This window comes from Lepisma saccharinum, chromosome 18, assembly GCF_977018435.1.
Source record: "Lepisma saccharinum chromosome 18, izLepSacc3.1, whole genome shotgun sequence".
Taxonomy (NCBI): domain Eukaryota; kingdom Metazoa; phylum Arthropoda; class Insecta; order Zygentoma; family Lepismatidae; genus Lepisma; species Lepisma saccharinum.
Window position 1 is genome coordinate 65,219,061 of NC_139246.1, and position 135,954 is coordinate 65,355,014.

General features: G+C 38.9%; 1 protein-coding gene across 1 annotated transcript; it reads right to left on the bottom strand.

Annotated features, from left to right (window-relative positions):
* Positions 1–12,157: 12,157 nt before the first annotated feature.
* Arr2 (arrestin 2) lies at positions 12,158–65,680 on the bottom strand. Its single transcript, XM_083139857.1, has 8 exons — positions 65,602–65,680; positions 52,465–52,586; positions 51,572–51,703; positions 42,943–43,149; positions 38,313–38,501; positions 30,115–30,303; positions 22,973–23,141; positions 12,158–12,837 (listed from the first exon to the last, which is right to left on the bottom strand). Exons 1-8 carry the CDS (start codon positions 65,666–65,668, stop codon positions 12,689–12,691), a joined length of 1,224 nt encoding a protein of 407 aa, XP_082995983.1. The 5' UTR covers positions 65,669–65,680; the 3' UTR covers positions 12,158–12,688.
* Positions 65,681–135,954: the final 70,274 nt, after the last annotated feature.

A 135,954-nucleotide genomic window follows, 5' to 3' on the forward strand; every position in this document is an offset into this window, starting at 1 on the left:
AAAAATGTAGGAATACGTATAACTAACCACCTTATGTAGCTTGGAGAAAAGTTATAACTGAAACTGTGGAGGGGATTGGGGTAAGGTCTTGGTGTTGTAAGGTCCAGGTCTTCACATATATAAATCCCGGCCTGGGTATGATTTATAAAATCTCTAAATAAACAAATAAAAAAAAACATCTTAGCGTCATGTCATCTTCAAATATCTACATGGTTTACAAAATAACAACTTTGTATTCGTTCTACTAATAAATACTAATAAGAAGCAATCACAATAACCACTACAATACCGAGGTGTACAAATTTTGATATAACAGTTATCTGGGTTTGGGATGCAGAATTATTGAATTAATAACGGTTGGCTACTTCTATTTAGAAATCTTCGTTCCTCGCATAAATTTAGCCTATCAGTTACGTAATCATGCGATTTTTCTTGTGATTAACTTACGTAGAATTAAAAGAAGAAGTAGTTGGTAGGAAAGCTTTGTTTTGAGGGCGTCAGAGAACTAACCAATCACGATGATAATTGTTTAATCTTTAGAAGCATCAGAGGTTCAGCCGAAAAGGTCAACAGAATCTGTAGATGCAGATGAAGTAAAACAAGAAAGTATTATCACGAAATATGCAAAATAATTTTTTGTTTGTTTGTTTTCAAATCCACTTTTATGATCAGATAGGCTAATCGGGACTGAACCTACAGTTTAAAGTGCGAGTCCGATCCACCAGGGGAGGGGGCAGTAGAACTCAGAACCTCTTTGAATTGAATTTTATTTTCTTCCGTTGACCCTTGATTAAAAGAGCATTATAAGGCGACAACATTATGCCATTGGAGGAAAAAAGTATACAGAAAGAACGTGTCATCTTATCATCACAGAAGATGCGTTCGTTTAAGAGGGTGTATTGCCAGAGGGAAGCATTTAAGACTTTCGGAAAACAACGTTATTGTACACGGAGTTAGCTGCCTTGATCCAACAATATAACACTGTGAAATTAAAACTACCACCTCAACTTTGGAAGGGGTATGAACTAATGCAACTCCACTTTTGGAAGAGTAAATTGTTGCTGATTCGACTGATTTGTTCTATGTGAAGTCACTTTTCTGCTAATTTTGGCTAATGGCGAAGATGAGGTTCAATGGTGATTAGATGAAAGTGACGAAGGGTGTAAACAAATACACTGAAAATTCAACCCTCCCACAAATTATTATTTTGACTGTGGTTCCAGGCGCCAGAGACTAGTTCGCCTGCAAGATTAAAGTTTCCAGGGTATAGTGGGTAGGAAATTGCTGGTTGACATTTGAGTGTGTTCGATAGTGGTCTGTGAAAAAGAGATGAATTACTGGGTATGGTGATCAATTTGGATGAATTCCTTGTGTCCAAAATCACATTCTACAAAATGTAATTATTTGTTACCAGTGGCGAAGCGTGACATTTTTAGGTAGTCATCGCAAGATTTGCCAAACGTCATGGTCGATCTTTCAACGGAGGGGGGGAGGTACAATATATCTGTGCGATAAACGCCAAGGTCATTGCCAATTCAATGTAAAAGCTCATACTACAGACCTTACGATTTCAAAACACACATAATTCTATCCCATACGATGAGAATTATTAAATATGATCAAAACTGAAATGAAAACACCTCAATTGTCACGTTTTAATGGTCCGCCGTCAAATGTTGTTTTGATAATGAAAAGCAGATTTCATATCGTTCAATGTGTGCTTTTCCTCTTAACAAGTGGAAATAGCAGACATTCGTATTGGTGTGCCCAGGATTTTCGAAGGGGGGAGGGGTTACATGTACTTCTTAGTAGTCATTCATGAATTCCTCATTTTGCCACCTTTTCCTGTCCGGACGTTCTTTTTTTTTTTGTAAGATTATTGAGCCTAAGCAGGGATTATGACCCTCACCAACCCCTCCTTGAGCAATCGACTGTACACTCGGAAGAATCTTGATGACTCCAGAGAAACCTTACCGTGGCTGTAAGCATGGGGATGCGGGCTGAAAAAAGGACCTGTTATGACCCAGACCTTCAAGAGTGAGAGAAAGTAGAGGTTGTTGGACCTTGTCGTAGGATCTGCCTGTTCGGAAGCCTTCGGCTGTTCTCGGCACCGACAAAGACAACAGGGATTCGCACCACTTCTGCGATGAGCTGAGGCTACTAACACCATTGCCTTCAATGGAAAACTTGGCGGGAAGGTTTCGGCGCGAGGGGTAGTACTGGGGCCTCATATCGATGCGCTAAGATTAGCAAATCTCTTGCGTATTTCCAGCAGTTTCATGCTGTCGCTTGGATTATTTCGCACAATTATGCAAGTATGCTTACTTATTTTTTACTTCTTCTCTAAAATATTCAAAATGCAATATTTTCATTCTTCTGCTTGGTCATCGCCGCATCTCCATATGGCCAGACGCCTCGCCTCTTGACTTGTTACCTTAGTGCATGCAGGTGTGCTCATCCCCCCAAAATTTGCGGAACAATATAATACAGACATATTTAAGCAATATATGTATACATTAGGTACTTTAGGCTTTCATGTTTGCTAACATAAAGCCTGTCATTGTTAGTGTACTGAACCTTATTCTTAATAGTTTGTCTGCTTGACTAACCTTGTATTAATGCGAACAGCACGGCCCCTCCCATCCAAACCGATTGTAAAGGCATAAGAGGTGGTGTTTCATTTCAACCCAAACGCCGCGATCACCCACAGGTAGGTAGAGAAACTGTACATAATAACCACAACTAGAAATCAATAACAAGTCAATCAAACGAAACGACCCCCCCTTTTTTTGGTTTGTGTGAAGATTTATATACAGTAGAGCGTCGATTATCCGAAGTAATTGGGGGACATGAGTGTTCGGAAAACTGGTTTGTTCGGATAATCGAACTGTACATGTTTATTTGCCAAAAAGAAGTACTGTACAGTAAATTTATTCATAAAAACAGGCACTCTTTAAGTATGTATTACAAAGTAACGTACAAAGGCAACTTTAGTAGGAATATATAGTATGTGGTACAGTTTATTAAACAAAAATATGTACATATTACATACGCATTTTGCATGAACAATACACACAGTACCAAAATTAACGTTTAAAAAAATCCTTTATTTTGGTCTGTCTAAGCAAGCAGCAGCTAAGTCACGTACTTTTTTCATTACAGATATCTGAAAGTGAGCGAGTACACAGTTCGGTTAAGCGGTCGTTCGGTTGACCGACGTTCGGATAATCGACGCTCTACTGTAATTGATATAAAATCTTGTCCCCCCAAAATTTCCTATGACGCAGGTGCGTCAATGATCCCCCTCAGTGCATGTGTTCATCTAACCATACGTGCGTTACTTCTCCCGCATGAGTAACGAAGACTTACTTCAGAAAACGAATAGCAACTTAGGAAATGTATTCAATTCTTGACAGATTTTTCAATGTTACTTGATTATTACTTTTGGGCGATTATTTTATCAAAATAGCCTTTCATGAGCCTAGGGGTACTTTATGCAGAATGAACAGAGAATTGTTTTTTTCCATTTGTGTGTGTGTTTACATTCCCAATAAGATATTAATTTTAATCCAAATACTTAGTAGCGGCGATTAGGAGGAGCGAGGGGGGAGTTCCCCCGCCACATTTTGCAACTTGTTGCACCCGCACTAGGACCTCTTAATGCTAAGATTCCGCACTATGACCTCTTAATGCTAATACTCTTATACCAAAAATGTAAACTGTCCTTGCCCCCACGTTTTGACACCCGATCGCCGTTACTGCAAACATTCAGATACATTTGTCAGTTGCAATAACCTTGTAAGCCAAGAAAAGTGATCATTAACCCCCAAGTTTCAGTCAAAACTCATAATTTTATGATGAAAAATCAGGAACATGTATTTATATATGACCTTACATTTATACCTACCTGCCTGCCCACCCGGTCGAAAATTTCTGGCGCCGCCCCTGCCAAGAAAGGCCCCTTGCTTCGGTTCATAACAATGAACCCTCTACTTCAGTTGTCAATAGTTCGTCTGAAATGTGGTCGACAGACGGTTCGACTGATATTAATAAAACAACTAATTAAACTGCTATTACTATATTAGTCGAACCACAAATTCAACAAATATTAGTTTAATTTTCATAATTGGGGTGTAAGGGGTGAGATTCCACGTAGACACCCAAACGTCAACCTCACTTCCACGCTGTACACCCTGGACTGTATTTTGCAGACAAACGAGACTCTGGCGACTAGCACTATGGCCAGTATAATTTTGTATGTGTTGTCCTGTGTTTTGTCTTTGCGTGTGCTGAGTGCCTCTTAACAGCCTTAGGTTTTAACCTAAGTCAGAATATTTTAAAATTTTAGTTATGCAACTTTAGAGTTGTTATTTGGAATGGTAAGGGGGCTGGCCCCCGTATAATGTGACGGGTGCAAAATAGCCTAAGTGCTGACGAACCCCTAAATTTCAAATTCAAATTCAAAATTCAATTTTCATAATTCCATGGTTTTCAGATGGTTTTAATAATTGACTAATCGACTAATGCCCATCACTGTGTCCGTGTGTGCCGGTGTATGCACGTCAGACTAATGGTTGTAAATACAAACGTATATCATGTCCAAATATACAACTTTTTCTGGTTCTTCAGAGTGAACAAAATATGAAACATTTAATATTCAGTGTCCCAGATTCACCAGTAAGCTTGTTTGCTTTCCTAGTTTATATCCTCCAAAGTACAAATCATACAACTTTTACTCACCACTATTTTTATAAAAAGTGGGATCTGTGTTTACTACGTAAACCACGATATGCTCCATGCGTAGCTACTAACCAGAACTATCCTGATAGAAAAACTCATGATTTTAACTATGCCATTATTTTCTATAATATGCATAAACTTCTATATTTATTGCTCTTTAGTGGGGAAAAAACTATCCCAGAAATAATTGTGTCCCAACGTACATAAAGTGAAAATTACAGAACACGCAAGCTCTCTCTCTCTCTCTCTCTCTCTCTCTCTCTCTCACACACACACACACACACACACAGTCACAGAAGTAGCAACCATCTAGAAACTACCCACGGCATTCAGGTTATTTATGCATATCTTTATTTTATGAAATTATTCACAACTCTTTAAATAGATTGATGTAGATTTACATAGGGTATATTATGTTAGTGTAATTTATTTTAGTGAATTCAGAAAATATTTTAACTAGTTTGAAATGGACACAACCTAATCGAATTTCTCTAATTTTCTAAACAACTACATCGAAATTACTGATGATTTTGTCAAATTATTATTTTATCCGCATTTCACTACACAAAATATAACATTTTTATATTTATATGTCCATTGTTTTTCTGAATTGCTTGACTCTATAGGGAGGCACCCAAATAATCGATAGAGATATTAAATAATGAACTGCACAACAACTTGGTTCTTCCGTCAGCCCTCAAAATTTCATCTTTGTATCTGTTGTATTATGTGCATGAATATTTATTTGATTAGACCGGAGAGACCACTGCACTGTAGGATATAGATTGGTTTCATTGTTGACTAGAACAAATAGATGGGCCGATCAATAGGATGGATATCATGCTAATAATGCACAGTTCTTTCAAATCGCTAAACTTGGTATTTGTAGTTTGATTAGTTTTAGAGATAAAACAGGTGGATCAATGGAAATAATTTTTATTGAGTTGAATTAACATTTGCTATATCTTCAATTTTAGAAAATTTAGGAGTATTCCCATTTTCTCATTTGAAGTTATCAGCAGTTCACTGGGATCAATTTATATCTCTCACTGTCATGCATGCAATGGTGTAATGTACATTGTTTTAGCCTTTATTTGATAGGCCTATCTGTGACAAAATTTCATCTCTTTACGTAGGATAGTTTCTGACTTACAGATTGCAGACTCCGGCGGACACTCTGACAGCCACGAGTGCACTTTTTCAGCTTTTAGTGATTAAATTCCTAAAAGTGCAGTTCCCATAGTTAAGTCTTTCAAAAATTGTAATTTGAATTTTTGCGGAAATTTTGGATAGTCAAGTAGTACTCGAGTGATGAGGAGGTCCCGAATTTTTCTAAGAATTAGGATGACACCGAGGTGGCCTTGGAAAAATCGGGACTAGACGGATACTTCGAGACTTGCCAATACGAAACCGAGAACAAGACAGGCCCATTTAAAATTTGAAGAAATTACCTAAAATCATATTTACTTTATTGTACGACCTCTTCAGACCTGCCAAGCGGATGTCAACCTGATTAATTATAAAAATTATATTTTTTGGTTTATAATCAATTGTAAGACTCTGCTGCATGGTTGCATGCAAAGATTATAAAATTTATTTTTCGAGGATTGGTAGCGCCTCAAGGAGGAGTCAAGCAGAAAATTGTATTATTAAAAGTTGCGTTTCTTAATGAAAGTTTGTGCAGTGGCACGCTTTAATGTTGTGTTCTGTACGTATATTTCGAGACATGAGCCGAAACTGAGATTCGAATTCGAGGTCGAGACAAGAACGTGACGGATGTTTCTAAATGAAGACGGAGAAGGAAACACATTTATAACTTTAGACAAAACTGAAATCCTCGACTCGAGTCGCCTACATAAACTTCCTACCGAAAAATACGCTATGTAATATGTGTGGAAAGGATTTTAAGCTGCAAAAATATTGTCGGGAAAGGGGAAAGAAAGTTCTGGAAATATCTTCAAAAAGGTGCAAGAAAAGGTGCTGATAAAATAAATACCTTTACTCAATGCTCTCCTTTTCTGCGCCTTCTGTATATAATGCGCATAGAGAACTGTGCTTCTGCCGAATTGGTTTTTGTTGAAGTTTGTTTTCCCTCGATGGGTTTTGCTACATTGTCTTGGGAACTATTGGGGCTGCAATGATTATATTATACCATTTTATAGTTCTCGTTCTGCTCAACAAAATGAGACTATAGGATTTTATGTAGCTGCTCATGAAGAGTGAAAATAATTTAAGTTGATGACATTTTTTTTAACAAAACATGAAATGAAACGAAGGGGATAAATGTGCCAATCACACGAAAAGATGCAAATTGTGTTGATTTCATGTCCTAAAATGCATATCTCAAACGGTCGGTATGAAAACAGCTGTATTTCTGGAAAGGTACTGCATCTTCAAATCTGTTCCCTCGTAATATGTAACATATCTATAGTTGTCCATGACCAACATGATTTAAACATAAATAAAAATATGACAGAAATGATACTACTCCGCGAACATTATCGAAACATCAGAATTTCTTTAAAAATACTGAACAATACAGTCTTTTACCACTCAACATGGAATATCCTTGACAATTTTAACTTAAAAAAAAAGAAATAACAAAATTAATATAATTATAATTTAAGCTATTTCTGAGCATGATTCTGCCTATCATTTGTCCTATCATTTGTCGAACTACAAATGATTTGGTTATGTAATTGAAGAGATTACGCACTTGTTTGTTTACCTGTAACGTCTGCTGGCGTGCTTCCAATCATCAATCATCATACGTACGACAAAGGCTTCTGCTGCCTTGACTCAAGGTGGACAGATTGAAACCGGATGAGGCAATTCAAATCAAAATACTTGCGTTACGTGGATTTCCGACGGATACGCAAACATAATCACTGTGATTTACGAAATTCAAATTCATCTTTCATTTCCTTTGAAGTACCGATTCTCTGGTTACATAAAATACTTACTGGCTCTTCCAATCACATGATCTTCTGCTACTCATTGATGTTGACGTAATATGTAACGGTAGAGCTGTTTTACTTTTGTCAGTAAATGCTAACCGTTTTTAGGCAATAACCATCAATCTATGTTTAATTTCATTTCTTGGAAGGTATCATTGAGGGGCTAAGAATGCACGGTGGAGATCAACAAGCATATACAACCCCACTAACGACGATTTTGAAATTATTATTATTAGCAGTAGTAGTTGTAGTATTAGCATTATTATTGGAGTCATTAACATCCACATCATTGGCGTAGCGAGGTATGTACTCACAGGGCACGTACTCCTCCCGAAATTTTGACAAGTTACAGAAAAATAATTAGCTTTTCATTGTAGATATAAAGCACCAATTCCAAATGACAACTTTTGTAGATATGTTTTTTTTTTCATTTTGTACAAGAAAAATGTAATTGTAAATGTAACAAATGAATCGAGTGTTCTGTATGTGGAGGATCTTATTTTTCACAATACTTATTGAATTGTTGTTTTTTTAAGTCCACTTTATGCACAGAAAGGCTAATAGGGACTGGACCTACAGTTTGAAGTGGGATCTGAACCACTATGTGCCTCCAACGGATATCGAACTAGGTACCCCTTGATTACAAGGTGACGACGCTACCACTGCGCCATCGGAGAGGCCCTTCACAATAGTTATAACAGAATGCTTTCTAAACGCATAAAATTACAGGTTAAACACAATTTTCATTCATACTAAGTCCTGTTATAATGTAGATGTAGTAGTTTACGTGATTTTTAAGCTCTTCTCGCACATTTCACTACATTTGATACATGTTCTGTAAAGAATACCATAAAAATTCTGTTAGGTAAATGTAGTATTCGATAAAGTTATTTCAAAAGTAGTATTCTTTATAAAAAACAATATTCACAATTTCTATACAAAATGATAGCTACTTTACAATCTGGTATTTCCGTACTATTTTCTCCATACATTTTTCAATGTTCTGTTCCTTATCGAAGATTGGGAGCAACCCGAAAATAAATTCTGACTACGATCTTCAACACTGTTGTGAAAAATGCCCCAAATAAAGATCATGCTATATCATCAAATAGGATTATTTTATTTCTTTATTATGAAACTTGTCTCGATAAGTAGAATTCAAACTCAAAGCAATTAACATGTTTACGTTCTCTCCTATGATGTTATGTAGTCAATCACTACAGGAGTGTATTTCATAAATGGTATGCTGTTTAAAGTTATATATATATATACACACACACACACACACACACACACACACACACACATATATATATATATATATATATATATATATATATATATATATATATATGGGGGGGGTGTCTGGGTGCGTTTGTGTTTGCGTGCAGGGGGTAGTTTCCTCACATGTTGTCTATATTCTTTCAGAATTTGTTTTTACTGTGCATGTTACTTTTATTCCATTTCTTGTCCTGGATTCCTTTTTTGTACATGTATGAACTTCGCTTCATTACTATATGAGTTTGACCAAATAATGGTCTGAACCACAATTCAGATCTCTCATTGTTCTTATGTCCTCTATCACTTCTGTTTTTGCTTCCTTTACGACTTTGAAGTGTTCGCGCATCTACGACAGCCTGCCTTTTCCACTACCGGTTGTGTTCGATGTGACGAACAGCATTCTTAACGATTGCCCGACATTGCAGTTTCCACTGAGAAGACCTCGTTGCAGGTGGACATGGGGTTCCACTCTTGTTGGGCCGCTTTTACAGAGGCTGGAAATCGTGTGCACCTTACGAGAAAAAAAGACGGTGTTTCAGAAGCCCAGATGCACAGTAGTCCATCGGGACTTTCACGGGGATGTCGGAGAAGGGAATAAATAGCACGAATCCCGGTACTAGCTTCAATCCGTCTGTAGAATGCCAGCGATGGTTTGGCTGTGTGACTCGATGCCTTGTCCTGATGCAGCCCCACACTGTTGGTATCCACGCCATACATTGTGGGGATTTCATTATTGTAAAGATCAGTCAAAACATGTTCCAGCATTGATTTTTACATTGTTGGCAACGCGATGTAGCTTCAATATTCCCATGTAACAAAACAAAACCATGACACCGCATGGATAACTTTCGGTGCACTGACGAACGAAATTACTTCGTCCTTTTGCATCGACACGTCTCTACGTAATTGCTCGAATCTTTCCACAATCAGTCAGATATATATATCCATGCCTCGTCTACGGTGACTACAAACTTCCACCGAACTCCAGCCAGGTGGCGCTCGTACATCTTTCTGCAGTTGGTTTTCCATTCCACGACATGGCTGGCTTTCAGTGCATGAACATTCGCCTTATGCTATGTACCTTGAGACGTAACTTTTGGTGAATGGCACGGTGGATGGTTGGTTGAGACTAGTGTTGGGCGATATATCGTCCAGACGATATATTCAATTCAATTCAATTCAATGGTCTTTATTCTTGGGCGAGGTTCAGCAAATGCTGATCTACCACCTAACCCGACAAAGAAAAATGTAGCAAAGTACCTATGTACATTATTATACATGAAGATTATAAGACACTACATAAGTAAAATAACATAAAAGAAACTATAAAGAAAAACTACTACTACACAAAGAAAATCACAAAAAGAAAACAGATGACAAAATATATACAGTGCGTGTGTGCTAATAAATGAAAAGATAATAATATACATGTATTAACTTAGTTTCGGTCCAGTTTTTTCAATAATTCACAGGAAACAGTTTTTAATCATATGTGGTCTTACTTTGCTTCTGATCATCAATCAGTGAATCATATCGCGATATTGAAAAAATATCATCCAGACGATATCAACTGGACGATATATCGGCACGATATTTTGGCGATATATATCGTGTCGGTGATATATCGTCACGATATTTGGTGATATTGTTACGTTTTGGTCGTTCGCCGGCCTAACAGCTTGGCTACGAGAGAAATGTGAGAAGGGGGAATTATTAATGCTCCTTTGTCCACCTATTTATTATGTACAGGCCGAACAGGTAAGGGGTTGAACACGTCCGAGCCGGGTTTAAACTACTAAGCACTGACACTTCAGTTACTACATCACTCATCTCCATCTTCGCAAATTAGCCAAAAATGGCACAAATAGTGACGTAGTACAGTAAAATAACGCAATCAATTTATCCTCTTTCTCTTCTGTCGGAACATACACATTTATGAAAGTCACATTACACAATTTTCTTTTCGCTCAAACATTGGATATTCCCTCACTGCATGGTTCAAAGCCTAATACTGTTTTCTTATAATCTGGTAATTCGCTTTCTACTTTTCTAGTGATTAACAATTTTTGTTTGCAGTTGCAGGGGGCATAAAGTACAAGATGTTTGAAAATATGTTTTAACGCCGAAAGAAAAACTTTTGTATTATTATCGGTCTGTGTCATTTATCATTCCTATTGCTCCCCCCCCCCCGTACGGCGGGGGTTGCGGGGGTGTTGTTTACGCTACTGGCATGATTTATTAGAAATCCTGTTTCATGTTCTGTGGTTTGTTTACAACTGTAATCGTCCTGTTTGATTTATCCTTGTCCTTTCCATCTTACTTCTTGTAATACTAATACAATTAAGCGTTGCTTATTGCTACACAAACACCAAAGCTGCTGACTAAGGCAGTGTTTATTTACGTTAAAAAAAAACCTTTACAGGTGCCGTTTCCACCTTGCATTAAGGATTTACAGGGTACCGAAAACTGAATATATTATCTGGCCACGTGCGCCGAGGGAGATCCATTCATCTTTCGCTAATTACTCCTCCCTCTTAATGGATGAAAGTTGAGGACTTTCAAATATTTCCTGTCATCTTTATCTTGACGAATCGAAGCTAAATGTACAGCTGGTTTATGAGCACACAATAACGTTTTCTGACAGAGGTGACAAAATGTTATTCTTCCTTTTAGAATCGTTTGTATGTGACCATCTTATGTTCAGTGGCACTTAACCTAAAGTTAATAAGCAAACCGAACACGGAAAAACTCAAAATTACAGCGAATTAAAATCATTTGTCAACTTAAACTTTAATTACACATTGTAAAACTGGCCGTTAGTGTGTTCTAATATAATGTAATTATTTCATACTCAGGATTAGTTCTGCAGAATATTGCATAGAAGACCATTGTAAAAAAAGTAAAAAAAAAAAAAAACTGAAAAGAAGTTACCACTTGTTTTATTAATTTATAATTACATCAGTCATTCTCACAAAAATATCAGAGTGAAATACATCTGTCAAGATATATGTAATTGTATGTATACATAAGGGTACTTTATGTTTAACAACATTAAATCAGTCGAGATATCAATGGCATAAATTACATATTTATTTCTATGAATTTATTGATGATACAATATACCGTACGTAACATGCATTCCGGAAAATGATGCATTTTTATAATTTTACATATGTTTTGATATCATTGGTATTCAATACTAAATAATATATATGTTTAAAAACTACAGCATCTACTTGCTTATACATAAAAAATTGAATTATTTTCATCACCTTCTTAAAAGTAAGCATAGTTTTTTTTAAGGCTTTCATATATTTTACAAACTTCTTTCTTTCTTTATTTAACAACTATTTCAACAGTAGCACTACACATGATCAAGAATCTCTATTTTCTGTCAAATTATGTTAATAAAAAGTAATTACATGGATGGTAAATCAGAAAAGCTATGCGATTTTCAGTTATTACACACAACAGGATAATTTCTTAAAACGAATGATCATTATTGCCATGACTTAATTAATAATCATTTCTACCAACATTATGTTGTACTACAAATTTCATTTTAAAAAAGATTAACCCCAAAGTAGACTTTGAAGAATATTGCACATAGCCTTTTCAACATTATATCAACTCCGGTGCTTAATCACTTAATCAACCTTCAAAGATTTCAATTGTAGGTCCAGTCAGGCTTGCTTGTGAACATCGCACAATTATTCTGGCTCATTTAATCGCAGTCGGGCAAAATCTTCAAATACAAAACTGTCTTCATCATCTGTTGCATAACAAGAATTCTCGTAGCGAACTCTGTCGATAGATATCAACTTCTTTAATTTATGGGCCTTCTCAGCTTCAACAGAACCTATGGAAAGAAATATAGCTACATCAACACTAAACTGTTTCAGCAAAGCTCGCGCAAATCTTACGTGTAATTGGCAGACACAGTAGATAGTTTTATTTACTCACCAGTTTTCCAAGTTTAGAACAGAAATGGATGAAAACGTAAAAGTAACACTTTCATCAAAAGTGCAAATATTCGTACATTTGTTTAAAAACATAAGCAGTAAGTGGGATGACGACCCAGCCGGGGGAAGGGCGCCAGCAAGATTTTCCTCGGGGGAGGAGAATAAAATATCATATCTTGTCCTTCAGTCATAGAAACTTTTATTATTATTATCGTTATTATTATTTCTATTATTATTGTTACTTTACAAATCATAAAATTGAAATTTAATTCAAAATACTTTGGCGTTGTACATAATTGAAGCATTCCACCGAATAACGCTGTATGGCATATTTTGGAATATTCTGAGTTACCAGTGGAATCATGCTGTACCGAACATGACGGACATATACTGGAAGACCCGTTTGTCTATTGCCCAAGAGTTGGCACGGGTATGCTGGCAAACTGGTCTCTGAGTGGAACAACGCTGTATGTGCAAGCAAGATGCCGGACCGCAGAGAAGTAACGTTATCTGTTAGCGACGTGCATCGTATCAATAGAAGCAGAAAACGCAAAATAAACGTCTCTGAATGGAAGGACGTTAAAAGGAAGAAGTTAATGGATGCAGGGGAAGCATACACAAGTAGAAAGGCAAGGATGTGATGGCAAAGAGGCAGCCAACGAAGGTAAGTGGAACAACGCTGTTTGGCCAAATGGAACTATAAAACGGTTGCAGTAAACGGTAAGGTACATTAGACCTTTGCGTTTTGGCAGCACAGCTTGTACAGTATTTGGATTGTTGTCATGTATTATACAATACTGGGTAATATGAATGTCTTATATGTAGTATGATATCGGTTTGTAGTATTCAAAGACAAAAATAATGTTGTCACATCAGCATGTAGCCATTCTTTACAGACAAAATACACCATCCTAGATTATACCTTGTAGCCTATATGAAGATGTACACACTGTTCAAGAGAACCTACCTGTCTTGCACTGTGGCCCGCTGCCACTCAAGTAGAAGAAGAAGGCCTGTTGGTTATAATATGCTGCAGTACATGGACGAGGAATACAGAAAGTTTTACATCGACATGTCATGTGCAGATGAGTGAAATTTGTGTTTTGGTGTAACCGATCCATATCTTTTTGATTTTGGTTAAAGCACTTGCATCAGAGTAACTTGCCATGTGACGATAAGTTCAGTGTATGTTTTGGTGTAACACATTCAGTTTTTCAAATACAATTACATTTCGGTACTGTTATCGTACCTGCTGGTACTTCTGCACATACAGCGTTATTCCACTGGATATATTTTTAGTGGCCTGCCATGCGGCTACAGGCTACAAACTAGCTACTCATAAGGTCGGATATTGCTCAAACACTGATACTGTGCTTGCATAATGTTTTACTCTTTTCCTTTGTAGTCCAGTAACATACTACAAGTTTCTTTTCCGTTTTACTCGCATTCACTGAAATGTGCCATACAGCGTTATTCGGTGGAATGCTTCAATTTCAGACTAGAATCTACTGTATGAATAGATATATAAATATTTCAAAATTACGAGCTGTGGATTTGAATTATCAAGGTCATATCACGACTTCGGGATATAATTTCCCGAGTATTTCCTAATCCCGAACAGCGGAGATGTTCCAAAGGGTCTTATTTTAAAGAGGTTAATTCTTGATAATTTCCTCACTATGAAGTATCTGAAATTCCTTGAAATTAATAGTTTTTTATTCCAGAAGTGCAAGAAAAATCACATACATGGGAAATAATATGTACAAATCAAGATATTTCACCGCATATGGCAATTTCGAAAAATTCCCGTCCCGAAAAGTTCCAGATCTGGTCAGGAAATGGATAATTTTTTCAGTTCCGAACGTCAGAATTATTAATATTACCTTCCTAATCCTGTTCCGATAAAAAAAAATCCGTCCCGCACATCTCTAGTTACATGGTATTAGGAATCATTGATTAAGTCAACTTGATTCTAATGTATCTTGTGAAAACGTTCTCTCGTTATTTTCTTGGATATTGCAGTTAATTGCTGTAACTGAAGCCTGTAAATCGTGGAAAATAATATTATTATTTCACTATTCGAATTAATGAATTGTCTCCAGATATCTCAGGGGGGAGCATGTGAGCCTTGAGGGGGGGGGACCTAAATGGGGTTTACCGTATCCTTCGTTTACTCGGCGATGCTAGCGACATCTAACAAGGATGAGAGCGAATTATTTGCTTCCCAGTCACAAATTGTTTCATGTTCTTAAACTACAGGGTGAGGCAAAAAGCCAGCACCACCCTTCTAACTTGAAAACGGCTTGATGAAGGACGATGAAACTTCGGACATGGGTTATGGGGTTAGAGACACACCTGGGGCTAGTACGTATCATTGAGGTCATCTTGAAAGCCGCCATTTTGGAATTACCTCCAAATTTATAAACGGGAAGGGGGTTATGTGACACGACATCTAAGATGTGCATTTTCTCAGAATAAGAATATGCAGTAATTTTTCCTATTACTTTATTTGGTGAGGATATTTTGACAGTTAAAGTTCGCATTTGGTGTAATGTAATGGGTTGTTATTTATTCGTTCCAGGTGATGTTACATGGCGCTAACATTCTAAGAACGGATTAAAATTGTTGAGTGGGGAGGCAGTGCCAGGGTCGTTGCAGAGGTATTAAACGCTCGGCATCCAGAGAGAGACGACATTTCACACACAACAGTGTTTCGTGTGTTGCAGAAATTTGAGACAAGATCTGTGCACGACAGAGAAGTGGACGGCTGAGGACCGCTACCGAGGAGGAAACAGGAATTGTAATCGTGCCATCCCTGGTCAAGAGTCCGATTGGCTTCAGTGTCAGGAGTCGATCAGAGATCCATCGAACAAGTACAAATGCAGCAGGACCCGCTGAGTGGCCACCCAGTTCACTGGACCTTATGTCCCTTGATTTTTACCTTTTGGGCTATCTTAATACCATGGTTTATCAAGACAAAATCAGTGATCTCTGACATCTTCCAGCACCGGATCCAGCAAGCGTGTGACTCTGTGGACCCTGCAGTGTTAATGCGTGTCCATGAGGCCTGGCGGGAACGTATTGCATTTTGTGTGGCACAGAACGGGCAGCGCATAGATGTGTACTTGTTGATGTGTACTTCACAGGATGATGACATGACGTCAACAAATCAGTGATGTTTGTGGACGTACTGCCGGAGTGATTGATAACTTCGTGCCGACCAGGAAAGCAAAATCGACGAAATATCCGGTGTGGTTTGAGTCCTGGTGTACAAAAACAAAAGGAAGCCTGAAATTTGTGGAAGCAATGCTCCAGTGTGCATACACACCAAACCTTCCGTGACATCAGACGTCATCCCAAACATTTACTTAGGACAATGTATAAGGACTACGTAAACAATGTAACAAAACTGTGCCTCACTAATCCCAAGAAATTTTATACGTACATTGTTCAATCGAGAAAGCAAAAACTACCTGTCCCCATGTGCACGTACAAATCGGAAACAGGCTGTGGAGAAAAAATAGTGCACTTATTGAATAATTTCTTTCACAAAAACTTCACCTCGCATGCTGCTACCAACACTCTCTCCACCATCAAAACCTCTTCTCAAGAAGTTAAATCTCTCCTTGCTTCATTACCCATACACCGCTCTTTAGGACCAGATTAAATTCCCACGATTTTCCTCCGTAACACTGCTGACTTCTTGTCTCATCCTCTCTCTCTCTTGCTAAATAGGTGCTTCTCTGAAGGCGTGTTTTTAGATGCCTCCCCGATGGCGCCGTGGTAGAGTCTTCGCCTTGTAATTAATGGGTCCAGGGTTCGGATCCCACTATAACCTCCTAAGTTCCAGAAAAAAATATTGCTTTTTAATGCAATCTGGTCCCTTTTGTTATAAAAAATGCAAAAAAAATCGATGCCCACAAGCGTCAGAATCTACGGTACAGTATGCTGTACTCTGGGACTCTGTTGTGTGAATGCTTCTCATAATTTTTGAGGCACTATTCGGATAATTTTGTTTTTTCTATTTACAAATATATGTATTTATTGATTGAATTTACATGCTATTATGAACAGAATACACTATAATTTACACTAATCTATTTGAGCTATTTTACTAAAAAATTTAATGTGCTGTAATACTATATTTCATTCATTTATTTATAAAATCATATTAACCGCAACGGTGACTGAAAAGTGGTAACTCTCCAGAAAAAGAGGGAGAGGGAGGATGTAGCCGACGAGCGATACTATTTTGTGGGTGGAGATTCCAATTTTATGTAGCCTATATTCCTAAATTTCACATGCAAATTTCTCTTTTGCGAATGAAAGTTTATTAAATTACCAGGTTATTTACTACTGGAGTCTTCACTGTTGAAAAACCGGCAATGAAACAGGAGAGAAATAAATGTCCCTGTCTATTAATTATAAAAGTTGCAACTTCAAAGTAAAATACATATAACTGAACAGTCTGGCATGTTTAATCTCCCGAAAGCCATCGGCAGCAATTTAGAACGATTGTACCCATATGGAATCTTATAACCTGCCACTCATGGAAGCATATACAATACCTACAAGGTAAAATGCTATTCACATGCCTGCCAGTTACATTATCCCCTCTTCTACATGAAATATCAATGCAAAATTGAAACCAGACAATTTTTTAAATTTTAGTTATTGCATTTATGATTCGCAAAAATTACATAACAGTAATTCCACTCCACATTTCTTGACTTTAAGTAGTGTCGATAAGAATGTTCCTTAAGTTCAAATAGTATAGCCATCATGAATTTCGAGCTTTGAAAATGCATTCTTTTTGTAAATGATTTGAACATTTAAATGCCTATACACATAGCAAACTGCTTGTAAGGAACATGCTTTTAATGCCTGCAAGCAAACATTTAACTTCCCTTGCACTTGTATCTGGGAGGGGAGGTTTTAGGTTCGAATCCTGGGCCACGCATGAGTGTGTTATTGTTGTTGTAGCGTTAACTACTTAATCTAATCATAATTCATTCTCAATATCGCGATTAACTCAAGAAATAAAAATGAGACAAAAATTGAATAAAAATATAATTTTTTCTGGATGTCGACCATGTTAAATAAATAGGCTCCATTTTTATCATCAGCCCCGAAAACTTGATAACATCCCCAGAACGATATCTCGAGATAATCAACATCATTCAGCAGCATAAAACTTCAAGACGTATTTTACGTAATACTTTTCTTTGTACCGGACGTCCCCTAATTTTTTAAAAAAATAAAATCGGGAGTAATGCTACAGTATAAATTGGAATATTACAGTACTTCTCACTGGACAGTTCTTTCACCTGCTGTTGAACCAGGGACCATTTAATTACAAGGTGATATCTGTAGGGCGCCTAATGGGAAGTTCAACAAGGTCACTTGACTGCTCTACAACAAGGAAGAATTACGTCTTCCTTTACCCACAAGAATCTGGCGTTTGGTCGCACAGCCAGTGCAATCCTCTGTGGGGTTATGAGTTGTCCTTACGTGTGCTGAATGCCCCTTTTCTATCTTCAGCTTTTAGAAAAGATTTGGAGATTTTAAAAAAGATTTGTGGGTTTTAGTCTTGGTAGGGAGTTCATCTCCGATCGTCTATGTATGTATGTATGTGTATATATATACACACACACACATACCCCCCACACACATATATATATAATATGTATCTATGTAGGAAAATAGATTGTAAAAATTGGTTGGTGGATTTAAGAACTTGCCCCCCCCCCCCACTCCGAAATAAGTTCCGACGTCCCTGGTCGCCAGTGGAAACTTTAATCGAATCCTCAGAAATGCTCCTGCCTCACCATTTATTTAAAAAATAACAAAATTATTTCTCTTTATACTCTCGAAAACAGTCCCATCAAAATGGTTTCCTGTCAAAGAGATCTTGGTGTTATCATCGACGAAAAACTAAACTTCAATGAGCACATTACACATACTACTAAACTAGCCATGCGTATCCTTGGTTTTCTGTACAGGTTCCCTGAAATCCAAAACCAATAAGCCATTAGCATATTTTTGAAATCCTTTATCTCTCCCATTCTTGAATACTGCTCTCCCATCTGGACTATGGCTTCTAAAACTAATTCTTCCAGGCTTGCTTTTCCTCGCCATTGCTCGCCATAGAATACCTTCTCTCAGACACCTCCATAAAACAGATATTATGTCTATTTTGAACATCCTGTCACCACACAGTCGTCACGAACTACCAGACCTGAAATATTTGCATAAAATCATTGATTGCGTGTTGTTTCGCACGGTGTTGTTTTACACGACTTTGATTTCGTGTTTGTTCGAACGGTTTCTTATTTTATCGTAATCAGGGTATTGTTTCGCACGGCAGCACCAGGCGAACACAAAGCATAGATGAATTAAAGACAATCGAATGAAAATCAAAATAAATGAGGAATGAAAATAACCACAAACGAAAACAAAATTAATGAATACTGTTATTCAATTTGGAAAGGAAAATGACTTCGAAAAATAAATAACAAAATTGAATGTTAAAAACATATTTATTTATATTTTCTTTCCAATGTATTGTTTCAAGAAGAACAAATCTTATAGGTAACACTAACATAACTTTTGCACGTAGCACAATCTTCTCAAATAGGTTTTAAGATCACTGCTCCTTACCAGATTTTCCTGGATAGATTTTATCCTGGCGTCAAGTTTAATATACGTCCTTTTACTTTTTTGTGATGATTACCTTCAATCTCAATTCTTCTGAAATAATTGAAAGCCGCCGCAGCATCATCCTTGAGTGCCTTTACAAGCGAAAATATGTGCGGACAACTCCTGGATATTGTTGAGTTCAATTTTTGGTGCCAACCGTCGACAGCATAGTTGATTCCGTATCTTTGACCGTAGCAGTTCCATGTCTCTAACAAAATGTTCGGGTTTTCTAGCCATTGTTGTACAAAGTAATCGTTAAACAGTTCAATTTTCTCTCCCGTTGGAAAATCTTCCATAACGATCAGCCATCCGTCACTAATCCTTTCTCTAGGAATCAACGACAGAGATGAACACATCCTGATATGGCGGCGTATATCTTCGTTATTTTTTTATTCCTCGGAGAGACCTAGGCTCTAAAATTTTCGCCAGATACTTTGGCCGAAGTGGTAGTCGCATCCTGACACCTGGGCATCGGGGAATGTAATTTCTAGCTAGTTTATAGCTGCTTGTTCGAAATCAACCTTGATCACCTTTGGCTGGTACCCACCGCACCAGGACAACCCGTCTTTCTTCTGTCTATGCACAACTGCAAAAAAAGAAAACATTAATGCCAAGTTCATTTCTTTAAAACATAAGATCAATAATAATAATAATAATAATAATAAAATTATACGTACCCATACGGTTGATAGGTTCTCTGCAGGTTGTACTGGTATCCCTCAAACAGTAAGACAGGACTACCCCTCTTGGATTTTATAATCTCCATTGCGACGACGAGAACTTCTCACAATTCCTTCTTACTGCAGAATAACCAAGCAGGACAGCAGCATGTTTCTTTATACCATCGTCACTACCAAACAAACAACAGGTGTTTATTCCATTAATCTTTAATCCGTCTATGCTTTCTGTTCGCCTGGTGCAGCCGTGCGAAACAACACCCTGATTGCGATGAGATAAGAAACCTTGGGAACAAACATGAAAATGACTATCGTGCAAAACAAAACCGAATTCCTTGTCAACCAATTTCATCTACGAGTACTAGGGATGGCCAAACGGATCCGGATCCGAAAGTTCCGGATCCGGATATGAGAGTTTCGTATCTCAATCCCATTAGAAAATTACTACACCTTAAAAGGTATTATGATCTTCGATTACAAAGAAATTTTTCATTAGTTAGTCCTACAATCATTTTTTTCAAGTGTCGTTACTAAAATACTTTGCTATGCATCGGCTAACACACTCGTGCACAAAAATAATCTTACTTGTTTAACATAAAATATCAGAGGTGATTTTGTAAATGCCATTGAAACGAATATGTATTCATTCGAATGTATTGGAAATAGAAACACACATACGTAAATGTGAGACATTCCATTCCAGGATGAAACCTTCAACACATATAACAAGATAGAAAAGTTATACAAAAAATATACAATTGTTCTACAGTTACAGTTTTACAAATTAAAATAAAACATTATAATATATGCAGCCTTATATAATTACAAAGTGTAAGACTAACAAGGGAAGTTATCTAATTGTTCCCCTCCGATTTCCATGAAACTTGGCAGGTGTGGTAGGGGAAGATAACGTGACGGTAAAGTAAGCCGTGGGTGGAGTGTTCGAGTCACGGGAAAAGTTTGATTCTCCATAGTGGGGCCCAATGGAAGAAATACGTGTTCTTTTGTTTCAGCTAAAAACTGTTTTAGGGGGCAAAATCACCTCAAATGTCAAGATGAGGACAAATTGAACTGACCCCTGTGTCTCCCTCCGATTTCCATGATACTTGGCAGGTGTGTGTATAAACGGGCCCAAAGGAAGAAATACGTGTTTTTTTTTGTTTCGGCTAAAAAACTGTTTTAGGGGGCAACCCCCCTCAAATGTCAATATGAGGACAAATTTAAGTGAGCATTTGACCTCTGTGTCCCCCTCCGATTTCCATGAAACTTGGCAGGTGTATAGTGGGGCCCAAAGGAAGACGTGTTTTTTTTTGTTTCACCTAAAAAACGGTTTTACGCGGCAAAACCCACTCAAATGTCAAGATGAGGACAAAAATAAGTGGGCATTTGACCCCTGTGTCCCCCTCCGATTTCCATGAAACGTGGCAGATTTATAGAGGGCCCCAAAGGAAGAAATACGTGTTTTTTTTTGTTTTGGCTAAAAAACTGTTTTAGGGGGCAAAACCCGCCTCAAATGTCAAGATGAGGACAAATTGACGTGGGGATCTTCTGACCCCTGTGTCTCCCTCCGATTTCCATGAAATTTGGCAGGTGTATAGAGAGGCCCTATGCCCCCTGTTTCTTCCTATGCTATATTTACGTGGTTTCGGGGTCAGATTCCCACATCAATTTCTCCTCATCTTGACATTTGAGGGGGGGTTGCCCCCCTAAAACAGTTTTTTAGCTGAAACACAAAAAGACGTGCTTCTTCCTTTGGGCCCCTTCATACACCTGCTAAATTTCATGGAAATCGGAGTGGCACACAGGGGTCAGATCCTCGCGTCAATTTGTCTTCATCTTCACCTTTGAGGGGGGTTTTGCCCCCTAAAATAGTATTTTTTTTAGCTGAAACACAAAAACACGTATTTCTTCCTTTGGGCCCCTCTATACACCTGCCAAGTTTCATGGAAATCGGAGGGGGAGACTTAGACCTCCCTTGTAAGTGTATTAATTAATTACAAATCGCGAACGCTCGCGCACACACTATATATACGGTATATGTATGTATGTATGTATTATATATATATATGTATATTAGCAGGTAACAATATGTTATAAACAAATTCTTACTTTCCAAAGAAGCGCATGTGGGATGGCAAAACGGATCCGGATCCGAAAAATTTTAAGATCCGGATCTGGCCATCCCTAACGAGTACCCGCACGGCCAACCCGCAACGTAAAGCTTTCACATTTCCCGCCACAAGGCTCTCTCTCCTACAGCGGTCTCTTTACATAGGCTCCCCCACTTACCTGCCTGTAAACACTGATATTTTCTTGTCAGAACACAGTTTCTTATAATCACTAAGAATGTACATGTAACAATTTATTTTTTTCGTCTGCCATCTTGTATTGTCTTGTTTTGATGTTGTTATTCTTATTTTATTTTCCTGTTGCTACAATTTCAGTATAAAATGGTCTTTCATTGCTGTATTTGAAACTTTAAGCAAATAAATAAATAAATATAAAATCATAACACAAATGAGGAAAATAGCAAAAAAGGAAACAGTACGTTAAGTTAAATTACAATCAGACAGAGTTACAATTACTCACCAACGGTGTGGTGTATATGCAATATAACAACGGTGCATATGCAGTTGCTGTTATCTGTAAAACTTACCTGGCACTGGATGAAGAAGTTTAAAGGGAACGTCGGTCACCAGTTCTCCCCCCAGGGTGCCGCAGTTGACCTTCACGCGCACAGAGTAGGAGATGACGATGCCCAGAGCGTCGTTGGGGTTCTTGCCCTCTGGCAGGAGGGTGGAGGAAGCCAAGTTCACATCGTCATCCTTCAAGAAACAATCAAGATTAGATTAATCACAGAAGCGTGATTAAACTCAATAAGAAGCAAAAGTTATCTTCGCATTTACACTAAAATTTGAACGTTAAAATTCACACAGTATATTCCATCGCGCAGCATTATCAAGGATTGTAACCAGTGTTGGAAGTGGTGATGCTGTGCGATCCTCTCCTTCAAGAAAAGACAAATATATCGGACTTCTCCCCTTGTCACCATATTCAACCATACAAGCATCACCCCCCCCCCCAAAGGAAAAAATCAATCAAGTTTCCTTTTCGCATTATGAGTCCCTCGTCTGTCGGTGACTGTAACTTAATGAATCGAAATTACACCATTTTCTCAACTACGATTGTATTGCAAGAAGAAACACCATGTCCTCGACTGTTACTCACTTGCTCGAAACGGATTTTTCGTTCATCAGATGAGAGAAACGAGGAAAATAAGCAGGGTGGATAAAAATCATGATTTTCATTTAAAAAATAATTTTGGTTAATTTATTTATTGAGATAGATTTTTTTTAAAAACACGCTTAAAATTGCTTGTATGGATTTTGGCACCATACATAATGATATACAGTATGTTTTTTTAGGGATAGAGTAAACGGCCATGTAAAATGTTTGAACAGTTTAATTAAAGCAAATTAAAAATTATATGTAAATATACAGGGTGTATCATAAGTGATAGTCATAAATGAATCCAGAGATACATCGCGTCAAACCTAGGCGAAAGTTCCTCTTCCACTTTTCCGAGGGATGCTCGGTGTCGGAGCTAGACACCGAAAGTGTGGGAAAATACAGTTCACAGTATGGCAGTTAGAAAGGCGTTCTAAAGAAATCATAAAGGAATCTTATGCGCTCTACCAGAAACGCACCATGCGAGATCTGTGGGACCTATGCGGAAGGGACTCTCCATAGGAAATGGGGTTCCTCGTAGAAAGAATACGTGAAAGGGGTATCTGAGGAAGCAGGTGGACGTCATTACATGATATTCAGATACCATTCACAATTACGGAAACACGATTGACGAAACCGGGATAATTTTAGCATAGTTGCGTTGCCGGAGGGGCAATGGGCATAACAACACTGACAGTAAATGCAAGCCGAACACTTTACCACTTGGGCACTGTGACACAGTACTGTTGTGGTGTAAATGCAGGATGTAGGTACGATACCTACGTACATACGTACGTATTGTTAATCGAAACTAGGGATGATACCGAGCCCGAGACCAGTCTCGGTCTTGTCTCGGCCTCGTCTCGAATTCGAGACCGTCTCTCTGCAGACGAGACGAGAACGAGACCACCACCCTCGAGACGTGTTCGAAACGAGACCGAGACTGAGTAGGCCAACTAGTACACGAGACGAGACCCAAAAGAAGATCACCCTTTTGAACTCGAGTCGAGACGGAGACGAAGGAAAGTCTCGTCTCGTCTCGTTTCGATACCACCCCTAATCGAAAAGTACATGACGTTATTGGAAATTACTGTACTTCATACTGTATGTGCCTTTGAATCACGTAAAATATACGACGTGTTCTACTAGTATTACGTAATACGTAATTTGCGTAGTTCCTATCCTTACCGTCAGGGGCAGCGTGACTTGCGTCAAGGCTAGAAGGCACACTGAGACGTAGTTCAGTAAGTGTATCTGTTCGAGACGGAATACGTACAACAGTGTCTGTCAGTGAAGTGCACTTCGCGGTTCAAATGGAAAGTGTGTACACTAACGAGGAATATGCGGACATGCATTTCTTCTACGGGAAAGCAGACGGCAATGCAGTGGAGGCTGCACGCCTGTACCAGGAAGCTTTTCCTCGCCAACGGCACCTTGATCGTCGCGTGTTCATAAGATTACACCAACGCTTCCGATAACACGGGAATTTTGAATATGGAGAAAGAAGCGGTAAGCCAACACGTATCACAGTGGAAGAACGCGTTGATGAAGCACCAGGGACGTCAACTAGGAGGAACGCTGCACAAGAGCGAGGTGTTTCTCACAGCAGTGTGTGACGCATTTTTCACCACCAGTTGCTCTACCCGTACCATCTCCAACGCGTACAAGGTCTCCAAACAACGAATTGCGAGGCTAGGTTAGCTTTTGTGAGTGGATGCTGCAAAAACTTGCATTACACCCACGCTTTTTATGTGACATTTTGTTCCCAGACGAAGCTGGATTCATTCGTTACGGAATTATGAACTTTCATAATACTCACGTGTGGTGTAACGAAAATCCCCATGAAACGTTTGAGTCACGACATCAGCAACGTTTCACCTTGAATGTGTGGATGTGTATAGTAGGTGATTTCATATTGGGACCTCACATCCTGCCACAAAACTCAATGGTTGTGGGTACCTTCAGTTCCTACGTAATTATCTTCCACGCCTCCTGGAAGATATTTCCCTTCACCAGCGGTTGTTTATGTGGTTCATGCACGATGAGGCACCAGCACATTTTGCTTTGCCTGTGCGGTGGCACCTTACGAGACGCTATGGTCGGCACTGGATAGGTCGTGTATTGTGGCCACCACGGTCACTTGATTTAAATCCATTGGATTTTTGTATTTGGGGTCACATGAAGAGCATGGTGTACAGCTCTCCTGTCGATAATGTTGCCGAGTTAGAGGAACGTGTGATTGATTCATGTGCACAAATACGAAATACACCAGGGATATTGGAAAGAGTGCGGAATTCACTACTCCAACGGTTGCGCTGTTGTGTGGAAATGAACGGAAGTCATTTTGAGCACTTGCTGTAACTTCTTGTACAGTATCACACGTGTTCAGGGTATTTTTTTCTTAATATCTTCCTTGAAACTGTTTCCCATCTGAGGTCACATTCAACCACAATGTTTTCCCATGACATTCGTCAGCCAACGAGCATTTTGTTGCATTTACTGCCGGTGTTGCTATGCCCATTGCCCCTCCGGCAACGCAACCATGCTAAAATTTTCCCGGTTTCGTCTATCGTGTTTCCGTAATTGTGAATGGTATCTGAATATCATGTAATTGACGTCCACCTGCTTCCTCAGATACCCATTTCACGTATTCTTTCTGCGGGGAATCCCATTTCCTATGGGGAGTCCCTTCCGCATAGGTCCCACAGATTTAGCATGGTGCATTTCTGGTAGAGCGCATAAGATTCCTTTATGGTTTCTTTGGAACGCGTTTCTAACTGCCATAGTACTCGTCCTACAGAGGTGTAAACTGTATTTTCCCACATTTTCGGTGGTGTCTAGCTCCAACACTGAGCATCTCTCGGAAAAGTGGAAGAGGAACTTTCGTCTAGGTTTGACGCGATGTATCTCTGGTTAAATTTATGACTATCACTTATGATACACCCTGTATATTTATCTGTTTTCGTACAGTATCTATTGTGGAAATGTTTGTTGAGTGCGTTAATGAAACTATAATAAGTCAAGAAACTTTTCTTCCAGTGAAAATGAAACATACTGGATGTACTCTAAAATTGTAACTTGCTATTAACTTCAGAATTATAATAGTCTTTACAGATTGTAGAGTTTCTTAATAGTAGTTTCAAAAATATCAGCTGCCATCTATACTTACAGTTTAATGATAATGACATTATTTATGGTTTAACATGATTAGAATTTTGTATATTTTTCTACACAAAATGTTTGCTATTTTTGCCTATAAAAATGATTGAATTTTAAGTCACGAGAAATGTTTGTTTACATTTCCTTTCGTATGAGCTTCACAACATCAGTAAATGTATTTTATTTCCTTTATTTTCCTTTCATAGAGTTTAATAAACACCATTAAACGATCATGAGATTAATGTAATTTCACCAATAGTGATACTGGTGTCTACAAAATACTAATGTACATTATTCTATCAATTATTTATTTAAGTGATTTAAATCGCGAATTAAATCAATCCACCTTGAAAATAAGTGAGAAATACGTTCCCCTTCCCCTCATAGGAAATATCGGTAGATGGTTCATTGTCAAAACGAGAAAATACGTTCTGTAACCTAACAGGAAGTAAATAAATTATACGAAAAATGATAGAAAGAAAATAGAATTCAAGTGGAAGTGGTCATATCAAATTTTGTCTCAGCTTACATGTCAATATTTGCAAATCTAGTTACCAAGTTGGCATCTACAATTTAATCTATCCACTTCGTCCTTCTGATACTAGTTGTCTGTCATACACTGAACAGATGACAATAGAAATGAGTTTGAGTTACTGAATTAAGTCCACTTTATGCACATTAAGGTTAATCGGGACTGGACCTACAGTTTAAAGTGGGATCCGAACCACTTGTGCCTCCACCGGGACCCCTTGATTACAAGGCAATGACGCTACCACTGCGCCATGGGGTAGGCACTATAATAGAAATGAAAGATCTCAAAATTCCAAAGTAAGCAACACATAATATAATGTATATTCAGGGCATTATGAGGCAAGTGACAAAAATGGTTGAAAATACAGGGATTTACGTAGTAGTAATACAAGTTCCGGACGACTGTCCTTATCTATGCACCGGATACACATTTAATAGTTTGCAACTGTGAACAGGTCAGTATATTCGCTACTGATTCATCATTAGATTGTTACTGTGGTTGTACGTGTTTTAGCTGTAATGTAACAACGTGAACCTCGGATACTTCCGTTATCAGCACAAAAGTACTACAAGGCATCTGGACACAAACCTGTAGATATCAACCTTGCAACGAGATTTGCAAATATTTGACATGTAGCTGGGCGTAAACACCCACATGTAAGCTGTAAGTCTAATAAAATTTATTGTTGTTGATATTTGACATGTAGGCTGAGATAAAATACGATATTGACACTTCATATTGAATACGTTTTTACCATTTCTGATATCGTTGGTTCACTTCCCCCTTCCCCTGAGATGACTGCTGATCTTCTGGCTGGTAGGCTATGATGTTCGATCTACTGGACGCGTTTCTCGATTCGTTTTACACTTAATCATGAGGTTGGTAGTTTGTCATTCTCACAAAATGTGTGTGTTCCTTGCAACCCTGCCGTGCGGTGTTTTGCCCCAGGAAATGGCGTCAAAGATACGATCAAATGTTGTGTTGGGTTGCCAGCATCCAGGCGGCAAAACGGTCTTTTTGGAACGGCTGTAGCGTCGAATCGACGCACCAACGAGAAAAAATGTTACTGAGAAAAGTTGTTTATTTTCATGTCCTCTATACGAATCTGTGGTCCGTGGGCGCCATTAAAATGACACCCTGTATATCGTGTCTGCGATATATCGTCACGATATTTTAGCGATATATGTCGTGTCAGCGATATATCGTAACGATATTTGGAGACGTGGAGACGATATATCGCTGATATCACGATGCGGAAAAAATATCATATCGTATCGTCTGTGGCCATATTTTCGTGACGATATATCCAGATATCGTCATTCGTGATTGACACAAACTTCACTCTCTTCTAATAATGCAAAATGTCGTACAGGGACAACAGGAGTCAGAAGACTGGGTATGTAGATTGTGGTAACACGAACGTTGCGTTAATGCCTTTGGACGCAAAGTTTTCATGTGGAATATGTATGTGAAAACTATAAAATAGCTGTGTAATTCGATTTACTCAACACTGATCCGGTTAACCCCGTATCACAGGTATAATGCGTTAGAAATTAATGCAAGTTGTGTGTTCCATGTTGCTTAGATGCTTCAAAATCTGCTTTTTTATTAATTGCATAGAATTTACAAGAATATTTTTTCCCCAAAATTAAACAATCGTTTTTGAAAATGTGGCCCGATTTCCCTCGCTCTACCACAATCTATCGGGTACCATTTGTTATCCATTGGGCAAATCCCCATGTGTCTTCTTTTATTATGTTGTTAGAATTTTGTATTTTCAACGATTGATGTGTTTTCTTTTACAGAAATTGACAAACAGTTCAACCGTCATCTCAAGCATATAATTCATATTGTCCTACTATGCTTCCATCTTGACCTTCTTCTACTATAGCATTCCAGTCATCCATTACAATGACGAAAGATCTTTTGTTTTCTCTTTCAGTATCCCTTCAATGTTACTGTAGTTTTCCTCCACTTCTTCCATTAAGACACTCATGTGCACTTGCAAGTCTTATTCCTTCCTTGTAGTCTCACCGCTATTATCCTGTCATTCAAACAACACATTAATATTACTTGTTTTCCATACGTGGCCCAGGTAGTATGCGTTCTTCTTAAGAAAAAATGAAATTCTTATATTCCACCGTCCAAACCTCAGCCTTTTTCCCTCTTCTAAACCGAGTTGACCTGTTATAACACTTCCCTGCGAGACATCTTCCTCCCGTATATCCGAATAAGGGGAATTGCATCTGGAAGCTTGTCTTTTTTAAAGATCATCATGTTAGTTGCATTTTTTCTAGGCAAGGTATTTGGAGTAGCTCACCCTTACATTTCCGCACAATACTCCCTCTTTGTTATCTTGAAATATCCCGGGGGGAAGGGGGAGGGGGAACTCGGAAGTGAGAACAGTATAGATTTGAAGAAACTGGCTTATAGACGTCACCAAATACATCACGTGAAGATCTTTGGGTTTTTAGCGTAAGCTGAAGCTCGATTAGGCATCGCCGCACAGTTTTCTCGCCATCATTTCAACATAATATAGTTATGCTGCTCTTGATTTCTGATTGTTCCGAAATGCACATTTTGTTTATAAAGCACAATACTAATTCTAATGTCGTCATTGCCTTGTAATCAAGGGGTCCCGGGTTCGATACCCAGTGGAGGCACAAGTGGTTCGGATTCCACTTTAAACTGTAGGTCCAGTCCCGATTAGCCTTACTGTGCATAAAGTGAACTTAAAACAGCAACTCAAACCAAACTAATTCTAATGTAGCCTACACATACAGAGAGACTATCAATTCACCAAATTCTAAATCCTTAATCTATAAGTTTCAGAGGTCAAAGAGTGGTACATTTGTTTTACAGAATAGGTAACAATTTACCTTAAGATACCCATCCAAGGCAACGCCTCTCCTGTCGCTGTTACTGGACGCCAGAGGCATCAAGTAAAACACTTTGCTTAGGGAAACACCAGGAGTGATCGGACATCCTTCTCTGGATTGAATACTGGCAACGCTGCGAGAGAATTGAGCATTAACCATGGTCACTTCGCAGTGTTGCATCACCATAACCTGTGTTGGTTGAGAGAAATGCAGAAATATTTAATTATCATCATACATGTAAGTTACATTATGTACCAGTCGTGAAAATATACACTTTCCCCATAAACCTACCGGTATTAAGGCTCTACGGGGGAAGTATTTATTCCATGATGGTACATCCAGTATCAAAACAACTCTCCTCTCCCACGTACCATATGGAAACTTCCCATTATTGTTTTTTTATCTCCTTTCAGATATCAGCTTCCTGTTTTCAAATCGATTCTATTTTTTTTGTTTGTTTTTTTGTTTTCTTGAGCGTTGATTCATTGCTCATTGGTAATAAATTACTAACTAACATCAATGTTGTCACTCTCTTAAACAAGCACACTTGGAAATCCTCTAACACCCATGATGTAGTACACAATTACGCAAAATATAGCCTAGGCAAGAGATTTAGATACTATTTTCATTTTTTCCTGCTGCCCTACGAAAATGAAAAAGGAATATAATGATTCGTGAACACAGCAGTTAATGAAAACTCGGCACATAAATGACGCTCGCTGGCAAGTAAAATTCGTTCATGATTACATCAGATTAAACTACAAAGAAAATTCAGTCCTCACACTACGAATATGAGGGGACATATTCGTTTGACTGTCTATTTGGTATGGTGAAGAATAACAAACTTAACCCTCTGTATCTACGGAGCACAATATCAAACAATAAGAGTGTCCTCTTTTGTAGGATCAGCGGGATATATGATGTATCGGGACTTGATAAGGAACAGAGTCAGTTTCCTAATCCTCCATGTACGAGTAATATATCAGAAAATTTGACCAAAAGATGACACGAAAATTGTCTTTCATATTGTACATATTCGATTATTTAATTTAGAAATTTAATACAACGGACATGAATATGTGTAATATTTACATAAAAAACAAATGTAATAGCTATAGATCTCCAAATAAATGAAAATGAATTCGACATTCACCCTTCCACCACCTCGTACTCTTTCGATGTTTTTATTTCTTTTTAATTTGGTTATCACAGAGCGCTACGACGCCAGCGTTCCGGGTTCAAATCTCGAGCTGGGCATGGTTCTTTGTGAGCGTCCCTTCATCAATTTCATGATATCATCACTCATCCTCATCGTCGCAATTATCCAAAAGTGCCAGAAAATTGACATAAAATAGCCTAATTCAATGAATTCAAACTAAAATGGCTCTTTCGAAGGAAATTTAATTATGTGTAAGTTATAAAGGAAATCAGAATAGCTAATTCCTTTTTTTAAAAGAATTGTAGTAACCCCAAGATAACAAGTCAATAGGGAAACTGGGAATTTTATTTTTTAAGTGTATTTATTGTAAGGACTGAACTACCTTCTGTGTTAAAACATTAAATCCATATTTGTAACATTTCATAGACTTTTATAAGTCTAACAATTATAAGTAGTACCAAGTGATATATTTTGTAATGTCTGTAATTTTATATGGAAAATTTCCAGGTATTTACTAATTCTACAGAAAATCTATGGCTCCTTTACATGTAAGAACCTTCTTTGTGCAGTCACGGACATATCTGGGTTGTAACAATACCACTGACTCTCAATGGCATCGTTGCAATTCAGAAGTAGTGACTGCGATTACGGGGGGCATGGGGGGCAGTTGTAATACACTTTCGTTCCCCGCAACTGCTCTTGTCCACTCAGCTTTGGCACCCAATCTCTTCTACTGCCAAGAAGTGTCCGTAACTGTACTCTTCCAAGAAAGTAGAAAACCATATGAAATATATTTTTTAGGATATATATTTGAGGATTAACTAGTGTTATTATTTTAGGCATACATTACATTTATAATTTTTGGTGTAATTTTTTTTAAAAAAATTACAAATTCATAATATTAGGCGCATCCAGAAAGTCAGTTTCCCACTCGCCCACTATGACCAGCTTTTATTCACGTCCTTTAAAATTATTCACTAAGAAATATTGTCCTTCATTAGGACACAAGGCTTGCAACTGAAGTTGGTACATTAACCTAGCAGAAATATTAATTTAAAAAGGCAGTGGAAGGCTTAAGCCGCAAAATTGTAGGTTTAGAGGAATTATACATAAAAAGCTTGATAGTAAAGAGGTTTATTTAACAACATGCCTGAAGGGCTTGAGACTACATAAATGATAATAATAAGAATATAAACCCCAAACTAAATTCAATAAGTAACCAAGGAACAATTTTACAGAAATTAAATTATACAATTAAATCTTTAAATGAAGATGTGTTTCTAACTAAGACTTCCTAACACTTTAGTTAATGAAAAGGGATTATAGTAATTTCAATTAAATCAAATTTTAAAAGACCTTGCATATGGTTATACTACAGATGGCAGGCCATGCGTATTGAAACCAGTTTTACGCATGCGTGAGAGTCACATGCCCTGGCTAGTGAATGTCCTAGAAGACGCCTCCCGAGAGTCCTCAGTAGCGTCGCGGCAGCGATGAAACATGCCGGCTCTTATTCCATCTCCCGCCGCTTGCGAGGTTCGTTCGGTGATCAAGTTCTTGAACGCACAAAACATACAGCCGATCGAAATTCATAGTCAGCTGTGCCAGGTGTATGGGCCAGACGTCATGAGCAAGCAGACGGTGCGTCGTTGGTGCAGGACATTTACTGAAGGCCGGCAAAATGTGCATGACGACGAGCGCAGTGGGCGGCCATCGGCCGTTATGGACGAGCTTGTGGAGCAGGAGCAGCAGCGCATATTGGAGGATCGTCGTGTCACGATCACGGAACTCAGCAGCCATTTCCCGCAGATTTCTCGGTCGTTGTTGCACGACATTGTTACCAGATGCCTCTTGTTCCGAAAATTGTGTGGCCTGTGGGTGCCGAAACAACTGACGCCCGAACACAAAGGAAAACGCATGGGCACGGCGCTGACATTTCTGCAGCGTTACCTTGATGATGACGATTTTCTCAACCAGATCATCACAGGGGATGAAACGTGGATTGCATACAGCACCCCAGTAAGCAAGCAGCAGTCCATGCACTGGCGTCATAGTGGATCTCCATGCAGGACGAAGTTAAAACAGACTGTGTCGGCGCGAAATGTGATGTGCACGGTGTTCTGGGACAGACAAGGCATTCTGCTCATCGAGGTTCTGCCCAGAGGTGAGACTGTGAACGCTAACCGTTGCTGTGAAACACTGAGGACATTGCGACGAGCCATTCAGAATAAACGACGTTGTAAGCTCAGTGCCGGGGTGATCTTGCTGCACGACAATGCGAAGCCGCATATGGCTAGGCGCACTGCAGCCCTTCTGGACAGGTTCGGTTGGAACGTGTTCGATCATCCATCGTACAGCCCGGATCTCGCTCCCAGTGATTACCATCTGAAAAGTCCCTGTCCGGTCAACATTTTCACAGCGACGAAGAGGTTCAGACGGCTGTCACACAGTGGTTCGGCGCCCAGGCGGCGGACTTCTACGACGCAGGTATACAGAAGTTGGTCCCACGCTTTGAGCGCCCGAATTCCGGCGGGAATTATGTTGACGAGTAACTGGACAAGTGCTGTATCTGTGGCTATAAATCATTGAATAAAATAATGTTTCCTTTTTGTGCACGACCCCAGGGAAACTTGCTTTCTGGATGCGCCTCATAATAATAAAGCACAAGCTAATTTCCCCATTTTATATGTTCAATAAATTTTCATGCTGTTACGGGTCTTTTAAGACACAACATAGCTACCATACTACAGCATGAGTTTTTATCTTATTAGCTTTCGAAATTGTACTGCATAATATAATTTAGTTATGTTAGTCATAATAGATTTACATGTAGGAGTTGAAGGGATCCCAGGTCAGACAGCAACCTTGCTTGGAGGTTCCTGATTCGAACGGATGACAAGAGAATTTACATAATTTGAATGTGGGCTAAACGGGAGAGATAGCGGGAATGAAACCGCTGGAGTAGAAATCAAGAACACGGAGCGGGAAGTCATATGTTTACGGGCCAGGAAGCATGAAGCATGGCTTGTAGTATTTTACTGACATTAGTTCTACCTCTCCTTGGACCATACCGAACTCAAGTTTCTCAAAGGAAAAGAAGAAAGGATCAAAGGAAATTGGCGCGGTGGTCTTGTTGGTGTCGACCTCTTGGTGGAGTGGTTAACACTGCGTGCTGCGACGCCAAAGCCAGCGATCCCGGGTTTGAATCCCGGTTTGTGTTCGTTTGTCATTGATGAGAAGATAGTTGAGATTAATTTATATGAGTATGATGTGTGGGGATCGCTGCCGCTTAGGAGTCTTCCTTTAAATAAAAGAAAAAAAAAGTAGGTAGGGCGTCTGACTGCCACGCGGGATACCCGGGTTCGATTCTCGGTGTGGGTGATCTAAGGTCGGAATTTTTCCGGCCTTGTCCCCGCATAAAGCGGTTCTGGGGCTCACCAGATTCAAATCAATGGGTACCTGGGGGTAACAGCGGTCGGAACGTTGTGCTGATCACATCACCTCCAAAAAGGCCGAGATCGAGAATGTGTGGGGTCCTACCACCCACATCCTCTACATGTGCCTTCATGGCACGGTGCTATATGCAATGGTATCTCTAACTTTACCTTAGTTACTTACTGTAAAAGTAGTGGGAAATGTTTATTACAGCCAACAGAAATCTAATCTTAGTTCGTACAACTGAACTATATTAGGTCTGAATCTACTTACTAAGGAAAACTCTAATACGACATAAAGTTCAATGAGGGTAAAGCATGTTATTATGTTTCTTACATTACACTTAAAAATTTTCATATTTACACGTGATTAGTGAAATGCTGGAAACAATTATTTTTGTGTATGGATTTCCGGAATTACGTTCCTAACTTCGGAATAGTATGGGAGCTTTCTTCTCCTCAGTCGTCAAAAGAATTAGAAACAGTCTTTAAAAACAACCTGTATTCAATTCAACTACTATCCAGAAATGAGAAGCGTACTTGTCAACTGAATGCAGGAAAAAGAAGAAGCTCAAAGTTGTTCCACTGTTTTAGACAGCTTTCTCTTTATTAGATATTACTACATATGATTGAGAAAAAAGGTATCTTTATTTGAAGGGTCTGATAAGTATGTTTTTCTTTTGTGTGTAAATAGTCTACGTGTCCTAAATTCCTCATGCCATACTTTATTTTCACTAATATTTTGAATCAAGCACAATTTTTCCTGTAATACATATATGAATTGTGCTGTAGCAATACCGGAAGTGAATCTGTAGTGTCGTTATGATACATGAAAGATTGTTTTAAAATTGGGAATTGTAGATAATGTTTCGTGGTTTCCGAGGTAAATCTCGCAATATGTGTTTTATGACCAACATATGTCGATGTTATGTAAATGTGACAAGGTTGATGTGAACACTGCAATTTTCGTATTTTGAAGTTATGTGAATTTGTTGTTAAGTTTATTTAGTTTATTTGGCGGCTTCTTTCTTTGGGAATAAGTTTCATAATAGTACGGAGAAGAGATCAATTAGAAAACGTAACTGCTATAATAATATGGGCAATGAAACTATTTTCTTGTGTGTCCGTAAAGTGGTATATCAACGTGTAATAAAATTTGTTAGATACTCCGAGCTACAATACGCTGCAATTTTCAACAGTAATAATGTTATTATAATCTTATTCTTTGTTGGAGAAAACATTCAAACTTGTGAAATGATGCAGCGTGTTTGTACAGTTGTTATTTATAAGGCTTCGATCGCAAGGACTGGCTGATACTCCTCGTGGTGCCTTACCGAAATAAGGACGTAAAACAACTTATGGGGTATTTACAGTGGAGGTCGATCTGGAAGAGAGAGAATGACATAAACGACAACGCAAGCAGCAATAGTCAGCAATCTACGTATAATATGAGCTAGACGTGAAGTTTTGGTTTATTGATTGAGTTATAATTTTCTATGTTTAGAGTATCCTGCAGAGAAATCATAACAGTTTCTTGTAGCACGTAAGAAACACCCAAAAGTTTAATTATTTAAAAAAAGTTAGAAATTGTAAAGAGCTCAACAAGTGGGAAATATGGATTGGTACTTTTATTGTTATTTCAATTAAAACCTTTAAATCATATCGAGTGAACTCATTACGTGTTCATAGGTACCCTGAAGCTGGATTGAAAATATCGTATTTCAGGGTTTCAGATCAGCAGCCAGTAACTTAGACAACATAGGCACAGACTTCAACCCAATGCTCAATGCTCAAGCAAAATAAAGCTTATCAGTGTGTATTCCTTAAAATGTAATGTTAATTAAAATTTAGTGTTGAGAAACAATAGTTATGAACCTACTTGTAGATTGCGTACGCCATTATTATTCTCGCCGTAAAACTTAAAAGGAGTATTCCATGCTTACATTGTCACTGCATTATTCATCAATATCACAATTTTAAGAAGCGTTCAGTAGCTCTAAATGTACTTGTCTATCTTATCGACCATTGCGCCAAGTACGTACCATACTCAGTGGCGCCAACGCTTCAAAAATATTGGGTGTGCTGAACTCGGGGATTTGTTTTATAATTTTATACAATAATGTACGTCATAAATAAGTCTAGGATTTGCCCTAAATTGCCTTTTTTGTTACTTAGCCTTAAAAGGTAAGCTGTTACGTTTTAAAAAAAGGTTTCAGTTAATTTTCGAAATTTATAGTTGCTGTTATTGACAATTTTAGGCATAAGGGAAGATAACTGCTGAGCTCCTAATCAGGGAAAATGAAACATATCGATGTTCATCAATATTACTGGCTATTTCCTATTTTAGGTGCTTTTTGGCTGCCTATGAAGATAATTTTTAGTGCCTATCGATTCTCATCCGTCTATCCTCTCTTACTTTCCTAATAGCGATGTGACCACGGATTATGTGAATAATATACTACATTAAGAATATCATATTAGAGATGTAACAAATTACTATGAAATATTTTAATAACACTCAGTCAGTAATTAAGCTGTTGGAATTCTTTAAGTGTATTTTGATGAAACGTTTTATTTTCTTAAGTGCGAGGACTTTATTTCTAAAGTAATATATAAGTGGGAAATTATTGGATGGGCTCGAGCCACAAGTTGAAGTCACTGATAATATTAATTTTCACATCCACGGAAATGTTTAAAGAAAAAGTCAGGCGAGTGGTCAGTGAAAGAAAAAAATATAAATATCGAATTGATATTAAAATTCAAAGTTAAGATAATAAGATAATAAGCCAGACAAATTGAACGCCCATGTATTAATTTCTTTGTTAGAAAATTATCTAGTCACAGAATACGCACGTAGCTGCAAAATTGTAAAATCATTAGAAATATCAAGTTAAAAAATTGTGTCATTTAACAACTTACTGTGCTTAGAAACGTGTTTTGAATACCTACCATTTTATTCATCATGACCATTTGATGGCAACAATCAATATTTTTCAGGGTAATCGCGAATATGAAAAGTGAAGGTCCCAACCAATTGATTAAATTGATTGATTGATTGAGTTCGAGTTTTGAGTATAATTTACGCAGAGCGAGACTAATCGGGACTGGACCTACAGTTTAATGTGGGATCCATACCACTATGTGCGTCCACCGGGTATCAAATACGGTTACGACGCTACCTCTGTACTATCGGGGAGACTGAGTGAGTCACAGACTCACGGACATTGTCGATATATTTATCGCGGCTGAGTAGCGCGTGCATGCAGCTTTGTGATGTTTTTGATCACCCTCCCCCCTCCCCCCTACGCACCCACACTCTTCCTAAATACTTCTCAAGCTCTGTCACGAATTCAGTTATTTTCATTTGAATCTAGCGTTTCGTTATAACTTAAGCATCGAGTCCATCGAATAACACGAAGCAATAGCATGAAGGCAATACAAATTAATTAAGCGAAGGAAAGAAGATAATTGCATTAAAATAGGACAATATTATAGCCGCCAGGCCCTGATTTACTGGGTTTAGGTCCAAAACTAGCTTTGGTATAGGAACACGGAAGAACCGGGATTTCACAAAAGTTTTCAAATTAATAAAGCATTGAACTAACCTTGATGTTATTGACGGACTTCTTGGAGCTGTTGTTGATGTTGATATTGACAGCTACCTTCTCTCCATGGTAGTAGATCTCCCTGTCCAATGTCACCTCCAAAGTTATTTTGCCCTGGGAGAATGTGAAGCCTTTGCTAACGATCGAACTTGGCAATCGACGGCTGCGACTCATTGGAGCATATTGGGTCTGGAAGACAAGAAAGTCACCTTAATCTCCAATTGTAATTGAAGAAACGACAAATCTTCCGGCAACTGCAAGAACACTTGGAAATTAAAGGGTATAATTTGCAATAGGTTATTAGCAACACATGAAAAATTCTGAATAACACCTTCTGTGAAAAAGAACCAAATTGAAATTCGAATGACATGATGAAATAAACTAGAATAGGAACATTAAGAACACCTACAAACCATCTGGGTGTAATACGTTAGCACAGCACTATTGAAAGCCGACTTTATGTAATAAATGTATAAGTATGTATGTATGTATGTCTCCAGAATTGTTTTGTCGCGTTTCTACATTGAAAGTTCTAAACTGGTTCCAAATTGTCTCGGAGTTCGTGGACAGAACCATTTGTTTCCTCGACATACAGGTCGTGTAAAGGCGACTTTTTATGGACCCTGCATATATAGCCATTATATTATTATGGAAACTAAAGGAATTTCAAACGGGGGGAAATCCCGAAAACGTGCGAAGCCCTGGAGCCCGCCTTTTGTGGAACAGGCAAGTAACGTGATTTAAGCCTGGTTTACGTTGGCGGAGTAGACGGGAGAGTAGCTGGAGCGAGTGGGGTCAAACGAGCTACTCTCCCCGTGTAAACAACTGGGGAGAGCACTGGAGCCAGTACTCGCTTCAGTAGTCAGGACAGTCGAGTGGCTGTCCACGGAGGACAGCGACTCGACCGAGTTGCCTCCTCTCCCATCGATTTCTTCACTCGTTCGTAAACTCGACAGACCACTCGATCAATGTAAAGGCTTTTTGAGGACAGTATAGAGTCTGTGTTGTGTGAGTGTCCAATGCCCATGGAATTTGTGTCGATTACAGGAACAAACAAGATAAACCACGCCCGTGTGATGCTTTAAGTGTAGGAGATGAGACTTGATGTATTTGGCGTAGGAGAAGTAAAATTAAAAATAAGTAATTTACGTTCTACACAACCAAGAACGATCGAAAATAGAAAAATCAAGGAAATTGCTTTTCTTTCCAGACGTGTCCCTGTGCGTTCTTGTATTCATTTCTCGTGAAAAAAAGTGTGTAAACCGTTTCAGAACATTTATTTTAAATCGCCAACGATGTCGATGGTTCATTCTGTCAAAAGAGCACCAAACAGCTGCATCCACTCTCCCACTTTGCTGGAGTCGAGTAGAAAGTGTGTAAACAGCTACTCGCCATAGAAGGGTCGAGTCGAGCAGAGAGGCCAGTAACTCGTCCCAGTAACTCTCCAGCTCACTCTACCAATGTAAACCAACCATTAAACACCACGTTACGTTGTTAGTAGTAGATTGATTGATTTATTTGCTTTATCTTACGTCGCTTTGTGATACTTTAGGCTGCGAATCCATGCAGTAGAGACGACCGAGTATAAAGAAGCACTACATACCACCAACAAACGTGTATATCACTGTTTCTTATAAAAACAACTTGGTTATACATCGCTTGGCATCAAGGAACTGCACAATGGGAGTCTTCTAATTAGAACTAACACAAATTAATAGACAAGCAACTTTTAAACTAAGAACATTGACGGCTGGTCTGTTCAAATTGAACCTCGCCGTCAGTTAAACAGTTGCAATAGAGTAAGTAATACACCACTGGGATTTGCTAAACGCCACAGAAGAAGAAATACTGAACGAACTCTCAGACCAACACGTGACTGCTGTACAGCGTATTAAGACAAAAGCTCGAAGAACGTCTTTCAGCAGCTTCCTTATCCTCACATTCGATGGGACAACTGACCTCAATGTCTGCCACTACATCCATAACCCTATTCTGTGCTTTAAGTGCCAACACTTCGACCACACTAGGCCCTCTTGCAAGACCACTTCCGTCATTTGTGGCAAGCGTAGTCTGGGAGATCATGGCACAAATCCATGTCCATCAGGTATCAAGTGTGTCAATTTGCAAGGTGATCACCCAATTTTGTACCGTGAGTACCTTACTTGACAAAAGATCAGAAAGTTGGTCGTCTCCGAGAAAATATCTGCGGAAGAAGCGAAGCGCCGTATCCGGGAAAGTGTTCGCATAAGACACCACCTGTGCCTTTCTCCATCGCTGCTACCTCTGCCTTTTCCTGTCGCAGAATGAGCGTTCAAGCCAAAGATGCAGGCAACAACTACTGCTAAAGTTTCTCGTCTTTCTTTGACCAAGTCAGTGACTTTTGGTACGTACTTTGTGAACAGCGAATACATTATTCACCATTTAAGACATTTCCAAAGAAAGAACACGTCATGTAAGAAACCAGCTCTTCCATCAGGGTGTCATCGAGCGTTATTTCAGAGCTACCGATTTCTGCGGTTTGATAAAAATAAACATATAATTCCAGCCGTCATTCCTTTCTTGAAAAAAGATTGTCGCATTCAAGGGAAGATGGGAAAATATGGCACTGTTTACCTCCTATCATGGTCATACTTTCATATATTACTAAAGGGAATTCGGTCTCTTGGTCACCGAATGTGTGGAGTGGTCTAATCACAATGTAGCCATTTACAGTTATGGGTCCTAATGGGCTTGTGATACCAACCTTGAGGAGTTTCGACTTATGCTTGCTCGTATCCATATCCGTCATCTTATGCGACCATGAAGATGCAGGACTCGACCAAAGATATTTTGACAGAAGTATCCTGGATGCAAGGAGGTGTATCCATTCCTCCATTGAGTGCAATGCAGCATGACGGCACGTTATACCGATCCCGGAGACAGCAAACACTTTGGTCACGCAGTTCTCTAATGTATACAATTTGGATAATTACGATCCACATTTTCGTCGTGAGGGGGAACGACAAGCACAAGCTAAACATGTTTTCCAAGTAATAATACCGAGCCCTACAACTCGTCATTCAGCGAATGGGAGTTAGATAATGCACTTCGGGATTCTAACAATACAGGACCTGGGCTAGATAGCATCCACTATGATGTGCCCACCGCAGGCAAGATCTTCTTTTTCGCCGTCTTCAACAGGCTTTGGTTGGATGATTTATTCTTCAATTCATGAAAAGCGGCTATTACTATTTTTTCCATCCTGAATCCAGGTAAAGATCGCACCACAGCATGTAGTTTGATGCTTTCGCCTTAACTAACTGTGGGTGCAAGCTGATGGAACGCATGGCCAACAAGCGTCTTCCTGATTCGCAGTTTTGCAATGTGGGTTTTACTGTAACCGTTCAACACTATATCATCTTCTTTAGCTGGAAACAAATATTCAGGATACTTCTTGAACAAGAAAACTTGATTGTAGTCTTCTTAGCCCTTCCTAATGTCTACGATACAACGTAATAAAGCAGCTCCACTTCTTGGGTGTTTGTGAACACTTTGTTTAGAACTTCATCTGTAAGAGATACTTTCACCTACATGTTGGGAACTCCCTTCGAACCTTTACCTACAAGAGAACGGCGCACCGCAGGGAAGCGTCCTGAGTGTGAATCTGTTTGCGATAGCAGTCAAGAGTCAACTTCTTGGAGTGCTGATAGAACGGTACAGTTCCGAGTGTTCCGATACCGTTCTCTTATCAGGCCTAAACTCGTTTATGGCCACCCAGTCTCTCTCGGTTTCGCACACTCGATTTTTGTGCTCTGTCCTCGCAAAAGCAGAAACATCTATGGTTGAATGCCAAAAGCAATTTTTTAGAGCTTCGTTCTTACTATCCCAATTTTAATCCCCTTTATACGGATGGGTCAATTTAAGTCGAATCAGTTAGATGTGGCTTTGTTGTGAACTCCCAGAGTTACAGTAATGCTTTAGAACTTGCCTCTTTCACCTACACGGCAGAACTCTATTGAATCCTAACGGCATTGAAATTTTCTGGCGTTCATACTTTGGATAGAGTCCTCATTTGTACTGATTCGATTAGTGTTTCCCAGAGCCTGATATCACCGTCTTCCACGCATCTGTCATCTGATACTTTAAGTGAGTAAATATATAAATAAACGTATGTGCTTGTGTGTGTGTGTGTGTGTATGTATGTGCGTCTACATTATTGGTAAATTAACTTCTGTCTACATACACGACACATTTCGAAATAATTTAGTATAACTGAGTTACCTTCCAAAATCAGTGAGAATATATGTATCACTCTTTTAGAATCAGAAAGAGTGACCGAGTAACTTCTAAAAATTGATAACTGTGAATTTTTTTTCGCTAGTGATTGATTGATGGATTTGTTTATTTTACTTCGCTTATTGTGCCACTTTTGGCTAATTTGCAAAGATGGGTATGAGTGATGATATGATGAAATTGATGAATGGACACTCACAAACGTCCATGTCTAGTCCTGGATTCGAACCCGGGACCCCTGGTGTCGTAGCGCGATGTGCTAAACACTCAGCCACGGGGGCAGGCTTTTCCGCTAGTGAGAGCTGTATCTTTAATTTAATGACCTTTGAAAAGGAACTTTCCAACCACTGGGACTCACCTTCTTGATAGCCAATGCGATGGAAGATCTCCTGTGTGGCTTCTCCTCAGGAGTCTCCGCCACGAAGGCCTTCACCGTGTAGTCGACGCCCAGAGGCCTTCCTTCGTCCTCCGCCCCCGGCTGCAAGGTCACCGAAGAAGGGGCGTTTGGCGGGAAGTGGAGGGTGAAAGGGAAGCAGTTGGGGCCAAATTTCTTCAGTAGACGTTCCTAGGAGGAGATAAAATAACACCCATAATTAAATAATTAAACACAAATGTAGCGAGAAATCAGATGTATAAGGGTCGTATGATTGAAAATAGTATAGCCAAGATAACTATTTTATAGCAAATGCTACATATTTTACGCTTTCATGGCTCCAACTGGAAGCATTATAAAAATGCAAGATTTCCCCATTATAACCTATTTAATGGCTCTATGAATGAAGCTGCAGTTCCAGCCGTCTCAGCCAGTGTTGTTAACGGTCCAGGAATTTTACGTAAATTCAATTCCGGTCCAGAAGAGAAAATCAGCAAGCGTAAATGGGTTGTGGACTGTAATGAACGTTATTATCTGTAAAGTATCCGATAAATTTAAATACGGCCCAGCAACCTTTTTTCCGGGTCAATTGAAATACGGTCCATGAATATTTTTTCAATGAAACTTTGTAATGATGCGATCATTACTTGATCCTTTTTATTTTGTGTTTATTCATTAATTTATTTGGGTCGGTCGGTTTTTAGTTTCATGTGTTTTGGTAATGTTAGTGTGCAACTTTTGTGTATGTCTTTGTATTCCTGTACACTTGAATTCTTGGCCGTTGGGGTAGGTAGGTGTGTCGCTGGACAACGACCAGCGGAAAGTTTCCAGTAATGGCTTAGGTCGTTAGCGGGGCCTATAAAATCCTTTACTATGTGAACAGACGGAGACTCTAACTTACTTTCTTTCTTTCTTGCTCATTTCACATTATTTCGATAGTACATTTCATGTGGGAAACCGGGTACACACGTACACATACCTTCGGACACCTTTTTTGGTACTGAAGGGTTATTTTTTTTACTTGTGAAGCCAGTGGCTACACACTCTCTTCGGGAAGGGGAGACAGTGCAAACTGAAATGGGGATTTTGCGAATAACGGCCAAGATTTAAGTTATATAAATAAGATGATATGAATAAACCTGCATATATCAGAAGGTAAATGGGCGTTATGTAATGATTCGAAGAAATACCTGTCTATTGCCAATAGTTATATGCACAGAACTTCAGATACTGCATGTGTTGAACCTAGGGACAAGATTTTAAAATGTATGGGTGTGTATGTTAAAGGCGCGAGCTGTGAATTGCCTAAAAACACAATCTATACTTATACAACTTGGACCGAATTTAAATTGTGCTAGAAGAAGATTACGGCCCTCTTGCGGAACCCAATTGAACCCATTAGAATATATGCGTTCCTGAACTTTTAACAACTTTGATTTCAGCAAGCACCTCTCACTACAGCTCTGGTGGCCCTCGCACTTCCTGTACACTCCCGTCCACTCACACCTCATACCTCGCGTCATAACTACAACCTGTCTCGGGACTCTCTGGAGCAAGCAAAACGAAAACAAATCTCTGCGCAAGTAGTAACTCGAGAGCACTCGACCAATGAACACGTGAGAGGGGAAGTGAATGTAGGTACCAGCCGTTTGCAGCAGGACACACTGTTTTACTCCGTCCTCCCCTTCTCTACTGCTCCATTCATATCTGCAGATCCTATTCGTAGCTGACGCTAGCCGATTAATACCCTGGCGATGCAGGAAGAGCAAGGTTTCAATGAATGAAATAATTATGTCCCGTCTCCAGAGCTCGCATCTGGTTAGCACTAAGAGGCCGACCCAGAAGGCAACAGCCGCTGAATGAAAGTGGAAGGAAGAGTGCACGCGCAATTGTTCACGTACTTGTTGAAGGGTCCTGTTCAACGTGCTGCAGTACAGCCTCTTCCAATTCGGGCGTGTGGAGCACCACAGTCCTTCCTGTGGGCGGTGAAGTTACCTTGTTCTCGGAACCGTTGCGTAATGCTGGCAAAAAGAGTATGCGATGGAGTCGCATGTTGTGGATAACGCTCTTGATACAACCGACGAGCTGCTCTTCCGTTCCCTTCCGCTGCGCCATACACAAGGATCATGTCAGTGTATTCTGCAAACGGTACTCAACCATGTTCATCGGAGACACACCGGCACGTGAATGGGGCTTAGGGCAGGATACCGCGGTAGGGTAGACGTCACGTCCCTTCAGGTGATCTACTGACGTCATGTACTGCCTACCCGGTTGCATACCAACACAGGCACATCCGACATATTGTCATGGTTGTAGCACGGAAACGGTACGTTTCTGGACATGGGTTCCTATTCCAAATATTGTCTACTCAGTCCCCTCTACTAGCCCTAGGAATTTGTAAGGGGAATTTCCGAGCACCCGTATAATAAACTCCATGGGAGAAAAGAATATGCCTGATTATGCCAGAGGGACTGTCAGGGACTCCTCGTCACTTCTACAACTGCCGTCGTTGTCCTCATCGTCACTGACCACACTATTTTCGCCCTCTGTGTTACTGTCCTTCAAGTGTATTATAATTGGGTCCAAAATTTCGTCCCGACCTATCTCCCTTACAAAATCGTTTTCCTGTAATTGTTGTACATGTTTAACACAAGCGGCCCATTGTTCTTCTATTACATTGTCAAGTTCTTCGTTAACAAGAGTACGTTATCTTTTTGGCAGTATGAAATTCGCCACGATCGTAAAATTCAAAGACGGTTCTACGAACTTACGTACGTCTTTTTCAAAGTCACCTAAGTTTGTTGTTCTTTTCGGTACGTTAATGTGCTTTCTATTTTTATAGGTGATTGAAACATGCCCCGATCCACATTGCTTTGCCCCCGAACATATGCGAAAAACAGTAGCTTGATTCACACGACACGCTTGAGCTGTTAGAGCCTGGCACTTCTTATAGCCAATTTTACTTCTCTCTTCTTCACTAGAACATTTTTTTTAAAAAATGTACACCTGAAATATCAACTGCCGTGCCTCGATTCGTACAATACTATATTTTTTATCTCTTCTCTCGCTACCACTACCACTTGGTTTACTCAACGACATGCACATACCCACTAAACACACGGAAAAAACGAAAAGTTACGGAATCCTCTTCGTCAACTTCTTTACCATCACTGGGAACGTACGTGCCCTGTTCCCTTCGCTAATCGGAAAGTATCGGAATGCAACAGAAACGAAGGGAGAGCAAAAACGATACAATGCAAATACGTTTATAATAACATTGCTTCTACAGATGGAACGGTATAAGCTACAATCACGCTTGTTTTTTGTACATACTCGCAAATGCATTATCTTTCCATCTTTTGAACTACTGACACTTGAAATAATCTATTTATATCCGAGCGCCAGGTACACGATTTAGTAGCGAGGTGAAACAGGTTCTGAACTAGGCAACGCCGCACGCCTGTGATTCGCTGGTGCTGTTCAGCCGTTCAAGGCCATATGCAGGAGATTTGACGCGCACTCTAGTATCAGAAGAAAGAAGTGGATAGACTAAATTGTAGATACCAACTTGGTAACTAGATTTGCAAATATTTGACATGTAAGCTGAGACAAAATTCGATATGACCACTTCCACTTGAATTCTATTTTCTTTCTACCAATGTTCGTATCGTTTCTGTACTTCCTGTGAGGTTACAGAACGTGTTTTCTCATTTTGTTTTCGGTACATAATGTGGCTGATTGTAGCTATGTCATTTTTCATAGAATATGTGTGTTCCTGGCAACCCTGGAACGCATTGCTTCGCGACGGGATATGACGTCACAAATTCAATCAAATGTTGTGTGTGGTTGCCAGCATTCAGGCGACAAAACGGACTTTTTTGAACGACTGTAGCGCCGAAACGACGCACCAAGAAAAATGTTACTGAGAAAAGTTGTTTGTTTTGATGTCCTCTATACGTTTCCGTGGTCCCTGGACGCCATTAAAATGACACCCTGTATATTTGATTCCTTAATTGACTTAGACTATTTCAGTGTGTTGCTTAAGAAATTTCCAGTGCAAGGAAATTCTACTGACTGTACAGGAATAGCATGAGACAGTAATTTTATACCACATATATTATCCGTTTCTCTCCCTCTATCATATACACGCACTAGAGGGAATGAGGTGGGGTATATTTACAATTTTATATGAGAAATGAGGTGAGGCCACACTTCGTTTTCCGTGTACTAAAAAAATAGCTTTGAACTAACAAATTTTTAATAGTTTCCCATTTAAATTTGTATGTTGACAGAAATAAGGCCAAGTCCACTTTACGATCAGAACAGATAATCGGGACAGGGCATACAGTTTTTAAAGTGGAATTTAAAGAAATCTAGTCTAGGATCCGTTGAATACAAGACAAGGCATCATTGTGTACGTAATCTCATTATTAATTGTTGTTTTGGAACTGATCAAGATAATAATTTCAATATCAATTTTTCCTTATTTTAGCCAACATTTTTGTTTGTTAATTCTTTTAGGAATATGTTAGCTTGCTGCAAAATAACAGTGCTATCAAGTTGACAACGCATGCTGAAATCGAAAAATATTTCCAACAAGGAGTACAACCTCCCAACTCGCCCCATGTATTTTAATTCAGTAATGTTGAAAGTTTATGTAAGTGTAAATCAGGGCCGGCTTATAGATGGGTGCGGAGCTTGGGGGAATAGGCTACGTGGGGTCTAAACCAATTTTTTGAAGATCTGAAGAAATTAGAGAGTTTTCTTCATTAGTCTGAAGTTCAGGTGCATGTCATTACAATTTAAACATCATTTCATTTAATATACAATTAATTTATACCTCGTAATATCCCTACTGTTTTCCAAGAGCAATAAACACGTTAGAGTTTAATAGCAAGAATTATGGACGGCTAATAAGTTTCTAAATATAAAGGAGTGTTTCATTTCATTTCCGACATGCCACGGGTGCGACGTTCATTGATTGAGTGATTGGGTTGGTGGTTTAAGTCCACTTTATGCACAGTTAGGCTTATTGGGACTGAACCTACAGTTTAAAGTGGGATCCGAACCAATGTGCCTCCACCGGGTATCGAACCCAGAACCCCTTGATTACAAGGCGACGACGATACCACTACGCCATCGGGGAGGCCCTCGACGTTCATTGAATTTAATTACATAACTGAGTATGTTCAATGTCTAACAGCAAAGTGCAAATTTTAATCATATTCATTAGCGTTCCTTGTCATTTGTTTATTTTTCATATTTTTACGACTTTGAAGTGAATTTACATTGTTGCATATAAAATTATATTTTCACTTCATGATTTCATTCTACTAAACAAAGAGTGCGCATTAACTATGCTCTGTCCCAGGTATCTGTGGAGCAAGACCGTGCAAGAAGGAGAGAGAGTGAATGGGTGGAGACAAGCAGTAAGGTTGGTAACTGCAGTCGTTCTTCCCCCTCCCTGCAATCCCATTTCCTCGTACGCGTTCATTGGTCATTCATTTGGAGTCACTACTTCCGCAGGGATTTGCTTTCGTTCGCGCGCTCCAGACATATCCGGGACCGAGTATATTTGTGATTTAAATTTTGAATACGATTTTTACGTAGTAATTTGTTTAGAATATGATTTCATTAATCTTGGATATTTTAGTAGACCGAAACAATCCATGAAGTCAGGAGAGGTGAAGCACCAGTAGTATCCTGTAAATGCATAATAAATAATACATAAACAATTACTTTTATGTGGCAAGGGACCTCTGTGTAACTTTATCATACATACAATAAGCAAGATACATCAAGCCATGGATCTGTAATTTTCCATTTCTTGAAAAATGTTTCACGACTTAGGCAACTACAAATCACGAGGCATTTACTACTACTGCCTTCTGTAGATCCACTCGCAAATATTGAGAACCGATCCTTTGATCGCCGTCACCAGCGTTATCAGATTTCGTTTGTTTTGAAGGCTGATTCAAGATACTGCAGAGTCTGGAACTCGAAATGCTCACTTTTTCATTAACATTCTAGCACTTCACAAAGAAATATAGCTCATTGTTCTAAAAAAAAAGCACAGTGTTCTAAAAAAAAAGTTTTCATAATGAGCTATAAGGGCTATTCACCGGATGTTATGTTACATTTCTGTGCTTCCTTGGGTCAGGCGGGAACTTCACTTCCGGTTTTGATATGAATAACATGGAGTAAAGGCAGTGTCTTAAGAATAGGCGACAACCATTGTCTGACTTTTGGTTACAACACGAGGTTGGGAACAAATATTTTTTTTCTCGGGTATCTGTGCACAGTTTTCAGACAGATCCGATACGGAAAAATCAGAGGATTCTGACAGAGCGAAAAGACTAGACACAAACACGAGAGAATGGGCTCTATAGTCGACATTATATTTTACGTGATTCGAAGATTATAATTGTCTAACGCACATGTGTTGACTAAATTGAAAAAATTGGAACTGTTTATAATAATTCAATTCCAAAAATTATAATTTTATGTGAGACAACACAACGTAAACTTGTTAATAATTTCTTTACTAACATGCAAAGTTTTTTCTTGAACGACACTTGCAAAAGGCAAAATATACAATGACTGTGAATTACAGTATTGTAACTATAAAATGTAAAAGAATTAACGGAAAATAGTTGTGCTGGATATTATTAATAATAATAATAAATTTCGAATAAAATGTTTATATATTATTAGTTTAGTTATTAGTTATTGTACAATAACATTTATAACCGTCGTAATTTTTATTACTACTATTCTACTTTTATTAAAGACCTTTACCTCCTACAGAAATTTCTGACGACGCTCTCTCTAAGCCATATTTTAAAATTAGAAGCGCTGTCTGTGTTTGAATACACAATCTCAAAAAATATACATCTTACTGTTGTAAAATTGAAGGATTTCAATTTTCATAATTTATGTAAGATTTATTTCAACCTGCAGAAGTCTTAGCACGAAACTGTTGGTAGAAGATCAACATTGTCTTGGAAAACATTAGTATCTTTTTCCTTATACCTGCATCTAAAGGATCCAGGAATTTCCCAATTATTCCAGATACTTTCGTTTATCTCTATCGCTTTCAAATTTCAAGCGATCCAGTCGGTATGCGATCTTTTGTAACAAAATAAGCTGGAAGATAATCTGTATCGCACTTGTTTACATTGGGAATTTGGTGAATTTGGAAGATGTTATTTCGCCGCCATCGATAATCGAATTGCCTGATCGATTATTTTTTGTTTACTCAGGAATAACCTCCATTAGGATAGCGTCCAAAATTTCATGTAGGAATTTCGCGTACTATTTTCCACCCACGAGATACTGATACAGACGTTTTGTGGTGATCAGTCCGAGTCATGTGACAACTCATTTGCAACTTTCACTTTATTGGGATGACATTTTTTGAGCAAATTCCGTGAATCAGGCCCGTAGCCAGGCAGGAGCCAGGGAGTCTGAGCCCCCCTAGAACTGGCGTCAGCCCCCCCCCCGGCACTGCCATCAGCCCCCTTGACATTAGGTAAAACTATTTTGTATAATTTGTTTGCAGTGAAGAGTGAAAAATTAGACAGCTCACAACTTTAAGGATAAATCCACAGAACATGAACAGCAGCTATTACATTCGCTCATCTTGTTTATGAGCTGAAGTCTAAGTAGCTGCAAGTATTTAGAAGATTATCTAGACTTTGTAAGTTCTTTCATGCGGGAGCTTCTTTATCTGTACCTTTTTTTGCCCCTGTTGCGGGCTCCATTAAGACAGAAATCTGTGACTTTGATGTCATCATGCAAATTCCCTCCGCATCTGAATCAAAGGTTAACAGCTCCCAAGTTTTGGGAACGAAGGGGAGTTTCATTGCTTCGGCCGGGGGTGGAATGTACTGTAGGCACTCTGATTGAATATTGTGCATTTTTTTGTGTGATATAAATATCTGTATCATCTAAAGCAGTATGGAGTGTGTAAGGGATGATTTCAGTACCAGTCAATTAACACTTCAAAAGATATTTTAAAAGATGTAGAAAAATGTAGTATTTGTGTGATATTTATAAATTTTAAGTAACGTAATGACCCCTCTCCCCCACACATAATTAACCTTCATTTAATACTGTTAAATTTTTGGAAAATGGAATTGGTTTACAAAGCACCCCCTGATAACCCGTGAGCCCCCTTGGAGATCAATTCTAGCTACGGTATTGCCGTGGACAAAGAGAAGGGAAGAGGCGTGGGTCGACTTTGACCTTGGCCACTTGTTTGACAGTCCTGGGAGAAGCTTTTATGGGTCCTAATAGGCTTTTTCTTGTCCCTTCATCATTCATCCTCATCATTACATTTAAAAGAAAGGGATAGAAACACAGACAAAATAAGAAAATAATCATTAAAAAGAACAGTATAACTGTCACGTTTGATGATGTCCACATTATTAGTGTCAGCATGTTTTTTTTAGCTTTGAGTTACAAAATCTTAGTTTGTTAAAAGATTTTCCACTTTATAATAGTAAATACAATACATTCAAATTTTCCATCTCGAGTTTCTAAAATGTTTTTTGCTAGAATGAAAAAGAAGTAAATCGCGAAAACTTTTACGATATTTATTCAGCCAATTTACCTGAACCTGCGAAAGCTCGGCTCGCTTTCCCGGAGCTGGAACTATTTGGCCTTGATCCAGGATCATTTCTTTGCTGAACTTCAGCCCCATCACCTCATCTTCCTCTCGGCCGTAGCGGTAGGTGGTCGTCACCTGTTTGGGAAAGACATTTCTTTATTTAACAAAGAGTTCCAAATACAGCATTAGCCATTTTATACTATAATGCACCGACAAGATAAAATACAACGTGAAGTAAAATTTCAAGAACTGAAGTGACTTTCAAATGTTGACCTGATTTTCAAAAATGTACATTTGGTTCGGTAGATTGTTGTATTGCCTGGGTAGTCTCTTGACGAGGGAACTCTGCGATGGTCACAGGCCGCTGTTTCAGATTCTTCAGTTTATCACTTTCGAGACTGCCGTACCCTGTCCCAGTCATATCTGAAGCAAGCCACGTATAGCGGCAGAGAAGGGCGAGGAATCGAGTGGCAGAGCGAAGCAGTACACGCTGCTGCGAAGGCTGGTAACTTCAGTCGCTTCCCCCTCTCCACGCAATCCCTCTCCCTCTCGCGTGTTCATTCGTGTAGTCGTCTCGTGTCGCAGAGACTAGCTTCAGAGATAACCGAGACAGAGTAAGGGAAGCGTTTTCGCTCAGTGCCTTTCGTTTCATGCAAGAAACTCCATAGATTGATTTTATTTACTTTCCTTCGCTCTCTGTGATTTCTTGGATGATCGTAGACATGAGGATAAATGGTAATATGATGAAATTGATGTGGGGAAACTCACCAAGAACGCCCATTCGAACCCGGGACCCCTGGCGTCGTAGCGCGCTGCGCTAACCACTCCGCCACAGAGGCCGACAGTGACCTGCGTGTGGCACTCAAATTTCGAAAGAAAGAGTAGAAGTCACGTACCTGTCCGTATATCTTGCGGCCTCTAAGATAGTCATTGTCGACAACCACCACACCATCGATGGCATCCACGTGGTCCACGTGGTCTATAAAGTCTCTCTTCCCCAGATACACGGTGACTTTGCCTGCAAGAATGGAACTCAATTCAGACTACTTGCATATCTTCGTTTTCGTAAATATCTAAGTTACAGTCTCTAAGTTAGAACAATAGTTTAGTTGTGGCAACTAAAGTGCTAAGGGTGCGATTACCTTTACACGTAACCTGCTTAGCTCAATGTTAAGTTGTTCAAACAAAATTTCTAATTTGTGTAAAAATGTACATAACTCCAACATTTAGAACGTAAACATAGATTCTGTGTACCTATAACCTGGATGTACTTTGTACTTTTAATGTTACAAATAGCAGTTACTTAATCAGAAGTATTTCGAATTTACATTAAAAAAATTGTTCTATAAAATAACATTTATCGTCACTAAAAAAATCCAGTCCGAACAAAGTTAGGAATAAAACTAACGAATTTTCTCCTTTTTCAAGGATTAGTTGTCCCTATTTCAACACCAATTAGATGTTGCCGGGCACCGTGTCGTAGTGGTTAGCACTGCACGCTACGACGTCAGGGTTTCCAGGTTCGAACCTGAGTATGGGTGTTCTTTGCAAGAGTGTTTTGTTCAATTTCATCGTATCTCTCATCCTCATTATTGCGATTAGCCAAAAGTGGCAGAAAAGTGAAGTGAAATAAATCAAATCAATGAACCAATGGAATAATATTGAACACAGCGTAAGTAAATCACTTGATTTCAACAGTGTCTAAAATTCATATTGGTTGTTGGGGCCAATTAAAGATATACAGCTAAGATGGAGCACAACATGTGACATTGAGGCCACTTTCCTATTCGTTAGACGGTCAGATTTTTTAATTAAAGTTTCACTGCATGTTTTCAATTATATACTATATTGCTGAACTACGGGTTATCGCTATCGATAAAAAACCACAATGGGAATTGGTAAAATGTTTTGGAGCCCATCGGCATTGGACGATCTAGCGGTAGGGTGTGAGGGCAGAGGGGCACGTACACCCCAAAACCAATGACCAAGTAGGGCCTATTATGAAAATGTGATGGTGACATTATATCCCAACGAACATATTCGAGGAACACGAAACAGAATACTTCAAAAATATATTTTTCCACACTGCTAATTATTTTTAAAAGAATTGAAGCACAAATGGACTAATCAGTACTAAATCTATTTGAAATCTGCCGCTACTGAATATCCAGTTTGAGTCATCTTGACTACAGACCGATGATGTTATTACTACGAAAATAATAATAATATTAATAATTATAATAAAATACACCAGCAGAAACAGTAGCGTTGATATAGGTTTTAGGTCCCATGCAGAACTGATATAAGTCGAGTTTCATAACTTTGTTCTCTAGTTTCCAGTACGCTGCAACGTGCATAAACCGAAAGAGAAGAATTCAACACCATTGATATGCAAAAAAATCTAATAAATGGAATATTTTACCTAGAATGTGACGAACACAACCCTGCAATTTCCAAGGGAGTAGATGGGACCTCCTTCCAACCTCAGAACGAATATCAGTTTCCGTCGGATAGCAGATATACCATTCTTTCGTTAATCCCGTCAAGTGTATATTTTTAAATCAAAGTTATAAAAATTATATGTTATATATTTTTAATAGTCAAAATCCCTTGATTAATGAACGATCTCTTCGATTACAGTGTCATGTTTCAGATTAATTTTCAATTTTCAAAGGGGGAGTTTTGCATCCTCTTGACGTTATGAAGCAAAAGGTCCTTATTGATTTTGGTACGAAGCCAACCATTTAAGCTTGCGGCCCTATGCCACCGTGGGATCTGCGAGGAGCTTTGTCAAATATTTAAGCGATTGGGGCTCAAGTACACCGCGTCCCAACAAATAGTTTTCCTATCTCAATCAGAAAATCCTTTACTGATACTTCTTCATTAGCAACAGCACAACTTGCAATTGACATAGAGGAATATATGTGCTGAAAAGTTCGTAGCCCAACCCAGAAGGAGTGCAAGTGGAATGATGAAACTTTACAGTTTTAAAGAACATATCTTGATATATACACATGCAAATTTTCATATTAATAACGGAATTGTTACGGTGCTTTTCAGGCCCCTGAAGTGATCATGTGTGCCCAGCCAGCGAATTTCACTAACATCTAGATCAGAGCTGTCATCAAATTTTTCTTCTACCAAGGAACGTCGCCGAAGCAAATTCTTGAGGAAATCAGTGAGTAGTATCACAAATATGCCTTCTACCACAACTCTGATTTCTTGACCAAACGACCTCAAAAACCTGAAAAACTCACTTTCTCTCCACGTTCCGCGCCTCATTTATTGCGCTAACGATGTTTCACAGCGTAGAAAAGCAGTGATGAGTGAATTTCACTCTCTCATCCTCTCATCCTTTGAAGGATGAGTGCACCTTATCGTAATTTTCCAAGTCCGGGACCCAATGTTTATATATCGTGACCTTTGTAAACCTTTCTCTCTCTCGGGGAAACGATGTGCCACACACACACGCGCGTATGCCTCTCATTATTTTCCGTATTGTGACGCAAAACAAACAAATAATAATTGTTGTTAATTTTCCAAGTCCTGGGGACACAATGTTTATATATCGTGACCTTTGTAAACCTCTCTCTCGGGGGAAACGATGTGCCACACACACACACACACGCGCGCGCGCGCGTATGCCTCTCATTATTTTCCGTATTGTGACGCAAACAAACAAATAATAATAATTGTTTTTTTTTTTAGGATCCCCTGGCCCCTATATAACCTCGCCAGGGGTGCGTGGTGCCCAACCAAAAAAGTAAAAGGTTCTCTAACGGCTGCGGTTAGATAACCACATACCTCTGTAAAGTTTCACGTGTTTTTTTTCTCAAAAATCCTATGGGACACTACTGTTTATAAAAAATTCGAGATATTTGCAATTTAACGCAATGGATTTGGAAAATTTTCGATTGATGAAAAAAATTGGTTCCATGACGACCTATGTTTATTTTGGTATGGGAGGACAGAGGACACCGAGACTCGACCGACGTACTAAACCCGACCTTTCTACAACTATTCGTTCAAAAGTTACGAGTGATCAAAGTTTTGGAGTGTGGGCTAACTTCTTAACCCTTGACCCCAGGACCACCAAAACTTGGTACACGTATTCTATACCTCCAAAATCGACAGGGGGGGTAGCTTCGCTACCGGGATGGGGGTGTTTTTCGATATATTTTTTCGATAACTCTTACCATTTTCGAGATATTTGCAAATTTAAGATTTTTTAGCACAGGACTTGGAAACGTTTTTGTTTTTTTTGTTCCATGACGACCTATGTTTATTTTGGTATGGGATGACAGAGGATACCTAGACGATGCTAATGCAAGAAATCCCAGCTCTCTATAATCATTCTTTCGAAAGTTACGAGCGATGAAAAAAATATTTTGGCAATTGGCCCACCCTTAACCCAGGACCTCTTAAAACTTTGTACACGTACTCTGCATCACCAATATCGACAAAAGGGTCAACGGGGAGGATTTTTGCACTATCTCTCTCTCTCACACTGTTTTTCGAGACATTTTTGCAATTTAACGCTGGACTTGGAAAATTTTTCGACAGATTTGGTTCTATGACAACCTATGTTTTTTTTGTTAGAAGATCAAAAAGGACACCGAGACTCGACCGACACACTAAACCCGACCTCTCTACGACTATTTGTTTAAAAGTTACGAGTGATCAAAGTTTTGGGAGGTGGACTAACTTCTTACCCCTTGGCCCCAGGACCACCAAAACTTGGTACACGTATTCTCCACCTCCAAAATCGACAGGGGGGGTAGCTTCGCTACCGGGATTCTTTACTCTTTCGTTCGGAGGGACAAGGTAAACCGAGCACCTAACCAACCATTCAATGATAATAATATTCATGAATTTTTGTTTGAATTGAGAAAGTAAAAAAAAAAAAATGATCATGGAAGAGCCACCTCCTTTAAATATTACATCTACTCTAAAGCATTCATTCGCTGTTCATATTTTCCGTCCTTGAATTCGAATGTGTGTTTTGTCTAACAATTGATTAAATTAAGTACCGAACATTATCGAAAAGCAATTCTGAAAACATACTGAAATATTAACATTATAATAAGTGTCCTTCCATAGCCGTTTCAGTCTTCAAACTGCTTCCAACACTGCTTCTGCATACTTTTCAATAAAATCAATTTACCGTACGCCCTGGGCCTTTGCAGATTAACGAAAATCGTCTAAAGTTTGAAGTTGTGACCCTTCTCTATACCGTTGCAAGCTTTTTTTTGCGGTTATTCAAAGTACCTCATTTTCGCATATTCAAATACACACCAGTGAAGGGAGTTCATGTCTCATTGGTGATTTTAAATTTTGTATTTTTGGGACCATGCACACACTTCCTAACATTGTTGCCTTGTAGTCGATGAGTTGTGCGGGTACAGATGTGAAGTAGTTAATAAGACCCCACACAGACAAGTCCCCCACTATTTCTTTCCGACATAGTTGTTGTTTTGTTACTAGAAAATTGTTATGATTACAGTACACCTGTATCAGTATAGAATAACATGGTGCCATTTTCTGTTTCTGTTGCCAGCAAAAGCAAATCTACAGGTCACAGGTTCGAGAAACAAGACATTTTCTTTAAAAAAATTCTCCTGCGCATAATATGGACCACCTATAGCGATGATATAATATAGATCGTATTAACAAATATACTTCAAAGTTATGTAATAAGATTTTGGTTTAGTATTTAATCACAGCAGCAAAACAAACTCTCCATTCGCTTCACAACAGAAGTTAAGTGCATTTTGCATACATGAAGAAGCAGAAATTTAAGCCCCGAGGTGTGCTGTTGGAAGACTATACAATAAGAAACGGCACCCCATTCTTTACAATAATAAGTAAGCAGTGGAGTAAAGAATCCTTTGTTTTATTTTGATGTGAAGAAAAGTTTTAGTCCATGCATTGATCTGATCCCCCTTGTCCAAAAAAAAAAAAAAGCTCCGGTCTCATCTGGAGATTGCAACACTAATATGTCTGTCTATTCAGAAAAAACAAAAAAGTTTTAACATCCATGGACAATACCGTACAGCAGCTGTTGCGTCTCCCATATGTAAAGTTTCTTTTTTTTTCCTCGTTAGCTGAACGCGAAGATGAAGATTGGAAGATGCTCGAGACTCCCCGTTCATTCGGGTATAACACTCCATTTTTTTTCTGTAAGAGGGGGCATTTCTTTAGATACCAGGAGCACCTGTCTGATGTGACCGCTCTCCGTTTCAACTTCGCCACTGGACCGTTAACAAAGCCAATTTCTACGCAATTCATAACCATTGGTTGATATGTAAATACGTATATTCAGCAATACTAAAAACTCACAGACGTGATGATGATTCAAGCAGATCACGATACAGTCATATGCATGTAAAACTATTTTCGTCACACACACAGGCAAAAAAGGTAAAAGGTAACATTTCTCTCCTTCCCTCGCTTTTAGCCATCTTCAAAAAAATAGCGTCCAGTATCCTTCTAGATAGGAGGTGAAACGTGACTAGCGAAAGTATTGAAATCGAAGTGTGAATTATTTGTTATGGTCTCCCTCCCTTCTTCGCATGCATGTTTCATATCACGCTCGCTGACATTGAAATAAGCGAAAACAATTGCAAGACAGCACAGGTTATAACCCATAACTAGGTCTGTTTTTTTTTTAAAAAAAATAAATAATAATCGTCAGTCCATATGACAATGCTTTTGTGACGTGCACGCAAAATATCTGTTGGTTGCTGTCCGTGATGAAATTTTTATCATTGATAGGCCGGGGACTGAGCTTCTAACTTTCCACAGTTACAAACAATATCGTTTACAATAATACCTTCGCTAGAAAGCATAGTGCAATAAATATCCTTTTTTTTATATATAAATATTTTAAGTTATGCAATAACTTTGGACAGCAGCTAATTATCATGGCGTTATATTCGTGTCCATGTCTGAAACTAGTCTTTATACACACAGCCAACTCACTCATGCAATATAATATCTGATGTAATATAATACAAACAGCTGTGGAAGGTTGTCGACTCTTCGCGAAACAGGACGTACACGTCAGAGTTGTGCAGAAGATAGGGTCGACCCCTTGTCGATTTTGGTGATGTAGAGTACGTGTACGAAATTTGGAGGTCAAGGGTGGGCCAATTGTCATTTTTTTTTCGATAGGATCATCGTAGAGACATGCGTTAGCATTGGCTCCTAACGAAATATACATAGGTTATCATGGTTGAACCCCCCTCTGTTGAAAATTTTCCAAGTCCAGCATTAAATATTGCAAATAACTCGAAAACGATGAGAGATTGCGCGAAAATAAATCGAAAAATCTCCCCAAACACCACCCCTTGTCGATTTTGGGGATGTAGCGTATGTATGCCAAAGTTTGGTGGTCCTGAGTTCAAGGGTAAGGGATGTTTGCACACACCCTCCCAAAACTTTTAATCACTCGTAACTTCCAAACATGTATCCGTAGAGAGGTCTGGGGTTTAGTGTGTTGGTCGAGTCTCGGTATCCTCTGTCCTCCCATACCAAAAATTTAGTATAGGTCATCATAGAACCAAATTTTCATCAATCGAAAAATTTTTCCAAGTCCTGCACAGCCCGTTTACGTTTGTCGCGACTATCTTAAATTAACTGGGCGAGTCCAGATAGCGTTGGCGTTATTCTGCCTTCAGTTTCTTCACAGTAATGTCAATTTATATTAACAACTTACGAGAGAACATCATGCATCTCATTTACAACAGAGCAAAAAAAAAAAAAATATCCTCGTCTAGTACGCTGCACTTTTTGACACTAGATGCAGTGCAGGTGTATCCCGGTGTCAGGCTGGTGAAAGGAAATGACGTTCAACCAAGTAGACGAAGAGTAGTGTTCAAATTCAGAAGATTCAACAAATGCCTGTCCGCTGCTTTAAACGTTCATTTGATTAGTTAAGCACTCACCACGTGGTCATACACCACACCACATATTACACCTCTCCAGGACGTGGTGCAGACACCAAATACACTACGTAACACCAAATCAACGAGGTAGGTTGCACCGTGTAACCAACTAGACGCGTGAGTGCAGTCAAAAAGTGCAGCGAACTAGACGGAGCTATTGAATCAAAGTGATCACGTGGCATTCTCTTTGAATCTGACTTCACCCGCCCCTCTTTTTTAATCCTTAATCACGACAATGATTGACCGACTTTTTAAGTTTACTCTATGCACAGATAGGTTAATCAGGGGACTGGGCGTACAGTTTAAAGTAAAATCGGAATCCAGTAGGTATCGAACCCGGGACCCTTTGATTACAACATGACGACTTATCGACAAGAGGAGATTTTTTTTTGGTGACGTAGAGTACGCGTAGAGAGGTCGGGTTTAGTGCGTCGGTCAAGTCTCGGTGTCCTATGTCCTCCCATACCAAAATAAACATAGGTCGTCATAGAACCAATTTTTTCATCAATCGAAAATTTTCTAAGTCCACAGCGTTAAAAAAAAATCTTAAATTGCAAATAGCTCGAAAATGGTAAGAGTTATCGAAAAAATATATCGAAAAACACCCCCATCCCGGTAGCGAAGCTACCCCCCCTGTCGATTTTGGAGGTGGAGAATACGTGTACCAAGTTTTGGTGGTCCTGGGGCCAAGGGGTAAGAAGTTAGTCCACCTCCCAAAACTTTGATCACTCGTAACTTTTAAACAAATAGTCGTAGAGAGGTCGGGTTTAGTGTGTCGGTCGAGTCTCGGTGTCCTTTTTGATCTTCTAACAAAAAAAACATAGGTTGTCATAGAACCAAATTTGACCCCCATCTGTCGAAAAATTTTCCAAGTCCAGCGTTAAATTGCAAAAATGTCTCGAAAAACAGTGAGAGAGAGAGAGATAGTGCAAAAATCCTCCCCGTTGACCCTTTTGTCGATATTGGTGATGCAGAGTACGTGTACAAAGTTTTAAGAGGTCCTGGGTTAAGGGTGGGCCAATTGCCAAAATATTTTTTTCATCGCTCGTAACTTTCGAAAGAATGATTATAGAGAGCTGGGATTTCTTGCATTAGCATCGTCTAGGTATCCTCTGTCATCCCATACCAAAATAAACATAGGTCGTCATGGAACAAAAAAAACAAAAACGTTTCCAAGTCCTGTGCTAAAAAATCTTAAATTTGCAAATATCTCGAAAATGGTAAGAGTTATCGAAAAAATATATCGAAAAACACCCCCATCCCGGTAGCGAAGCTACCCCCCCTGTCGATTTTGGAGGTATAGAATACGTGTACCAAGTTTTGGTGGTCCTGGGGTCAAGGGTTAAGAAGTTAGCCCACACTCCAAAACTTTGATCACTCGTAACTTTTGAACGAATAGTTGTAGAAAGGTCGGGTTTAGTACGTCGGTCGAGTCTCGGTGTCCTCTGTCCTCCCATACCAAAATAAACATAGGTCGTCATGGAACCAATTTTTTTCATCAATCGAAAATTTTCCAAATCCATTGCGTTAAATTGCAAATATCTCGAATTTTTTATAAACAGAAGTGTCCCATAGGATTTTTGAGAAAAAAAACACGTGAAACTTTACAGAGGTATGTGGTTATCTAACCGCAGCCGTTAGAGAACCTTTTACTTTTTTGGTTGGGCACCACGCACCCCTGGCGAGGTTATATAGGGGCCAGGGGATCCTAAAAAAAAAAACAATTATTATTATTTGTTTGTTTGCGTCACAATACGGAAAATAATGAGAGGCATACGCGCGCGCGCGTGTGTGTGTGTGTGTGTGGCACATCGTTTCCCCCGAGAGAGAGGTTTACAAAGGTCACGATATATAAACATTGTGTCCCCAGGACTTGGAAAATTAACAACAATTATTATTTGTTTGTTTTGCGTCACAATACGGAAAATAATGAGAGGCATACGCGCGCGTGTGTGTGGCACATCGTTTCCCCGAGAGAGAGAAAGGTTTACAAAGGTCACGATATATAAACATTGGGTCCCGGACTTGGAAAATTACGATAAGGTGCACTCATCCTTCAAAGGATGAGAGGATGAGAGAGTGAAATTCACTCATCACTGCTTTTCTACGCTGTGAAACATCGTTAGCGCAATAAATGAGGCGCGGAACGTGGAGAGAAAGTGAGTTTTTCAGGTTTTTGAGGTCGTTTGGTCAAGAAATCAGAGTTGTGGTAGAAGGCATATTTGTGATACTACTTCAGTGGAACACTACGGGACTCTCCTCCATGATATGCAGTGGTGAAGAAGTGGGTGGCACAGTTTAAACGTGGGAATTTTTCAACAGATGATGCTCCACGTGCAGGAAGACCAAAAACAGTGACTGTCCCCAAAATCGTGGATGAAATTCATGACCTTATTCTTGAAAATCACAGAATCTCAGCAAAACGTGTGGCAGAGATTATGGGCATTTCTCGGGAACGCGTTGGTACCATAATTCATAATGACTTGGACATGCGCAAGCTCTCGGCAAAATGGGTTCCCAAAAATCTGTCAGCAGATCAAAAGCGTGAAAGAGTGAGGACATCAAGGGAAGTCATTGCCCATTTTGAACGCAATGCCGACCAATTTCTGTCACGAATATTAACCATGGATGAAACATGGTTGTACCACTACGATCCTGAAACGAAACAACAGTCAATGGAGTGGCGACACTCAGGTTCCCCTTGCCCCAAGAAGTTCAAGATGCAGAAGTCAGCTGGGAAAGTGTTTGCAACATTCTTCTGGGATAAGGATGGAGTTGTACTCGTAGACTACCTGCCCAAGGGTCAGACATTTAATGTAGAGTATTACTCTGCATTACTCACAAAATTGAAAGACAAATTGAAAGTGCAACGCCGCGGAAAAATGAAAAAAAGAATTCTGTTCCTGCAGGACAATGCTCCTGTCCATCGAGCACTGCAAACACAACTGACATTGCATGATCTAGGGTTTCAATGTCTAGATCATCCCCCCTTATTCCCCAGATGTAGCTCCGTCAGACTATTTCCAATTCCCCAAACTCAAACAACACTTGAAAGAACGCCATTTTGGATCTGATAAGGAGGTGATTAGTGCTACGGAAGAGTGGTGTGTGGAACAGCCTTCAGAATTTTTTTCACTGGTCTGCAAAAATTGGAGCACCGTGCAAGGAAGTGTATTGAACTTCGGGGGGAGTATGTAGAATAACTGTAAAATTTCATCATTCCACGTGCATTCCTTCTGGGTTGGGCTACGAACTTTTCAGCACCCCCTCGTACGTTGTTGTAGGTGATTCACCAATGCCTAATTTTTTTTGTCAGGTATTGAATAAGATGGTGCACCACGACACTGGACTTAGACGTAAGAGATGTCCTGGACAGGACATTTCCAGCACGTTGGATTTGAAGGGATGGTCCAATTGCCTGGCTTTCTAGATCCCCTGACATTACACCCCTGTTCTTCTTTCTGTGGGGCTATGCCAAAGACACAGTGTATGGAACTCCTGTTATTGATCTTGATGATTCGAAGGCCAGAATAAGGCTGTCATTGCCACAATTGACAGGGATATGCTAGAGAGGGTATGGACAGAGTTGGAATTTCGATTAGATTTGAACGCTCCATCAGAGGTTTGCATGTTGAAGTGGACTAAGACAAAATAAAATTTCACGTGTTGGTAAATCAAGCGGGGAATGGTATGTTTCTTTATGTCAATTGCAAGTTGTCCTGTATGACATAAAAGTTGTAAAGTACCTTTAGGGACACCCTATACTTTTAATAAATAACATCTTTCTTCAAAATAAACAATGTAATAGCTACGAATATAATAAAATAAGTAGAATATGATTTGCGAGATTCTAATTATTGGAATTTATTTCACTGAAAAAATACACGGGCTGATTCCGCACAAGGGCCTCTCCGATGATGGAGTAGTAGTGTCGTCGCCTTGTAATCAATCGATACCTGATGGAGGCACATAGTGGCTCGGATCTCACTTTAAACTATAGGTCCAGTCCCAATTAGCTTTACTGTGCATAGAGTGGATTTAAAACACGAAATAAATCAATCAATGTTTCCGCACAGCACTATTTCCTTTCACAGTGTGTAGAGGACATCAAAGCGAGCAACTTTTCTCAATAATGGTTTGCTTGTAGCAACCTCATTTTCTATCCTCTATGTGTGCAAGTCTATGGAATAACTTTGTGGTTGTTCACTGGATTTTTTTTTTTTTTTTTTTTTTTTTTGCGTTCGGATAAGATTTTGAAAACACTGCGGAAACAATTTCATGCCAGCAGAGATGCTCTCAGGGTGAACTCAATGATTTTGCTCTTTTCCTCCAGATAATTTCTACACACACACATAATGTTTCGTATTTCATTTTCATTAAGGAAAGAATCCCAAACTGTGTGAAAGGTATTTACACTGCATAGGAAGCTTATCCATACCATAATACAAAAATTGTTGAATTCGACAGAAATATGAAATGTCAGTGGCAACCGTGATTTTTTGTCATATAGTTGCATACATAGTATCTGATACAGAAAACCGTCTTGGGGATTCGTAGCCTCGAAATGAGCAAAATGGCATTAAGAAAACTTTTCAATCTTCATGTTCTCTACACTCCTTGGAAGTTTATCCGTGATGGTCGACGACGTCTTGTACGACGCCTACTACCACATGTGCGCGTGAACACACAAACACACACACACATGTAATATATATATATTATATATATATATACAGGGTGTCAGAAAAGTGGTGCCAAAATGTTGGAAAACTAACCAAGTTTTTTGTTGCAGGTTTCAGTAGCGTGGCTGTAGGGTAGTGCCCAGGAAACCGGAAATGTTCACAAATCAGGAGAAAGCTCAGTGTGTCCTCTGGTATCACGATACCCGGTCACCAATAACAGTGCAGAGGAACTTTCAAACAACATATGGAAAGATGCCACCTGATGTCAAGAGCATTAAGTCGTGGTATGACAAGTTCAAGACCATAGGATCTGTTACTGAATTACCGAGAAGTGGCCGACCATCAACCTCAGCTGATAGGGTGGGAGCAGTGAGACAGTCTTTTGTGCGACGTATCAAGAAATCAGTGCGTAGGGCACCATGTGAATTACAGTTGCCAAAAAGTTCTCTTCATGATATCTTACACAAACGTTTATTGTTTCGTGCATACAAAGTGCAAATTGTATAGGTTTTGTTGCCCAATGACGCCAAGCGTCGGTATGACTTTGCGGTCAAAATGTTATCACATATTGAGGACGATTATGGCTATCTCGAACGTGTTGCTTTTTCTGACGAGGCTACCTTTCATGTCAGTGGTGTAGCGAACCGACATAACGTGAGTATCTGGGGTTCAGAGACCCCTCATGAAGTGCTAGAATGTACCAGAGACAGCCCAAAGATGAATGTTTGGTGCGCGCATTTGCATGACAAAATTATCGGACCATTCTTTTTCACTGAGGACACCATCGCCTCCGGCGTGTATCTGGATATATTACAATTGTTTGCTGTTCCTCAGTTGCTTGAGTGTCACCCAGATGTTATTTTTCAACAAGACGGTGCACCGCCACATTGGGGTCGGGCGGTTCGTGCCTATCTTGGTACGACTATTTCTGGACGATGGATCGGTCGTGATGGGCCGACAGCTTGGCCTGCACCTTGGCCTGCACGCTCTCCTGACATAACCCCATTAGGACAATGGCTACATAACTCCTGTATCAGATCTTGCAACTCCGCAACAACGGATAACCACAGTCATTACATCGATCCCTCCTGTGATGTTGGCTAATGTATGGACAGAAATTTAATATCGACTAGATGTACTACGTGCTACCAAAGGTGCCTACGTAGAGATTTATTGATGTGCTTCCTGCTGCCCATTAAACTTGGTTAGTTTTCCAACATTTTGGCACCACTTTCACATCTCTACCTTCCATATAGCACATATGAATAAAGTTTGTAATCAGGGAAAGACTTTTCGCACACCCTGTATATCAGCTTTGAAGATATGCCGTGTCCATTCCAGAATAAAATCTAGATCCACCTATGCCCATCTGTACGAAAAGCTGAACAAGGAATCTTCCACTTACCATTTGGAGTTGTCTTCTTGTAAACTTTCACTGCTACGACGTAGAAGAGGAGCACGATCGGAAACATCCCTTTAGAGTTTTCAACACCAACAGAATGGTCTCAACCACCACAAAGAAGAGCTTATATACTTCGATCTTCAGAAAGGGGTTTCATAATCCCTCGCCGTATACGCCAATATCCTTAATTAGATTGACATCCAGAGTTGCTAACGTTAGCAAAATTTCAGCACCCAAACGATGCCTTTGGGCGTTATAATACAAGGAAACATTTTTTCCTGTGAGCCTAACAGAAGGGTTCATGAAAAATGAACAAATAACTTATTGCAACTCCCAGTATCGCTAACGTAGGATGGACGGTAATATATTCTTCAAAGTGCATAATGACAAACCAATAGAATTATTTTCTTAACAATCAAATCAAATTGCACGCGTGAGGCTTATAATATATTTGTTTACATCGAAGGCGCGAATAAGGAGAATCCCCCATCTGGATATTTTTCCTCTTTTCTGATTTCAAATGTTTATCTCCGGGAGGTGATTTGGGTGGATACTCCTTACAAGCATTAACAATAACCTGAGGCGCAACATACCGTGAGGCCAGCCTCTCTCTCACCTAGCGAGGCGGGAGACCATCCAACCAGTTACGGGGTGATGTGTGGTCAGCACAACGAACCCCCAGTCGTTATAGGATTCCGCGACTACGTTGCGCTACTCGTTCGTAGCTCCCCAATTTCTCTAGGATGGTGGGTGGCCACCACTCCCGTACAGAGGGCGAAATATCAGGAGAAAATTTGTTACGCTTCCCTCAGGACATCCGAACCTGTTCACGTCCCGTAGCCGGAGCCCAAAGCTTGACGAATTAGACCTCACTGCCAAGGTGCGACCTTAGAAGTTTTGGCGATTTGGTAATTTTACCTACTTTGTTAGTCTTTTATTTTATTTATTTATTTATTTATTTATTTATTGAACTCAACAGGCACATACCTAATTACAGAGCCCATATGAAGGATACATAGTCAATACAATTACTTATATTTCTGTAATATATATATATATATATATATATATATATATATATTAAAAATATGTATGTGTATACACACACACACACACACACACACACACACACCCACACACACACACACACACACACACACACACACACACTTTATCACACAATTTCAATACGAACTTATGTGTTTAAGCTTAGGCCATTGTGTTAATAGTGGCTTTACTGAAGTCCCTTAGGTTCATAGAAAAGATGTCAATGGTGTTATTCTTGATTAGCAAGCTATTGTAACTGGTGCACATTCTCCACAATGGAGATTTCTATTTAATTTCGGATCTAGCCTTCTTTATAAGCAAAAACTTAATTCTTTAGTCTAGTTCTCGACGACGGCATTCGAAAAATAATCTGGCAGAGTAGATGTTCAGCATCTATTTCGTGATTTAACAATTTCCACAAGAATACTATTTCATGTAATGTTCTTCTGTAAACCGACATTCATATATTAGGTGGTCGTAATGTTCAAATGTGGGATAAACTTTCTGAAATTTGTATCTCAAAAATCTAAGAAATCTCGATTGGACTCTTTCAATTGTTACACTGTACTTTGCTGTGTCTGTATTCCATATATGAGATGCATTTTCGAGTTTTGATCTTACATATGAATAATACAAAACTTGTAGTGTCTCTATACTCTTGAAATCCCTCCCAATTTATACGTCACGTACTGCTTACGGTTCTGCAAATAGGAAGCGAACAGTTGAAATATTGAAGTATGCTAATTTACTTAATAGGATATCGTGGTTAACCAAGTCGAACGCTTTGCAAAAGTCGATATATATTGCGTCAACCTGACCTCCTTCGTCCAATATTGAACTAATAAAATTGGTAATATCGGAGAGATTGGTCAATACCGATCTACGTGGTATAGAGCCATGCTGAAACGATGATATTACAAGTTTTACATGGGTAAATATGTAACAGTGCATGATTTTTTCGAATATTCTTGCTGGGGCTGATAGTATACTTATTGGTCGGTAGTTTTGTACGTCATTAGAGTTATTGCTTTTGGGAAGTAGACAAATTGCCATGGCTTTCCATTTTTCAGGAAATTTGTGTTTTACAAGAATTAAATTGAAAATGAGATATAATAGGTATTTCAATATATTACTGCAACCTTTGACTACATAGGGCGGTATCTTGTCCGGTCCGGCTGATTTCTTAGGTTTTAAGTTTTTAATTGCTTTATCTACGTCTTCAATTCCTATCTCTGTAATATTAAGATTATCCAAATATTCATATTTATTTATTTATTTATTCAAAGTTTCAGATACAGCACTTTTAAGGCCATTTTACACTGAAAACTCTAACAAATAACAAGAACAAGTCAAGGTGGTTTAAGGTAAAAACAAGAAAAGTTAAATATAAACATAAGGCATAAACAAGGAAACAAAGATTTACATATTCATTTTTAGGGAAGATCGGAAAATGCTTTCAGGGGCAAAAATGTCTATGTTTATGGGTAAATTATTGTAGAACTGGGGCAGCCTGTGGAATAGAGCGCGCTGTATAAGGGAAAGCCTAGCTGTGGAGGTGTGGAACAATTCAGTGTTTCGGGTCGATCGAGAGGGAACTCTGAAGTTGAATTCTGTAAGAAGAGATTCAGATCTTAATTTCCCGTTGATGATTTTATAGAAAAAATTCATATCGGCCATATCGCGTCGGGTCTGCAGTAACTGAATGTTCAAAGTAGTCAGGATGTCAGGTTTCTGAACAATGGCGGTAAAGAAGCTGAGGACGGAATCTTTCTAGAAAGATTTGTATTGGAAGCCATGGCCCAGACTGGAGAACAGTATTCGAGAATCGGAGAAATGAATGACTTGAAAAACAGGCTAAGAGAAGTTAAAGGTAAAAAAGGTAAAGTGTTCCCCTGTGCATAGCACCACGCCATGAAGGCGTATAGGGGGTGTGGGGGTAACGCCCCACACTTTCTTGATCCGGTCGTGAGTGGGGGTGATGTGATCAGCATCACGCCCCTGACCGCCTTTACCCCCCAGGGTTTCCCCCAGGTACCCATGTTATTCGACGCTGGGTGGGCGCCGGGGCCGCTTCCACCGTTAGAAAAGTTCCCGGATTTGAACCGGCCGGGGATCGAACCCGGGACCTTGAGCATGGTAGTCAGACGCGTTACCGACTGAGCCACCGCGGCCACCATTGGCCATTAATTCAGATCTTAATTTCCCGTTGATGATTTTATAGAAAAAATTCATATCGGCCATATCGCGTCGGGTCTGCAGTAACTGAATGTTCAAAGTAAGTAAGGCTAAGAGAAGTTGGAGTATCAATTTCAGTGAATCTGTACGGGAGGCCTAAGAGGCGCATTGCACTTTTAGTTGTAGCTGCGATGTGTTCCTTAAAGTTCAGCTTTTCATCTATGATAACACCTAGATCTTTTTGGGCCGCAACTGTAGTAATATAATTGTTTTCAAGAACATAATGAGAATGTATTTTTTTCTTTTTTAAAGAGACTGTGAGGGAGGAACATTTCTGTGGGTTAAGTTGTAGATTCCACTGGTTACACCATGTGACAAGTTCGGAAAGAGCATTCTGGAGAATCACAGCATCTTGCGTGGTTGAGATTTCTTTGAAAAGTTTACAGTCGTCAGCAAACATGAGTAAATTGACAGGAAATGAGGAAAGTCTTTGAGGGAGATCGTCCATGTATAGGATGAACAAGAGAGGGCCCAATACGCTCCCTTGTGGTACCCCAGACAGGACAGGAAGAAAATCAGAAGAGGCGCCTGAAAGGGTGACACGCTGTGTCCGTGAGTGTAAATAATCCTGGATTAAGGAGAGAAATTTGCCATGTATGTTAAATCTAGTTCGTAATTTGTGAATAAGAAGAGCATGGTTTATTTTGTCAAAGGCTTTTGAAATATCCAAGTATATCACATCTAGCTGGGAATTTTTGGAAATAGCCCTGGTGGCATGTGAAAGGAGAACTGAAAGATTAGTCAAGCAAGAGCTACCTGGAAGAAACCCGTGTTGGGCAGTACTGATATGCGAAGATGTAAATCTGAATAATCTGTCCTTAATGATTTTTTCACAGATTATAGACAGAGGTGACAGGAGTGATATTGGTCTGTATGATGAGTAGTTGTATTTACGGTGGGACCAGGACCGGAAAGGAAGAGCTCCCCTCAAGCAGATTTGCTACACTTAAAACAGGCTCAACATGCCTACACGAGCTTTTTGCTCAAGTGTAGCACCCTGTCTAATCCAAGATTTTTGTAAAAATGCCCTTCGGAAAGGAAGAGCTCCCTCAGATTGATTTCCCCACACTTACAAAAGTTGCATCAGCCAGATTTTTGTCCATAGGCTTGTTAATTTTTATATTTTTTTGGCTATACCTGAAATTAAGCCAAAAACCCATACCCACACACACATATTTACTTCTGGTTGGAAACAATGCAATATGCAGAGCCCCTCTAGAATTGCTCCCTGATTTCTTATATTATATGTTTGCATGTTTCACCTCCGTGTCAGTGTGTGCAATTCCCGAGACGGTAGTATTGATTTTTTGCTTTGCATGTTTCTCCTCAGCGCCAGTACTTACAGAAATTCCCGAGTATTGCATCAGCCAGTATTGTTAGAGTGACTGAGGAGAATAGATGTGTTGAGACAGTGCTTCTCATACTTACAGGCCTGTTTGGTTTATATTGAACAATATAAAATCTGATATTTGTTGTAATCCACTCATATTTAGAGTCAGTGTGAATGAATATTTATTCTCTTTTTCCACTTGTAAGCTATTGGCTTTACAACCTGTCATAATAAGCATAAAGATTAGATTTAAAACCCAGGAAATTTTATATAAATACCAAAGCCAAAAATATTAACACACATACACACATACACACACACACAAAGCACAGTGCTGAACCCAACTGATTCAGTATAAAGTTTTGAATTGAAACCCAGGAAATTGTATATAATAAACAACAACAAAAATGCCGAATCAAAAATATTGCAATCAGTGCAATAAAAATATATTTAGCTCTAATTGGGCCAGACACCAAAAGATTTGTAACCCGGACAAATACAGAACTCCCACAATAATTTGCCCCAAATGCAATAGAAAATACAGCATGCAATACTTCACATATACACATAAAGATACTTGCTCTGTACAGTCATCAACATTGCCTCCTCAACCATCTACATCTGGTCTGAAAAGAAAGCACGAAGCACCTCTTAATGCCAGAGCAGCAAAGCAGCCACGCTATGCACCACCTATCCATAGCAGTTTTAATGCCCAACTTAGAGATTATCGGTTTGTATCAGAGCCAAGATGTGGTATTGAGAATTTTTTGAACAGTGTAAATCCTGATGTACAGGCAATTCTTAATGCACAAAATGGCTCTTATAAGCTGTCTCTCAAATTGTTTACACAATATAAGAAGCCAAATGGTACAAAATTTACACAGCCCCACATAACAGAAACTGTACCGGTATATTCAAATACAAATTCGGACAAAATAATAAGCAGGTTGATAGAACAATTGAATATTAAACACTCTGAATTTGCGGCAAAAGAGTCTGGATGGAGCCTATGCGGCTCATCACACAAGTTATATGTTCATATTTCTGAATTCAGCCCATTGCAAGGATCTACATATCTGCCATTACCTGCCAATATTAAAAACAAACAAGCCGTGGTTAATATAAAAAATAATGACCAGAAATGCTTTTTGTGGTGTATATTAGCTGTTTTGTATCCAGTTTCAAGGCATCCTGAGAGAATAACTTATTACAAACATCATGAGCACGATTTTGACGATGCAATGGAGGGTTTAGAATATCCAATGTCTGTTCAGAATATTGATAAATTTGAAAAAAAAAAGCCAGGAATATCAATGGCAAACAATTATCTATTAAAGTATTTATTTGTTCCACTGGCAATTGCTTGATAGCACCTCTCAGAATCAGTACATTTGATGATGAATCTGCTGTTCCGATTGATCTGCTCTTAATTGAAGGGGATGGCACATATCATTACACTCTGATACATAATCTTGAAGCTTTAGTGAGAACACACCTAGACAAATATAAAAAAATATTTAAGTTGTGCAGAAGATGCTTAACTGTATTTGATGGTCAAAAAATGGTGAAGGGGGTTCGGGAAGAGAGTGCAGAAATTGCCAAAAACAAGTTAATTGAGCATCTGAAATACTGTGGGAACCATAAACCTGTTCATATGGTGATGCCCAATCCAAGTGAAAATTGCAGATTCAAAAAGTTTGAAGCCTTGTTGGAACACCCAGCATATATTGTCTGTGATTTTGAATCGAACCTCAAACCTCTTGCATCCTGCAATCCAGATAACGAAGAATCTTCAAGTACACCATACCAGCTATATGAACCTTCCAGCTTTTGTTATATAGTTATGCGGGATGGTGTAGCTAGTGAGCCACACTTATACATGGGACCAAATGCCGTCAAAGAATTTGCACATAGAATAGAAAATGAGTGCCGTGACATAGCATATAACATCTTATTAAAATCAAAACCCATGTTGCCTTTAACAGAGAAACAGATTGAGGATTTCAACAATGCAGAAAAATGCCCGGTATGTGATTCTGAATTTTCAGATACAAATATCAAGGCGAAACACCATTCTCATACAGATGGTAAATTCTTAATGGCCCTGTGTAATAGCTGCAATATTCAGATCAAGAGACCAAGATTTGTCCCCATATTTTGCCATGGAGCATCCAATTATGATTTTCATCATTTGATCAGGTACGAGGGGTTTGACAAGCAGAATTTAAATATTTTAGCTGAAAATGATGAAAAATATATATCTATTAGCAAGATAATTAAAGTTAATGGTGTTCCTATTCACATAAGATTTCTTGATTCCCACAGATTTTTATCTGCTGGCCTGCCTACACTGGCAAATCAATTGCCTGATGATCAATTCAAAATCACAAGTGCCGTGTTTCCAAATCAGGACCTGAAATTAATTAGGCGGAAGGGTGTATATCCATATGACTATGTTACAGATTTTTCTAAATTTGATGAGTGTTCTCTGCCACCACAAGAAGAGTTTTACAGCAAAATCAGAGGATCTGGAATCACTGATGAAGATTATCGCCATGCTCAATTGATGTGGAACAATTTAAAATGCCAGACATTTCGTGATTATCACAAGGCATATTTGAAACTTGATGTCACCCTCTTAGCTGATATAATACAGGCATTCAGAAAATCTTCTATGCAAAATTATAAACTGGACCCAATATATTTTTTCAGTGCCCCGGGCCTAGCATGGTCTGCAACGTTTTTAAACACTAACATGCAATTGGATCTGATCCACGATCAAGATAAGTATCTGTTTATGGAGAAATGTATAAGAGGAGGGGTGGTGCAATGTTCCCAGAGATATGCCAGAGGAAATAACAAATATATGCCTGATTATGATCCAGCACGGCCATCAAATTATATAGTGTATGTAGATGCCAACAACCTCTATGGTCATGCCATGATGGATAAATTGCCATATGCAGGGCTTGAATGGGTTGAAGATTTCAATATTGAGGATCTTCAGGACTTTGATGACAGTGACTATGGCCTCATCTTAGAGGTTGATCTGACAATTCCTGATGATTTGCACAACAAATTTTCTGATCTGCCCCCAATTCCCGAGGTTCAGTGCTCACCTGGCTCTAAACAGAAGAAGCTCATGATGACACTGGAGCCAAAACAGGATTATGTCATATATTACAAAAACCTCCAGTTCCTGATGAAACATGGTGTTCAAGTGACCAAACTTGGCAAAGTTTTGAGGTTCAGGCACTCAAGATGGTTGAAACCATACATTGATACAAACACAGAACTTCGAACATCTGCAAAAAGCCAATTTGATAAGGGCTTGTTTAAATTGATGGTGAATTCAGTGTATGGCAAAACTATTGAAAATGTCAGAAAACATACCGATGTTAAAATAATTACTGACCCCAGCCTGAGCAAAAAATTGGTTGCAAAGCCTAATTTCAATTATAGAAGAATTTATGATGAGCACATGGCACTCTTCAACATGAAGAAAACAAAGATTAAGTTTGATAAACCTATTTATGTAGGGGCTGCGATATTGGAATTGTCCAAATTACATATGTTAACATTGTATTATGATGTGCTCAAGCCTATTTATGGTGATCGTGTAAAACTGATGTACATGGATACGGATAGTTTTATTCTTGATATTCAAACAGAAGATATTTATCAAGATATTGCACAGCCTGAATTGTTTCAATACTTTGATACCAGTGAATTGCCTGGCCATCTGAATATTCAACACCACAACAAAAAAGTGCCCGGCAAGTTAAAAGATGAGACACTTGGTGATGTTATTGTGAAATTTGCTGGGTTAAGTGCCAAGATGTATACTTTTATAAAATGTAGTGCTGTTGTCAAAAAAGCCAAGGGCATTGGCAGAGTAACTGTTGACAAAGAGCTTAAATTTGAAGATTATGAAAATTGCATCAAATCCCAGAGTTCAATCAAAACATCGGAATCCAGAATTCAGAGTGTGGATCACTTATTGACTTCAAATGTTGTAAGAAAAGTGGCCCTGGACCCACATGATGACAAGAGATGCATTTTATCATGTTGCATACATACTTTACCATGGGGGCATTGTGATTTGAAAAGTGGCAATCAATGCCCAATTACAGAGCATGATTTGAAATAAATAAACATGCCTATGAACTTATTTGGGTTCAAAAAACAGGCTATTATGGACCTGCCAACACCACAACCCTCTTCTGATATGATATCTAAACTGAGTGGCTTGTTAATTATTCATCTGAACAGCATACTTACAGAAGTTGATGATGAAACAGGCAAAACATTGTACATATTTAACAACAATTTAAATCACTACCAATTACCTGTAGGTGGTCAATTGCAATTTATTACAACCCCCGAGGGTGATGTCAAGATTTCAATAGGGAGAAATATTTATAGAATTAAGCACTCAAACATGATTTCTGGCACTGTATATACTGTTTCTGCTGGTGACTGCTTATATATTGAGGTCCCGGGATCATATGACAAGCTTATACCTTTTTTTATAGAATTAAGAATCAGATACTCAATAATAAATAACCATTAAAACAAAAATGCCTAATGATATATTTGGCCACACAAGGCATGAAGATCACAGTGATGAGATTCTGATGCTTGATGTCAGAGTCAAGAAATTAAGAAGTGATTTACAAGCTTTACAAACCACACTGAATGCCAGTCTTCAATTAGAAATTACAAATTTACAATCACAATGCATGGACCCTCTTCTTAAAATTGATTCTGAACTCAAAGTGCTGCTTCAGAAATATACTGATCTGGCCACATTGGATAATTTTCAAAGTTTAGAAGAAGCTGTAGCAGCTCTTCAAGCCAAATTTAAGACCCAGGCTAACAACTCTGAGCAATTGAAACAACAATTGGAAGAGCAGATAAATAATGTCCAGGCACAGCTCCAAACAATTGTCAAAAGCATAAAATCACAAGAAGATTTTGATCTAGTGATTTCCACTCTAAAAGAACAGATTCAGTCACTCCAAATACCTAATCTGGACCCTCTGAACAATGCCATAGCCGAGGTTAAAGAAAAAATTGAGACACTTGAAAATTTTATGAACAACTTGCCATCTTCTGATGCTTTGAGTGCAATAACTCGGAGTGTAGCAAATATTAAGCTGCAACTTGAAACATATGAAGATTTTGGAAAAATTCAAAGTTCCATAACCTATCTTGAAGGTACAATAGCAGCAGTGCAAAGTGATTTGGCAAATGTACTAGAATCCCGATTGCCTGGGATTGTAGATACCCTTGTCAGTGTCCAGCAACAAATCACAAAGCTTGAAAACCTCAACACTGAATCTGAGCTATCTCATTTTCATCACTTGATTGATGATATCCAAACAAAACTTGAAATTTTACAACAATCCACACCCTCTCAGGCAGATATAGCCCTGCTCCAAAATGCTATGCAAAATGTGGCTGATGCTTCTGAATTAAACAATGTGAAATTGGCACTTGAATTTTTACAAAATACAGTATCAAATCTCCCTACATCACAGGAACTTAAAAATATTAAGAGGGCAGTGAATCGCATATTGAAATCAGAAGATATCAAGAATATCCAAGCAGAGATCAAACATCTCACTCAGACAGTTGCCACTCTACCAACTAATCAACATATTAATGAACTGCATACCCTGTTTGAGGATATCAGAAGACAGGTCCATGATCTTACTGCTCAAAATTCAAAATTGGCAGTTGTTGAAAATTTGCAACAAATTGTAGCTAATATCAAGCAACAGCTAGGGACCATGGAATCCAGTCAAGCAAATGCCCTGTCTGTTTTTGCAACCCAGCTACAAGAGATTGTGCAACAATACAAGAAACTTATTGTGGACATAAAAATAAAGCCAGGCCATGATGATGTTGTTAGGACCATCAATGAGCACCTTGAATCTGTAACAAGCAGATTGCTTACAGCAGAAAAAGAAATAACTGGCATAATCGAGAATCCAAAACATACAGTAATTCTTGAATTGTACAGTATCCCCAACAAAGAATATGATTCTCCATTTACACCAGGTGGCAAAATATATATGCTGTCCCCTGCACAGTTTTATTACCAATTTTTTGTTGGGGGCACATTGAGACCAATCAAGATCAAATATTGGCTTCAACCACAGGCACACCACTACCCCACCTTATCAATAACAAATGCTGACAACAAACCAAAAATCACCAGTGTAGAGTTAGAGGATTTTACAGACCCCAATACATTAAAAACAGCCTATGCTGAAGATGATGGATCTCTGGAATTTAAAATACAAATAGGGGTCAAATTATATTTAGAAAATCCTGTAGTATCAGCTGCTGAACACCCTATAGTTGCAATATTCTTGTTTTCATATTATGTCTAGACAAATTATTGTTGATGAATTACACAGACAGGCCAGACATAATTTTAAGAGACTGCCAGTAGTCACAGAAGGCATAGATGATTTATGGCAGAGCGACTTGATTGAGTTGTCAAGTGGGCAGTTGAAAAACTTAGACAAAATCAACAAGGGCTACAAGTATCTACTCACTGTAATAGACACATTTTCAAAATTTGCCTGGGCTGTGCCACTTAAATCCAAGACTGGAAAATGTGTTACAGAAGCCCTCAGGACAATCATCAATCAGAGTGGAAGATCACCGCGCTATTTGCAAGCAGATAATGGCAAAGAATTTTATAATTCAGTGTTTCAACAATTTATTAAAAGCCAGGCAATAAAACATTATTCGAGTTACAGTGACCTCAAGGCCTCAATTGTAGAGAGATTCAACAGAACCTTAAAAAATCTTATGTATAAACAATTTACACTTCAAGGTAATTATAAATGGATTAATATTCTTCCAGAACTTCTACATAAATATAACAACTCGGTCCATTCCACAATCAACATGAAACCCTCTGAAGTAACTTCATCTGATGAGCAAAAATTGATCAGGACTGTTTATTATCCTAGATACCAGCCAACAACAAGAAAGGCCAAATACAGGGTGGGTGATCAAGTAAGAATAAGCAAATATAAGCACTTATTCAAGAGAGGCTTTACAAGAAACTGGAGCACCGAATTATTTACAGTGGTTCAAGTTAAACCCGGGACCCTTAACACATATATAATAAAGGATCACCGAGGAGAAATTCTCAAAGGCCGGTTCTATGAACAAGAGCTCAGCAAAACTAAACAGCCTGACACATATCTCATAGAAAAAATCATCCGCAGAAAAGGCAACAAGTTATTTGTCAAATGGCTAGGTCATCGGGAAAACAGCTGGATCGATGCAAACAAAGTGATAATATGAGCACCTGGGATGTTATAAAGAGGCTGCCAGAACCTGAACAGCAGAATAAAAGAAATGGCAACTTGCTGCCTGAAAATATTAGATGTCTTATTGTTGGGCCATCTGCTTGTGGTAAAACTACACTAATGGTTGATAATTTTTTATTGGCACCCAACTGGTTAGACTGGAAAAACAGGCACTTGTATGTCTTCTCTAAGAGCTTGGAACAATTAAAATATCAGCAGCTGATGAAGCTATATGATGGATTGGATATTGCCACTTTTGAACCAGATGTTAAGCCACTTCATGAATGTCTCGATAATTCTGTTGTTGTTTTTGATGACATTATACTGGATAATCAAAACAAGGTTAGAAATTTCTTTACACAGGGCCGACACAAAAACATTGATTGCTTCTACCTGGCACAGACTTTTTCAAAAATACCGAAGCAACTGATCCGAGACAACAGCAATTTTATATGTGTGTTTCATCAAGATCATACCAACCTCAAACACATACATGATGAATATGTAGGTGGGGACTTGAGCTACAATGATTTTTCCAAGTTTTGCAGTAGGTGCTGGAATCAGGACAGTTATGGGTTTGTCACAATTGATATGACAAGAACACCTAATACTGGCAAATACAGAAATAAAATCAACGATTTTCTAGACGTAGAGACGTATATAAATAACCATGAAAAGGCCAATTATTGATGATCTTAAGTTAAGAGATTATCTTGTAAAAAGATTTAAGGGATGGAAATCAGAGAACCGGGGAATTTATGAAAAACACAAACAAACAGAACAGCCCATAATTGATGCTATTAATAATTTAGGTAAAAATATCAAAACTGTTACAGAGCAAAATCAAAATTTGATCACAGAGCTTGTACCTGTAGCTGCAAGGAACATATTAGATTATCCATTCACCCCACTTTCCAGTATTCATACACCTAGTCCTGTTGCTCCTAGAAGAATTGAAGCTACTCAGGATCCTATTGAATTGGGTCTTCTTGCTCAAAAATATTTAACCACACCTAAAGACAACAAAGATGAGGTCTTTGGCTTATATGCTGACACAGAGCTTGATGGTAGCATCAAACATAGAATTGGCAATTTCAGAGTAACATTTATGGGAGATGATCTGATTGTTTATTCAGAATCTCGTCTCGGAGAAAAAGGTGCTTTTGTTAAGTACCCCGGCACGCCTGGATTGTGGGAACTGATGACTAGGAAAAGGCCTGGCAGCTATACAGATCAAGATTATGAACATTACAAAGAAATATTAATAAAATCAGATGCTCTGTACCAGAACAATGATCCCACACAAAAAAGAGTCAAGTCTAGCAGTGGGGCAAAATACAACAAATTAATCAAGCCCATATGGTCACAAATCAAGACTGGCAGTGGAATCAAACAATACAACACCCTGCCCAAAGAATTTGTGTGGGTTGATGATGTCAGGAAACTTGTAGATAGGTTATTGGTGATAGCTGGGGAGGAAAATGCTGGGAACCACAATTTTTACAATGAAAAGGTTGGAATTATGGATATGATAAGCACCAAATTATCTAATTTTATAGTGAATGACACTAAGGGGATTGGATATCTTATAAAAATTATTAATACTCTACCACCTAAATTTTGGAATATTTCTGAGGGTCGGGGCTTGGTTAATGACATCATAAACAAGCTGCCATTTGAACTACATATTCCAGGCTATCAGTATTGTGGTCCAGGCACAAAATTGGATCATAGATTAAACAGAGGGGATCCTGGTGTAAATCCCCTAGATGCTGCTTGTAGAGACCATGACATAGCATACAACACACATTCTGATCTTGACAAGAGACATGTTGCAGACAAAAAATTAGAAGAGGCTGCATTTGGTAGATTTGTAAGCAAAAATGCTTCTTTAAGTGAAAAAATAGCAGCATTGGGAACCACCATAGCTATGAGCACCAAACAAAAACTGGGGTGGGGGCTGTGAATATGTATATAATAAACCTACAATGAAGGCCAAGGGTGTTATGTATCAAATACCTTATGCAGGTCTCAAATCTCTTGGGCCTATTGATAGCCTTTTAACCAAAAAGCAGCGCAAGAAAAAAAGTTCTTGTCTTGCAAAGGGCCATGGTATGAAATTATTACTTAGTACCCCCAATTAAAAAAATTACAGCAATCAAGAAAAAAATCACATGTGGGGGGATTCATATTTACCATCCCTGCCATCTTAGCTGCTCTCGGGGCCGTTGGGAGCTTGGCCGGCGGATCAGCTGCAATAGCAAAAACAGTAATAGATGCCAAGAAAAATAGGGCAGAATTAGATGAGCAGAGGCGCCATAACCTTGCCATGGAGAAAAAAGGCAAAGGTGTTAAGAGAGCCATGAATAAGTTTAAAAAAAACAAGAGCCGCTTACAAACCAAGATATTGAAGCTTTAATCAAGCCACTGGGCATCAAACATTTTAGAGGTGTGTACATGTCCGATTCTCTACCAGAACAACCACTCAACAAAGAGTGTGGCATTGTTAATTTGGATAAGTACAAAAATCAGGGCACTCACTGGATCTGTTATCTTAAATATTTAAACAATGAGGCATTTGTGTTTGATTCATTTGGAGGTGTTCCACCTGAAAATTTAGTACAATATCTAAAATCAACTAATCTTTATTACAATAATGCCCGTGTTCAAAACTTCAAAGATGTTAATTGTGGACATTTGTGTTTATCTGTTCTCAGATATATGTCTCAAATAAATAAACCATCAATTGAAAATTTTCAAAAGGCCCTGTGGTATCTGAAACATCATGGGGGTATTCCATCTCACCAGCCAAAATTCAATATTGAAACTCAAATTGCATGATGACATAGTGTATCCCAAAACAATAGCTCTCAGAGCATTTTACGGCATGTACCTGATCCCAAATATTACACGCCACAACAACACAATTGCAGTAGGGGATCAAAAAATTGTCATCACTCCAGGGCAGTATAATCTGTCCACTCTAAATGCTCAATTACCCAGAGGTATAGTGTTAAGTCAAAATTCTGTCACTCACAGAGTAGAGATTGTATCTGCTACAGAAACAGTGGATCTGGGTACTATAGGAGAGCTGCTAGGATTTGAGAACAACACAAAACTTGAAGCAGGCATCAAACACACTGCTATGAATATACCTAAATTCTTAGCCATAGAGACTCTGAATATTCACTGTAATGTGGCCGAGGGTATGATCACCAAATCAAATGGCATAGGCACTCACAAACAAACTGGCATCATTGCAACATTCAAACCTAATTCTGAATTCATGGAGCCAATCATCTACAATCCATCCCCAACATTATATTTTCCTGTGTGCCATAATAGAATAGATAACATTGAATTGATGGTCACTAATGAAAAAGAAGAATTAGTTGATTTTGCTGGAGCCACAACAACTGCAATCATAGAGATTAATATTTAAATAAAAATACATACAAAAAAATGGAAAATATTGAGAGTTATGAGCTACAATCATTCCCCCCAAACAGGAGGACATTTGCAAATTTAAATCAACCCAACACAGAAATTGAGGTTGATCTTGATGTAGGGGACGGCTTTATACACCCCCACAGAGCAGATCTATACATCAAATTTGATGTTGTAAAGCTCGATGGTACAGATTATCCGGCAAATTCTAATATAAGATTGGTGGACAATTTTGTGCCGCATCTGTTCTCTGAAATTGAGATCAGAAAGCATGGCGTTGTTATAAACAGAATAGATTATCCCGGCATTACCTCCACGGCTTTGGCCACACTAAAATTATCCAAAACCGAGGCTTCTTACTACCAAATAGGTGGATTTGAGGCTGGTGATAAAATATTATCTAAAAACCACACTGTGCTGTTCCCCATGCGCCTGTTGCCAGGATTCTTCTCGGATTACAAAGATATTATGTGGAAGGGTGGTTTAAGAATTACATTTAGAAGAGCTGCAAATGATAATAATGCCTTGATGAGGTACAGTACATTAAACTCTACAGGGGAAGCTCTGCCTAATACCCTACCAGATGCAGGCAAGTGTATTATTCAGACTATGGAGCTAAGAATCCCGGTTGTTGAATATGAGGCCAGTTATGCTCTTAAATACAAAGCAGATATCCTAAAAAATCCACAGATTCCTCTGCAATTTTACACATATCAATCTGTACAGAAGCCTGCCGCTGGTACATATTATGAGTTTGATGCTACAAATTCATTCTCCAGTATTCAATATGACATGCCTGATTTTGTGGTGGTACTGTTTCAGACTGGAAGACACAACAATCAGGAAAAAAATTCAAGTAAATTCGATAGCTGCAACATCAAGAACATATATCTTAAAAATGGCAGAAATGAGGTCTTTCCTAGAGAAAATTATAATTTAGACATGTCCAAGGATGATTTCCTCAAATTATATGAGGCATTTTCGGCTTTCAAACGTGTCACTACTGGCAATACTGACATGTATTACACACCAGATGAATTCAAAGCACAGAGACCCATGTTTGTAATCAACACTTCAAAAAGAAAACAAGTTGTGGTGAATGACAGGACAAACATTAAAATTATCTGTGAATTCCATGAGGCGTTACCTGAAGACACCATATGTAGCGTCATTCTTATAGGTGAAAAATCATATGTTTATGATGTAAGAAATGAGAGAGTCACGGAGCAATTCTAGAAGATATTTGTTCCATTATGCTGTTGTACAACAACACACAAACCTCAACTGTATATCAGCTAGCAGTAAATATCTCATATGTGGGCAGTTGTATATATTTCAATCTTATATCAGGACTCGAACCCAGAGCCCCTGATTACAAAGCCGCAATATTAGCACTTCTCCATATAGAATATATCCACATTTTACTGGGTTCTAAGACCCAGAAGCTAATACAGACAAAATTGGATTTTGTTTCTGTCATAATATTTTCTAAGTCTTGGCTATGCTTTTATTATCAGAATAATACAAAACTAGAATTGCTTTCAGCAGGCAAGACAGTTCAATAGCACTGTGTCAGAAAATGTGTATCTCTATCTCAATGATCTTTGTTACATTTTTACATGTCACACAGAAAAATTAATGGCCCCTTCAGTGTACATGTTGCACAGAAAATATGTATCTCTATCTCAATGATCTTTGTTACATTTTTACATGTCGCACAGAAAGATTAATGGCCCCTTTTAGCTGTGTAGATTTTATCTCTTGCGTGCCGGCAAAACATGCAAGCAATTAATTGCTTGCCCGCTTTTCCCCTATTGTATTGAGCGGGCAATTTTGCTTTCATAAGTATTTTTTGCTTAATTTCAAGTGTAGCCAAAACAATTATAACAGCAGTTAGTGGCTGAGCTGGTGATCCCCAATATAAAATAATTTTGCTCTGTTGTAAAACACTTTTTACAAGATTTCAGATCTGGGAGCTATCAACTAGCAGTAATTATTCTCAAAATCTCACGTATGGAATGCCACATATTTTCAATCTATCAGGACTCGAACCCGGAGCCCCTTGTTTACAAGACAACAATATTAACATTTTGCCATCAGGGGAGGCTTCACATATTACCAGGATTCAAACCCGAGTTTTTTTGATTACAAGGCAATGCGCCACACTCTACTGGCTCTCAGAACCCAATAAATATCAATTCAAGATTCCTGGGATTTTGACAGAAAAACATACTATAAACAATAAGATGATAAGAGAAATTGGCATAGTTTTAAGTATAAACAAATCAATCTGAGGGAGCTCTTCCTTTCCGAAGGGCATTTTTACAAAAATCTTGGATTAGACAGGGTGCTACACTTGAGCAAAAAGCTCGTGTAGGCATGTTGAGCCTGTTTTAAGTGTAGCAAATCTGCTTGAGGGGAGCTCTTCCTTTCCGGTCCTGGTCCCACCGTAAATACAACTACTATGATGTAGCACTATTTTTGTCTCCAGATTTGTGAATGGGTACAACGTTGGCTTTCTTGAACATCTGAGGAAACACGCCTTCAGAGAAGCACCTATTTAGCAAGAGAGAGAGAGGATGAGCCAAGAAGTCGGCAGTGTTACGGAGGAAAATTGTGGGAATTTCATCTGGTCCTAAAGAGCGGTGTATGGGTAATGAGGCAAGGAGAGATTTAACTTCATGAGAAGAGGTTTTGATAGTTGATAGAGAGTGTGAACAGACCGACTGCACGTCGGGGAGTGGGTTGGTTGAAGCATGCGAGGTGAAGTTTTCGTGAAAGAAACTGTTGAATAAGTGCACTCTTTTATCTCCACAGGCTGATTCCGATTTGTACTTGATTTCCATGGGGACGCGTGGTTTTTGCTTTCTTGAATTTAACAAAGTAAAGAATTTCTTTGGGTTGGTAAGGCACTGTGCTGTTACGTTGTCTACGTAGTCCTTATATTTTTTCTTAAGTAAATACTTGGAGTGACGTCTAATACTACAGAACGTTTGGTGTGTATGCACATTGGGGCTTTGTTTCCACAGGTTCCAGGCTTTCTTTTTGTTTTTTAGCACCAGGAGAACTTCATTGTCAAACCACAACGGATATTTTGTCGATTTCGGTCTCCTGGCCGGCACGAAGTCATCAATCACGGCGTGCAGTACGTCCACAAACATCTCCACTGATTTGTTGACGTCATCATCCTGCACCAGACACCACGGGTAGAAATGAAGAGCTCGGCGAATGTCCTCCCAGGGTGCATTCCGCCACAGGCGATAAGGCTGCTTTTGCGGTCGAGACTTTCTCTTCTCCACGGGGGGCAGGTACACAAGGACATCTAGCGAGTCGTGGTCCGATGGTAAAATGTTTCTTTCCGGGGTTATTTCTGGATCAGGCAGGGTTGCCAGGACGTAATCTAAGTTGCTGTTACCGCGTGTCTTATGCATGTTGAATTGCTTCAGACCAATACCATTCACGAATGTGTCCATGAACCATTGATCAGCCGGGCAGTTTGGAGTACCAGACGTGGGGGTGTTCCAATCGATGGAAAGGTTAAAATCACCAAAAAGCATTACGTCACCACACGTTAAGGCTGCCAAGACTGAATCCCTGCAGGCTTCCAGAATTTGCACGGGAGAGTTTCTGTTCGGTCGATAGTACGAACCAATTAAAATTTTTCTACCTTTCTCAATGTTAAGTTCAACCCACACGATTTCACAGTCACGGTTCAGATCCTTTCGAATTTTGCTTTTCCACTTCACATTCACGCACACCATCACACCCCCTCCTCTTCCAACTGGCCGATCATTTCGAAAAATATTGAAGTGACTCGCAAAAGGCAATTCATTGTCTGGAACAGTGTCGTTCAGCCAAGTCTCCGTAAACACCAAGCAATCATAGTTTAACAGCTCCGTCAGATGAATAGTACAGTCGGTGAGTTTATTTTTTATGCTTTGAACATTTTGGTAATAAACTGAGAGGGAGGTAGAGTTCCGTTGGAGGGGCCCGGGGTTCAGATGAACGTCACCACACAGGAGCGCGAGGCACAGGAAGTGACGGTAGCTGGCGAGGGTTGTTGACTTACCTCGAGGGTGCGGCTCCCGTTGTACCGGCGGCCGAGACATGGCTGCGGAGAGCTCGGGAACGATTTGAATAGCAGGAACAAAGTAACTTCTATAACCAAGTATCCAGTTCGTGATTACAGGATCCCTGGCCCACATTGACGAGCCAGGGTGTAACTTAACAGTCTCATGATGTTGAATAACACAAATGGCACAAAACACTACAAGAATACAGGCTGAACTTGAGGAGCGAAGAAACGTACTCCGTCTACCATCCGCCATCTTGACATTTTCGAATTGGCAACATAACTGTTGTATGCATCAATAATTTCCTTCCTAACTATTGTTCGAAATTCGCTAAATTTATTGTAGTGGTATGGAAAGTCTCCCGCCTGTTTTTTCCACTTCTTGTGGTGGTAATGTTTCCTACTTATATTTTTAATAATGCTGCCCGTAAACCAACACGGGTACTCTTTTGCGACTTTTCTTTAAGTGGACACATTCATCGAATATTTTATATATAATTTCATAAAACACGTCTGTAGATTGATCAACGTCATTCTTTGTTTTCAATACATCCCAGTTCGTGTTAAACAGCTTGTGATAGATGGATGAAAAACTTACTAAAGTTGTACTGTAGCTTATGATAAGTTTTGTCGCAGCGAGGGATGGTGTGTGTCTTCAGGAACTAGTGGCTGTGTGTTTCGTGTTACTGTTATTCCCTGCCCATTTATCAAAATCAAATTGAGTGTTTTCTCATTGCTATTTTTAATGTCGTTCAAGCTTTTTAGTTGATATACATTAATAAAGTTGTTTAAATCGAAATACGTTGTTGCTGATGAACTAGTTAGATTGTAATTGCTACCAGTTATATCTGTCAGATTAAAGTCCCCACCTATCAGGAGTTTAGCGTCACCAGGTTGACAGTGCTTTTGTATGAACCTAAAGAATAAAGTTTATGTCTGTTTGTTACTACCAGATGCTATGTACACAACGCAAATATATACAGTTCCTAATCCATTTAACCATAGTTTAATCAAAATGCATTCTATATTCGGATGTAAACACGGCGAATCTATTAATGCACTCTTGACGTTTGATTTCACTGCAATGATTACACCACCACCCATTGTTTTACCAGACACTTTTTTGCTTCGGCCCCCCCTATATACAACATATCTTTCATCGAAAAGTTCACTATTCTCGTGGGAATCTGCTAACCAACTTTCAGTTATCATTATTGCACTAAAATTATTACAAAGGACATTCGTGTAAAATTCTCTTGTTTTGCATAACATGCCTCTGCCCAGTTCATTGTATACACGTTTTCTGATATTTGGAAACAAAATGGGTAACAGTGTACTTAGACCAGTGTTGAAGGCAGCCACTTTCCTCCCAGGCAGGGGCGGCGCCAGAATTTTCGACCGGGTGGGCAGAAGCTCCATATTGATAGATTAGGGTGGGCAGTATAAATTTAAGACCATATACGTATATGTGCATGTAAGACGTATATGTATCCCCTCTCTCTTACACTCCCGATTTTCTTCTTGCTTCTTTTCCCTTTCCATTTCAGGTTTTCCTCTTCATTATTTTCTAATCTATTGTCGCAACTTGTTCAATTTCCTTTCGCGTTGTCTCTGATGGACGCAATTATTTCAACGAAGTGCTTATCCATGCGCAGCCATACATTCACAGTCACATTCTTTCATGCATATTAATACACTCCTCACAAAAAGTTTGGAATATTGTAACGTTAGACAATAGGTGATAGACACGGGCATGGAATGCAACAATATATGATACCTGTCTGGTGGACGATCTCGTCTTTAAGCCGACATATGCCACCGTGCCTATCACCTAATATATTAATAGCTATTCCAAATTTTGCCTAATATAACAATATTGCAAACTTTTTGTGAGGAGTGTATTATGAAACAAATGTAAATTAGTTATAAGCTTGTGTTGCATCACAATTTGCTCTTCGTGAACAAAGGCCTCCCCGATGGCGCAGTGGTAGCGTCGTCGTCTTGTAATCAAGGGGTCCCGGGTTCGATACCCGGTGGAGGCACAAGTGGTTCGGATCCCACTTTAAACTGTAGGTCCAGTCCCAATTAGCCTTACTGTGCATAAAGTGGACTTAAAACAACAAATCAATCAATCAATCAATCAATCTTCGTGAACAAAAAAAAAGGCATATACTTGATTTTATGTATTCGGCAACAGTGATATAAAGTGTAATGGTAGACAATCGTGACGTTTCTCGTAATTTAAATGCATGTTCCTGAGCATAGTAGTTTCATGGTATGAGTTTTTGACTGAAGAGTTATCTCACTCCTTGGGGGTAATTTTTCTTAGCTTCCAAGGTTTGTACAATTGACAAATCTATTTGAATGTTTGCAGTAGGGGCGATTGGGTGTCAACATTTGAGGGGCAAGGGCAATATACTTTATTTTGGTAGAAAAGGCTTAGCATAAAGAGGTCATAGTGCGGGGCAAAAAATGCCAAAAAGTGGCAAAATGTGCCAGGGGGTGGGAACTGCATCCCCCACCTCCCGCTCCCCCTAATCGCCGCCACTGAATGTTTGGATTAAAATAAACGTCTTATTATAAATAATTTAAAACACACGTGAAACCAATTCTTTGTTCGTTGTCCATGAGGTATTCCTAGGCTAATGAAAGGCTATTTTGACAAAATGTCACTCATAAGTAAAAAACAAGTAAGATTGAGAAATCTGTTCAGAATTGAAGATATTATTAGCTAAGTTGGTATTCGTTTTCTGAACTAAGTCATGTTACTCATGCGGGATAAGCAATACACGTATGGTTACATGAACATATTTTTTGAGGTAACAAAAATATTTAGGACACAAGGAATTCATCGAAGTTGATCACCGTGCCAGGAATAATACATCTATTTTTTCATAGATGACTTACTTGGGTTGCACGGCATGACCATTTCGAACGCACTAGAATGTCAACCTCTGTGCTGTACAGCATACCCTGCTAACTATATTCTTGCAGGGCAACGAGTTCCTGGCGCCTGGAACCACAATCGAAATAATAATTTATGGGGAGTTGTATTTTGAGTGTCCGTGTGTGTTTGTTTTCGGCCCTTCGTCGTTTTCATATAATCACCATTGAACCTTATCGTCGTCATTATCAAAATTAGCACAGAAATTACTTAAAATAAAACAAATCATCCACAACTTACTCTTCCAAAAATGGAGTTTCGTTAGTACATACCACTTCGAGAGTTGAGGTGGTAGTTTCTACTAATGAAACACATTGCATAGTGTTCATTAGTGGATCAAGCAGGGACGTCGTTAGGGGGGGCACGCGGGGGCACTGGCCCCAGCAAACATCCACGTGGCCCCGGGAAACTGTTCTGTATTTGCTGGAAATTTTATTTTGTTTGATAACGAATATTGCAAAATAATTCTTCAGTAAATTTTGCTTGCAGTTTGAAACACTTCTTCAATTTTCAGTAGCACGAACCCCAAGCAACTCATTTCTTTCTTATTTCCCTGTTTCTTGCTTGTTGAACACAAACAGATGTATTGGGAGGGGATGCAGTTAATGATTTTGTGGCCCGCCCCGGTCAGGGAAGTCTGAGACCTTTTGAAAATGCACTTTTCCTCCCTGCTGCACACCAGATCCAGGATCCCCCCAAACCCGCACTTTCTCTTCATCTGGCTCCATTTTTCGGCACGGGAATGAATTACATAACGGTTCTTCTCACATGCACTCAACCCTCCTGCTAATGACCTGCCCTGAAAGGAGGGAAAGGCCGCTTTATGAAAATTTGGAGAAACATGGAAGTTGTCGGTTCATCTATTGATATGGTGGACCGTTCATATCTGTTAGTTTGAAGTAGGATTTGTTGTCCGAACGGTGGTAAACTTCTGTAAACGCGAGAAGATAGCATCACGAAGGGTTTGTGATCTCGTTTTCCTACATCGCGAGTAAAATGTCGAATGAGAAGCTGCCAGATTGTCCTCCTCTGGAAACAATGGATCAAGATCGACTGATCGACCAAATATCCAACATATTGGCATTCGAAAAGAGAGTCTGACTACCACACAAGATCCTGGGTTCGACTCCCAGGGTGGTTGATCTCATGTATAATGAAGAATAAACCACGTTTGAATTAAGGAAGGAAACTAGGTATGTAGCAATTGTTTTTACAGCAGTCTGCATGCTCTATAAGTGTCATGTTACAAAATTTGTATATTATTCTGACTTTCTGTGATTTTTCTTCATTTAGCCTCCACCTGCAAATGCGGAAGCTGCTACTGCTTAGGTGGCTAGATTGGCTAGACATACAAATATAATTAATCCCTAGTCATACAGTGAATACTACTTATAATATAATCATGAGTTATGGAGAAACAAATAACTTATCAAGCATTTTCTGTTTCTATTTGTTGTGCAGTGGTTAACAAGGTGCATTACGATGCCAGGGCTCCTGGGTTCGAATCCCGTACTGGGCGTGTGTGTTCATTATGATGGTCCTCTCATCATTTTCACATCACTCATTTTCATCTTCATCCCTACGATTAGCCAAAAAGTGTCAGAAAAGCGAAGTAAAATAAACCAAATCAATCATTTATATATTTCTACATTACGCCGCTTTTCTACCTCTTGGGTTAAAGGCTACGATGAGGATGAATGATGAGCCGAAGGAATGGCGATGGGACAGACATGATACAACCATACCTGTCAAATGTCCGAACCTTGGACCTCTGGTTTTGTAGCGTGTTATACTCTTAGGAAGAAAAACTGTAAAAGTGGGGTGAAAAGATGCAAAGTTGTATGATTCATAAAAAGCCAAGTTTAGTTCTTCTAAAACCTTCCAATTATCGAGTTCGTGTTTTAAGTCCACCTTATGCACAGTAAGGCTAATCGGGGATCCGAACCACTATCTGCCTCCACCGGGTATCGAACCCGGGACCCCTTGATTGCAAGGCAATGACGCTAGCACTGCGCCATCGAGGAGGCCTATAAAAACTTACAATTAGTCAAGGCTAGCGAAGAGTTCTTTCATTCGTTTGCGCGTGGTCATCACATCGAGTCCCATAGTTTCGAGAGCAGAATTTGCTTCCATATCGCTTTCAAGTATTATCCTTCCCATATTGTCCTCACGATGTTGGAACAGCACAGAAATTTGGGAACTAATACAAGCAGGCACATACACAGGGAAGGGGCTCGAAGGCTGCAGTCCTTTCCCGAAATCCTACAAATATCTGATTTTAATAATGTGTAGTAGTAATTAAATTTACTTCATTAACAGGATTAAACATCTTATATATGGTAAGTTGCAATATACCAAGAAATTCATCTTCAGCGCATTTACTCCTTCCCCCAACCTTTTCGTCTTTAGATGGCGGCTGCCGATAAAGAATAATCCCATTCCGAAATCATATTCTGGCTACCGGCCTGACCACCAGCGATCTGACCTTGAATTGATTGATTGATTAATTAATTGAACTGGTGTTTTAGGTCCACTTTATGCACAGTAAGGCTAATCGGGACTGGACATACAGTTTAAAGTGAGATCCGGACAACTATGTGCCTCCATCGGGAATCGAACCCGGGCAGGTTGTTGAACTTGCCGAACCAAAGACGAGAGCGTAATGATTTGAGCGTGTGGGAACTTTGTTTTATCCAGTGCCATCATATATTAAGTTTTCCACACACAAATAAGATTAATTTTAAGGAATTAGACGTGTGCATATAATTTATTATCGTCATCATTCCCCAAGTGAACAATCAGATGCCATAGAAGACTCGGGCCCGCCCTTGAACTAAGAGATACCGGATTCGATTCCGGTATGAACTGTATACATGAGATGCCTAGCCTGAACTCATTACGCACACATTTCATGTTTGCACTGTTGCCAATACTTGTAAACCTGGTTCCAGCACTTTATATCTAAAACAACGGAAAAGAGTTTTATCTACTTCTGAATTTTTTTCCAGCAAATTTACAAATCTAAAGACTAATAACATTGTTCTTGGTGTATAAGCCATTAAGCTAATGAGTTCATTCTGCATTTATTTTCCCGAATAATGGCTGTGTATTTCACGAGAGTATATCCGTAGACTGTTGGGGGCTACAAGAAAATGATGTTCCTTTCCAATTTATTGATTGATTGAGTTGGTGTTTTAAGTCCACTTTATACACAGTAAGGCTAATCGGGACTGGTATCGAACCCGGAACACCTTGATTACAAGGCGACGATGCTTCCATGCGCCACCAAGGAGGCCCTTGATCCTTTTCTTTCCAAGATTATATACATATATACACACACACACATGCATATATAATGTATATATACAGCATAGACCTATATGGTGTGTAAATAGTTTGTTAATTCATAATAGTTTGATAGAAAAATCTTACGTTTGGGCCCCCCCAAACTGATCAACCTAGCTACGTCCCTGGGATCAAGGCATCTAATTCCGTGAACAATGACATTGTTTTCTAAAAGTCCCAAATATTTGTCTCAGGCAATACACCCTCTTAAAATGGACGCATCTTCTGTAGAGGTAAAATGACACGTTTGTTGAGAGTTCTTTCTGTACATTTTTTCTCCAATGGCATAACACTATCGCATTATAATGAACAGGTCCTGTTCGACTCCCCCCTACTCTGGTGGAAGCACAATGCACACTGGTTCGGACTACACATTAAACTGTAGGTTTTGTCCCGATTAGCCTATCAGAGCATAATATTGGGCTTTAAAAAACTCACAAAAACGTCTTCTGGATACTTCGTGACATAACTTTTTTCTTTACTTCAGCTGCATCTACAGATTCTGTCGACATTTTCAGCTGATTCATAAGGCAAAATTTATGTGTCGAACAAGGATTTCTAAATATGATAAGTCATTATAACACCATTAAGCCTTGTTTCCATGATATGAAAAATTCAATATGCACCAGAAGAACTTTCTAATAGTCTGTAAGGGAGCAATGTTTGTGTATATACAGTATATCGTCCTGAAGAAGACCTTGCTAGAAGGTTGAAACGTTACGTTTAGTTTATGTTTTATAATAAAATAAATTACTGCCTTGGTCAGCATATTGAATTTTTAATATAATAAGCCACTTATTAGCAATTGAGTAATTCTGTAGCTTTTTCCATACATAACTGGTTTATCAAAATTTATTGAGTTCGGTATTTTACTGATTATTGTGATTCCTTCTTATTACTAGAAATAATATAAAGTTAATATTTCACATGGCATATTGGTATTTGAAGATGCCAGGTATATAAAAATTGCAATTAAATAAAGAAAGGAGCACTTCTGGAATTTCAATGCAGAGCTAATTAAAACTATACTACAATCTCTAGCATACTTAAACCCGAAGGTTTATAGCGGCAGCAACACAAGCCTTTCATCTACCCCTATGCTGGGCAAGATCAATCAAATCTTTCCCATCCTTGCCGATTTCTTTTAGGTTCATCTCAACGTTATCCCTCCATCTTCGTCTTGGCATTCCTACGGGTCTCTTACCATCAGGTTTCCCAAGAAGAATCCTGTAAACTATTCTTTCTCCTGCCATTCGTGTCACATGGCCTTTCCATCTAAGTCTTCTTGATTAAATTATTCTAATAATAATTAAAAAGTCGAAATAATTTATTGTTTGCTGAAGGAAGTAACGCTAAGATGATGTTTTTATTTGTTTATTTGGAGATTACTTTAAGCATACCCAGGCTGGGACATATATATACGTATATGGAGGCCCGGAGCTGCAGTCCTCAAGTTCACCCTAAATTCTGATCTAATCTTGATCATACCCTGCATAATTTTGAACCTCCTAAGTCTACTAGCTGCTTCTAATCATACGCGTAGAAGTATTAGTTATCAGTTTTTTTTTGTTTCAATAGCTCTAGTAATTACTTTCACTTTCTAATGACAAAATTGGCTTTTTATGGGTTGATAATAATGTGGTTGAGTGTAAGAAAAGGCATGATCCTTAATTTCCGCCACAAAAAAATAAGAGACAAATAAATAAGAAAATAATATGTGAACATTTCTAACATAGATAATATTCACAAGTAAAATTAACATGTTATGAACACCAGAATACACTTATTTATTGAGTCATTCACATATCTCCAAGTATATGTACTTATTGAATTTGATTGTGTGGGCAATCGGGTGGGCACAGGAATTTTTGGGAGGGCGCTTGCCCACCCGTGCCCACCCCTGTCGCCGTCCCTGCTCCCAGGGGGGAAGGGGGGGACATGAAGCAGGCGAAATGTCATAGGCATCAAATTATAATACCAATAAAAGAATTCTAATATTTTTAAACTGCCCCTTACTTCTGATATGCAATTAAATTAAATGTAATTTAAAGGATGAAACTTTCTGTTGGTTCCTAGCTCTCCTCAGCAGTTGACAACTTCTCACAAGTTTCAAGCGAAACCATAATTGAACAACGGAATAACCGTGAAACGGATTAATCGCGAAACTAACATTGAAAACCGGAAAAAGCGAGAGAAACGGATTAAGCTAAACGTTTTACTTTCGCGCTTAATCCCTTTCGTGGTTGTTCTGGCGACCCAGAATTTCTTATTGCCACAAAAGGGACTGATGTTGTGAACAGAAAATGTCATGAAACTTTCAAATCCGCTGTTAGCAGCACTGCCACAGAGCTTAGCGAGAAGCCTATGGAAGGAGAAGGGATAACGCCAATCACGTCACGCAGCGCTAATGCTCTTAACATGGAGTAGCCATGACTTGCGGTTTGTTTTCTCAGAGTCACTCTTGGATTGAATTAGAATACTTTCGTCTCTAATATTTTACTTTATACATTTCAAATTTAGTGGACAAAAAAATGTCGAACAAACTAAAGCAACTGGGATAGCCCATCTGTCTGTTCGTGTAAAGTATTTATTATTAATTATAAATGAATATTTCACTATCGACAGGAATGGTGATAGAACAGGTGGATACAATGGTACATTGCACCTATTCAAAATTTATAACGGGGCGTGCAGTACTACACGTGAGGTCAAAATCCAAAAATGCACCTCCTGTAACGCTGTACTGTGACCCCTTGTGGCACTTGTCCTTCAAGTGTATAAGAAATAGCACAATTTTAGTAATGAAAAGTACTTATCGTCGAGATTACCTACACAGGCGCACAATTACTAGAATACGTATACTTAAATTAGAAAGCATTATTCACATTTAAAAAAAAAATATTACGTAGTTTAAATGATTTTTATACAAGAGGTCTCTAGAACTCAATATATTTTCCTAAGGCAATGAACCAAGAGCGCACGTTCGGTAATATATTTGACTATTTACAGATTTTATTACTTAAAATTTCATTAAAGGACGTTAAATACAACAAATCTGGGGGTGATGTGATCAGCACCACGCCCCTGGCCGTCTTTACCCTTCCCCAGACTTTCCCCCAGGTACACACATTATACGACGGTGGATTTCAACATAACAGATCATCTATAGATCAAATTTTTCGCATCAGACAGATTAAGAAGAAGTTGGAATATAAACAAAATGTACAAAAGGTATTCATTCATTTTTAAAAAGCACATGATTCGGTTTAAAGAGATAATTTATGTAATAGTCTACATTATTCGACTTTGGAACACCTTAGAAGCTTGTTAATATGATAAAATTACGTACCTGGCTGGTTTGTGTTCGTGTGAATTTCATCAACATCGTCTTTTTCTTTCTATTTCATTTTGATTTAATGTAACCTGCATTTAGATAGTTACAACATCACAATTTTCCCTATGTTTCAAGGGTGCGGAGCGGAGCACAGTTCTCAGAGGCCCCCTTGCAAGTAAAATATTGGGGACCCTTTTAGTAAAATAAAATATCGCGATGATGCCACGTACAATAGTCAGTTAATCCCCCTCGCTTATACGTACAGTCACGGACACTTCTGGGTAGTAACAATTCCATTAACATCCAATGCAACAACAACTTAGAAGTGTCCATGACTGTACAAGAAATTAACTTTTACCCAAAATACCCTGAGTAGTGTCAATATGTACCTTTGAGATCAACCCTGATTTTTTGACCCCTAAGAAAACCGCACCAAAACATCAAAAACTCACTTTCTCTCCACGTTCCGCGTCTCATTTATTGCGCTGACGATGTTTCACAGCGAAGAAAAGCAGGTACGAGAGAATACACTTCTCGTACTTTCAACGTTGAAACGTTTCGGTAAACGTTCTTATACGTTCTTAAACGTTTCAACGTTTATATAAGAACGATAAAACGTACTGTGATACTCATCTTCACGATTAGTCAAACGTATCATTCATTCGCTGTTCATATTTTCCATCCTTAAATTCTAATAATTATGTATTTTATCAACAGATTAAATTAAATACCAAACATTATCGAGAAGCAATTCCCAATGCATAGCCATTTCAGTCTTCAAACTGCTTCCAATAGCTTCCATACGTTGATTCGCAATTAGTCAAACATGTCAAATGTAACTGTTATTAGTAAACGTACGAGGAAAAATAAGTTTTGTAGAAATTCTCTTCTCAATAAGAAAACTATATTACTACCTTTATTACATTAAATAATAATTAATTAATTAATTCTCTAGCACTCTTGGTTCTGAAAATTCGTGGTTACAGTTCAATTTGTACTTATCCTGAGCAAAATTTATATATATTCTATTACAATCTTTACAGATTTCTTTTAGATTCATCTCCATCTTCGTTTTGGTCCTTTACCATCAGGTTTCCCAACAAGATTCCTGTAAAATCTCCTTTATTCCTTTCTCATTCGTGCCCACCTAAGTATTTGTGATTTAATCATCAATCTAATAATACTTGGAAACTAACATAAATTATATACTTCTAAATTATGTAACCTTCACCATTCACTTGTTTTTTCATCCCCTTTTAAAATATTTTCCTAAGAATCTTATTTTCAAATTCTCTCAATGTCAATGCAAGGGATCAAGTTTTCGCATCCACAGGCACAATTACTGTTATTGGATATTTTAACATTTAGTATCTTAGATATTAAACAAGAAGACAAAAGTTTATGAAGAAAAAAGTAACACGCATTTCCTGAATTAAGCCTACTTAAGAGACCTGTAGGAAGACCAAAACAAAAAATGGAGAAACAACGTTGAGATGGACCTAAAGGAAATCGGTAGGGATAGAAAAGAGTATATAGAACTTGCTCAAGATAGGGACAAATAGAAGGCCTGTGTTGCTGCAGCCATGATACTTCGGGTTTAAGAAGGCTGGGGAGTTAGTTAGTTAGTTAGTTAGTGTGTCTCACTGCTACACGGAAAATCCTACAGGAGTTTTATTTTTCTTGGAAGTCTGAGATTCACCGAACCCCCATATAGTACTAATTATCTTCATCGTTGCGATATAAAAAAAACGTAAGTATTTGTGTTGTGAATAGAGAAGCCAGAAAATCGCATGTCGCGGCATTTGATGTTATCTGTAACAAAAAAAGCATGAGGATCATGTCGGAAATAAACTTGTAAAGAGCGAGGCTTGCAGCATGAAGCTTCGAGGATGGCAGTTTCTAATTAGCTCCGTATTAACCAACTAATTCTTTTGCCTTCTTAAACTTGAAGATTTAGCAACAAAAGCCTTCTATCTCTCAATTTTGTACTAATCACACAGCTGGAAGCTTGCGTGTATCACTCTCACTGTTTATTCAGATTTTGACCTTAACTATTGATCATGCATTTTTATTGCCATGTCAACACAAAATATATATTTTCTCTTGGATTAATTTTAACTATGATAATGAAAATTTAAGAAAGAGTAGAGAGAGAGAGAGAAAGAGAAAGAATACCATAACAAATTTTAAGATATATCCTACGATATTCTACATATTCAACGAATTCATTTGATTACAATGCAACAACGCTTTATTATTACATCATATGTTTCAATATTTTCATAGTCATCCAAACATTTGACAAAACATTTTTTTTAGTTATGAAGATAGGAAGAGAAAAAAGTAGTTGAATAATTTCGAGAAGTATTTCTTAATAGGGGACAGTGTTTTAATTTTTTTATTTCTTTCTTTCGTGTAACCACTATGTTATCGATAGGAACAAGGCAAGACCAACATTACCACTATGTTATTATATTGAAGGGGATTTTCCATTATCAATTGTGTTCACACACAAAACTTAGTACCTGTCTGCATCCATACCTAGATCAAAAGATTCGAACCCCTTGTAACTTATTTAATTATTTACGCTTGTGCTTGTATTTGCTCTCTTCGGGTTTAAAAAGCCTAGAGAGTTAGTTAGTTGGTTGTTTCCCACTGCACTATTTCAATTTTTGAATAATCACATGTTAGTTATGAATGCATTGTTGACATCCTGTCTGATCATATATGTGTTTGGGCTGAGGCTCCGTATCTACCCGCAACATTTCTTTTCTTCTTTTTCTTGTTATCTGCTTTCTATATTTAACATTAGAAACAACACATTCCCATTAACAATATTTCATGTTATGCAAAACATTTAAGTTTATACACCATCAGAGGTGTGATTGCAACAACGTTACCACTACGTCATCCGACAAAAAGCCAGAATCGGTATTGTTATATTTTATTGCTCAGGTCATTTCATTTTTTAATATGTATAGCTATAGTGAACATACTAACTTAAGCCCTCAGACTCGTAAACCAACAAATATACACCTCTGTTAACTGCCTTGTATTTGGGGAGGGGGTAGCTGTTGGTGCAATACACTTTGAAGTTTTTGTTTTCTAAGTGCCACACATCAATTTCATCATAATTATCATTATTCATCCTCATCGTTGCCATTAGCCAAAATTGCCTCTTCTTTTTTACAAATTTTCGTACCGATATCGCCTTAGCAGATTAGCAGAAATCGTCTAAAATTTGAACTCGTGACACCTCCCAATACCGTTGCAAGCTTATTTGTGATTGTTCCCCTCAATTATTTAAAGTACCTCACTTTCATATTCAAATACACACAAGTAAAAAGATTCATATCACATTAGTGATTTTAAATTGTATTCTTGGGGCCATGCACACACTTTCTAACATTGTTGCCTAATATTAAAATAAGCGAAAACACTCTGCTATGCTTAATAAAAAAAAAACATCCATTCATTGCCAGATTGTACAACTGTATAGGTCGAGGTTCATAAGCCTCATCCATCTCATTCTAGGGACTGCATATTTTGTATACAGTTTATAGTGGAATCACAACACAGGTTATAACTTATTATTAGGTTGTTAAGAATATCGTCAGTAAATATGAGAATTCTTGCTGTGAAATTTCTATGCTGTTTAACCTAATAGAATTCGAATCCCTGAGAGAGCCAAGTACTGAGCTTTAGCATTCCATATTATCAAAACCTTTATACGTACGTATTTATAACCTCAATTTACTAATCAGGAAATCCCCCTTAGCCAACCAATTAGCACATTTATATGACCTTCTATAGAGGAAGAGGACATGACATTTCCGAGCCGGTATTATTGATGTGACATTCTTAACAAGTTAATGCACATATATAGCTGTAAGTGTATCAATCTTTATGCAAACACTTAGGAATGTTTGAAATGCAAACAATTCTTGTGACAAAACAAATAATTAGGAAATTCTTTTTTAACCAAACAATCAACACAAATTTATCTTTTTTTTATAGAGAAAAAGGAAAAGCATAACATTCCCGAGACAGTATTATTGATGTAACATTCTTAACAAGTCAATTCCTTAATGTTTACACACATACATAAGCGCATAAATTTCTACACAACCACACACACACACATATACAAGAATATTTGGAATGGAAAAAATTCTCAGAAAATTCCCCTTAGCCAAGCAAATCACCAGTTACATGACTCTCTCTCTCTCTCTCTTTTCTTTATAAAAAAAGAAGGTCATGACATATCCAAGCTAGTATTATTGACGTGACATTCTTAACAGGTCGACGTCACATATACACACACGCACGCACACTCGGGGAATGTTTGGAATGTAAAACTATTGATTTTGTCTGAGTAAAAACAACTAGGTTACATGGGAATTCTTGCCAACATTTCTGTGTTGCAGAAGTTTTTTTTGGAAAAATAATTGCAATTAAGAAATTATTAGCCAAGTTCAGTTTTAACGTGTTCATATTTAAAAAAAAAAATGCAAAATACGCCTTGGAGATTTCAACCAATCCACACTTTACTAGATTGGAGAAACTCTAACTATTGTCATTTGGAACCTTTAATTGCCCCCCCTTGTTATTTTTGGATCAATTACCTTTTCCAAATTAACAACAGGACTGAGGCGGTTCCTAAATGACAATAGTTAAAGACATATTTTAGCGAATTACGCCGGCATAAGCTAAGTACGTGTTGCTAGAAGGCCTTCGTCGTTGCAAGTCACCTAACCCATTCACTAAGAAATAAGAAAAAAAATTATTGACGTACTGAAAAAAAAGTTGACTTGTTCACCGAGTTCAGATGTTTACTCATTGATGACTCCGTCGTTGTCGTCTATCAAAAACCTAAGTACCTTGGAAACAGTGAGAGTTATCGAAAAATCTCCCCTTGTCGATTTTTTTTTGGTGACGTAGAGTACGCGTAGAGAGGTCGGGTTTAGTGTGTCGGTCGAGTCTCGGTGTCCTCTGTCCTCCCATACCAAAATAAACATAGGTCGTCATGGAACCAATTTTTCATCAATCGAAAATTTTCTAAGTCCACAGCGTTAAAAAAATCTTAAATTGCAAATATCTCGAAAATGGTAAGAGTTATCGAAAAAATATATCGAAAAACACCCCCATCCGGTATCGTTAGATACCCCCTGTCGATTTTGGAGGTGTAGAATACGTATACCAAGTTTTGGTGGTCCTGGGGTCAAGGGGTAAGAAGTTAACCCACCCCCCAAAACTTTGATCACTCGTAACTTTTGAACAAATAGTCGTAGAAAGGTCGGGTTTAGTGCGTTGGTCGAGTCTCGGTGTCCTCTGTCCACCCATACCAAAATGAACATAGGTCGTCATGGAACCAAAAATTTTCCGAAATTTTTTTCCAAATCCTGCGTTAAATTGCAAATATCTCGATTTTTTGACAAACAGAGGTGTCCCATAGGACAAAAAAAACTACAAAGACAGAGACATGGACATAGACATAGACATTAACACCTGAAAATAAAAAAATAAATTGAAAGGACTCTTCAATACATAATCACGTTAAGTGGAAAAAAACAACAAAACCAAAAAATTAAAAAATTCTCAACCATGGCACAGCAGCATATCGGTTTTTTGCACTCTGATCGGCAGGTGCATACGAAAATGATACAATGGGCAACCAAAATTCTACCTATTCTAACACCTTCCGTTGTTCGAGAATTACATTTGAATTTGAGAAAAAAAAACACGTAAAACTCTACAGAGATGTGGTTATCTAACCGTAGTCGTTAGAACCTTTTTTTTTTTGGTTGGGCACCACGCACCCTGGCGGGGTTAGGGGCCAGGAATCCTAAAAAAAAACAATTATTATTTGTTTGTTTGCTTGAAAAAAAAAACACGTCACAATACAGAAATAATGAGAGGCGCGCGCGTGTGTGTGGCAGAGATCACATCGTTCCGAGCATTTTTTGAGGTTTACAAAGATCACGATATATAAACATGGCCGGACTTAGAAAATTACGATAAGGTGCATTCGTACTTGAAGTACGAGAAGTGTATTCTCTCGTACCTGCTTTTCTTCGCTGTAAAACATCGTCAGCGCAATAAATGAGACGCGGAACGTGGAGAGAAAGTGAGTTTTTGAGGTTTTGGTGCGGTTTTCTTAGGGGTCAAAAAATCAGGGTTGATCTCAAAGGCACATATTGACACTACTACCCTGCCTTCCCATTTTTTGTTATCGACTTATATATCAGTGTAGTAGCTTATCGAAACTTAATCAGAATGGGCTGAATCTCTGAGAATAACTGGAAGAAGAAATTGGAAATATTTTGAACGCAGTGTCACGTCCAGGATTCTCTTTTGGAGGAGGGAAGATGCTTCACGCAGCCAAATATTTTGTTCTTGGTCCTTTGTATTTTTTGCTTGAAACATTTTTAAAAAAATAGGTTAGATATAATGCACAGATATTCAAAAAAAATCCTGGGCCTCCCCGATGGCGTAGTGGTAATCCCAGCCTGAGCATGGGTGTTATTTGTGAGAGTCCCTTCATCAATTTCATCTTATCATCACTCTTATCTTCGAGATTAGCCAAAAAGTGGCAGAAATACGAAGTAAAATAAACCAAATCAAAATAAAAAAAATTAAAATCAAATCAAATGCAGTCTTAGATAATAAAGTGGCGATGGGGTTCTATTCACTGAAAAATTTTCACTGAATGAAATGCCGAACTGGGAGCTCAAAAAGGTTGCTGCCACGCGGACACGGTGTTTAACTTTAGTGTTAGTGGACCTCAACATTTCGTGCCATTTCTTTTAGATAGATAACTGAACACAATATTTCTTAAATATGTTTTCATGAAACAAGAACCGTTTTATTAATGCATTATCAGTGCTCGAAGTGTGTATGTGAAGGGGGAGGGACACAGGGGGATGCTATCCCCCAGCTAAGAAAAATTTCATAAAGCATACCCCCACAGCTAGGATAATTTGCATAAGAGTCCTCTTTCACCTACTGCATTGTCTTCAAAGTTGATCCCAAATTCGAACAAGGAAATTCACAGCTAGGATCACTTCGAACTCTGCAGATCACAGAATCGTAACACATTGGAAAAGAAGAACTGGTTCGACAGAAGTGTCCATAAAAATGAACTTCAACACCCTCCAAAATATTGGTGACATTTAACTCATACGCTGTATACGTTGCGTGACAGAAGAGGAGAAACTGACGCTTTGGATAAAGGGATAATTGTCCATGGACTCTACCTCCTATAAACAGTTGTTGAGCTCCTCTCAAGTAAAACGTAACAAGTGTGTACAATGTGGGAAAATTTGTCTCAATACTTATTTCCGTATGAAAAGGCTTGGGGGCCTTTGGAAAATATTTGGTGCGAAGTTACATTTTAAATATCACGTGTAAAACTAATATATTAGTGGTAGAAAATCATGAATTACCAAGTTTGATTGTTATTGTACTGTACAGCAATTAAGGCATCGACTGGTTGAGTAACTGAATCTTTATACTGGATTCATAGACAATTGACACACTACACTAGTTTACGATAGCGTTACGTAGCTATAAAGGTACGAGATGAAGGATTTTTCCTATCGGTGGCCATCTGCGAGCAAGTAAGTTAATTCTGCACTTCGGAGGGGACCCATGTGTCAAGTTGTCTGGGCCCCTCTGGGTGGGACAATACACTGCTTATTATCGCAGATGTCATGTGATACGTTACTGGGAACAAGATTTCTGTTTCGTATATAAAATTTTTTCTAGGCACCACTCTCGGTCGAATTACTGGGAGTATATAAAATTTCAGGAGCACAGGGAGAGAACATCGCGGGGCCCCTACACCTCGGGGCCGCCCCGCATTGCGGTGGTTTCGGGGGCGGCTGCTACACCACTGGCAGGCGCGTGCCCAGGATTTTCGTAAGGGGGGGTTATGAATCTAACACATTTTCCAGTTCACAGGTCAAATTTCTTGTAATAAATTAGATAATTAATATACTTGGATTTTACCCCAATGAACGCAATCAATGTATTTGCTATGGATGCTTCATGTTTTTATTGCATCATATAAAAGCACCTGCTTCAATATTTCCAAATTATTAATATTTTATATTTAATTGCTCAAATATAATTTTTAAACAAAAAATATGTACACTCAACATTGTAACAACATTAAAGAGATTAAGACTACTTGATGTCTTAAAGACAGTAATAAATAAGGTACCACAGTTCAACAATTTAAATTCTGAAATTTAGGCATCGAGGTTTCTGTGCGAGTTCTGACAGTATGTCGTCACAAGTAACTTTTATATCCCGGTGAATGTTCAGAGCAGCTAACCCATTTAATCTTTCTTCGCAAATGGTATTTCGAAGATAGGTCTTCAAGTGCCTCAAAGTTGAGAATGATTTCTCATTTGATGTTGTTGTTACCGGGATTGTATATAATATGCGCAAACGTGTGTTTACCCAGGGAAATATTACTTCACTGCATATATCAATTGCTTCAAGAGCATTTACTAGACGTCTTTGCATTGCTGCAAGATGACGATACCACAGTTTCATTTCAGTGTGAGCGTCGTCGCCTTGTAATCAAGGTGTCCCGGGTTCAATACCCGGTGGAGGCTAATAGTGCTTCGGATCTCACTAAACTTTAGGCCCAGTCCCGATTAGCCTTACTGTGCATAAAGTGGATTTAAAACATCAAATCAATCAACATTGTACTTGTTGTGGAGTTGGTTTTGCTAAATATTGTGTACATTTTTGGCATTGTATTATTATATTATTGGTCAAAACATTTCTTTGACAGTCGACAAACAAATACGAACCGCTTCAGTAATTAACATTTTCTACTACAGTGTCATTAATGTGTCACATTCATTTTCATATTAGGTCTATGGAGAGGAATTTTGTATAATGTTAACGTTATGGAACTGCGAAACCAACTGTTGAAGGGGCCACTCCCCCCTTCCCCTCCGAAGCCCAGTACCGCACCACAGGATCTGTCACTGAGCCTGACAAAATCTTGCCAGACAGTGCTCGAAATGCAAATTCGTAGCCGAAAAGGGAGGGGATGTTTGATCGATTTTGGAAATACGAGGGGGTACATCCTTGTATGGATCAACATGGAGACAATACAGTAGGTGGAGGATGCTCAATATGAAAATTATTCTAATTGGGGGTATGATTTGTGAAACTTTCTTAACTGAAGGCAGCATCCCCTACTTCGACCACTGATGCCAGAAAAGATGCTTTCAGAAAATGAATTTATTACTGCACATGTATATTACTTATTGTATTTGTTGCGTTTGTACAAGAGAAATATTCAGAAGATTTGTAAGGAATATTTACAGTTAATAGGATGCCTATCTAGTCTATCCCGTGTCGTAATACAAACTTTATCCCTTTCCTACAAAATAATAAAACTGTCCATGCCAACCGTGATTTTATAATGTGGTTCCATACATATACACTAGCGACATTAGTGCCACTGCTCCGATGCCAGGGTTTCAAATACCTTGGTGGATCTATAAGATAGGTAATATCGTTTTTCGAGGGTTCGTGAACAAAACAAAAAGTAAATGATTTTAAAGTCCATTTTATATTCAGATACGTTAATCGGGACTGGTCTTAAAGTTTAAATCGGGATACGTACCACTGTGCAATGCACCTTCACAGGGGATCAAACCCAGGACCTCTTTGATTACACCACCATCGGTGAGGCCCCTGAAATCATTGAGGAAACTTGTTCATCATGATGTTCTCTCGCCCTGCGAAAGTTTATTGGTGATATAGGGTGACATCCTACACACGTCTTCCAGACATACACACGCGGGCACACCCCTCCCCTGCACACACACGATTGTATGCTTACAGCACATGCTGTGCTCTCCCAGAAAAACAATTCTAAATCCGCCTATGGATATATCTGCTATCAAATAATGAACGTCACTTGCCTCGACAGTTCCTTGACATAATTTTGCAACAAGGTTTGCAATATCTTCTGTTATGCCTTCTTGTTGAATATCAAGAGTCTGAAAGTTCGCACGTTTCACTCTCGCAATTCGGATGGAATTCCTCTGAACTTAAATCGACCTTTTCTGACGTTCTATTTGTGGAAGGTGAAGCTTCAACTTCCATTTTTTGTTTCTTTTTTAAATAATCTAATAATGTATTTCTCCTCTTTTTTCTATCCATCTTTAGTTCCACCTCAAAAATCTATTACACATGCAGAAACGTAACACACAACACGACCACTTCGACTTGCTAACTTGCAGACTGCAACTCGCTACAACCCCAGTGAACACCAGGACTTGGGAGAAAGATACCGGGCGGTCGAATGTCTGAACCATGCATCCAGCTTGGTCCAGCTCAAATTACGTCACCAGTGTTGACAGCAACCAGTAGTGTCAGTGTCAGTAGTGTTGGCAACTGCTAAATTATTTACGCACAAATTCAAGCGAGATCTTTCACACATGTTACAAGAAAATTCAATAAACTGAAGGCTGGAAATTGGTTGCGAAAAAAATATCTAATTTGTAAAGAGCACAAGAGTAAAACGTATAATATTTTGGCATATTAATTGCTTTTATTTTGTTTATGAACTGACTGGGCCAGTTGCGCTATATAACGCATCCCTCCCTTCCTCCCGGCATGTTTGTACAAAACATTGCTTGCCTCCTTCGTAAAACCATGCCTTGCTACTGCCTGCAACAATCATTATTATTATTATAATTATTGATATTTTGAAATAAATATGCATCCAGGTGCGAAATAAGATTTTGACTTACTTTGCCTACTAATTGTAGTGATTCAAATCTCACAGAACTTTACTCTGCTGGTATAAATGGTATAAGAAGGGGAAAGAAAGAAAAGGGAAGTTAGCAGCACTGTCGTAACAGGAAAGAGAGGGTCATTCTCCTAAGAGGGTCATCGTAGGTGAAAGAAAGGGGAGGAGGGATTCCTTCAGTTCGCGTTCCAAGGGTTGCGGCTCTTTTCTTGACCATACTGAGAAGGAAATTCTCCTTCCTTTTCAGTGACTAAGGAATGAATGAATGCTTGTGCATTGCTGTAACTCAACTCCAGTATTATCAAAAGTAATTGAAGAAGCAATACATTTCTCATTGCCAAATGTAAACATTTTACAATATTGGCAATTTATGAAATAAAATGTATTTCTGCTTTAATTTTTTTTAAATGACGAAACCAATGGGGGGGGGTTTTAACCCCCACCAACCCCCCCTGGGCACGCCACTGACCACTGGTCCTACCGGAATTAATTCGCCTGGAAATACCACACTAAAGGCCGAATCATACAGTACTGGATTGGAACCCCCAGCTAAAAAAAATAACAAAAGCATTCGCCCAGCTAATTGACTTTTCAATTGCATCCCGGAATGCATTGGACTCTGGGGGAATGCTTTATATACTATATAACGTCCTTCAAATGAAAATATGAAAATGTATTTATCTTTTTCAAACAGTTCGTAGTATCCTGAGTATCTGAGAACGCTCAACCCATGTAGAATCTGGTATCAATAGGCACAACTGAGTGTGGAACTGCGTGCCTTTTCCCCCAATAAGTTTGAATAAATATCATGGAGGTGTTACAATAGATCCCTCTGTCATATCATGAAAATCTCGACTTCTACACATTTTTCTCTTTGAAGTGACTCTTTCCCGCACTTCTTGAGATAAGAAAAACTAACCTTTCCAAGAAATTTCCGGCTCTTATGGCGCAGAAAACTTGGAGAATGAAGCAAAGTTTAATACACAAAATTACATCAGGTGTATACTTATACACCGATACGTGATCAGCTTCTGAAAAATCTCCACGGTCCTATCAACTACGTCGCAATTAAATACTGTATGTGATATACACAAAGTCGATACAATCTACAATTCCGAGTGATTGCGTGTTAAAAGTGATTACATTCTCGAAATTTTCTGCACTACACAACTATACGTGTGGGAAATATCTTTGAAATATCAGTTTTCATTCCAGAAATAAGAAATATATTACAAAACTAATAACTTAATGGAGAAATATTGTGCACGAACGTAATTTAAAGTTTTACATGTCCGGAAATGTCTAGCATTTCTCATCTTAATTCCACCCCAACCAAACAACAAATTCATCCCGCACACCCACGTGAAATATTATTTCTTGAAATAATACAGCTCAATTGAACTGGGTTTTTACATTTTTGTGAAATACCTTTTTTCACATCTTCCATGACTTTACTGCAAGATAAATTTACTAATTATAAGTTAGAAATATTGTTTTTAGTTTCTCTTCAGTGGCGTAGCGTTATAGTACGCCCGTACGCCCGGCGTTCCCAGATTTAAAATTTCAAAAATGCGAAAATGCTGTGAATATAAAGTAAAACTTGACTAATTTCATATATGTTTGACCTTCATGGCATTATAATAGCTATTTTACGCGATCCGCTTGCAACGTTCCACTCTCAACACTCGTTCTAGCATATTTTTTCAATGCCTTTCCTGGCCGGACGCCGAGCAGGTTCGGCGTAAAAGACACTGTATATTCCTTGCTGCCTTTCTGGAGGGAAAACTTCGATGTCTACAGCACGCGCGTAAATGCTCTCTCATACGCCAGCGTACGGAGCAGCAGAGGTCTACCGTGATTGGTTCATGTGACCCTTCCTGCCTTCTGAAGCAGACGACAGCGGTAAAATTCCTACCTGGTTCTTCGCGCTCATGCAACTCGTGCTATGTGCTGCTACAATACGCAATATTGACTGACGTAACTTTACCAATCTAAACAATACCGCTTCTTAATGGCCACTGCATTGTATAATTATCGCACGAACAGCGATGTGCATTAGAAACTAAAAGATCAACACAGTTTTATGTCAAATAAGTTGGTGAAGTCCTGGTGGTAGAAATTCAGCCTGTGGCTGCTTAACCCGCAAAACTATTATTTTTTTTATTGTTATTATTTTTTCGTTATTACCTAACTGCTTAATATTGTGTCAATGGAAATGTTTAGCATTCATTTGAAAACTCTTAACATCGAATGGTCTCTGGACGAAATTATTTTAAAATGTTGATCAGCATTCTCAAGATGTAATAAACAGTGGTCTGAATTACTAATCGGTACTGTTATGTCCCAAGCGATATTCTAAATAGATGGAAGAATTACTTTAATGACCTTTTAAATGTCCATGTAGGAGATAAATCAGAAGTAAATGAAGTCCACACAGCAGAACCTTTAGTTCCAGAACCTAACTTGACTGAAGTTAAAGATGCTATTAAAAGGCTAAAGAATAACAAAGCACCTGGCATTGATTTAATACCAGCTGAGTTAATTAAATATGGTGGAAATTCATTAATATGTCAAATTCATAAATTAATTTGTTTAATATGGAATAAAGAAGAAATCCCTCAACAGTGGAAAGAATCCACAATTGTTCCCGTGCTTAAAAAAGGTGATAAAATGAACTGCAATAATTACCGTGGAATTTCTCTACTCTCAACAACATATAAAATATTATCTAACATTCTTTTAACAAGACTAACCCCATATGCTAATGAAATGATAGGTGATTATCAATGTGGATTTAAACGTAACAGATCAACTACAGATCAAATTTTTCACATCAGACAGACACTTGAAAAAAAGTGGGAATATAATCAGAATGTCCATCAGCTATTCATTGATTTCAAAAAAGCATATGATTCTGTCAAAAGAGATAAATTATATAATATATTAGTAGAGTTTGGAATACCTAAGAAGCTTGTTAGTATGATAAAAATATGCACCAGTGAAACAGAAAGTAAAATTCGTGTGGGTATTAATATGTCTGACAAATTTACAATTCATGATGGGTTAAAACAAGGAGATGCATTATCTCCATTCCTCTTTAATTTTGCCTTAGAATATGCTGTTAGGAAGGTAAAAGAAACTAAAGAAGGACTAAAATTAAATGGTGTGACTCAGTTGTTAGCATATGCAGATGATGTAGACTTACTGGGGGATGATGTGAATACAATTAAGAATAATGCTGAAATATTTTTCAAAACTGCTAGAGAGATAGGTTTGGAAGTTAACGAAGAGAAAACTAAATATATGCTTATAGGCCGAAACCAAGTGTTAGGTAATAATCAAAATCTAATTATTGATAACAACTCGTTTGAACCAGTTTCCAAATTCAAATACTTAGGAGTAATATTAACAAATGAAAATGATATTAAAGAGGAAATAAAAAGTAGGCTTAATTCAGGAAATGCATGTTACTTCTAGTAGTAATGCACCCCTTTTCAGTCCGATAAATCAATTGATTGGAAAAGATCGATCAAAGATCAATTGATGACGCAGCAGTTTTTTTTATGACGTCATAAAAGGGGCGGGGCTTATTTTGTAAAGATGATTTTGATTGGTTGTGACGTCATAAATGGGCGGGGCTTATTTTGTAAGGAGTGTTTTGATTGGTTGAAGGAATTCGGGTTTTTCCCGCGGGAGTTTCCGGCGTCTGAAAACAGATGGCGTTGATGAGTCAGAAAGTCTGGGGTGGGGAGGAGGAAAAGTACGCGGTGACGGTTGGTTTTCTCGGAATTGGAGTACGTGTTTTCGGGGTCTGAAAACAGATGGCGTTGATGAGTCAGAAAGTCTGGGTTGGGAAGGAGGAAAAGTAGGCGACGCGGTGACGGTGGGTTTTCTCGTAATTGGAGTACGTGTTTCCGGTGTCTGAAAACAGATGGCGTTGATGAGTCAGATGATGAGTCAGAAAGTCTGGGTTGGGAGGAGGAAAAGTAGGCGACGCGGTGACGGTTGGTTTTCTGGTAATTGGAGTACGTGTTTCCGGTGTCTGAAAACAGATGGCGTTGATGAGTCAGAATATGTGTTTTTGTGGGAGTCACGTGACTGTTTGTGACGTCACAAAATGGAAGTCACGTGACCAGATTATATTATTAAATTATTATTAATATAAATATCAGTATTATTATTATTATGAATTGTTTTAATTTCTGTGACGCCATTTTGGTTGTGTTATGTTATTTTGGTGTGTGACGTCATATATAAATCGGAGTACGTGTTTCCGGTGTTTGAAAACAGATGGCGTTGATGAGTCTGAAATTCTCGGATTATTATTATTATTATTATTATTAATATTATGAATTGTTTTAATTTCTGTGACGCCATTCTATTTTTGTTATGTTATTTTGGTGTGTGACGTCATATATAAATCGGAGTACGTGTTTCCGGTGTTTGAAAACAGATGGCGTTGATGAATCTGAAATTCTCGGATTATTATTATTATTATTATGAAATGTTTTAATTTCTGTGACGCCATTTTGTTTTTGTTACGCTATTTTGGCGTGTGACGTCATATATAAATTGGAGTACGTGTTTCCGGTGTTCTAAAACAGATGGCGTTGATGAGTCTGAAATTCTCGGAATTGGGTACGTGTATCCGGTGTTGATGAGTCATTCTGGGAAATTCCCCAGTTTTCGTCCTGTAGTCAAAATGTAAGAATTAAAACGCTTTTCAGGCTCTGAAAAGCATAATAATTCAACATTTTCCTGAAGATTATCTCTGGTTTGCTTTGGGGAGAAAAAGAGTTTGAAATTAGTATTAGCATTGAACGCGAATTTTTCGAAAAACCCAGTTTTCGTCATAGTCGAAATGTAAGAATTAAAACGCGAAGCCGCTTTTGGAGTTCTTATTTCGTCGAATAAAATGTAGCATAATACTGATGGAACCCCTGTACATGGTGTTCTTAAAATGAAAACAAATATTGGTAGTATGTATTGTAAATTGAGTAAAATGTGTAAGTTTTTCTGAATTTTGAAACTTTTATTTCGTCGAATAAAATACAGCATAATACTTATAGAGCGTCCTGTACATGGTGTTCTTAAAATGAGAATAGCCGGCCCTAATTGAACTAGAGTGAAAGGCAATTGTAGATTCGGAATCTGTACGTCAAGACCTTTCCATGTAAGAATTAAAACGCGAAGCCGCTTTTGGAGTTCTTATTTCGTCGAATAAAATGTAGCATAATACTGATGGACCCCCTGTACTTGGTGTTCTTAAAATGAAAACAAATATTGGTAGTATGTATTGTAAATTGAGTAAAATGTGTAAGTTTTTCTGAATTTTGAAACTTTTATTTCGTCGAAGTTGGCGAGATGGTGATATTTTTTCCGGGTTGTTAATGTATGAGAGCAGATGGTGTGTGAGTGTTATATAATTCTTGAAACTGTTGCGTGATATGTGTTTGTTGGGATGGGGTGGGTGGAATGGTAATGTGTCTGGTGATTAAGAAGAGGTTATGACATCATCATACTGCTAAAGAAAAGGAGAATAAAAGTCTGCTAGCATATAATGGAGGAAGAACAGCAAAAAAAGAGAAAAAAGGAGTCGGAGAGTTTAGATGTAAAGAAACTAAAGAGAGCAAAACGAGTAGGTTTCGCGGAAGAAGTGACTGTGTATAGTGTACCAGGACAGGAAGAAGATAGGAGAGGCACGTGGGCGTTGGACGCTTTGCGGGAACGGATGCGAGCAATGTATATCGATGACGTAGATCGGAAGGGAAGTATATAAAGGATTAGTGGATTGCGAAGTTACCAGAATCATCATCGCAGTTGTCCAAGCATTAGTTCTTTCTGTCACCTGGAAGAGAGAACTTCGTTGTCTGCAGACTTACCTTGCATCGACGCAAAAAACTATCGCCTTTGTCCGAGCAGGTATTGAGTGAAGCAACTGAAAGGTGAGTATGGGTGTGGTATCGTGGCTGACGAAACTGTTGAGTGTCTTGATCTGTAGGAAGTCCTCCGATCAACCACCGCAGATGGAGTCAGCAGTTAGTTACCGACGCCCGTTACCGACACCTCCACAATCACCGATATTGTCAGGATCGTCTAACAAAACGGGAGAAGGGAAAGCGAATGTAGAAGTTCCTGAATATCTGACGGAACAGCAAGTTCGGGCAAGGTGGGGGGCGAGAAACTATGAAAAGCATCAATATGAGGAAATTAAAAATGGCGGAATAGACAATATCGGTGGCGGTGCGAGGAAACGGCAACGTAGAGTTAACATTAATCCTTTGTACAAGTATACGGAACGCTTTCCCAGCCCGACAACGTGTCTTGCATATCCGGCAACAGTTTCCGCATTGAAAAAACCAATAGATCACAAAAAAAGAATTTCGGCGAGTATAAATTCTAAATTGTTGATATTCGATATCCCTGTGAGATACAGGGAATCCCTTTTGGTTACATTTTATAATAGAAATATGCCCGATGAGTGTGCGATGCAGTGCAATGATCACGGGTTCCCGATCGACGTGTACTGCATCAACGATCGGAAAAGCGGATTATGCGAGACACGTTTCCGGTTTGAGAGGGCACCTGTTTACGGTCATCTACCTTTTCGTTCTTGGAGTAACAGGGTAGCAGGTAATATAGCTGCAGACGGATATCGTGCAGGACCTTTTATTGTAGCGTCGGGAATCGCACCACTGGAATGTCTGTGTATGGAGACGGAATCGGAATTAAATTCCGAACATGTAGATGTGACGCATCTGCATGCGTCTCCATACTGTCTGGCAAAAAAGTACATTATGATGGCAGACGAGAGGCACCGCATGGACACAAGGAATTTAGAATTGGTATTATATGAGAACCTCGACGAGCTGTTGGACGTGGAAATTCCCGAGTTGTACCGGGTAGGGTGTCACAAAAAGTATATGGTTGTCGGTAGCAATGACGTGGCGGCACTGATGCACGAATTCCGTAAAACATATACGGAATCCATGCTGAAGATGGCGGAAATCATGCAGTGGTTCAGGTGCGATATGAAATTGTATGATAAATTGGGTGAGACACTAGACATAAAAGGTTCTGCATTAGATGTGAAAGAGATGGCGGAATTTTCCGACCATCCCTCATGCCATCCGGAACTCAGACAGAAATATTTGTTTCTTTCAGGTATTGGTAAGCTAGAGGACCAATTCGAGAGTCGGAGTCCTCACAGAGAGTTTCCTCAAATACTTGCTGAAACAGATACATCAGAAGTGGAAGAAGCAGAATAAAAGGTGAGAAAAGAAAAATATTACCTGTATTTAGATGTTTATTGTTACTCTACATCAACCTCCTCGTCAGCGATATCGATGACGGGCGGCGTAAAAGCTGCAACCAAAGCAGCGGCTTCCGCATCGATATCGATGACGGGAGGTGAAACAGGAGAGGCCGGCGGAGATGAAGCCTTGGGAGCAGGGGCCGGCGGAGGTGTAGCGACAGGGGCAGGGGGCGGTGGAGTAGCGGCAGCAGGGACCTGCGGAGCGGCAGGGCCTGGCTGAGGTGCAGCAGCAGGGGGCGGCGGAGGTGCTGCGACAGGGACCGGAGGGATCAGGGTGACACGACCTTCCCTGATCGCTGTGAGAAGGGGCTCCGGCAGAACCCTCACGAAATTCGCCGTGTGAACATCAGAGGCATGCCGGAACCTGCAAAACAATGTAGAAAAAATACTATAGTATATATATATATATATGTCTGAAAATTAAAAATTAGTACAAATGGTTTTCATAGATGGTCATTATCTGAAAAACTATAAAATTAGTACAGAATAGATATAATCGAGAAAAATAATCACCTTCCCAGGATAGCGGTAACCTCCGCATCCAGATCCCGTTCCGCCTGACTTCGCCGGGTCAGGAATCCATCATGCTCCCTGTACAGCCCGGCGAAGACCTCCGTCATACGGGCCGCAACCTCAGCCATTATGCGATGGTTTGCGGCGCGATGCTCCTCGCCAAGCGCTTCCGATGTCTGGTGGAAACGATGGAGTGCCGCCTGTAGATTTTCGCTTTCCACCTGCATCCCCGCACCCGCCATGTAGTTGACATATCCCTCGTATAGATCGAGGCTTTGGTTCTGAAACAAAAATATATAACTGTAACCGCAGTTTGCGTGCAATATAAATCTAACAAAAAAACTGTATATATTTTCAGATGTCGACACTTCCCCTAGGATTCAGTTTGGTGTATGGAGATATCAAGGAGACGACAACAGGTCCAACAGAACGAAGGAACTTATGGAGCAAAACGAATGCAAGACAGGTTGAAAAACACATCTGCAATTATGTGAATTTTTGCGAAGAAAACGGACTGGCGGAAGAGTTATTGATAAAATTAGAAGAGACATGTAAAGATATTGAGGTATCGCTGGACTGTTTGGTAAAAATATTTACTTACATTGTTGACAAGAAACGAGATGCGCCAGTGTTTGGCGATTTTATAGAAAATGTACAGAAAGCGCAATATGTACTTTCCCATCTATCTTTAAGAATATGTTTTGAATTAATGGAGCTGTTTAAAGGTGTGAGAAATGAGAAGGGTGAAAATAAGAAGATGGGAGAAACAGGGGAAGATATGCATGAAAGAATGATGGAAATGTTGAAGAAAAGGAAACTTAACGAGTAACTAACACATACTAATACACTAATATCTAACACTGACTAATATGTTATATCTATAGAAATGTATGTAGGACATATTGCGGACATTTATGTAAAAGCATCTCGTGACAATTGATTGATTAGATGTGTTAAGTCCACTTTATGCACAGTAAGGTTAATCGGGACTGAACCTACAGTTTAAAGTAGGATCCGGACCACTTGTGCCTCCATCAGGTATCGAACCCGGGACCCTTACATCTTGTAATAATTCTGCAGATGTTCACTGTGTTGATAAACGGACATCTGTATGTAACCGTTGTTGTAAAATGAAACCTGTGATGTTTCTGTAGATGATATAAATCATGAAATGTGACAAAAAATGTGTAAAATATCTGATAACCTGTGAGCTGAAATAAAACATCTGTTTGTATATGTAAAAAACGTGTAATGTTTCTATAGAATTTCGGTGTGTTAATAAAAGACTTTGTCCAGAACGATGTTGTTTTTGTATATAAATAGTAATGTATTAGAATGCCAAAGACACAGGATACAAACCCTAAAATTTGATGAAAAATACCACGAAGTTTTGAAAGTAGTGGGGTACCAGTACCCAGAGGCCCCATGCTCTACAAATACCATCCTGACTTTATGCATAGTAAGGTTAATCGGGACAGAACCTACACTTTAAAATAGGATCGGAACCACTTATATCTCCATAGGGTATCGAACCCGGGGTCCTTGATTGCAAGACGACTACACTACCACTGCACCATTGGAGAGGTTTGGTTCTGAATGTCTATTTAGCACTTATTCCATTTTTACAAATCTTCCCCACGGGTAAAATTTAACAGGGGGACACCAGTACCCAGAGGGGGAAACCCCCCCATGCTCTACAAATACCATCCTGACTTTATGCACAGTAAGGCTAATCGGGACTGAACGTACATTTTAAAATAGAATCGGAACCGCTTATATCTCCATAGGGTATCGAACCCGGGGTCCTTGATTACAAGACGACTACACTACCACTGCACCATCGGAGAGGTTTGGTTCTGAATGTCTATTTTGCACTTATTCCATTTTTACAAATCAGTCAGAAGACATAGAGTAAAATGCAAAAAGGTACTTACAATACGGAAGACTTCTTGAGCTCCGTCCATTACGATGTGGAGATGAAGAGGAGATGAACTGAGAGAAAGAATGCTGCAGAAGGAATATATCCACTTCCTTATAGAGACGCACATCTGGAATCATTTTTGCGACGTACTTTAAAAGTCTGGATATGAGATCACGGCGTTTTTGTGTGAGGCACAACAGTTCCTTGATGGGTTCTGCAGGAGTTTTTTGATGATTGTCACAGGACTTCCTTGTTCCGTGTCGACTCAAGTTCTTCAACGAGGAACGAGTGATACCTCTTAAATGAATATAACGTAAAATGTGAAATGTCCGACGGATTGAACTGATGTTTGAAATCCGTTTATGCACCGTGGGTAATTAGTACAGAAATATACAAGGGCGTGGTATAAGTCGTCCTATGTATTGATTGAGTGACGGATTGAACTGATGTTTGAAACCTGTTTTACGCACCGAGGATGAACCGTTTAATGCACCAAACCTGACCGATACAGAAATATACGAGAATATGGTATATTTTTTGAAAACTTAAAATCGCTGTATCTCGGCACCTAATTGAGCTAGGAGGATGGTTGATAGCTTGTTGGACTCGGAGCAAAGTCCTCTTTCCGATGAACCAGGTCTAGGTCTAGGACCGGTGGTTTCCTACTTTTTTTATTTTCAATCGTACACCCCCTTCCGACCACTCTACTGAAAGATCTCGACGTGCAGATTACGAATATGTAATCGGAGTTGCTCTACGTCAATTAGGGGAGGAGTTAGAGCGATTGTAAAATTTCGTTTTTTTCCACGGTTTTCCCGATTTGGTTGTTGGGGAGGAGGGGAAGTATTCGCTTTCAAGATAGAACATGTTTCGGGCGGTAGTTAGTACGTGTTGATGGAGAAACATAAAAAGAAAAAAGACGTGGAGACGAGTGATGTTAAAAAAAGGAAAAAACACGTTTCACGGAAAAGGTGGAAGTGTACAGTGTCCCAGGACAGGAAAAAGACAGGAGAGGCACGTAGGCGTTGGATGCTCTGCGCGAAACAATGCGTGCCAAATATAATTCGAAAATACGTCACAGAGACAGTACTATATAAAAAGAGAAATTGTGTACGTACCGCAGAACTATTGATCGAAGTATACCGACCGGAGATCATAACCGAGACGGACACATCTGTTGCGAGAGTGAAGAAAATTGAAAAGGTAAGAGACAAATATTTAGTTTTAATGTTCTACCTAGAACAATGCAAATCGCGGGTCAAAGACCATCATCACCTTCACACAGTGAGAATCGTAAACATAAATACGTCTTTCTTTTGAATCGTAAACATAAATACGTCTTTCTTTTGAAGCAGACAGGTTGAAAGGTGAGAAAATAAAAACGGTACCTGTGTCATCAACAGTTTAATGCAGAAGAGGATGACGTTTAACAGTGATCGATGGGAGACGTCGTCCTCTTCTTCCTGCTCTGACAAAACAGGAGAAACTTCGTCCTCTTCTTCCTGCTCTGACAAAACAGGAGAAACAGTAGGAGAAATAGAAGGAGTAACAGGAGGCACCAGTTGGCGCAGCCGATTGGCTCTAGCGTCATTTCGGTTACGCATTCTGAAAAACAAAATATAAGAATTAAAATATATTCCGTTCCATGTAGATATCGGCTAGAAAGAAAAGTTATCAGATATGTAGCATATATAATCGGAAAAACAGCATGCTAGAATAAACGATGTTATCAGAAATAAACTGAAAAATAATTACCTGGCTCTATACCGACGGAGATTGGCGTGGAGCCTTTCCCTGTTCCGGGTACATCGAGCCCGGAAAATAGCGGAGGCACGCTGTCGGGCCTCCTCAATTCTATTTTCTTCCTCCAGGTACCGCTCAATGTACCTCGTAGCCTCTGCGAAATGCGCAGCGCCTTCAGTGCCTGCCTGATGTCGATAATATGCATTTCGCAGAGCCTCCCCGTGATGGAGTATGTGTTCCTGAAAATATGTGTGAATTAATATATAAAAGTGATTAATTTGTGCAAAACATAATGAACATATTTTCTGTCTAATTTCAGATGTCGACACTCCCTCTCGGATTCAATTTGGTGTATGGCGATATTAAGGAGACAACAGCAGGTCCGACAGAACGAAGGAACTTATGGAGCAAAACACATGCAAGACAGGTTGAAAGACACATCGGCAATTATGTGAATTTCTGTGAAGAAAATGGACTGGCGGAAGAGTTATTGGCAAAATTAGAAGAGACATGTAAAGATATCGAGGTATCGGTGGACTGTTTGGTCAAAATATTTAATTACGTTGTTGACAAGAAACGAGATGCGCCAGTGTTTGGCGATTTTATAGAAAATGTACAGAAAGCGCAATATGTACCTTCCCATCTATCTTTAAGAATATGTTTTGAATTAATGGAGCTGTTTAAAGGTGTGAGAAATGAGAAGGGTGAAAATAAGAAGACAGGGGAAACAGGGGAAAATATACATGAACGAATGATGGAGATGTTGAAAAAGAGAAAACTGAACGAGTAACAAACACATACTAATACACTAACATCTACCAGCAGTGTAACAAAATATGTAAAAATATCTAATAACCTGTAGTACGTGTTGAAATAAAAAGTTTGTATATGTAGAAAACTTGTACTTTTCTGTAGAAGTTCAATGTGTTAATAAAAGATTTTGTACAGAACAATATTGTTTTTGTATATAAATAGTATTATATTAGAATGCCTAAGACAGGATACAAACCCCAAAAGTTTAATGAAAAAAGTACCACGAATCCTGAAATTAACAATGTTTTGATAAAAGAGGTACCGGATTCGAAACCCTCCAGACAGCGAATTCGATAGAGGTTGAATTTATGAAGCTCTTATTTGGTCAAATAAAATACTGCATAATACTAATGGATCCCACTGTACATGGTGTACGGATGTTGGTAGTATGAACATAATACTTATGGATGCCACGGTACATGGTTTTATACATACAAATTAATGTTATTTTGTAGAACTATACTTACAAAATTCTCTCCGTCCATCGTTGTACTAGAACTGCTGTACCGTTAAAGATGTTGAGGAAGAATAAAAATTTTGCAGTGATGGTCAAAACATATTCAAATATATCACTTCTGTATAGGATAACGGAGCGGATGCAACGTGTTTGTAGCATTCCTGAGATGACCACAACGTCCTCTTTGGAGACCGCATGAAAGAGATAACTTGATTCACACAACTTCCGTGTTACACGGTTCCCAGAATATCCAGCACGAATACAGCCTTCTAAATGAATATAATGCTAAACTGCACTTATTTCATTGTAAAAACATAAGGGAAACGGGAATTGTTTATAAACATACGAGGGTATAATAGAAAAGGTGGTACCTTCTCGGGGCCCGATCGATTGATCAAATGGCGGATTGAACCGATATTGCAAATCCGTTTTATGCACTACGGCTAATCGAAACATAAATATATGAGGGTGTGGTAGAAAATGTGGTATTTTTTTGAAGGCCCGATCGAATGACAGATTGAACCGATGTTTCAAATTTGTGTTATGCACAGAGACTAATCGGAACAGAAATATAGGAGGGCATTGTAAAAATGTGGTATCTTTTGAGGGGCTGACCGAATAACGGTTTAAACCGTTGTTTCAAATCCGTTTTACACACAGAGGCTAAATGTAACAGAAATATACGAGGACATGGTAGAAAATGTGGTACTTTCTAGAGTTATTAAATGTGTAAGTTTTGTCCAAGTAATAAATAGAGCTGTGTTTACATACAAAAGCAATGTTATGATTATTGTGTTGCACTATACTATAAATATTGTAAGGAATAATGCTGATTTAGAAGACGCTTTTAATTTTGGAGTTCTTATTTCGTCGAATAAAATGTAGCATAATACTGATGGATCCCGCTGTACATGGTGTTTTTAAAATGAAAATAGCTATTGGTCACTCCCTTTTTGGTCTCTGCAGAAATTGAAGAACGAACGTTATCATAAATTGCAACCCGAAATGGGGGCTTTTGTATATTGTATCAAGAAAAATATGGTTTCAGAAAAAGAAGTGCCCAATTTAGTGAACTATTTTTTTGAGTGACTGATTGAACTGATGTTTGAAATCTGTTTTATGCAGCGGGGATGAACCGTTTTATGCACCGAAGCTGATCGATACAGAAATATACGTGGTTATGCACCGAGGGTAATCGGTACAGAAATATACGAAGGCATGGCTGAAAATGCGGAATCCTCTTAAGGGCTGATCGATTGACTGAACTGATGTTTGTAATCCGTTTTATGCACCAAGTTTAATCGATATCCTAATTGAAGCCTGTAGGCCCTATCCCATTGCTATTATTATACAACCTGATTTCTACCATGGCCTCGTATATTTCTGTCCCGATCAGCCTAATTGCATAAAGTGAATTCTGTCCCGATTAACCTATCCGTGCATAAAGCGGAATCCACTTCGATACTTTCTGCTTGCGAATAACCCCAGTTTATAAAGTTGTTTCTGTCCTGATTAACCTATCTGTGCATAAAGCAGACTTTAAACATCGGTTCAATCCGCATAGATACATTCTGCTCCCGATTAACCATACATTCTACTTCCGATTAGCCTCAGTGCATAAAGTTAATTCACTCTCTTTATTTACTATACAAAATACACACATTCACACACCGAACATTTCAATATTTTATTCAATGCTTCTAAGGGAATAATATTGTGTAGGGGAACTATGGATAAAATCCGCACCCTGATTTCCGCTGGCACCTTCTCCATTCTTCCGGCTGCAACTGTTCAATTTTCTGATGCCTATGCATCTGTAGCAGAATGTGACAAGGAACATAGTGTGAACCAACTTATGTTTTATGGAGACTCTGAGAGGAAGTTTTTGCTATCTCAGGCATGCAGACCCAACAAGAAAGTTGCATCCGTTCGGTTAATGACGCAACCCTACACGTATCTAATATGTGCATATGTTCCGACCATCACTGCAGAGAGTTTTTATTCTTCTGTAACGTCTTTATCAGTACAGTGCAAAGATGGAGGGAAAGAATTTGCTACGTATAGTGCAACGCAATAATAATAGCATTGCTTTTGTATGTAAACACAGCTCTATTTATTACTTCGACACAATGTACACATTTACTCCATTTACAATACATACTACCAATATTTGTTTTCATTTTAAGAACACCATGTACAGTGGGCTCCATAAGTATTTTGCTGTATTTTATTCGACGGAATAAGAACTTCAAAATTCTGAAAAACTTACACATTTTGCTCAATTTACAATACATATTACCCATATTTGTTTTCATTTTAAGAACACCATGTACAGCGGGCTTCATAAATATTTTGCTGTATTTTCTTCGACGAAATAAGAACTTCAAAATTCACAAACACTTACACATTTTACTTAATTTACAATACATAATACCCATATTTGTTTTCATTTTAAAAACACCGTGTACAGTGCGCTCCATACGTTTTATGGAGCAAATCCAAACTAGGGGAGCAAAGTGACAAAACTGGGGGCAGGGACAGTTTACTTTTCCCTCGCAGGTGCGTTTTAGCATACTGCGGGGCCACAAATGATAAAAAGTGGATAGACGAACCAAATTCTTAACGACAAATGCGAAGGTACATATTGCGCTCTATGTATGTTTTCTACAAAATCACCGACTACTGACGCATTTCTTTTCCTTTCAATAATGAAGCTGAATATCTTGACCAATGTGTCCACCTTCACTTCATGCATATTTAGGGTGATTGGAACCGGGGTCTATTTTTGGCTCGATTGCTGCTTAATTTCAGTTTTATGCACATATAGGGTAATTGGGACAGGACCCCGGGGATATCCAGAATTGGATGTGTTATGGGCAATTCGAGATCATATTTGGAATATTTGGTACACCAAGTGGACGTCATCTAGACAATATACTTCCGTTAGACATTTTTGTACGTACTTCGGTTATAGTGTGGATACAAAAAATACATTTTAGACTACATTTGAATCTTATCTGGACACGATTTAGATATGAATAAAACTTGTTCTTTTTAACATTTTCTGGGTGTTCTATTTTTGGCTCGATTGCTGCTTAATTTCTCTGGGTGTTCTATTTTGGGCTCGATTGCTGCTTAATTTCAGTTTTATGCACATATAGGGTAATTGGGACAGGACCCTGGGGATATCCAGTATTGGATATGTTATGGGCAATTCGAGATCATATTTGGAATATTTTGTACACCAAGTGGACGTTATGTAGACAATATACTTCCGTTAGACATTTTTGTACGTACTTTGGTTATAGTGTGGATACAAAAAATACATTTTAGACTACATTTGAATCTTATCTGGACACGATTTAGATATGAATAAAACTTGTTCTTTTTTAACATTTTCTGGCTGTTATTGGAATGTACAAAAGATGTTTCCTGTTTGGAACATATTATGGAAATTTCCGTAGCATTGTGTGGATATAACAGGGACTCTTTAAACATTTATTATAACCCTATTAGGACACCTTTTATATATCAAATAGCTGTATACTTAACTGAATTGCATAATTCTTACTAAATCGTGTGTGCACAAGAATTTACTCTCCATTTGTAAGAAACATATATGGAACTACAGGAATATCATTTGGATTATATTTAGAAGAATTTTGAACACATCACATTCAAACTTAGCGGTGTTTAATATCCATACACCTCTCAATATCACATAACATTTTCAAAACTCTCCGCCGCCACACATTATTTTAAATCCAACCAATAACACCCTTACCCTTCTCCAATATTTTTGGTATACCCCTGAACTTTAACTCCTTTCCGAAAATGTAGTATGTTCCTTAATACTTACTTCCACTACTATATAATAATATTGCCAGCAATTCCCTCATTTGTGAACACCCCTCACATAATCTTTTCTTGTTGCACCCCCATTTATTCATTTTATCTTCTATCCCAAAATTTATATAATCGTAATGGTAAATATTCATCCAATTCTTTTTATTCCGAGTGTTACATAACCGATTCGAGATTCCTCAAAATAATTCATATTTTTGAATATATTATTTTCCTCTTTTATCGAACTCCATCTTCACCTATTCCTCTTTTTATCCTCCTTATTTTCAACAGACATCACATTTCTTACCTAGAACAAACAAACAAACATTTCCCCACACAAGAAACGTTCCCAGATCCTATTATCTTTTATCCCTTCTATTTGTACCTTCTATTTTCCGACATCATGTTTTCAGTTAAACATATTTCAAACAGGCACAATTCCTAGACGATTACGCCCTACAATATTCATAGTATAGTGCAACGCAATAATAATAACATTACTTTTGTATGTAAACACCGCCCTATTTATTACTTGGACACGACTTACACATTTAACTCTATTTACAATACATACTACCAATATTTGTTTTCATTTTAAGAACACCATGTACAGCGGGCTCCATAAGTATTTTGTTGTATTTTATTCGACGAAATAAGAGCTTCAAAATTCAGAAAAACTTACACATTTTAATCAATTTACAATACATACTACCCATATTTGTTCTCATTTTAAGAACACCATGTACAGCGGGCTCCATAAGTATTTTGCTGTATTTTATTCGACGAAATAAGAGCTTCAAAATTCAGAAAAAACGTACACATTTTAATCAATTTACAATACATACTACCCATATTTGTTCTCATTTTAAGAACACCATGTACAGCGGGCTCCGTAAGTATTAAGCTGTATTTTATTCGACGAAATAAGAGTTTCAAAATTCAGAAAAAACTTACACATTTTACTCAATTTATAATACATACTACCAATATTTGTTTTCATTTTAAGAACACCATGTATAGCGGGTTCCATAAGTATTATACTGCATTTTATCCGGCGAAATAAGAGCTTGAAAATTCAAAACATTTTACACAGCCCTCGTATATTTCTGTATCGATCACCCTCGGTGCATAAACGGATTACAAACATTAGTTCAATCAATCGATCAGCCCCTAAGAGGATTCCACATTTTCTACCATGCCGTCGTATATTTCTGTACCGATTACCCTCGGTGCATAAACGGATTTCAAACAGTTGAAAATAAAGAAAGTAGGAAACCACCGGTCCTAGAACAATGAAACCTAGTTCACCGGAAAGAGGAGTTCACTCCGAGTCTTACAAGCTATCAACCATTCTCCTAGCTCGATTAATAGCGGAGATACAGCGATTTTATATACCATACCCTCGTATATTTCTGTATCGATCAGCTTCGGTGCATAAAACGGTTCATCCTCGCTGCATAAAACAGGTTTCAAACATCAGTTCAATCCGTCACTCAATCACTACATAGGACAACTTATACCAAGCCCCGTATATTTCTGTTTCGATCACCCTTGGTGCATAAAACGGATTACAAACATCAGTTCAATCAATCGATCAGCCCTTAAGAGGATTCCACATTTTTTACCATGCCGTCGTATATATCTGTACCAATTACCCCCGGTGCAGAAACGAATTTCAAACACTAGTTCAATCCGTAGGACATTTCACATTTTACGTTATATTCATTTAAGATGCATCCCTCGTTCCTCGTTGAAGAAGTTGAGTCGACACGGAACAAGGAACTCCTGCGACAATCATCAAGTAACTCCTGCAAACACCTTCAAGGAACAGTTGTGCCTCACACAAAAACGCCATGATCTCATATCCAGACTCTTAACGAATGACGGGTTCAACTGGTATTCGAAATCCGTTTTATGCACCGAGGCTGATCTGTTCAGAAATATACGAGGGCATGTTATAAAGTGTCCGATCTATCGGGTGCCGGATTGAACTGATGTTGAAAATCCGTTTTATGCACTGAGCTCTCCACTAATAAGGGTGCATATTATAATATCGGTTATATAATTTGCGGAAAAAAGTATGTTCTATAAATATATATATAAGTATGTAATATATACTTCTTGATCCTTGGCCTTGGAATGGAGCCAAGGGTTGCAGACTGTTAATGGACAAGATCAAATGGTGTTTGTTACGAACGGCTTTGGTGTGATGTCTTTATCCGTGTGGTGATAGGTTTTCCCTGGTGTTAATGGATGAGAGCAGATGGTGTGTGAGTGTATAGCTACAATTCTTGGAATTAGTGAGTGATATGTGTGGCGTGTTTGTTGGGGATGAGGTGGATGGAATGGTAATGTGCCTGGTGATTAAGAAGAGGTTATGACATCATCATACTGTTAAAGAAAAGGAGAATAAAAGTCTGCTAGCATATAATGGAGAAAGACCTGCAAAAAGAGAAAAAGGACAGAGAGCGTCTAGATGTAAAGAAAATAAATAGAGTAAAAAGAGTTGGTTTCACGGAGGGGGTGACTGTCCATAGTGTACCAGGGCAGGAAGAAGACATGAGAGGCACGTGGGCGTTGGACGCTTTGCTGGAACGGATGCGAGCAATGTGTATATCCGGACAGGTTTTTTCAACTTTTCAAATTTACCTACAACAACGAGCTGACAATAAACATCACCCACGATTACTATGTAATATTATACAATTAATTGTCATCTCAGCTCGTTATGGCAATGGGGGCCGCCATCTTGGCCGCCATCTTGGTTTTTGTTATTTTTACCGTAGACCACAGTCCATATACTCTATGGAAAGGTCTTGACGTACAGATTCCGAATATACAATTGCCTTTCACTCTAGTTCAATTAGGGCCGGCTGGACAGCCCTTTAAAGTTTTCCGGACAGGTTTTTCAACTTTTCAAATTTACCTACAACAACGAGCTGACAATAAACATCACCCACGATTACTATGTAATATTATACAATTAATTGTCATCTCAGCTCGTTATGGCAATGGGGGCCGCCATCTTGGCCGCCATCTTGGTTTTTGTTATTTTTACCGTAGACCACAGTCCATATACTCTATGGAAAGGTCTTGACGTACAGATTCCGAATATACAATTGCCTTTCACTCTAGTTCAATTAGGGCCGGCTGGACAGCCCTTTAAAGTTTTCCGGACAGGTTTTTCAACTTTTCAAATTTACCTACAACAACGAGCTGACAATAAACATCACCCACGATTACTATGTAATATTATACAATTAATTGTCATCTCAGCTCGTTATGGCAATGGGGGCCGCCATCTTGGCCGCCATCTTGGTTTTTGTTATTTTTACCGTAGACCACAGTCCATATACTCTATGGAAAGGTCTTGACGTACAGATTCCGAATATACAATTGCCTTTCACTCTAGTTCAATTAGGGCCGGCTGGACAGCCCTTTAAAGTTTTCCGGACAGGTTTTTCAACTTTTCAAATTTACCTACAACAACGAGCTGACAATAAACATCACCCACGATTACTATGTAATATTATACAATTAATTGTCATCTCAGCTCGTTATGGCAATGGGGGCCGCCATCTTGGCCGCCATCTTGGTTTTTGTTATTTTTACCGTAGACCACAGTCCATATACTCTATGGAAAGGTCTTGACGTACAGATTCCGAATATACAATTGCCTTTCACTCTAGTTCAATTAGGGCCGGCTGGACAGCCCTTTAAAGTTTTCCGGACAGGTTTTTCAACTTTTCAAATTTACCTACAACAACGAGCTGACAATAAACATCACCCACGATTACTATGTAATATTATACAATTAATTGTCATCTCAGCTCGTTATGGCAATGGGGGCCGCCATCTTGGCCGCCATCTTGGTTTTTGTTATTTTTACCGTAGACCACCGTCCATATACTCTATGGAAAGGTCTTGAAGTACAGATTCCGAATATACAATTGCCTTTCACTCTAGTTCAATTAGGGCCGGCTGGACAGCCCTTTAAAGTTTTCCGGACAGGTTTTTCAACTTTTCAAATTTACCTACAACAACGAGCTGACAATAAACATCACCCACGATTACTATGTAATATTATACAATTAATTGTCATCTCAGCTCGTTATGGCAATGGGGGACGCCATCTTGGCCGCCATCTTGGTTTTTGTTATTTTTACCGTAGACCACCGTCCATATACTCTATGGAAAGGTCTTGACGTACAGATTCCGAATCTACAATTGCCTTTCACTCTAGTTCAATTAGGGCCGGCTATTCTCATTTTAAGAACACCATGTACAGGACGCTCTATAAGTATTATGCTGTATTTTATTCGACGAAATAAAAGTTTCAAAATTCAGAAAAACTTACACATTTTACTCAATTTACAATACATACTACCAATATTTGTTTTCATTTTAAGAACACCATGTACAGGGGTTCCATCAGTATTATGCTACATTTTATTCGACGAAATAAGAACTCCAAAAGTGGCTTCGCGTTTTAATTCTTACATTTCGACTATGACGAAAACTGGGTTTTTCGAAAAATTCGCGTTCAATGCTAATACTAATTTCAAACTCTTTTTCTCCCCAAAGCAAACCAGAGATAATCTTCAGGAAAATGTTGAATTATTATGCTTTTCAGAGCCTGAAAAGCGTTTTAATTCTTACATTTTGACTACAGGACGAAAACTGGGGATTTTCCCAGAATGACTCATCAACGCCATCTCTCCTCAAACACCGGATACACGTACCCAATTCCGAGAATTTCAGACTCATCAACGCCATCTGTTTTAGAACACCGGAAACACGTACTCCAATTTATATATGACGTCACACGCCAAAATAGCGTAACAAAAACAAAATGGCGACATAGAAATTAAAACATTTCATAATAATAATAATAATAATAATCCGAGAATTTCAGACTCATCAACGCCATCTGTTTTCAAACACCGGAAACACGTACTCCGATTTATATATGACGTCACACACCAAAATAACATAACAAAAACAGAATGGCGTCACAGAAATTAAAACAATTCATAATATTAATAATAATAATAATAATAATAATCCGAGAATTTCAGACTCATCAACGCCATCTGTTTTCAAACACCGGAAACACGTACTCCGATTTATATATGACGTCACACACCAAAATAACATAACACAACCAAAATGGCGTCACAGAAATTAAAACAATTCATAATAATAATAATACTGATATTTATATTAATAATAATTTAATAATATAATCTGGTCACGTGACTTCCATTTTGTGACGTCACAAACAGTCACGTGACTCCCACAAAAACACATATTCTGACTCATCAACGCCATCTGTTTTCAGACACCGGAAACACGTACTCCAATTACCAGAAAACCAACCGTCACCGCGTCGCCTACTTTTCCTCCTCCCAACCCAGACTTTCTGACTCATCATCTGACTCATCAACGCCATCTGTTTTCAGACACCGGAAACACGTACTCCAATTACGAGAAAACCCACCGTCACCGCGTCGCCTACTTTTCCTCCTTCCCAACCCAGACTTTCTGACTCATCAACGCCATCTGTTTTCAGACCCCGAAAACACGTACTCCAATTCCGAGAAAACCAACCGTCACCGCGTACTTTTCCTCCTCCCCACCCCAGACTTTCTGACTCATCAACGCCATCTGTTTTCAGACGCCGGAAACTCCCGCGGGAAAAACCCGAATTCCTTCAACCAATCAAAACACTCCTTACAAAATAAGCCCCGCCCATTTATGACGTCACAACCAATCAAAATCATCTTTACAAAATAAGCCCCGCCCCTTTTATGACGTCATCAAAAAAAAAATGCTGCGTCATCAATTGATCTTTGATCGATATTTTCCAATCAATTGATTTATCGGACTGAAAAGGGGTGCATTACTACTCTTCTCTATTCATAAACTTTTGTCTTCTCGTTTAATATCTAAGAAACTAAAAGTTAAAATATACAAAACCGTAATTTTGCCTGTAGTATTATATGGATGTGAAACTTGGTCACTTACATTGAAAGAGGAACATAAATTGAGAGTATTTGAAAATAAGATCCTTAGGAAAATCTTTGGACCTAAAAGGGATGAGGAGACAGGTGAGTGGAGAAGGTTACATAATTTAGAACTACATAATTTGTATTCATGTCCAGATATTATTGGAATAATTAAATCAAGAAGACTTAGGTGGGCAGGCCATGTGGCACGAATGGGAGAGGAAAGAGGAGTTTACAGGATTCTTGTTGGGAAACCTGATGGTAAGAGACCTGTAGGAAGGCCAAGACGAAGATGGAGGGACAACGTTGAGATGGACCTAAGGCAAATCGGTAGGGATGGAAAAGAGTATATAGAACTTGCTCAAGATAGGGAAAGATGGAAGGCCTGTGTTGCTGCAGCCATGAACCTTCGGGTTTAAGAAGGCTAGGGAGTTAGTTAGTTAGTTTACTGTTACGTCAATAGAGTGTACAATATTTGGATCATCCACCCACCTCCGTGTCAGAGTTCTTTGCTCAGTGCGCCAAGACGACAGAGGTCCCTGTTTCGAATCCCGGCGTGAGCACGGGTGTTCTTTGTCAGTGTCCCTTCATCAATATTATCACTCATATTTATATTCGCAATTAACCAAAAGTGGTAGAAAAGCGAAGTAAAATAAACTAAATCAATCAGTAGTTGGCAGAGGCGCTTGTGATTCAGGTAGGTTTTTAATGACTTGCGTCATGCAGAAAGGTATAAAAAAGGTATATAACACCAGAGTTCAAAACATTTGTGGCATAATGAGGCATCTAATTTTCTAGTTAAAACATGCATGGATGATGTTTTATTGAACACCCAGCTGACTTCAGGCAAATAAACAATACGTGTGGCGACTAACAATAAGTAAATTATTAAGCAAGAAAGGGCCGACCCTTCCTTCGGACTTGGTGTTCCCACTCGAAATGTCCATGCTACGCCACTGCTGTTAGGTGGTTAAATAGTAAACTTGAATTGATGCCTATACAGTGTTTATTTTTAAAAATAAATTTTCTGCATTTACAAAACTTAAACATTAATTACTACATTCTAGAAATAAACCATCCATCGTTTGTACACAGGAAGTAATGTGTTGTAGATTATTGAAAATAATTTTGTGGTCAGTGATACAATTATATTTATTATTAATTTCTGGCAAATATTTTAAATTATAATTACAATGTTCACGCACTTAGCTTTTTGGTATTTTCTGCACGTTCTTTGACGAATTTGCTCATTCATTACTAATTTTTGTGTTGTTTAAAGCGTCCATTCACATTCAACCGAATACAGGCTCACTCACATGTGGGCAAGACAAACAATGGCATAGAGATAGGGTAGGATGATCAAGTTATAATAACCTAAATTTTCGATGGAAAAAATATCAAACATCTTTAAGCATACGACTATTACACTTGAAATGGAAGTCATACACTACTCGTTTGCAAAAGCGCTTAACACTGAACTGTGGGCATATATATCACCTAGCATTGTCCAAAATTCAAAAATGTTGAGAATTTAGCAAGTCACCTCCAAGTTGGGTACGAATAGACACCAACACACCGCACGAAATTTGGGGCCCCAGCAATATTTTTTCGGCCGTGTCTTATACGATTTTATTTCTTCCATAAGGATGACACACCTAGAATTTACACATCCCCGCCGAACGTGCTCTGTGTCTCTCAAAGGATCTGATAACTTCAATATATATATATATATAGCGCAAACTGACACAGGTGAAAGTACACGATAATAGAAGCAAAAAAGTCTCAGTGAACATGCACTGAAAAAAATATCGGTGTTAAAACAACACAGACAGTGGTCCCAGGAAGTTCACACCCCATTTTGGTCAACGTTTCACCTCAGTGTGTTAAAAAGGTGTTGATCGTTGATCTGTGTTATTTCAACATCAATGGGGTTAAACGTTGACCACAATAGGGTGTGGACTTCCTGGGACCACTGTCTATGTTGTTTTAACACCGATATTTTTTTCAGTGTGGGTCTGCAAACGAGCCATTTTCGATATAATCGCGAATGTGTGATTACAAGCCGCCAATGACGTCATTGTTTGAAAACGGCGTCCTAGTTGGTAAAATGCTAATAATGTGTGCGAATGTGTAGGTACAAGCCGTCATTGATTGCATTTTGTAAACACCGAGTGCTTTACTTCTTCCGCGGTCAGAGGTTAGCTCTTTGTTTACAAAACAGAATATTTTCGAGAGGTGGCGTTGTAATCAAACAGGATGGATACAATCAGTACAGAGAATTGTACTATCTGTCCAGAAAATAAATACTCGGTTGATGGTGGCGTTGCAAGCAAAACTTCGAAGATGAAAAATTTTGATGTCAAATGTGTGACTGAACACATCATTCCCACCTCAAGTTTTTTGAAACTAAGATATTCTCTTTTCTGGGAGTTGCATCCCAAAAATGTATTCCATAAGGATCGAGATGGGTGGCAGAAGGTAAAAAATTGTAGCGGTCTTGAGAAACCACTATATCTGAAAGAAACTGAGCGAGAAGAAATACTCGTCGCCAGTGGGGAAACAATTCAAAAACTTACATGATAAGTAAATAACGACCTACCAGTAGAAGGGTTCGAGTCCTGGGTAAGGCATGGGTATTTGTGTCTGTCTGTCCTGAGAGGGCTGTCGCGCCATGGGTTATTTATTATTTATTTATTTAAAAAGGAAAAATCTAAGTTGCTTTTCGAAATTAGCAGGTGAAATCATGGAATAAAAATGCATGTGCTGTGGTTACAGATTTTAAAAAAAATCAGTCTAAATGCGGATTCGAACATTAGTGCCTCACTGGCAACTAGAAAAAAAACTGTAACCGCGCTCGAACACGCACCCTTCAGAGCGTGAAGCCGTAACACTAACCACTTTTTATTTTATTTTTTATTTTTTAATAAGGAATACCCCTATGCGGAAGTATTCCCCATCATTCACACGACTTTCACTCATGTCAATTGGACAATGTCACGTTCATAAAGCATTTCATTTGTCCACTTAGGCTTCTCCAAAAAATATATATATATATATTATACGACTTCATATGTTATTCGACAATAAATGCAAGTTTAGATATTTAAAGGAAGTGTACGGAAGTAGGGTTCTTGCACAGAGAAGCCTGTTTTGCCTGGGACAGAATTCACACACAGGAATTTAGTTCCTTGATTGCTCTGCAATAGGACGTTACCCCAAAGGGTCGTAGAAGAGTGGTCTCTGCCTCAACGATATGATATATGACTACATGACGTCACACCTTGGTTCAATCACGTGGATCCACAATCGAAACCTCCGTGCAGTGAAAATACGAGTAATTTTGTAAGCAAGGGATGTGGTTGTCGACCGGGGGAAGGGGAGGGGGGAGGTGATGATATTCTTTCAATTTTTAAGAAACGATTGTATTCGGGTAGGGAATGATGAGTGCTGTGATAAAAAGTCGATATCTTATTCGCTCACTGCATGTATACAACGCCTAAAACTTCATAATTTTTCAAGGTATAAAACAACATAAATCATTTATTATTTTTATAGAAACTGAAGAAATATAAATGAATGGCTTATTGCAGAAAGGGACCTGAGTCACTTTTGCACAATTCTGAGAAAAACAATGAAAAATCGTATAATATTAATAGTGTTAAAAGAAAGAAATGTGCCGTTGTTGGCTCAAATATTCAACATAATGAATAGTTAATTTTGCAACCCTCAATGCACCCCCCCCCCCTTGCAGTATGCTGCTAGACACAGTGGAGATGAAAAAATTAACTCCGATACCTCAAAAATGTGACTCAGGTCCCTTTCTGCAATAAGCCATTCAAATGGAAAATTGCAGGAGACATCACTTTATGAAATGACAGTTTCCCACGAAGCTACTAGAAATTACAACATTAACCTTTGCGCCTGTTTATGGATTTAGAGGTAAGATTTAATAGCATACCTTCATCAGTAAACCTATGATGCACAAGAATACAATATAGTTACATCAATTCTATGCAAAACACTATATATAAATAATACACTATTTACATTTTTTTATTATTACATTTACTTTATTCATGTTCCATTTTATGGCTTCAACTTATTAAAGTAGTTTTGTATTCTATTAAAAATAAATACATTTGTCATCAAATACGCAATAAACATTCTTACAGGCTTGAATTCGTTGGCATTCTATACTTAAAAAAGAAGGTGCTATGGGAGAATCGAACCGCGGACCCTTCGTGTGGCGAGCAGGTATCATAGTGACTTACTTTATCACACTATATTCACTCATATCACATTATTACTCAATTCTCTGTATAATTTCTTTCAAGACAGACAACCCAAACATCCAAGTCCGAGCAGGGTTCGAACCCGGGACTCCTGGCGTTGTAGCGCGATGTGCTAACCATTCCGCCACGGGGCCCGACATAGTGATTGGACCACACCGTCCTTCTTGATCTATCGCCTATCCATGTGTTGAACCATATTGCTATTTTATCTGCTATTCATAGAAAGTATTTCAAACAGAATATTACAATTAAATTGGTGTTTCTTGAAACTACGAAACATTGGCTATGACCGAACTCTAAATTTGTTTAATATCGAAAGGTATGTGAACGAGACATACAGTTCTTGGTTTGCATATCACGCAAGATCAAGAAACAGTGGATCGTTAATGTGGAAATTCTTAGCAGCCACGTCAAAAATTCGAGCTTTTATTTTTTAAAAAAAAATATTGGTTGAGTTATGAATAGAATTTCAATTTTTAAAACGAAAAGTAGTTAAGAACATATTTCGTAGTTTCGAAAAACACCAATTTAATTGTAATATTCTGTTTGAAGGTGTAGGTGAGTGGTTGTCGACCTCCGTGGCGGAGTGGTTAGCACAGCGCGCTACGACGCCAGGGGCTCCTGGTGGTGTAGTGTGCTCTGCTAACCACTCCGCCACGGAGGTCGACGACTTGAACAAAATGTCTTGGCCTATCTCCCCGACTGCCAGCCTCTCCCTCCCACAATCCTACATAGAGGTGTGGAGAACTTCAACCGGTAATGGGGTGACATGAGGTCAGCACGTAAAAGCCTCATCCGTTATAGGAGATTTCCGATACCGGGTTACGCTTCTCACTATGTTGACTCTAAATATTGAAAAAAAAAAATGCATGTGCTGTGGTTACAGATTAAAAAAAAAATCACTGTCTAAATGCGGATTCGAACACACACATGTTGGTGCCTCATTGGCAACCAGAAAAAAAAAAACTGTAACCGCGCTCGAACACGCACCCTTCAGAGCGTGAAGCCGTAAAACTAACCACTTTCTATTTTATTTTTTATTTTTTAATAAAGAATACCCCTATGCGTAAGTATTCCCCATCAATTTGTAAACGAGATATATGGATAGTAAAGGCTTCTATTTTTTAATAAACATTCAACTCATATTTTACGTCACAATTGGGCTACAAAGGGTTTAAATTTTCACCAAAACCCCTCTTCGTTTACCCTATGCTTCCTGCAGGAAGTAATTTAGTATTGGAGAAGCTGCATAAAAAAAACATACTAAGTGGTGCCGACGAGTAATTAGATTTATCAGAAGAAGAGTTTTCATATATTCTCCCTCTTATAAATGTCCAAAAGCATTAATTCTACTAAATAAAAAAGTCGGTTCTACAAGAGATTTGAACCTGCGCTCTTCAGACAACTTGGCCAGCTCTTTACCACTTTCCTACTTTCAATCGATCGAACCAAGTTTAAATTTTGTCTTAAGAGTCGTCTGCAATCTTGCAAACTTCGTTAACATACCTGCTGTTTTTCACTAGTTTATTTTTACAAGCTGGAATAGACTTGAGGTCTGCCACTCAGAACTAGACTTCTGTAAAAACTTATTCTCCCCCATCTACTCTACGTAATGTGACAAATCTCATGTATCGTAAATGCGAAGTGGCATTGCCACACGTTGCAAATAATTTCTCATGCCAACGTTAGTTCCAGCTTTGGCCACATCCACCGAGCATTTACTTTCTGGACAGATAGTACATGCTTGTGACCAATTCCGAAATGATCCGGAGGTGTTCGAAAGAATTCGAAACTCAAAGTGGAATCGCGTACAGTATTGCATCCAGATGGAAGGACGACACTTCGAACACCTCCTTTAATAGGTACGAGTGTACAGTAATTGTAACGTAGAACATGCTAGAGTAGTGCTCTATTCCTTGTTAAATTAAGGAGAATGTTCAATAAAAGCAATGAGATCTCCTGATTTTTCATACTGTATTATTGGTATTTTACCAACTAAGACGACGTTTACAAGCAATGAAGTCAGTGGCGGCTTGTAATCACACATTCGCGATTATCTTCAAAACGGCTCGTTTGCAGAGCCATGTTTACTGAGACTTTTTTGCTTCTATTATCGTGAACTTTCACCTGAGTCAGTTTGCGCTATTACTTATGAGACACCCTGTGTGTGTATATATATATACAGGGTCATTCTAAAGGTAGGGTTCAAACGAAAACCACAGATACCTCCCATGAAATAGAGACGAGAGTGTCCCTTCCACTTTGCCGAGAGATGCCTCCGTGAGGAGCTAGACATCGCCGAAAACGTGTGAAAATGAACTTCACACCGCTGTACAGCCAGTACTAGTGAAGATAGAAAGGCGGAACAAAAGAAGTCAAAAGAAAAACCAAAGTCGCCCATCCGAAAAACACCAAGCGGCAGCTGCGTAACGCATGCGCATGGGGTTCCACAAACGAAATAGGAGTGTCCCGCAAGACAAGTGAAGGGAAAGGGTAGCAATCGACAACGGTAGAGACAAAAGAAGCAATGACGCATGAAGTAGCAATTGCACAGCGGGAAACAAACACCATGACTGAAGCAGTGCAGTCGAGATAAGTAGTGCGGGGTTGCAGAACCACGGGAGGAGGACGTAGGACGAAGAAACACACCAAGAATGCAAGGAAAGTGGTCCGTGATACTCGACAAGCAACAGACGTGTACATGGTTCGGGGCAGAAATGGCGGCGCTGGCGGTGCAGCGCATGGGGAGTCCCCAAACACAGTGAGGAGACACCGCAGCAAGAACAAAGCACGGTGCAACAAAAGAGAAAGAGGACCGGACTGGGAATGGTACCTGCCAAGGAGACAACAAATGCGATACGAGGGATTCCCCGTAGCATTACCGAGGGTATGTCAAACAGAGGTCGTGCGCCAGCAGAACAAAGACAGCGACTACGGGCACAGGAGGTTATTGCCAATGAAAGGTGCACGTACAGATAGGACCACGTACCCCGTACAGACGTTGTTACAAACGTCGTGATGGGGCCCAATCAGCCTCTTAGAAATGAAGCCGGAGGCACATCGCTGGGTGGGAGGGGGCGAAAGGCTGCTGGAGTGTCGTACTGACCCCACCACTCCGTACGGTGGACGACGCCAATGGACGAGGTCGGAAAGGAGGACCTGACGTGGCTGCTTGCTTCGGAGCACAACCCCAGCCGAACAACTCGAGTCCCTCCTCGGCCGCTGCCTTCCGCTCCGAAACCAACCGTGGCATCACACCACCGCAGCCGCACACTGCCGCGTGGGTGTGAGACCGGACCGAGCGAGACTGGAGAGACACACTGCGTGGGACAGCCGTGGAATGAAGCGACGTGGGGGTATGCACGTCTGTTCAACTGCTGGGTCACCCCACATTGGTGTACACAAACACCACACGATCGTACGTAGTGCTCCCCGTCGGCTCGAGCAAGACGGACGACGTACGTGTTGTTGGTGAATGGGGCAAGAATGAAGGATGCTACATGTGTTCAACGATGACAAGTCCCCAGAGTACATGGCCCCACCTTATTGGCAGTGGTCAGGTAGTGAAGAG

What these genes read in the sequence shown, in the direction of transcription:
- Arr2 (XM_083139857.1), bottom strand. Translation starts at nt 65,668, where the DNA reads ATGTTTCCGATCGTGCTCCTCTTCTACGTCGTAGCAGTGAAAGTTTAC. An exon ending in CCGAGCTTTCGCAGGTTCAG is followed by an intron (nt 43,150 to 51,571) that starts GTAAATTGGCTG and finishes ATCTCCTCCTAG; the next exon opens with GAACGTCTACTGAAGAAATT. An exon ending in TCGCATTGGCTATCAAGAAG is followed by an intron (nt 38,502 to 42,942) that starts GTGAGTCCCAGT and finishes CTTGTCTTCCAG; the next exon opens with ACCCAATATGCTCCAATGAG.